Consider the following 121896-nt stretch of genomic DNA (forward strand, 5'->3'; position numbering starts at 1 on the left):
CGGGGGCTCAGGGAAAGAATGAGACGTACATTGTTAGTGAGCAGTCATTCCAGAATTTTTAATGGTGGGATTGCCTCATATGTAGATTGCACATATTTTTTGTTTCTGCTATTATCCATAGTTCAGGCATTTTTGCTTCTTCCTAAACTTTTAATTGAGATTGACTTAAAACCTAATACTTAAAACAACTATACTTAAGGTATCAAGGACATAGGATGAGAGCCATGTTTGTAATATTGAAATAACTCAAGATCATCTTAGGTTACACTTTAAAAATGATGATATCTCTCTCTGAGAGATGTAAAACACTGATGATTGCACTGTCATGATTAACCAGAGTTATGTTAAAGGAATGGAAGCAATTGAACATACACATGGTTATGGGTGGAAAGATAGCTCCTCTATTTGAACAAGTAGACTGGCACATTTGTTCTCATTAATTCCCATCCAAAGCTTACAATTTGTGAGTATGTTTCTTTGGAACTCAGTGAAATTATGTACAAGAACAAAACAATCAAAATCTATAAACCCAAAACACACCAGAAGACAAAGACCATATGGTGATTTGATCATTACTTCATTTGTTAAAGAAATATTTATTGAATGCCTGCCATGCATAAGACAAAACTACAGTCCTATCTTGTGTCCTAATTTATATATGTCTTTCCCTATTTTCTATGATGTGGGGCTTTTTTCTTTTTAAATCTCATTTTAGAGTTTGAGATTTTCCCCTGTCCCCTATGTAGTGATGATAATTCCCATTAAGTCCATTCTTCGTTATATGCATTCTGTTTTATTTTTTGGATGACTGATAACCTATCATTGATTCCTTCTAGTTTACTACTTCTATATCTGATGAAACTTAACACTCCATGTCAAATTGAAATCCAAACCAACTATATAATGAACTCCTGGATACTTGGCAGTTCCCATAGGCCTTTTCTTTCTTTCTTTTTTAACTACAGATGTCTGCTTCAGCAGACAAGAAATGTACGAGTGCCATCTTACTTGGTATTTGACAGAGGAGGGAAACGTCACAAGAGGTCTGATTGTATAATTGCTTAATACTTTAAAGTCATTGCCATTAAGGCTTTGAGCTGTATTTAATAAGAATATCAAAATAATAACAATTTAAACAATGTAGTTAATGGGACTCTTCTAAAGCACTCTGAATTGAAGGGATATATTTTCAATTGAACAGCTTTGAATGTTGCAAAAAAAGATTAAGCTATGTTTAGAATTAAATAATATGTGTAAAGGAGGTTGGAAACCTTAAATTTACATATACATGTAACTTCATCCAACACAAGTGGGGTAAAGGAGGGACAGCATGGGAGTTATTTTTTATAATCAATTGTATACTGTACACTGTAGAGGTGAAAATGGATCCTTTGTTTAAAATAGAAAAACAGGGTATAAATACATCAATAAATTAATGAATTAACTGATTAAATTAATTAATTAACAAGGTATAAATACATTAATAACAAAGCAGATTTCCATGCCCATGAGTCAGCCAAGTTGGGGCACAAGAAATTCCCTCACATCTCCCTCACAGTCTCCTCTATCCCTTCTAACCTTCTCCCTAGTCTCATCATACAGCCTCTCCCTCACCTCCCTCACCTCCCCCGAACCCCCAGGTACTAGAAGTTGTTTGTGAGTCTAGCTGAGACGTAGGACACAGCTCTAAGGGGCTCATGGTGGGGTCGATAACTCACCCATCTGATGACCACCAAGGGTGTCCCATGTTGCTATTTGGGTCCCCTCAGACACAATGAGAGTCTAGACACAACTGCCAGGAGCACTCCCAACTAGGAAGACCAAGGTCTTCCTGGACAAGGGGAAGGCTAGCCCAAGGGAAGCCTTCTTCTCCTTCTTAGATCCTTTGAAGACTGTGCTCTTCAAACTCAGGCAGACCCTTTCTGAGCTCTCAGGTCTCTTTGTGTTCTCATGGTATCCAGTGACAACGCTTACATAATAAGGGGAAAACTGACCAGTCCCTGAAGACTTGTAATCAGAATCTTTGAACTGGAGGTAGCCACCTGACTTAGGCCAACTGCCTCCAAATATAATTGAGTACAAGGTATTTTCCTTTGAACACATGGCAACAACAGTTTGGCATTTTATATTTTTCTGAGGTCTTTTTCACTTCTGGCTCTAACTATGGGAGGGCCTGCTCCCTATCCTCCCCCTTTGCCCTCATGCAAATTAGTTAAGCCCTCCCAGATTGATATTTTTGTTATAGTCAATGGTCAATTAGGTCATCTTTTGTATGCCTTTTGACCTAGGTCTGGCCTCAGTTCAACTGAGGCCTGGGAAAGATCTTCATTTAGAAACACCAAGGTCATCCACTGCTTCCTTAGTCATCCCTGCTCATGTTGACTTTGTTCTTACCACAGGCCTTTGATGACTAAAGAAGAGTGAGGGTGACAATTTTGCACAGCTTTACCTCACTTAAATACAATACCCAAAAGAGGACCAGCAAACTTAGGCTACCCACCTCAGAGGGTTGCTGGCAGAAAGGTGCTTTCCAACCTTAAAGCCTAAGGAAAGTAGAGTCACTTTCATCTACCTAAAGGGCTTGCACTATGGATGTCTGAATTAGTGTGCTTATTTCCCACCAAGATATATAGAAAAAGACTCAAAGATAGACACACACACTGCAAGAACTTTTCATCCATCTGGGCACAGTGGTTAGATTTGAAAGGGGGACTTGGTTGGATTCTGTTGGTTCAGGGTACTGCAGACTTCAGATCAATGACACTCAACTACCCTTTCACCCCCATCCATCATACTCACACTCAAGGGTAGCACCTGGATAAAAAATGTTTATCTGAATAGTTTTATTCCAGGACAGTAGGATGGATGATAATGGCTATGAACAAAGTGAGGAGTAATTAATAGATACTCCCTGCCCTCAGTATAAGGGATTAGCCTCTAGCCAGCAGCCTGTGCTCATTTGGGAACCTCTTTATAAAATGTGAAAACATAAGTGGAGGGAGGGGACAGGGTAATCCAGACTGGAACACTCAGGTCTCTCTACTAACAAGCGCACATGTACACGACGTTGGCCAGCAGGACCCATGTTCAAATACCCTTAGGATAATGAGAAAATCTTTGATTCCTTATTGACTACCTTCCTTCAAGGCTTTGAACCCTTCAGACAGGACTCAGGTTAAGCAAGGTGGCACCTCAGTGATAAAAGCAGAATGAAAGCCACACAACATGGCCCCAATCTTCCTTCACCTGCTTTGTCCACACCTGACTGCATCTGATATCAATTGTTATTTAGTAGGGATGGTCTTTGGGTACCAGTCTCTGTTGACAGCAGCCAAGGACTGGAGAGCAGGGTGATTCAATGTGCAGTCACAATTTTTCCATCAAAGGCCCCCGAAAGATCCCTTTGAACTGTAAAGGAAACTAGGACTTATCAAAGTAGCCATTTAGTGGGAATTTCCTCCTTTCTAAAGGTAACAATGGAGGGTTTCTTTAAACAGGTGGCTTCCCTAGTGCACTTGTGTTTGCTCACAAAGATACTAAGTTTGAATTTTTCACAAACTGAAACCAAGGATAAGGTACATCTGAATGATATTAAGAAGACAAATAAGGAAACATGAAAAGGGAATTTAATTTATGAAAATTCATTTTATCTACAGAAAATAATAACCACTTACATAGGGCTTAAAGTTTGCAAAGTGAATTGTACATGTTACATCATTTGATTTTGATAAGAGCCCTGTGAGGTAGGTGCAATCATTGTCCCCATTTTACACACAAAGAAACTGAAGTCAAGCAATTTTTGCAGGTCAGCCCACCTAGGAAATGTCTGAAGGAGGTTGTGAACTTATGTCTTCCCGACTCTAGGCTCTGCATCCTTACCTGCTGGGTCACCTAGCTCCAATGCCTTCATTTCCAAAAGAGCACTGCTGGATGTGCACCATATCCTCAGATGTTACTCATCCTCTTTCCTCCTTGTTTCTTCCCCTTTACACTCCCTCTGATCTACCCCTATCACATCAAAATTTACCAGGTCTATGTCCCATTTACAGCCTTCCCTATCCCCCTCAGGGACAACCAGAAACCAGAGAAACTCAACTAAGCTTGCTTAATGTATTTCACCCTTCCCCAGACATGCTTGCATATAAACAGGATCTTCTAGAAACAACATCCACTTACCTTCAGGAATATATTGTCAAGAGTTTCCAATTCCATGCAAAGAAAAGACATTTTAATAATGTGGGCTGTCCAAAATGCAGTGGGATTTCTCAAGGCATCATGGGTGATCTTTAAAGGATTGAGATGACCATTGATTGGGAGTATTGTTGAAGATTCGTTTTGTAGATAATTTTTGTGAATTAGTTGGCAGGAACTTTGGGTTTTCCTTCCAATATTGATTCTGTGACTCTGGAAAGATAAAAATTTGGAACCTTTTAGCTGGCTGACAGGAGTATGGATTTTGAGTTGAGAGGTCTTTCAGTATCTCTGAAAAGTCACAAGATATTGGCAGCCATGTATTCTACCCTAAGTCATTTCTTAGTCTTAAAGCTTTAGAAAAGGTTGATATTCCTTCCATGATTATATGTCAGTTCTAGGTAAAACAAATTCCTTAGGAAAATATATAACAAAATCAGTTGTTAGGCTATTAGCACAATAGCTAGCCTTGTGAAATGTCACTGTTGGAGGAAATATGAGAGGAAAACTTGCGTGAATAAGTGTATTTAGTTGCAAAGAGGCCCTCTGGAATATGGTTCCATTTGCATGAAGAGGATGCTTTTGAAAGAGGGAGTCTTTTCTACAGTGACATTCCTGGAAAGAGTTTTTTCGTAAGGATTCTCTTGAAAGAAGGAGGGTTTTTATGTTAGTTTTATTAGGAATGCTAACTAATCAACTAAGAGGAAATATTTTATTTAAATATTTTTGGTATGATGGGGAAGAAAATGGAGAAAGGAAGGGAGAAACTCTTTAGAGATGATATAATGAATAGGTATTAAATGTTTAAATGGCTTATAAAATATCACCTCTGAAAGACGAACAAATAGGAGCTTTGGGCTACCTTTTCACTGAATAATCTCTTCCCATTGGCCTTCTTTGTGTTCCAGTGGCAATGTTGGCTGCCTGGAGCTGCCTGGAGACAGGCTCCCTGGCAGCCTTACTTCCCCCTGGCATCAGGGGAGGATGCAGGGATTATACTCAGGCAATTTATTTTCACTTTTTCTTTTCAGTCTCGTTCTGTTGTCTCTTGATCTCCAAATAATACGAGGAGCCTATGGCAACCTGCGCGATGTAAATGCCATCCAGGATTTTCACTTCTTGGGCCATGGTTGGAAGACTTGGACTTGTGATTGCCATAGCCCAATTCATGGAAGGTTGGGAGAGGCCCCAGCTGATGGTGCTCTCATCTGCTGCTAAGATAATACCGATCTGCCCACAAGCTGAGCTTCTTTATTTTCTATTACTTTATTTGTTTTCAGTGTTCTACCTTCACTTACGTAATTTGAGTATTTTCCCCCTCCCTTCCTCTCCTTCCCCCCTAATTTTCCCCTCTCTTCTTGACACAGTATACAAGTTTATATAGGTTCTACTCATACGTTCCTATGAAATACATTTTCACCTTAGTCATGTTGCAAAGCAGAATTAAAACGAATGGGAGAAATCATAAAACAAATGAAAACGTAATGCAAAAGAAAATGTTTTGCTACATTCTGTGATCGAATTCTGTAGTTCTTTCTCCAGATGTGGAAGGCGTTTTGCCTTAAAAGACCATTGGGACTTTGTAAAGTCCTTCCATTGCAATGAAGTTCTAAGTCTAGCAGAAAAACTACTCGCACAGTATGGTTCTTGCTGTGTACAAAGTTCTCCTGGTTCTGTTCCTTTTGCTCAGCATCAGTTCATCTAAGTCTTTCCAGGCCTCTCTGAAGTCTTCCTGTTCATCATGTCTTATAGCGCAATAGTATTCCATTTCATTCATATTCCACAATTTATTCAGCCATTCCCCAGTTGATGGGCATCCCCTTGATTTCCAGTTTTTGATTACCACAAAGAGTGCTGCTATAAATATTTTTGTACATTTTTGTACCATTTTTATGATCTCTTGAGAATATAGTCCTAGAAGTCGTATTACTGAGTCAAAAGGTATGCGTATTTTTTTAGCATTTTGGCCATAGTTCCAAATTGCTCTCCAGAATGCTTGGATCAGCTCACAGTTCCACCAACAATGAATTAGTGTTCCAATATTTATCATCTTCCTGTTTTGTCACATTAGCCAATCTGATAGGTTTGATGTGGTATTTCAGAGTTGTTTTGATTTGCATATCTGTAATCAATAGTGATTTAGAGCATTTTTTCTCATGACTATACATAGGTTGAATTTCTTACTGTAAAAGCTGCCTATTCATATCCTTTGACCATTTCTCAGTTGGGGAATGATGTGTATTCTTGTACATTTGATTTAGTTCTCTGTATATTTTAGAAATGAGACTTTTATCACAGATACTATGCAAAAATTCTCAGTTTTCTGCTTCCCTCCTAATATTGATTGCATTGGGTTTGGTTGTGTAAAAACTTTTCAGGTTAATGTAATCAAAATTATCCATTTCGTACCTCATAATGCTTTCAATATCTTCTTTAGTCAAAAATTCTTCCTTTCTCCATAAATCTGATAAATACACTATTCCTTGGTCCACTAATTTGTTTATAGTATCAATCTTTATACCTAAATCATATACCCATTTGGAGCTTTGTCTTGTGTATGGTGTCAGGCATTGGTCTATGCCTAGTTTCTGCCACACTGTTATCCAGTTTTCCCAATAACTTTTGTCAGACTGTAAGTTCTTATGCCAGAAGTTGGGGTCCTTGGGTTTATGAAACAGAAGATTGATATATTCATTGACTCCTGTGTCTTGAGTATCTAACCTATTCCACTAGTCTGCCTTTCTATTTCTTATCCACTACCAGGATATGTTGGTAATTGCTGCTTTATAACACAATTTGAGATCGGATAGAGCTATTCCACCTTCCCTAGCATTTCGTTTCATTAGTTCCCTTGATATTCTGGACCTTTTGTTCTTCCAGAGGAGTTTTGATATTATTTTTTCTATCTCTAGAAAATGATTATCAGATAGTTTGATTGGTATGGCCCTGAATAAGGAATTTAATTTAGGTAGAATAGTCATTTTTGTTATATTAGCTAGGCCTACCCAAGAGCAAGTGCTGTTTTTCCACTTACTTAGATCTGAGTTTATTTGTGCAAAAAGTGTTTTGTAATTGTATTCATATAGTCCTTATATTTCTTTTGGGAGGTAGATTCCCAAATATTTTGTAGTGTCTACCCTAGCTTTAAATGGCACTTTTCTTTCTATCTCTTGCTGTTGGGCTTTGTTAGTAATAGATAAAAATGGAGAAGATGTGTGTGGGTTTATTTTGTAACCTGCATCTTTGCCAAAGTTGTTTATTATTTCAATAGTTTTTTACTTGAATCTCTAGCATTCTCTGAGTATATCATTGCATCATCTGTGAAGAGTGTTAACTTAGTTTCTTCTTTGCCTGTTCTAATTCCTTCAATTTCTTTTTCTTGTCTTATTGCTACAGCTAACCTTTCTAGAGCCATATTGGTTAATATTGCTGACAATGGCCATGCTTATTTCATCTCTGATTCTTATTGGGAATGCATCTAACGTATCTTGATTATTTACCTCCTTAACTGCTTTCTTGTTTGTTCTGAGGGTAGACTTCTCCAGTTCAGAAAGGGAGAGGTTGAGGTCCTCCACTAGTATAGTTTTGCTGTCTATTCTTCCTGAAACTCCTTTTACTTCCCTCTAAGATTTCGAAAGCTATACCACTTGGAGCATATGTGATTAGAAATGATATTGCTTCATTGTCCATGGTGTGTTTTAGCAGGATATTGTTTCCTTCCTTATCTCTTTGATTAGATCTATTTCTGATTGTGCTTTTTCTGAGATTAGGGCTGCTACCCCTGATTTTTTTTTATATCAGTTGAAGCACAATATATTCCACTCCAACCTTTTACCTTCATCCTGTGTGTATCCCCCTAATTCAAATATGTTTCTTGTAAACAACATATTGTTAGATTCTGGTTCATAATCCATTGTGCTATCTCTCTCAGTTTTTTGGGAGATGTCATCCCATTCACATTCCCAGTTATGATTACTATCTGTGTCTTTCACTCTTTATATCTCAAACCCAGGTGGAAGAACTTACCATACTGAAATTAATCCTTTTAGATTTAGCACATTATTCAAAGGCAATAAAGATCTATTCCATCCATTTTTTTCCATTTAAAAAAAAATTCAGGCCAGTATTTCTTCTTCTCAGGGTCTTCCTATGCTAAACACTGTCACTACCATCATCAACGGTGGTTCAACAATCTCATCTAGCAATTCTGTCAGTTCCCAGAGATGTCATTTTCTTAGGGTCCATGATTTGAATTCATCAAGGACATCTTTGGTCTCCTTATTTAATTGGCTAATGAAACAAATGTCCATATATTCATAAGTATAGAGTATATATTTGCTAAGTCGTATAAATTTCCTAATTAGTCATTTTCATTCTATCCTTTCTTCTTCAAAAGTTATTCTTAAACAGAGAAAAAACAAGTGACTTGATCATGGTCACATAGCTAATAATTGTCTGAGGCAGGATTTGAACTCAGGTCATACTGACTCCAATTCTAGCTCCCCATCCACTGCATCACCTCATTCCATCTTTTACAGGTAGACTTTCCTTACAGATTTATTCCCTTAAGAACTCTTCTCTTCATGTTCTCTGTTTCCTTTATGGGTTGTTTCATTTTAGTTTTTAACCTGTTAAAAACCTGACTAGCTATTTTCTCTCAGTTCTCTAAGCAGCACATAGGTAGACTCATCCAATTGTTTCATTCCTTCTATCCTTACCAAAGTGTTTCACCTTCCTCTTTGTACTTTGCTATACCTTCTGCACTTCCTTGAGTTGTTTTCCTTTTTGAAATTTTTTCCTTTATCCTTCTCCATCTGGAGGCCTCATTAGATGGAGTCCACCTCATCTTCCATAAACTCAAGTCAATCTTCAATTTTTCCTCAATTCTCCTAAATTTCTCCTCCCCAAATTCAGTCTCTGCCTTTCTTCACGGATCCATCTAAAGACTTGTCCATCTTTTTTTTCTTCACTTCATGTGTTTCATTTTCTAGTATTTCTAGATCTATTCCTTTGAAAACTAGGGTCCTGGAGATATGGTTCCATATTACAGATTTTTGGGTGGAAAGGTTGCATGCCATCACCACTTGCTGCACCTGACCAGGTCTTGAGGCATGCTCTATAAAGAATGCTGCTGCCCCTCAATCAAGAACTGCTCAAGGCGAGGTTGGTTCAATTAGCAGACCTCTTACGTGATCTGGGATTTGTCCTTCTCTGAGAAGGATGTTGTTGCATTTTCTTGCCATCTTCTCGTTGCAGTATAGATTAGCATAGTCCCCAAGCATTCTCATTAGTAGCAATGATCATAGATGATGGAATGCATACAAGCCCAAATGTTCAACAAATTTTAACTAATACTACTGTTCTTATTCACTCCCAGGCCTCACCTTGTATTTGCCATTCTCCCCAAAATATATACAGCAAGCCTAGCTCAACCATATCTTCCTCCTACTAACTGGATACCTGCTACACAATCCAACTCTTTAGCCCTACACTGGACTTCTCTGTAGACCACAGGATCTCCAAAACAAGGGGAGCCCAATATTCAAATGAAATGAGCAATACATCTTGGCATGTGGACACACAAGAGAACAACGGGTATAATCAGGAAGATTTTCAGTGTGGAAAAAATTCTTCAAAACTCATTGACCATTGACTAGAGGTTTCCACACAGGCCTATCAATTGTGAAATAAAATATTAGAGAGAAAAATCTCACCATGAAGTGGCCCCTGAGCAACTCACAAGCTTTTAAACTTGGCTGAGGGTTCACATCTAATGAAACTTATTCTAATGAATCCCCAAGCCCTTTGAGTTTCTTCCTCAAAGATAAAGCCATGTTCATTGTTTAATAAAATATGGAAAGGATTTTGAAATATTTATAGTTACATATAAATGTAAGCTCATTCAACCCAACCGGGGTAAGGGAGGGACAGCATGCAAGTAAATTTTGTAATCAATTGTATAACATTACACTGTAGAAGTGAAAATGGATCATTTATTTAAAAGAGAAAAATAGTAATAATGCCCATGAGTCAGCCAAGCTAGGCCACTTTAACTTCCCTCACAACTCCCTCCAAGTCTTCCCTATGCCTTCTAACCTTCCCTCTACACTCATCACCCAACCTGCCCCCCCCACCTCCCCAGGTACTGAAAGTTGTTTGTTAGTCTAGCTGAGACCTAGGCCCCAGCTATAGGGGATCTCATGGTGGGGTCAATAACTCACCCATCTGATGACCATCAAGGGGGTCCCACATTGATGTCTGAGTCATCTCAGATACAATGAGAGACCAGAGGCAACTGCCACTACCACTTCCAACTGGAATGATGAAGGTCTTCCTGGACAAAAAGCTGTCTGCTTCAAGCCAGGTAGGGAACCCTCCAGAAACAAACTCAGTCTTGCTGTTTGAGTGCTAAAGTCCTGGGCCCCAAAGGAGGGGAGGGGAACTGTCAAAGGCCACAAAACCCCTCCCCCTGCTGGGAGGTGACGGGCCATGCCTTTTTCTGACCCTGTAGATGGTGTGGTTGTCCTCCTCCTCTTCCTCCTCCACCCCCTGTCTTACTGCTTTTCCTCCTCTCTGTCCTCCCCTCCCTCATCTTTTTCCTCCTGACCATATTCCTCTACTTCTCCCTTTGCTCCTCCACTTTTTCATCCTTTCCTCCTCTTTCCAGTTCCTGCTTTCTCATTTCTTTATCTTTTGCCTTCTTTTCCTTCTTACCTTTTTCTTCTTTCTCACCTTTTTGTGCCTCTGTCTTTTTTCCTTTCTGTTTTCTCTTCCTCATCACTTTTTCTCTTTTCTTTCTCAGCTTCCTCTTTCTCATCTTGATTTTTCCTTTTCTTCAATTTGCTTTTTCTTTTTTTATTTTCTCTTCCTATTTTTTCTCCTTTCCTTCTTTTTCCTAATCTGTTTCTTCCTCCAGGCAGTCTCAAAATCTCTTTTCTGTTCCCCATCAACATTTCCACCGAAATTAGAGTTTTTTCCTCCTACCTAAAGGATTTGCACCATGCATGTATGAATTAGAATTCTTATTTCCTGCCAAGATACACAGACACAGATGCAAAGGTAGATGGACACACTGCAAGAACCTTACATCAATCTGAGCAAAGTGGATAGATTTGAAAGGGGGACTTGGTTAGATTTTGTTGGCTCAGAGTACTGTTGAATTATGTGCCTACATTTCCATGGAGCCACACCCAAATTAATAAAATTTCGTTATAGCATGGAGCCTAACACAGACAAACAAGAATTTAGCCAGCATTTTATCAATCTCTCTATTGAGATATCCCCATTCCCCATCAATGACACTGAATTTCCCATACTCCACCCCCATCCTTCATACCCACATTCTAGAGTAGCACATGGATAAAAAATGCTTAGGTGAATAGTGTTATTACAGTGGAGATAAATGGAAGAAAATGACTATGAAGAAAATTAGGGCTAAGTGATGTATATCACTTATCTGAAGCATAAGTCTCTACCCCACAGCCTCTACTCCTCTATGTACCTGTTCATAAAATGTCAAAACATAACTGGAGGGATGGGACACAGTAATCCAGAATAGAATACTCAGGGTTCTATATTAAAAAGTTCACAAGCACAGAACCTTGTCCAGTAGGACCCCTGTTCAGATACCCTTAGGCTAATTAGAAAACAATTGATTCTTTGTTCTCTACCTTCCCTCAAGGCTTTCAACCCTAGAGATAGGACTCATTTTAAGCAAGGGAGCAGCTCAGTGATGAAAGCAGGATGAAAGTCACACAACTGGCTGCATTTGATATCAATTGCTTTTTAGTAGGAATGGCTGTTGGGTGCCACTCTCTGTTGACAGTTGCAAAGGACTGGAGAGCAGGATGACTCAATGTTCAGTCACTATTTTTCTATCAAAGACTCCCTAAAGATCCCTTTAAAATTTAAAGGAAACTAGGACATAAAAAACCAGTTATTTAGTGGTAATTTCCTCCTTTCTAAGGAACCAGTTCAGAGTTTCTTTAAGGTGACTTCCATAGTACACTCGTATTTGCTCACACAGATATTAATGTATAGTTCTTCACAAACTGGAAGCAAGGATAAAGTATTTATGAATGTTGTTGATATGACAAATAGGCAAATAAGAAAACATGATTTACTTTATGAAAATTCATTTTATGTACAGAAAATAATGAGTTACCGTGCATACAGGGCTTAAAGTTTTGCAAAGCACACTGCATAGCTTATCTCATTTGATGGTCATAAGAGCCCTGTGAGGTAGGCGCCATGATTGTCCTTATTTTACGTAGAAGGAAAGAGAAGTTAAGTGATTTGTCCAGGGTAACTCAGCTAGTAAACATCTGAGGCAGGATTTGAACTCAGGTCTTCCTATTCTAGGCTCAGCACCCTCACCATCTCAGCCACCTAGCTACCATGTTTTCATTTCCCAAAAGGCAGCTCTGTATATTCACAATATCCTCAGATGTTATTTATCCTCTTTCCTCCCTTTTTCGTACACTTTCCTCTGCCTCCAACCTAGCCTTATGACACCAACATTTACCAGGTTTATGTCCCATTCACAGCCTTCCCTGTCCCCCTCAGGTACAACCAGAAACCAAGGATACTCAACTAAGCTCCAAGTGTTAATGTATACACCCCTCCCCAGACATGTTTGTTTGTGAGAAACAAAATCGATTTACCTTAGGGAATAAATTGTAGAGAGTTTTCAGCTCCATGAAAAGAAAGACTTTCTAATAATGAGGGCTGTCCAAAATGCAATGGGTTCCTCAGGGCATCATGGGTAATCTTGACCACAGAGGTATCTTCACATGTTTGACGTAACCACTGAGAGGGGTATTGTTGAATAATCTCTTTGCTGATGAAACTTTGGTTTTTTCTTCCAATATTGATTCTATGACTCTGGAAAGACAAAAGGTTGAAATCTTTTAGCTGACTGACAGGAGTATGGATTTTCAGGGGAGAGGTCTTTCAGCATCTCTTCAAAGTCATAGGATATAGGCAGCAAAGCACTCTGCCCTAAGTCAGTTCCTGGTTTAAAGTTTTAGAAAAGGCTGATATTCCTTCTATGATTAAATGTCAATTCTAGATAAAATTTACTAATTAGGAAAAGCAATAAATATTCAATTGTTAGGCTATTAGCACAATAGCTCCCCCTGTAAAATGTCACCGTTGGGGTCAATATGAATGGAAAACTTGCATGAATAGGTGTATTTATTGGCATGGATTTAAATTCTCGATCCCAATTCAAGCACAAGATAAGAGATTCTGAAATAAGAAGAAACTTTCCATACTTAATGGGATATTCCTCAGTTAGATACTTGACCATATTGTCCCCTTCCCCTCACAATTTAGACCTACCTAGACCTTTTAAAAGCAGCAGCAAGAAGCATATGTCATATCCTGCTTTCTTTTCTCTCATTCACATACATTTTTCATTGCTAAACTCAGCTTACTCCCTCAGGGTTGGCCTTTTGGCAGCAGAGATAATCAGCAAGGATTCACATCTACTGGAACCCCCATGCTCTCTGAGTTTCTTCCACAAAGGATCAAGGCATGTTTATTATTAAATAATATGTGGAAAGGATTTTGAAAGTCTTAAAATAACATATAAATGTAAGCTCATTCAAGCCAACTGGGATAAGGGAGGGATAGCATGTCAGTAATTTTTTGTGATCAATTGTGTAACATTACACTGTAGAGGTGAAAATGGATCATTTACTTAAAAGAGAAAAATGGTTCAATGCCCATGAGTCAGCCAAGGTAGGCCACCAGAACTTCCCTCACATCCCCCTCCCAATCTCCCCTATCCCTTCTAACCTTCCCCCTACACTCATCACCCATCCTGCCCCCCTACCTACCCATGTACTGAAAGTTGTTTTGGATTCTAGCTGAGACCTAGGCCCCAGCTCTAGGGAATCTCATGGTGGGTCAATAACTCACCCATCTGATGACAATCAAGGGTGTCCCACATTGATGTCTTTGTCACCACAGATACGATGAGAGACAAGAGGCGACTGCCACTACCACTCCCAACCAAGGCCTTCCTGAGCAAAAGTAAGGCTGCCCCAAGCAAGGTGGGAAAACCTCCAGGAACCAAATAAGTCCTGCTGCTCGAGTGTTAAACTCTTGGTCTCAAGAGGAATAAAAAGGGACTCTCAAAGACTACACGACCCCTCCCTCTGATGGGAAGTGCCTGACCATGCATTTTTCTTCCCCTGTTGTTGGTGAGGTTGTCCTCCTCCTCCTCCTCCTGCTCCTCCTGCCTTCCTGCTTTTCCTTCTCCTTGTCTTCCCATCCCTCACCTTTCTCCTCAACATATTACTCTTCTTAATCTTCTCCCTTTCCTCCTCCACTTTTTCATCCTTTCCTTCTCTCTTTCCAGTTCCTGCTTTCTCCTTCCTTTTCTTTACCTTTTGTCTTGTTTTTCTTCTTATATCTTTCTTCTTTTGTGACCTTTTTGTGCCTCTTCCTTTTTACTTTTCTGCTTTCTCTTCCCCATCACTCTATCTTTTTATTTCTCAACTTCCTCTTTTCCTTCTTGGTTTTTTCTTTCTCCTCTTCAATTTGCTTTTTCTTATTCATTTTCTTTTCCTCTTTTTTTTCTCCTTTTTTTTCTTTTTGCTAATCCATTGCTTCCTCCTTGCACCTCAAAATCTGCTTTTATGAACCATCAACATTTATTTTTTCTTCCTCCTCCTTTTTTTTCTTATTTATTTAGCTCTAATTCCACAATTTCTTTTGTTTTCTACATTTTCTCCTCTTGCTCCCCCTACCCCAAGAGCTCCTTGGAAGTCTGTGCTCTTCCTCTTCAGGCAGACCCTTTCTGAGCTCTCAGGTCTCTTTGTGTTCCCATGGTATCCAGTGACAATGCTTACATAATAAGGGGAAAAGTGACCAATCCCTGAAGAACCCCAATCAGAATCTTACAGCTGGCAGGAAACACCTGACTCAGGCCAGCTGCCTGCAATTGTATTTGAGGGTGTTCTATCCTTTCACCAAATGGCAAGCAACAGCCTGTTGTTTTTTATTTTTCTGCAGCCTTTTTCACTTCTTACACTAACTATGGCAGGATCTACTCCATATCCTCTCCCTTTCCCCTCAAGCAAATTAGTTAATTCAAGATTGATACTTTTGTGGTAGTAAATGGTAAATTACACCATCCTTTGTCTTACTTCTTACCTAGCTCTTGCCTCAGATTAGCTGAGGCCTGGAAAAGACTATGATCTGACAAGATAAAGGTCATCTATTGCCTCCTTAGTCATCCCTGCTCATCTTGACTTTTGCCTTTGATGACTAAAGGAAAGAGTGAGAGTGACAATTCTGAACAGCTATACGTCATTTAAATGCAAACCCAAGGAGAGGACCAGGAAACTTAGGCTACCCACCTCAGAGGGTTGCTGCAGAAAGGTCCTTTGAAAGCATTACAGCCTAGAGAGATTAGTTATTTCCATCTAGCTAAAGGACTTCCACATATGATGTTTGAATTAGTGTCTTTATTTCCTGCCACGATACACACATATACTCAAAGATAGAGAGGAACCTTCCTGCCATCTCTGCATAGTGGTTAGATTTGAAAGCAGGAGCTGGTTGTCTTGTGTTGGTTCAGGGTACTGCAGAATAAGAGGCCTACAGTTCCTTGGAGCCACACCCACATTGTCAAACTGTAGTTATAACTTGGAGCCTAACACAAGCAAATAACTTAGGAAGTGTTTTATCCATCTCTCTATTGAGATTCCCCATTCCCCATCAATGACACTCAACTTCTGCCCCACACACACCCCCACCCATCATACCCACACTCAAGAGTATCACATGGATAAAAAATGCTTACCTGAAAGTCTTATTCCAGTGCAGTAAGATGGATGATAATGGCTATGAACCAAGTTAGGTCTAAGGGATATATACTGCCTTCCTCCAGTATAAGTGATTACCCTTTGACTAACACCCTCTGCTCATCTGTGAACCTATTCATGAAATGTTAAACATGACTGGAGGGAGGGGACACAGTAATCCAGACTGGAACACTCAGGGGTCTATATTAGGAAGATCACATGCATAGGACATTGGCCAACATCACCCCTGTGCAGATACACTGTGGCTAATTAGAAAGCAATTGATTCCTTTTTGTCTGCCTTCCTTCAAGGCTTTGAACCTTAGAGACAAGACTCAGGTCAAGTAAGGGAGTAGCTGAGTGATTAAAGAAGAATGAAAGCCACACAACATGACCTCATTCTTCCTTGACCTGCCTTGTCTGTAACTGGTTGCATCTGATATCAATTGTTATTTAGTAGGGATAGTCTTCTGGTACCAGTCTCTGTTGATAGCAGCCAAGGCCAGGAGAGCAGGGTGGCTCAAGGTACAGTCATCATTTTTCTATCAAAGAATCCCTAAACATCCTTTTACACTGTAATGGAAACTAGAACTTATCAAACCAGCCATTTCGTGGGAATTTCCTTCTTTCTAAAGGAACCAATGCAGGGTTTCTTTAAACAGGTGACTTCCCTAGTACACTTGTGTTTGCTCACAAAAATATTAATTTTGAATTTTTCACAGACTGGAACCTAGGAAAATGTATATCTGAATGATGCTAATAAGACAAATAAGCAAGTAAGAAAAGAGAATTTAATTTATGAAAATTCACTTTAGAACAATAATAATGTTAATATTTATATAGGGATTAATGGTTTGCAAAGTGCATTGCACACGTTATCTCATTTGATGTTCATAAGAGTTCTGTGATGGAGGTGCTATTATTTTCCCTATTTTACATACAAGGAAATTGAGGTTATATGATTTGTCCAGGGTAACCCAACTAGTAAATGTTTGAGGTAGGATGTGGACTCTGGTGTCCCCGACTTTGGGCTCAGCAACCTTACTGCCTGGGCCAACTAGCTATCATTCAGTCATTTCCCAAAGGTAACTGGATTTTCACAATATCCTGAGATGTTGTTTGCCAGGCCTAGAGGCCTGAGGGCTACCCGAGTCTTACCTTACCTATCACAGGTCTTCGGCTGGCCAAACTGGATAAACGTATGAGACAAGAGACTTTCCGGAGTCGAACAAGGGTTAGGCTTTATTCAGGGTCCTGGTTACATGTGCAGGGGGAACTCTTCCTTAGGAGAGAGAGAGAAATCTCCCAAGGAGGCAAAGATCTTACAGTAAGAGAATGAAAGCAGAAGTGGAAGTAGGGAGAGAGGGGGGAGGGAAGAGCGAAGAGAGGAAAAGGGGCCTTCTGTCCTGTAAGGGCCCCTCAGCGCTAAGAGCGCCTTCAGGCTTTCCTGACCCTACTTAGGCTCTCCTGCCGTATCGTTTGCACCTGAATACCGTGCCTGTTAGATAACAATAGGTGTGCCCAGATCCGGGCCAGTCTCGAGGGCGGGGATGCTCTCTTCCATCACGTTCTCACGGGAAGAGGCGGAAATACACGAGATCTCACTCCTCAATTCCCTGCTGTTTCCTGGGGGGCCTCATGAGAACTCTAAGTTTTAGAAGCTCTCACCTTTACCCGCCCGAGACTGTCCACATGGAAATGAGCTTACACCCCAAACAGTTGTTTATCCTCCTTTCTCCCTTTTTCTTCCCCTTTTCCCTGCCTCTGACCTAGCCTTATGACATCAAAATTTATCAGGTCTATGTCTCATTCACAGCCTTCCATGTATCCCTAGGGGACAACCAGAAACCAGAGAAACTCAACTAAGCTCCAAGTATTAATGTACTCCCTCCTTCCCCAGACGTGCTTGGATATAAAGAGTGTCTTCCGGAAACAAAACCCACTTTTCCTATGCAATAAATTGTAAAGTTTTCAGCTTCATGCAAAGAAAAGACTCTATTAATGAGCGCTCTCCAAAATGCCATGGAATTCCTGACATCATCATGTCTGATTTTCCCCGTACTGGTGATCTTCAAAGGTTTGTGATAATCATTGATTGGGGAATTGTTGAAGAGTCTCTTTGTTGATAAATTCTATGAATTAGCTGGGAAGAATGTTGGGTTTTCCTTCCAATATTGATTCTGTGACTCTGGAAAGATAGAAGGTTGAAATCTTTTAGCTGGCTGAGAAGTATGGCTTTTGAGCTGAGAAGTCTTTCAGCATCTCTTAAAAGTGACAGGATATTGGCAGTCATGTATTCTGCCATAAGTCGGTTCTGGGTTTCAAAGCTTTAAAAAAGGCTGATATTCTTTCTATGATGAAATGTCAGTTCTAGATAAAACGTACTAAGGAAAATAAATAAAAGTTCAGTGGTTAGGTTATTAACACAAGAGTTAGCCCTGTAAAATGTCACTGCTAGATTCAATAGGAAAGGAAAACTTGCATGAATAAGTGTATTTAGTTGCAAAGAACCTCTCTGGAATCTTTTCTCATTTGGGTAAAGAGGATGCTTTTGAAAGAGGGAGACTTTGTTAAAAATATCATTCTTGGAAGAGGGAATTTTTATATGGATGCTCTTCGAAGGAGGGGTTTTTTATGTTTGTTTTTTAGGAATGCTAACTCATCAACTAAGAGGAAATATTTTAATTAAACATTTGTGGTAGGAGAAGGCAGAAAAGAGAGAAAGGGAGAGACAAAACCTTTGGCGATCCTACGGTAAATCGGTAGTAAGCATTGAATTTGCTGATAAATTGGAACCTCAAGAAGACTAAGAAATAGCAGCTTAGGGCCACCTTTTCCTGAATCTGTCTTCTTTGTGTGCCAGTGAGCATTGGCAATGTCAGCTGCCTGGAAGTGCCTGAAGACAGACCCGCTGGCAGCCTTGCTGCCTCTGGCATTAGGATAGGATGCTGGAATTATAGTCAGTGAAGTTTTTTCTGTTTTCTTTTTCAGTGGTCCCTCAGGATCACCAAGGAGTGCAAGTAGGCAATGCAACCTGCTCTGTGTAAATGCCATCCAGGCTTTTCACTTCTTGGGCTGTGCTGGAAGACTTGGACTTGTGGTCACCAGAGCCCAGTTCATTGAAGGTTGGAATGGGGCCCCAGTTGATGGTGTTCTCTTTGGCAGGCAAGATAATACCACTCTTCCCACATGCTAAGCTTCTAATTGTCCAACCGCAGAGTTCCTACACAGCTTTTGGATACATGGCAGACTTCTGAGAAGTGCTGGTAGCATCCCAGAAATACAGGCCACAAATTTCACTGACAGCAAAGGAGCAAGTGTAGCCAATGTAGATTTGTGTAGCCCCATAGGGGTAAAATCAAAGAACTTCACCAGGCAAGGGACTTTCTGCTCTGCGTAGCCCAGAGGGACATCCTCTCCAACCTCCCAAGAGAAAACATGTTTCTGAAAGTCTAGAACTAGCGTGTGATTGGTGCCACAGGTTATGTCTCAGACAATGACATTGGGGATTTGCAAAATCTGTCCATTGTTTTCTTTTCAGTGAAAATGGCTACCTAAATGGAACAACTCACAGTCATATTCTATCATCTGAGGCCTGGTAGTGAATTTCCTGTTTGTATTGTGTACCAGCTGACAATATTGAGGGTACCCAAAGGAATAGAGGTTTCCTTTGCAGTCCATTATCATACTGAATTCAGCCCCACAAGTCACTTTGGTATTGGCTATGGCATCGGTTTGGCTGCTCCATCTTATTCTCTCCAAAAGCAAACACAGAGCCAGTTTCTGTCAAAGCTGGAATGTGGTTCCTCTCACAGGCAGCAGAAAGGATCACTTCCTTGCTGAGGACTTTGTTGAGTTTGGAGGCTTCCACTCTCTTGGTATCACCATGTCCCATCTGCCCCTTCTCATTTCCACCCCAGCTGCACAGCTTTCCTTCTGTTGTGATGAGGAGACTGTGAGCAGCACAGCACCTGAATCTGGTACAGACAGCCCTCCACCCAAAGCCCCTGTGGGAATTGAAGGGCTGATTGAATCTGAGCCCTGAGTCGCAACCCTGGGAGATCTCAGCCTAAAGCCCCTGGGGGAATTGAGTCACTAGTTTGATCTTCAGCCCTGAGCTCCACCAGGGGTGAAGAGGAGCACTGGTGGTGGACCTGGTGGAAGCACTGGAGAGGAAATTCAATTGCAGATTCTTGGCAAAAAATTTTTGGTTGCTCCCAGACCAGAGTTCAGGTCAGGAGAGGAGTAAACACCTTTCCCTTGATTGTGCCACAGGAGGAACTGAGAATATACAGGTGCCCAGAATATACCCTTCTCTTAACAGAGGTCAGGAAACCGGCTGGGAAAATTCAACAAAAAAAAGGGAGAAAAGGTAACACAATATATAGAAGGTTACTTTTGTGGCGAACATATATTTTCTTCCATCTTTCAGATGAGGAAGAACAAAGCATAACATCAGAGGAAGTCAAGGCTTATGCATCCAAAACCCCCAAAATAAATATGCAAAGGTCTCAGGCCATGGAAGAGCTCACAAATGATTTTGAAATTCAAGTAAGAGAGGTGGAGGAAAATTTGGGAAGCGAAATGAGAATGCTGCAAGAAAATCACAAAAAGGAAGTCAATAGCTTGTTAAGGAGATCCAAAAAAATGCTACAGAAAATAACACCTTTAAAAATAGTCTAACTCAATGGGTGAAAGACTTCCAAAAAGCCAACGAGGAGAAGAATACTTTACAAAGCAAAATTAGCCAAATAGCAAAAGAGGTTCAAAAGGTCACTGAAGAAAATACTTCTTTAAAAATTAGGATTGAACATGTGGAAGCTAACGACTTTATGATAAACAAAGAAATCACAAAACAAAACAAAAGAATAAAAATATAGAAGATAATGTATAATCTCTCATTGGAAAAACAAGTGACCTGGAAAATAATTCCAGGAGAGACAACTTAAAAATTATAGGACTACCTGAGAACCATGATCAAAAAAAAAGAAGAGCAAAGACATTATCTTCCATGGAATTATCAAAGAAAACTGCCCTGATATTCTAGAAGCAGAGGGCAAAATAAATATTGAAAGAATCCACACATCACCTCCTGAAAGATATCTGAAAAAACAAATTTCCAAGGATACTGTAGCCAAATTCCAGAGTTCCCATGTCAAGGAGAAAATATTACAAGCAATTTGAGTATTGCAGAAAGAAAACTAGCAAAATGCAGGATCTGGCAGCTTCTACATTAAGGGAGCAAAGGGCTTGGAATATGATATTCCAGAACTCAAAGGAACTGGGATTAAAACCAAGATTCACTTACCCACCAAAACTGAGTATAATACTTCAGGGGAAAAATGGTCATTCAATCATGTAGAGGACTTTTAAGCATTCTTGATGAAAAGACCAGAACCGAATAGAACATTTGACTTTCAAACTCAAGAATGAAGAGAAGCATGAAAAGATAAACAGGAAAGAGAAAACATGTAAGACCCTCTTTCTCTCTATGTGTGTGTGTTTGTGGTTGTGAGTGTATGTTTGGATGTGTGTGGATAATCCCACCAACTACCCAGATACTGAAAAAAGTTTCAAGAGTTACAAATATTGTCTTTTCATGCAGGAATGTAAACAGTTCAACTTTAGTAAGTCCATTGTGAGAGACCTTTCCTGTAGGCCTTTCAGGTCACCCTTTGCTGGAAACCTTCTCCACTTTGTTGTTCTGTGGCTTCTGCTTCTCTAGAATTTGTTGAGAGTCATTCCTTACAGGTATCTTATGTACTGCGGGGGAAGAGTTAGTGTATGTGCATATTTCTAATCTGCTGTCTTGGCTTCACTTCCAAGCATTCTTGATGAAAAGACCAGAACTGAATAGAAAATTTGACTTTCCAACACAAGAATCAGGAGAAGCATGAAAAGGTAAACAGGAAAGAGAAAACATAAAGGAGTTTCTAACATTGAATGGTTTACATTCCTACATGAAAAGACAATATTTGTTATTCTTGTGAGTTTTCTCAGTATTTGCATAGATGGGGAGATTATAAGGTCCAATTTTTGCCTTTTTTTATATCATGAAGACTTAACTGCCAGGCCTAGAGGCCTGAGGGCTACCCGAATATTCTTACCTCACCTCCCGAGGTCTTCGGTTGGCCAAACTGGATGCTTGTATGAGAGAAAGGATGTTCCAGAGTCGAACAAGGGTTGAGCTTTATTTCAGGGTCTAGAATTCAGAGGAATTCTTCCTTAGGAGGGACAGAGAATCTCCCAAGGAGGCAAAGATCTTACAATAAGAGATTGGAAGTAGAAGTACAAGCGTGGAGAGAGGGGGAGGGGAGAGAAGAGAGAGGAAAATGGGGAGCCTAATAAGCTCACACGTGGCCCTCTGCCCAAGAGGATTTTTCGGGCTTTCCTGGACCTACTTAAGCCCTCTGTCGCGTAGTTTACATATCAATATCGAGCCTGTTAGGAGACAACAGGTGTGTCCAATCCGGGACAGCCTCAAGAGCAGGGAGGCTCCACCCATCACGTATCTCCCGGGAAGAGGCGGAAATACCCGAGCTAGCCGAGCTAGCTCAGTCTGACCTTGTCGATTCCCTGCTGTTTTCCTGGGGGGCCTCGTAAGAACTCTAAGATTTAGAAGCTCCCACCTTTACCCGCCCGAGACCGTCCACACGGAATTGAACTTACAACCTTCACATCTCCCCTTCTTTGTTATGCGCGGAGCGCACCTGGCTCTAGAGTAAACAGCGGTTGGAGGCTTAAGTGGGTTAGGAAGGCCTTTAGCATATGAGCACCTCACAACAAGACTTCATTTACACAGAAATCTGCAGCTAGCACAACTGACAAAGGGAGGCATCAGACAAAACAAAGATGAAACTAAATGGCTGAGTTACAGTAAGAGAAAGGGCAATCACTAATTCCAAAGCATTTTCTAAGAGAAGCAGCTAGTGCTGGCGCCTTACACATCACCACCCCCTCAGTCATGCAAATGGATCTCAACGGCCAAGCCTGAATGGCCAAGCCTGTGGTATTCAGGCGAAAAGTTGATCACCCCTTCCCCCCCAATGTCCTGGGTTTGTGATATCAAAATCCTCCTTCAGCCGGTGGAAAGAGATGCCTAGATGGGAAGCTGTCAGCAGCAATGTCAGTGGTTGTGATGAGTGCTGCTTCCTCTCTGGGCAGCAAGGTTAAAGCTGTCAGCAGCAGGCTCAGGTGGTGCATGATCCTTCTCTGGGGTCTCCGGGCTCTCCGGGGTCTCTGCCTCCTGCGTCTCCACCGTCTCCGACATCGGTTCCCACCTACGGATCCTTCTAATGGGAATCCACGCATTCCCTTTTCCTGTGGAGACACAAACATACCCTGGACCCCATATTAGTATCTTATACGGACCTTTCCATTTCCCTGAGGCCATATCCTTTACCATGGCCCATGTGTCCTTATTTCCAGCCTGGGTATTACTTTCCTTGCGGGGTTGTCTTGGAATAGTCACAAAATGTCTCATAGCTGGAGTAGTATGTGAGTTTTTTGAGATATGCAAAAAATTGTGTGTATACACAGCTGTATCAAGCTCTGATTGTGTTAGGCGACCTCTTAATCTCCCCCTTTTTTGTTTAGCGAGAATCGCCTTTAAGGTGAGATTGGCCCTTTCCACTATGGCCTGGCCTTGTGGATTGTAGGGGATTCCTGTAACATGTCGAATCCCTAGATCGCGGAGGAAGTGTGTAAGGGTTTGAGAAGTATAGGCAGGACCGTTATCTGTCTTTATTTCTAAGGGTAAACCTGAAACAGAAAAACAGTGCCAAAGATGTTGAATTACTTTAGCACTTGATTCACCTGGCTGTAAAGTCACCATAAGGAATCCGGACCATGTGTCAACTGTCACATGTATGCACTGGCCCTTAAGATGGGTGACATCCATTTGCCAAATTTCATTGGGTGCCAAGCCACGAGGATTGACACCCTGGTCTAGAGATGGGTGGAATGGGATACATTGGAGACAGCTCTTAACAATGTTTCTGGCCTGTTCCTGAGTTATCCCATATAATTTGCAGAGGGCTTCTGTGGCTAGGTGGAACCTATCATGAGCCTTTTGGGCCCTTCCTGTGGTTCCACAGTGTGCCCTACAAGGAATAGTGAATTGTCAGCTATTTGATTCCCTTCAAAAATTGGTCCTGTGCCATTAGTATGTGAGCGCACATGTAAAACATAAAAAGGATGTGTTCTGTTATTAATGGTGGTCAATAGCCCCTCACACTGTGAAAAAATATTGGACCGATAATCTCTCCGGCCCTTCCAAAAGGCTCTTAATTACACCGTATATCAGGAAATCTAAATCCTCCAGCTCCCCGGGGCATTGTTGCTCATAAGCGGTCATTTGTTCTCCGACCGCTCCCCATCTTTCTCTTGATATTCCTGTCTGCTCGAGCCAAGGAGAAACTTTCCAAATCCTTTTACAAAATTCTCGGAGGTCGTTTAACTTTATAGTGACCCCCGCCTCCCTGCATTCCCTGTAAAGTATCTCAGCCCAGACCTCCTGTTCCTCTGGCTTTATTACTGGCAATTGATTCCCCATCCCTGCCCTTTTCCCATGCGTGTGGGAAGATACTCTCACTCTCTCTCCTTCCGAATCTAGGATTCGGGACTCGCCTCTTTCACAGCCCCTTCCGGGTGTTCCCAAAGCACCCAGGAATCTGTGTCTGTCCTCTGTTCGGAGACGCCAACTGCCAGGCCTAGAGGCCTGTGGGCTACCCGAGTCTTTCTTACCTCACCTCCCGAGGTCTTTGGCTGGCCACGCCGGGTGCGCATATGAGAGAAAGGACGTTCCAGAGTCGAACAAGGGTTGAGCTTTATTTCAGGGTCTCGGTTACAAGTGCGGGGGCTTCTTCCTTAGGAGGGAGAGAGAGAAGGACCTCCCAAGGAGGCAAAGATCTTACAATAAGAGATTGGAAGTAGAAGTATAAGTGAGGAGAGAGGGGGAGGGGAGAGAAGAGAGAGGAAAATGGGGAGCCTAGTAAGCTCACACGTGGCCCTCCGCCCAAGAGCTTTTTTGGGCTTTCCTGGACCTACTTAAGCCCTCTGTCGCGTAGTTTACATATCAATATCAAGCCTGTTAGGAGACAACAGGTGTGTCCAATCCGGGACAGCCTCAAGAGCAGGGAGGCTCCACCCATCACGTATCTCCCGGGAAGAGGCGGAAATACCCGAGCTAGCCGAGCTAGCTCAGTCTGACCTTGTCGATTCCCTGCTGTTTTCCTGGGGGGCCGCGTAAGAACTCTAAGATTTAGAAGCTCCCACCTTTACCCGCCCGAGACCGTCCACACGGAATTGAACTTACAACCTTCACATTAACATATATAAAAGTGCTTGTTGACTTGATTTGTCTGAAATCTCTACCAAGTGAAAGAGCACCAGACATGGGGTTAGAAGAAACACATGCTAACTTCATGACCTCAGACACTTTCTTCTCTGGGCCCCAGTTTCTTCATATCCAAAAGAGGAAAACTGAAGTGTTTCTCTACCAATCAATTTTCTAGTTCTTAAGGTATGATCCTATTATTTCCACCACCCCTGAAGCAGGAGCCTACCCTGTCCCTTTTGATCCCCTTACCCTCCATCCTCCTTTCTCTTCTTTCCCCACCCAAACCATCACTTTCTAAGTTATGTCATACTCATCTGAAGGTAAGTGACCTTCTGTGCCCTTTTTACATTCGTGTAGCCAAGCAACAAGCAAAGAAGTATGGGCAAAGAAAATATAATCAAGATAAATGTTAGAAAATGAACAAAGGGAAGTCACTAACATGAAGCAGTATTGAGGTAGGCTTCTTGCAGAACATGGCATTTTGGTTGGGACTCTAAGAAAGACCTGGAAGCCTGGAAATAGATGGGAAGAGAGAGAATTACCATTTCATTGGAGCATTGGCAGGGCAACCAAGTTGTTTGTTCCAAGATACCTATGTATAGAATTATAGAAAGTATTTGTTTAAAGGACTGATATTCAGCCATGTACACCTAGGGAATATTGAATTCCTAATGACTTAAGCTCCAGCTAGAAATGTGTTTAAGCCGAGCAGAGTTTTGGTAAAATCAGGCAGTGGACAAAATAGATTGTGTTAAAATTGTACTTTATTCTGGTCCCCTCTTTCTAATCAGTCTGCTCAGTAAATTTATAGGTAATTGGTATAAAGGGACAATAGCAGGAAGTGAGATTGCAAAGAGGAGCCTGAAAGCCATGTACAAACTGTCTCAAAGGTCAAAGGAGCATGATTTGCACATTGTATCATATGTGAACCAAAATTTATAAAGGGACAATAGCAGGAAGTGAGATTGCAAAGAGGAGCCTGAAAGCCATGTACAAACTGTCTCAAAGGTCAAAGGAGCATGATTTGCACATTGTATCATATGTGAACCAAAATTCATATCTTCGTAATATGTCCTGGATCAGGAGAAACCATCTAGGTGGTGATGTCAAGGTTGTGATCCCGTGATATGGGAATTCCAGACGAAATCCAGCCTCCATAGTTCCAGATCAGCTGATGACTTTGAGATGATGTGGATATGTCAATGGACTATCTCCAAAGTGTCATAGAGAGTTGGTCTGTTTCCACAAAAAAATAAACTCTTGTCTCGTCCCCAACCCCAGTACTCTTCTATTTGAATCAGGTTCATGCTGGCCACCTCTAGTCCATGTTTACTTGAGTCATATTCTCTTCCTCTCCCTTTCCCTATCCTTTACTCCACACCATCTGCCTTCCTTCACCACTCCATTTCTATGAGATCTGTCTCTGTATCACTCTTCACCATTTGACTCTTTCTTTACAGACTTTTTGCCCCCATATTCTGTTTAACGAAAGTGTGATTGCCACATCCTGTCTCACTGTCAATTTATGGTGTTTTCTGGCAAGTACCCAAAACGCTGGACATGCTTGCACCCATTTCATAATTTCATAAATTATCAACTCATAGATCTTCAACACCTCAAGCCTCCCCTATCCTTTCCAGCCTTGGTCATTCTCTGACCACTATCAGATGCCTGAAAAGCTTATGCTGTATACACATCCCTTCGATATCTTTCAAAACCTATTCTTGGGAAAGAATGTTTCCATTAAATATAAAGGACTAATTTAAAAACTATTCTCCTTTAGAGGGAAAAGGGACAATGGGTTTTTGTAATGTAGTAGACTGACAAAGCATTTATCTAATGAAATAGAATTCTATGTAGTATTTGAGTCCTGCACTTCTTGAGGTGGGGGAGGTATTTTGGGAGAGGAGACAGCACGGTAAAATAATAGTGTTCAGATTGGTTGCCTTAGAGTGGGTTGTACCGGAAGTTATTTAAAGTTATACTTCATGGCATGCCTTGGCTTAGAATGGAGAATTAGTGGGGTCACTGAAGGGGAAGGTGCACGTTTTTGTTCACCATAAGACAAGGGTCCAACAAGGTTGCCTTAAGAAGTAACAAGATCTCCATCATGAAGAATGTTGGAGCAGATTTTGGATGAACACCAAACATACAGAGACCCATGAATAAAGTAGGGATGAGTTCGACTACATGAACTCTGAAGTTTCTTCTAATTCTGAGTATTGTATTTTCTGATTATATAAATATTTTTTCCACTCTGAGATATATGAGGTTAAAAATTTTCTTACCTAAAGTTTGTAGGCTTTAAGTTGTGAAATAAAAGCATATTTTTAATTACACAAAGTCTCTGAAAGCCTGAATCGTCTCTAAAACAAAAAAACAGTCATATGTAGTGTCAGATTTCTTTTCAAAGTGTTGTTGAGAATGTACTTTGTTTAAGACGTGTCTTTTGTTGCACTGACTGAACTGTGCTCCTCACATACAATCCCATAAAAGAAAGCTCTCAAGAGCAGGTGGTGAATTTAAGTCAAATTGAGTAGAATTTGTTATATATTGTTAGAGCTAGAAAAGAGTCGAATTCCCTCATTTTCCAGAAGAAGCAATGAGGGACCAGGAAGGGAAAGCAATTTGCTCAGTGACTGCACCATGAGGTAAGTCTTCTGCCTCCCTGCTCAGTTCTTCTCATTGCACCACATTACATTTCTATCTCTATGACTGGGAAATTACAAGTTACCCAGTCACATGGGTGCTAATGTAGAAGTGGGTTGTTTTTTTTTATTGTTCAGTTGTTTTTCATTTGTGTCTGACACTTCATGACCATATTTAGAGTTTTCTTGGCAAAGATGTGAGAATGCTGTGCCATTTCCTTCTCAGTTCATTTTACACATGAGGAACCTGAGGCAAACTGGGTTAAGTGACTTAGTCAGGGTCACACAATAAGTGTCTAAGGCCAGATTTGAACTCAGGAAGATGAGATCCTGACTTCAGACCCAACACTCTATTCATTGTGCTACCTACTTGCCTGAAAGTAAGTGATACCTAACTTAACTAGAACTTCCTTTACCTGAACTGCTAACTTTAGGTTTATCATTGCTCAGCTTTCCTAGGAATAGTATTCAAAGACTAAGTGTTCAGGTAGTGATTCCCTCAGCCATTCTCCCATATATACCCCAGCAGCACTGGTGCATCATCATCTAAAGTGGGGAAATTCTAAAAACACAATGAATTTGAATTTTTATTTAATTTCCATGATACAATACATTCAGTACAAATCAGACAAAGAGGTACATCCAGACCCCTCTGATCTTGCATTCTAAGAAGTCTGGTAATAATGAGGTCTCATGTGTGTGTAGGAATTCTAACTTTCAAAGCATCTTCTTTACTTTCTCAATCAATTTTCCCATCACACCTGTGGGGGGAAATGTAGAAGAGTCATTATTATGATTCAACAGGTGAGCCATCCTAGGCTTTAGAGAGTTTAAATTTGGAATAATATAGATCTAGATGACCTGTTTATGGTGTTTTTCACTGATGAAAGAAACAAATAATTGTCCGTGGGCTGGCCTGGAAACAGCATTGTCAAATGGCTTTCCCAAGAATCTCTTCTTTCTTCTGAAACTCCCTGCGAGGGAAGGAACAGACTCTTCATTGCTGTTTTCTTCAGAGCTTAAGCTCCTGGTTTCTAAACCAGTGGGAGGCAAAGGCCATTCATGGTGACTGTCTTCACACAGTGCTCCATTCTCCTGGCACCTGGATCTACTCCAGAACCTGTGACTCTCATTGAAGTTTGCAGCAGCCATACACTCAGCAGCCATACACTGATCACAGGAGCACAGAAGCTTCTCACACAGATTCTGTCCTCTACCTAAGGAAGCAAAGGGAAAACCATGGACAGGTCAAAATGTTAGATCCTTGTCACCAAGAATAATTCTTGAGTATATAGTAAAACTTTATCTTTTACCAAGCCTTTCTTTACAATAGTCTTGGGACACAGGGAGTATGATATTATCACCCCCATTTTAAAGATAAGGAAACTGAATCTCAGACAGCTACATGACTTGCCTGTTGCTAGAAAGTAACTGGCAGTACCTGGATTCAAACTCGGATCTTCTCAGATTTGAAGTTGAGCACTCTTTCTACTTCATCAACTCTTACAAAGAAATTTGTTAATTAGAATGCTTCTTTAAGCATAATTTTGTATTATATAATGTGTGGAAATGGAATCCCCTGCTGGATTACAAACTCCCTGAGGAGTTGGAAGACACTTTGGAGATAGTCTTGTCTAGCCCCTGCCTAAAGCAAAGCTCTCATCTATAGCTACTTTAACAGGTGAGCAGACAGCCTGTGCTTGAACGCTCCCACTCATGGAGAACTCCCACACTAACTTACAAAACAGCTTAGTCCACTTAAGCATGACACTCACATTTAGGAAACTTTTATGTTTTTCCAATGTATTCTTCCTTATGAATTCTACTCAGTAGTCCTAGTTTTGCCTTCTAGGGGCAAGTAAAAGAAAACTTTGATTTGTCTTCTGCATGACAGCCCTTAATAGATTTGAAGATCCCTGTTTCTTCATCTAATTTGGTCTTCTTTTCTGCAGTCTAAACATCTCCAATTCCTTTAGCCAGTCATGTAGTAAGGCTTTCAGTTCCCTTACCATCCTAGTCACATTTCTCTGGGCATGACCCAACTCATCTGAGGTCTTTGTGTTATGTGATGCAGAGAACTAGGCACAATCAACCAGCTGTATTATGACTGGTGTGGAGGAAGACAGAATGATCACCTCCCTTACTCAGCATACTGGTCTTTCCCAATTTGTATGTGTGCTAGAACCAAGTATAGTTATCTTTACACAATAGGTACTGAATAAATAATTAACTGAATTTATTGAATTTCAAGGTGGGATAGGACTGGCATTTGCCCTATTTGGACATAGTCATGTCTCAAGGCTTCCCTGTATATCAGATAGAGATTCACAGTTACTACTAGGCGCAGATGAAAACGATAAGTGCCAACGTACATTGTAACTATAAAGCCTTCCCCACCAACCAGCATGTACTTTCTCCTCCTCCACTTCCCAGCTTGCTTTTATATATTCTCTTCACAGGCTGGAATGGAAGCCCCTTGAAGGCACACGCTTTCTTTTTAATTGTATTTGTATCACTAGCACTTGGCACAGGATGTATGTATGTATCGTTTATCTCTCTATCTGTCCTCTCTTGAAAGAGTTACAGGAATGCAAACTATAATTATTCATCGTATTGTAAGTATTTCCCCTGGTAGCCTAAGCTGCCCTTCATATGTGAGTTCTTTGATCAGATCCTGATTATCAGTTCTCATCTCTGAACCATTCCAGGCTTCTTTCTCTCTTACATATAGCCTTTGGTTTAGCCAAATTTATTCACTGAGCTTTGTCTTGTACTTTCTCCACTCTGCATTTTTTTCACTTGCAAAACTTTCTTTTCCAGCTCCCCCAAATCTTTGCATTTCTAAATCCTATCCATTTTTCAAAAGTCAATTCAAATCTCATCCACGAAGATTTTCCCCAATGAAACTTTCCAAGTCCGATCCTTACTTTTCACCTTTTGCTACCTGTCTTCTACCCTTGTCATTCAACTGAAACAAACATGATACTTTTATACCAGGTCCAACTCCAATTTTACTTCTTCCATGAAGACTTCTCTGATGATCTCAGCTGAAAGGGATCTCTCCTCTCTTTGATCACCTGAAAACAATTCTGCTAGGCTTTGCTAAATTGCTACCCTGCTGGAAACACTGTCTTTGCCACTCATTTGACCCATGGCATATGATGCTTTGTATTGTAAATTCTTATTTGTCTATGTGTGCTCCTTGATGGCAGGACTCTTTCTATTTTTTCCTTTTTATGCTCAGAGTTGAGCACTGTTTAAAGTGCATGATAGGTACGGAAGGAATGTTGATTGGTTGAGTATCTCCTCTGCCATATGACCAGTGACTTAGGGACAGGGGCTCTCCATTCTTGGAACAATAGACCCTTACATTGAATGTCATCACAGAGGTAGCCTACACCACTCTACCCCTGAGCAGCCTATCCTGTTTCCTCTATAGATTCCCCAGTAAGTGGTCATCCCATTTCTACTTAAATGCTTCCATTGACAGGGAAATTGTTATAACCTGAGGAGGTGACTCATTTCACTTAAATTTCCACTCAAATTTCCCTAATATTTCTCCTCAATCTGCCTGTTTGCAATTTCTTTCAGTTGTTTTTAGTTCTGTCTTCTTAGGTGAAGCAAAGCAAGTATAACCCTTCAGCATGAGGCTTCTGAATAGCCTTCAAGGTTTTAGCTTTGCTTCTGTCCTCCATGTTTTCCACTCAGATGAGTCCTTAAGCAGGAATCTGGGTATTTGGAAGTTATAGACGAGCATTAGGAAAGGGGGAAAATTGAGAGGGATTAGATGCTACAGCACAGGAATATTAAAAGCTATAAAAGCAAAGTTCACATGCTATATATCTCTCTACAGTTTATAAAAATGGCTTATTCATAACTGCCTTGTGAAAAATGTAAGGCAGAAATTATTACTTCCAGTTTACAGATGATTAAACTAAGGCCCAAAAAAGGTATTAAAGCAGAAAGAAGACTGGACTTGGGACCTAAAGAGACTCATTCAAATACCTGCTCTGCCAGTTACTCTGTGTGATCCTGGGCAAGTCTCATGTGACATTCAGAAGGGTATTTCTCTACTTTGGGGGTTGGAGACATCCTTCCCTAGGATCTAGATTGCGCAACTTGGGTTTGGGCTCAAATATTGAGGTTTAATTTTCTCATATATAGCATGAAAGACAATGATATTAGAAGCTCAACATGATAGTTGGCAGGAAAAAGTTTGCAAATATTAAAATTGATGGCTTTTTGGAGAAAATGTCTTCATTTTTCAAATAAGGGTTGACTTAGATAACCCCTAAAGTCCATTCCACCTCAATATGGTGTTAAATGTCTTTCAGGTGTAATCTCTTCTCTCACCCAAGGTCTCTCCTAGCTTCTAGTCTTTTTTATTTTTATAATCAACCATTTCAGGGACCTGGAAATATTTCACTATGAAACAATGTACCGATAATACCTCAATAGACATAAAATGTGGATAAATCTTCAGAGACAAGATTTTCATATATTCAGCAGAGATTCAGATCCCATAATGATGTGCTCCCTGCCTCTTCTGAGGCTGAAAAGAAAACAAATTCTTAAGACATGACACCTGTCTTCTCACCAAGGACAAACTATTGTGATTTTAGCAGGTGTAAGCATAGGATTCCTAATGTTCTGACAATGCTCTCCTCTGCTAGGGAGATTCAATAAGGGAATCAAGGGAATCTGCAGACACAGGTGGCATGGGAAATATTCTGCTAAAGAAAAAATGTGACCCCTAATATTGCAGATCTACTTAAAGCCAAGAGAATTCCATTCCAGAACTCGAGTATTCAATTGCTTAGTTAAGAGTTATAAGAAATTTTAGACTTGTAAAATGTGAAAGAGTCTGTAAGATATCTTATTCAACCTGCCAATTTTGAATATTAAAGACTCAAGACCCAGAAAGGTCAGCCAGCTAGTAAGTGTAAGATCCCAGACTTGAGCCAAGGCTCACTCCTTCTCAGCTCTTTGTGGTTTCTGCTATACCTCTTCTTGGTATTGTTCACTTGTGTCTGGCTGTGGCCATGTGGACCACACAATCCATGGGGTTTTCTTGGCAAAGATAATGGATTGGTTTGCCATTTCCAAACCCCAGTGGATTGAGGAAAATGGAGGTTAAGTGAATTGCCCAGGGTGATAGAGCTGGTAGGGTCTGGGGCTGAATTTGTACTCAGGTCTTCCGATCCCAGGCTCAACACTCTATGTACTGATAGATACACTACTCCCTGCTTTGACATAGACTTATCATATGAAAATTGACCAGGTCTATATCCCATTCACAGCCTTCCCAATTCCTCTAATGGACAACTAGAAACCAGAGAAAATCAAATAAGGTCCAAGTGTTCATGTATTCACTTCTTCCCCACACATGATTGCATAAGAACAGGGTCTTCAGAAAGAAAATCCCCTTACCTTGGGAATAAATTGTAGAGTTTTCAGCTCCATACAAAGAGAAGATTTTCTAATAATGAGGGCTGTCCAAAATGCAATGAGATTCCTCAGGTCATCCTAGGTGATCTTCATCATGGTGGTGATCTTCAAAGGTTTAAGATAATCATCGATTGGGGATATTGGCTTTATATTCATTTTTTTTTTGGATGTGTAACTAGTCACTTTATTGAGATGTAAATGGTGGTAATTTTTGGGTAAAACTTATGGCCAGATAACCAAAATATACGTGCACTGAAAGATAGGAAAGGTCATGCACACAGTTCCCAGATGTGGGGAAGCCAAGTTGGCTTAGCTCTCATTGTCACTGTGCCCAAGGGTGTGCTTGTCAAAAAGATAATCCTCTGTGCTAGAATCTGGGGTGCCCATTTTGCAAAGGTTGGCTATGTGATCACCCAGTTGTCTGATGGACTTTACCTGTTCGTCCAAATAGTGGGTTTAGATGAAATCACATAAATGGGGTCATTCTTGTCATTTGTCAGCTTGTGCAATTCCAGTAATGAGTGATTGACATTTTTTTCCAAGTGCAGAGCGTATTCCACTGCATTCAACCCACTCTTTCAGTCACCTTGGTGTGGCTTCTTCATATCTTGCAGGAAGATGGGGCTGCCAAGCTGGTTCCGGAGTTTCATCAGCTTCTCAGCATGCTGTCTTTCCTCCTGAGACTGGTAGGGGAAGTAGTTCCCAAAGTTCTTCAATGCTACTTCATCTTGGTGTAAGTAGTAAGACATGGAGAGTTAGACATGGGAGGCATAGAGTTCCCTTTTGATCTAGCAGTTGATGGCAGCTTCCAAGTCCTGGTGGTAGTTCTGCTGCACCTGATAGGGGGCTGATGTGGTCATGGCAGCAGTGGAGGCTGTGCAGTGGGTGGGGTTGAAGTTGGGGAAGTGGTAGAGGCAGCGATGGCAGCTGAGGCCAGGGGCCAGGAGGTGGGGGTGGCTGAGCTGCTTCTGCTGCATCAAAGGGAGGAGGGAACGAAGTGTTGGTTAGTGGAGGTGTAGGTGGACAGGTACGTAAGGGCAGCTCTGGGAAGAAATCGAGGAGTGGGTTCTGTATAAGCACTGTGGAAGGAGGAAACCTCAGAGACTCCCTTTCCCTGCTCTTCTGGTCGATTGGGTGTATTGTTGAAGAGTCTCTTTGTTGATGAATTATATGAATTATTTCGAAGAAACTTTGGGTTTTCCTTCCAATATTGATTCTGTGACTTGGCAAAAATAAAAGGTTGAAATCGTTTAGCTGTTCAAAAGGAGCATGATTGTGAGTTCAGGGTTCTTTCAGCATCCCTTCAACATCACATGTATTGGCAGCCATGTATGTAGGTGTAGGTCAATTCTTGATTTTAAAGCTTTAGAAAAGGCCAGTGTTGTTGCTATGATTAAATGCCTGTTCTAGATAAAACTTAGCACTTAGGAAAGTAGATTAAATTCAATTGTTAGGCTGTTAGCACAATAGCTAGACCTGGAAAATGTCACTGTTGGAGTTCATATGACAGCAAAACTTGCATGAGTAGGTGTATTTAGTTGCAAAGAGCTTCTCTGGAATGTGTTTCCGTGTGGAGCAGGAGGATGCTTTTGGAGGAGGGATTCTTATCTTAGAGTGACTTTCTTGGAAGTGGGGATTTTTACAAGGATCTCTTGGAAGGTTTTTGTTTGTTTGTTTATGTGTCTTTGTTTTTGGGTTTTTGTTTTCGTTTTTTTTTGTTTCTGGATGTAATTTTCCAGATAAAGTGAAATTTCAATGTGTCTGACTGTGGCTGATCACACCAATATGAGCTCCAAATGCTCTACCACAGGTGGGGCACAGAGAGTCCATGTGAATATTTGGGGTAAACATTCCAAATTTTTGAATCCTGTGTTTGGTTTGTGCTGTCTCTACCTGCTTTGCTCAAAGTGCACAGCACACTTTCTGATGTGGGCATGCCATGCTGAGTGGTCCTCTTCCAGTGTTTCCAATGTTGCACAGTCAAATCTAAAGTTCTTGAGAGTGTTCTGGTATCGTTTCTTCTGGCCACCATTTGATCTCCTGCCCCATGAGAATTCTCCATAATATAGTATTTTTGGGAAGCTAACATTTTGCATTCACACATCTTGGCCAGCTCTTCACAGTTGCACCCTCGGAAGCATAGTTTGAATATTTGGCAGCTCAGCTCAAGGAAGGTCTTCAATGTCTGCTACCTTATTCTGCCAGGTGATCCTCAGAATCTTCCTAAGACAGTTACAATGGAAGCAATTCAGTTTCTTGGCATGGTATTGGTAAACTGTTCATGTTTCACAAGCACGCCACAATGAGGTCAGCGCAATAGCTCTGCAGACTTTCAATTTGGTAGTGCGTCTGATACCTCTTCTCTCCCAAATTTTTCTTCAGAGCCTTCCAAACACTGAGCAAGCTCTGTCAGTGTGTGCATCAACCTCATTGTCAATGTGTTCATCCCTGAAAGTACACTACCAAGATAAGTGAACTTATTCACAGCTTTCAAAAGTTCTCCATTTGTTATAACTTATAGTTCCATGTACAGATAGTGTGGTGGTGGCTGATGGAGCACCTGTGTTTCCTTGGTATGAATTATTAGGCCAAAATTAGCACAGGCAACAGAGAATTGATCCATGCTTTGTTGCATCTCAGCTTCAAAGGCTGCATTGTGTGCACAATCATCTGAAACAGAAAATCATGCATCAACACTCCCTCCACGTTGGTCTTGTCTTGCAGCCTTTTCAAATTGAAGAACTTACCATCAGTATGGTAGTTGACCTTGATGCCATGCTCATCCTCACTGAAAGCATTAGTCAACATGGCTGACAACATCCTGTTAATAATCATTGGCACAAACACACAGCCCTGTTTCACTCCAATAGTGACTGGGAAGTCACGAGAGCTTTGTCCATTGTCCAGAACCAGGGCAAATGTGCCATCGTGAAATTGACATACAATATTGATGAACTTCTTTGGGCAATCAAATTTTGACATAACTTTCCATAAGCCTCACCAGTAACAGTGTCAAAGGCCTTGTTCAGATTTACAAATGGTATCCATCAACATACTCATCATAACAAATGCAAGCATAGTTTTCATCCACAGAATAGAAATGCATCAGGTGCCTTTTGAATGAAGCAAGACATGATGAAGAATATTTGCTGAACTCAGTTCAATTTAGTTCAATTAAACAAATATTAACTATGCAAACTAAATGAAGCCAGGAAGCCTTTGTCAATGAAAGTTTGTGTAGGTCAATGGAGAGAACATCTGATTGCATATCAGAAGCCTGTGCTTGAATTCTGGATCCCTGCTATTAAAGCACCATGTGACATTCAGAAAGACATTTCTCCACTTTGAGGATTGGAGTCATCCTTCCCTAGGAGCCAGTTTGCAGAACTTGGATTTGGGTTCACATACCAAGCTTTAATTTTCTTATCTGTAGCATGAAGACGACAGCATTAGCAGCTCAACATGATTGTTGAGAGGACAAATTTTCAAATATTAAAATTTATGGTGTTTTGGAGAAAATTTCTGCATTTTTGAAATAAGGTTGGCTTAGGTAACCACTAAAGTCCATTCCACCACACTGTGGTGTTAAATTTCTTTCATGTGTAGTCTCTTCTCTCACCCAAGGTCTCTTCTGGCTTCTAGTATTTTTTATTTTTTCAATCAACCATTGCAAGAACCTGGAAATATTTCACTCTGACACAATGTACCGATTATATCTCAATAGATACAAAATGTGGATAAATCTTCAGAGACAAGATTTTCATGTATTCAGCAGAGATTCAGACTTGATAATGACATGTCCCCTGGCTCTTTAGAGTCTGAAAAGAAAAGAAATTCTTAAGATATGATACCTGCCTTATCACCAAGGACAAACTATTGTGATTTTAGCAGGTGTAAGCACAGGATTCCTAATGCTCTGACAATGCTCTCCTCTGCTAGGGAGATTCAATAAGGGAATCAAGGGAATCTGCAGACACAGGTGGCATGGGAAATATTCTACTAAAGGGAAAACGTGACACCTACCATTGTAGATCTACTTAAAGCCACGAGAGTTCTATAGCAGGAATGTAATATTTAATTGCTCAGTTAAGAAGTGTAAGAAATTTTAGACTTGTAAAATGTGAAAGAGTCCTTAAGATCTCTTATTCAACCTGCCAATTTTGAATATTAAAGGCTCAAGGCCGAGAAAGTTCACCCAGGCAGTAACTGTAAGATCCCAAACTTGAGCCTGAGCCCACTCCTTCTCACCTCTTTGTAATTTTTGCTATACCTCTTCTTGGTATTTTTCACTTGTGTCTGACTGTGGCCATGTGGAACATACAGTCCATGAGGTTTTCTTGGCAAAGGCAATGGAGTGGTTTGTTGTTTCCTAACCCCAGTGAATTAAGGCAAATGGTGGTTAAATGAATTGCCCAGGTTGATAGAGGTGGTAGGGTCTGAGGCTGAATTTGTACTCAGGTCTTCTGATCCCAGGCTCAACACTCTATCTCCTGATAGATCCCCTACTCCCTGCTTTAATTTAGCCTTATCATATGAAAATTGACCAGGTCTATATCCCATTCACAGCCTTCCCTGTCCCCCTAGGGGACAAGCAGAAACCAGAGAAATCAATTAAGCTCCAAATGTTAATGTATTCACTCCTTCCCCAAACATGATTGCATATGAACAGGGTGCTCCAGAAACAAAATCCACTTACCTTAAGGAATAAATTGGAGAGTTTTCAGCTCCATGCAAAGAGAAGTCTTTCTAATAATGAGGGCTGTCCAAAATGCAGTGAGATTCTCCAGGTCATCTTGGGTGATCTTTATCATTGTGGTGATTTTTAAAGATTTGTGATAAGCATTGATTGGGGATATTGGCTTGTTTTTCTTTTTCTTTTTCTTTTTTTTTTTTTCTTGTTCCATTAGTAACTAGTCACCTTATTGAGATGTAAATGGTGGTAGTTTTTTGGTACAAATTCTGGCCAGATAACCAACACATGCATGAACTGAAATACAGTAAGAGTCATGCCCACAGTTCCCAGGTCTGGGGGAAGTCAGGTATGACTTAGCTCTCATTGTCACTGTCTCCAGGGCTGTGCTTGTCAAAAAGACATTCCTCCATGCCAGAATCTGGGGCCCCCATTTTGCCCGGGTTGTTTACGGGATCACCCAGTTGTGTGATGGACTTTACCTGTTCTCCTAAGTAGTGGATTGCAATGAAATCACATGAATGAGGGTCATTCTTGTCAGTTGTTAGCTTGTGCAATTTCAGTAATGACTGACTGAGATTTTTTTCCAAGTGCAGAGCACACTCCATTACTTTCAGCCCACTCTCCCAGTCACCTTGGTGTGGCTTCTTGATGTCTTGCAGAAAGATGGGGCTGCCAAGCTGGTTCTGGAGTTTCCCCTACTGGGACTGGTAGAGGAAATACTTTGCAAAGTTCTTCAGCGCTACATCATCTTGGTCAAAGTAGTAAGACATGGAGAGTTAGACATAGGAATAGTAGAGCTCCTGTTTGATATAGTGTTTGATGGTGGCCTCCAAATCCTGGTGGTAGTTCTGCCTCATCTGAGAATGGGCCAATGTGGTCATGGCAGGGGTGGAGGCTGTGTAGTGGCTGGGGCTGAAGTTGAGCAGGTGGTGGAGGTAGCAAAGGCAGCTGAAGCCAGGGACCAGGGGCTGGGGGTGGCTGAGCTGCTTCTGCTGCATGGAAGGGAGGATGGACTAAGTGTTGGTCAGTGGAGGTGTAGGTGGACAAGTGGGTAATGGCAGCTCTGGATAGAAATGGAGCAGCGGGTTCTGTATAAGCACTGTTGATATAGGAAACCTCAGAGACTCCCTTTCCCTGCTCTTCTGGTCGGTTGGGAGTATTGTTGAAGAGTTTCTTTGTTGATGAGTTGTATGAAGTATTTCAGAGGAACTTGGGGTTTTCCTTCCAATATTGCTTCTGTGACTACGGAAAAATAAAAGGTTGAAATCATTTAGCTGGCAAAGAGGAGCATGGATTGTGAGTTTGGGATTCTTTCAGCATCCCTTCAACATCACAGGATATTGGTGGCCATGTCTTTAGCTGTAGGTCAATTCTTGGTTTTAAAGCTTTAGAAAAGGCCAGTGTTGTTTGTATGATTAAATACCTGTTCTAGACAAAACTTAGTACTTAGGCAGCTAGATAAAAATTCAGTTGTTAGGCTGTTAGCACAAGAGCTCGCCTTGGAAAATGTCATTGTCGGAGTTCATATGAAAGCAAAACTTGCAGGAGTAGGTGTATTTAGTTGCAAAGAGCTTCTCTGGAATTTGTTTCCGTGTGGAGCAGGAGGATGCTTTTGGAACAGGGATTCTTGTCTTAGAGTGACATTCTTGGAAGTGGGGATTTTTGCAAGGATCTCTTGGAAGGTTTTTGTTTATTTGTTTTATTTATGTTTCTTTGTTTTTGGGGGGTTTTTGTTCGTTTTTGTTTCTGGATGGAATTTCCAAGATAAAGTGGAATTTCAATGTGTCTGACTGTGCTGATCACACCAATATGAGCTCAGAATGCTCTACCACAGGTGGGGCACAGAGAGTCCATGTGAATATTTGGGGTAAATATTCCAAATTTCCGCATCCTGTGTTTGCTTTGTGCTGTCTCTAGCCTGCTTTGCTCAAAGTGCACAGCACCCTTTCTGATGTGGGCATGCCATGCTGAGTCGTCCTCTTCCAGTGTCTCCAATGTTGCACAGTCAAATCCAAAGTTCTTGAGAGTGTCCTGGCATCATTCCTTCAGGCCACCATGCGATCTCCTGCCTCTTGCAAATTCTCCATAAAAAAGTCTTTTTGGCAAGTCAACGTTATGCATTCAAACATCTTGGCCAGCCCATCAGAGTTGCACCTTCTCAAGCATAGTTTGAATACTTGGTAATTGAATTCTAGCAAGGACTTAAGTGTCTCCTAACCTATCCTACCAGGTGATCCTCAGAATCTTCCTAAGATAGTTCCAATGGAAGCGATTCAGTTTCTTGACAAGGCACTGGTAGACTTTCCTTGTTTCACAAGGACACAACAATGAGGTCATCACAATGCCTTTGTAGAGTTTAAGTTTGGTCGTCAGTCTGATACCTCTTCTTTCCCAAACTTTTCTTCAGAGCCTTCCAAACACTGAGCTAGCTCTGTCAATGTACGCATCCACCTCATTGTCAATGTGTTCATCCCTGGAAAGTACACTACCAAGATAAGTGAACTTACTCACAGCTTTCAAAACTTCTCCAATTGTTGTAACCAATGGTTTCACTTACAAATAGTGTGGAGGTGGCTGATGGAGCACCTGTGTTTTTTGGCATCAATTATTAGGCCAAAATTAGCACAAGCAACAGAGAATTGATCCGTGTTTTGTTGCATCTCACCTTCAGAGGCTGCATCGAGTACACAATCATCTGCAAACTGAAAATTATGCTCCAACACTCCCTCCACTTTGTTCTTGGCTTGTAGCCTTTTCAAATTGAAGAACTTGTCATCAGTACAGTTGTAGACCTTGAGGTTATGCTCATCCTCATTGAAAACATTAGTCAACATGGTTGAAAACATCATGCTAATAAGCATGGGAACAAGTATACAGCCCTGTTTCACTCCACCGGTGAGTGGGAAGTCCTGAGAGCTTTGCCCATTGTCCAGAAGCAAGGAAAACATGCCATGGTGAAATTGATATAAAATATTGATGAACTTCTTTGGGCAATCAAATTTTGACATAACTTTCCTTAATCCCTCGCCAGTAACAGTGTCAAAGGCATTGGTCATATCTACAAATGGTATCCATCAACATACTCATCAGAACAAATGGAAGCATAATTTTCATCAACAGAATAGAAATGAATCAGCTGCCTGTTGAATGAAACAAGACATGATGAAGAGTATTTGCTCAACTCAGTTCAATTCAGTTCAATTTAAGAAATATCAATCATGCAACCTCAATGTAGCCAGGATGCCTTTGTCAATGGAAGTCTGTGTAGGTCAGTGGAGAGAACATTTGATTGCATAGCAGAAGCCTGTCCTTGAATTCTGGATCCCAGCTGTTAAAGTACCATGTGACATTCAGAAAGACATTTCTCCACTTTGAGGGTTGGAGTCATTCTTCCCTAGGAGCTGGTTTGCAGAATTTAGATTTGGGCTCAAATACCCAGGTTTAATTTTCTCATCTTCTGCAGCATGAAGACAATGACATTGGAAGCTCAACATGATTGTTAGGAGGACAAAGTTTGCAAATATTAAAATTTATGTTTTTTTTGTAGAAAATTTCTTCATTTTTCAAATAAGAGTTGACTGAGATAACCCTTAATGTCCATACCACCACACTATGGTGTTAAATTTCTTTCAAGTGTAATCTGTTCTCTCACCCAAGGTCTCTTCTGGCTTCTAGTAATTTTTATTTTCATAATTGACCTCTGCAGGAACCTGGAAATATTTCACTCTGACACAACGTACCAACAATATCTCAATAGATATAAAATGTGGATAAATCTTCAGAGACAAGATTTTTATATATTCAGCAGAGATTCAGAGCTGATAATGACATGTCCCCTGGTTCTTTTGAGGCTGAAAAGAAAAGAAATTCTTAAGTCATGATACTTGTCTTGTCACCAAGCACAAACTATTGTGAGTTCAGCAGGTGAAAGCATAGTATTCCTAATGCCCTGAAAATGCTGTCCTCTGGTAGGTAGCTTAAGTAAGGGTATCAAGGGAATCTACAGACACAGGTGGCATGGGAAATATTCTACTAAAGAGAAAACAGGACACCTACCATTGTTAGATCTATTTAAAACCAAGAGAATTCCACAGCAGAACTGTAGTATTTAATTGCTCAGTTAAGAAGTGTAAGAAATTTTAGACTTGTAAAATGTGAAAGAATCCTTAAGATCTCTTATTCAACCTGTCAATTTTGAATATTAAAGACTCAAGGCCCAGAAAGGTCACCTAGAGGGTAAGTGTAAGATCTCAGACGTGAGCCTGGGCCCACACTTTCTCAGCTCCTTGTGTTCTCTGCTCTACCTCTTCTTGCTATTATTCACTTGTGTCTGACTGTGGCCATGTGGACCATACAGTCTTTGGGGTTTTCTTGGCAAAAATAATGGAGTGGTTTGCCATTTCCAAACCCCAGTAGATTAAGGAAACTGGAGGTTAAGTGAATTGCCCAGGGTGATAGAGTTGGTAGGGCCTGAGGTTGAATTTGTACTCAGGTCTTCTGATCCCAGACTCAACTCTCTATGTACTGATAGATGCCCTACTCCCTGATTTGATACAGCCTTATCATAGGATAATTGACCAGGTATATATCCCATTCATGGCCTTCCCTATTCCCCTAAGGGACAACCAGAAACTAGAGAAAATCAAATAAGCTCCAAGTGTTCATGTATTCACCCCTTCCCCAGACATGATTGCATAAGAACAGGGTCTTCAGAAAGAAAATCCCCTTACCTCAGGGAATAAATTGTAGAGTTTTCAGCTCCATGCAAAGAGAAGACTTTCTAGTAATGAGGGCTGTCCAAAATGCAATGAGATTCCTGAGGTCATCCTGGGTGATCATCATTGTGGTGATCTTTAAAGGTTTCAGATAAGCATCGATTAGGGATATTGGCTTGATATTAGTTTTTTTTTTTTTTTTGCATGAGAAACTAGTCACTTCATTGAGATGTAAATGTGGTAATTTTTTGGTACAACTTATGGCTAGATAACCAAAATATACGTGCACTGAAAGATAGGAAGGGTCATGCACACAGTTCCCAGATGTGGGGGAAGCCAGGTTGGCTGAGCTCTCATTGTTACTGTCCCCAAGGATGTGCTTGTCAAAAAGATATTCCTCTGTGGTAGAATCTGGGGTGCCCATTTTGCCCAGGTTGGCCACGTGACCACCCAGTTGTGTGATGGACTTTACCTGTTCGTCCCATAGTGGGTATCAATGAAATCACATAAATGGGGTCATTCTTGTCATTTGTTAACTTGTACAATTCCAGTAATGACTGACTGACATTTTTTTCCAAGTACAGAGGACATTCCACTGCATTCAGCCTACTCTTTCAGTCACCTTGGTGTGACTTCTTGATGTGTTGCAGGAAGATGGGGCTGCCAAGCTGGTTCTGGAGTTTCATCAGCTTCTCAGCATGCTCCCTTTCCTCCTGAGACTGGTAGAGGAAGTACTTCACAAAGTTCTTCAATGATACATCATCTTGGTGTAAGTAGTAAGACATGGAGAGATAGACATGGGAGGCATAGAGTTCCCGTTTGATCTAGCAGTTGATGGCAGCTTGCAAGTCCTGGTGGTAGTTCTGCTGCACCTGAGAGGAGGCCGATTGTTGTCATGGCAGCAGTGGAGGCTGTGCAGTGGCTGGGGCTGAAGTTGGGGAAGTTGTAGAGGCAGCTATGGCAGCTGAAGCCAGGATCCAGGAGCTCGGGGCAGGTGAGCTGCTTCTGCTGAATCAAAGGGAGGAGGGAGGAAGTGTTGGTTATTGGAGGTGTAGGTGAACAGGTAGGTAAGGGCACCTCTGGGGAAAAATGGAGGAGTGGGTTCTGTATAAGCACTGTGGAAGTAGGAAACCTCAGAGACTCCCTTTCCCTACTCTTCTGGTCCATTGGGAGTATTGTTGAAGAGTCTCTTTGTTGATGAGTTATATGAATTATTTCAAGGGAACCTGGGGTTTTCCTTCCAATATTGATTCTGCGACTCTGGAAAAATAAAAGTTTGAAATCATTTACCTGGCCAAGAGGAGCATGGATTGTGAGTTCATGGTTCTTTCAGCATCCCTTCAACATCACAGGATATTGGAGGCCATATATTTAGCTGTAGGTCAATTCTTGGTTTTAAAGCTTTAGAAAAGTCTCATGTTGTTTCAATGATTAAATACCTGTTCTAGACAAAACTTAGTACATAGGAAACTAGATGAAAATTCAGTCGTTAGGCTGTTAGCACAATAGCTAGCCCTGGAAAATGTCACTGTTGGAGTCAATATGAAAGGAAAACTTGCATGAGTAGGTGTATTTAGCTGCAAAGAGCCTCTCTAGAATCTTTTTCCATGTGGAGCAGGAGGATCCCTTTAGAAGAGGGATTCTTTTTTTATAGTGACATTCTTCAAAGTGGGGAATTTTAAAAGGATGCTCTTGGAAGAAGGCTTTTTCTTTTTTAGTTTTTATGACTTTGGTTTTTTGGGTTTTTTTGTTTTTTTTGGATGCAATTTCCAAGATGAAATGGAATTTTAGTGTGTCTGACTGTGGCTGAATACACCAATATGAACTGACAATGCTCTGCTACAGGTGGGACTCAGAGAGTCCATGTGAATATTTGAGGTGAATATTCCAAATTTCTGCTTCCTGCATTTGCTTTGTGCTGCCTCAATCCTGCTTTGCTCAAAGCGTACGGCACCCTTTCTGATGTGGGCCTACCATGCTGAGCCGTCCTGTGCCAGTGTCTCCAATGTTGCATAGATAAATCCACAGTTTTTGAGAGTGTACTGATATCATTCCCTGTGGCCACCATGTGATCTCCTGTCCCATGTGAAATCTCCATATAATAATCATTTTGGCAAGCTAACATTTGGCATTCAAACATCTAGGCCACCCCATCAGAGTTGCACCCTCTCAAGCATAGTTTGAATACTTGGTAATTCAGTTCTAGCAAGGACTCCAGTATCTCCTACCTTATCCTGCCATGTGATCCTCAGAATCTTCCTAAGATAATTCCAATGGAAATGATTCAGTTTCTTGGCATGGCACTGGTAGACTTTCCTTGTTTCAGAAGCACACAACAATGAGGTCATCACAATGGCTCTGTAGACTTTCAGCGTGGTAGTCAGTCTGATACCTCTTCTCTCCCAAACTTTTCTTCAGAGCCTCCCGAACACTGAGCGAACTCTAGAAATGTGTGCATCAACCTCATTGTCAATGCGTTCATCCTTGGAAAGTACAGTACCAAGAGAAGCGAACTTATTCACAGCTTTCAAAACTCCTCCATTTGTTGTAACTGATGCTTTCATGTACAGATAGTGTGGTGGTGCCTGATGGAACACCTGTGTTTCTTTGGTATTAATTAATAGGCCAAAATTAGCACAAGCAACAGAGAATTGATCCATGCTTTGTTGCATCTCAGCTTCAGAGGCAGCACTGAGTCCACAATCATCTGAAAACAGAAAATAATGCTCCAAAACTCCCTCCACTTTGGTCTTGGCTTTTAGTCTTTTCAAATTGAAGAATTTGCCATCAGTACAGTAGTAGACCTTGAGGTCGTGCTAATCCTCATTGAAAGCATTACTCAACATGGCGGAAAACATCATGCTAATAAGCATGGGAAGAAGCAGACAGCCCTGTTTCACTCCACTGGTGACTAGGAAGTCACGAGAGCTTTGTCCATTGTCCAGAACCAGAGCAAACATGCCATCACAAAATTGACATACAATATTGTTGAACTTCTTTGGGCAATCAAATTTTGACTTAACTTTCCTTAATCCCTCACCAGTAACAGTGTCAAAGGCCTTGGTCAGATCTACAAATGTTATCCATCAACATACTGATCAGAACAAATGCAAGCATAGCTTTCATCCACAGAATAGAAATGAATCAGCTGCCTGTTGAATGAAGGAAGACATGATGAAAAATATTTGCTGAACTCAGTTCAATTCAGTTCAATTAAACAAATATTATTTATGAAAACTAAATGCAGCTAGGAAGCCTTTGTCAGTGGAAGTCTGTGTAGGTCAGTGGCGACAACACTTGATTGCATATCAGAAGCTTGTCCTTGAATTCTAGATTCCAGCTATTAAAGTACCATATGACATTCAGAAAGGTATTTCTCCACTTTGAGGTTTGGAGTCATCCTTCCCTACTACCTGGTTTGCAGAACTTGGATTTGGGCTCAAATACCCAGGTTTAATTTTCTCATCTGTAGCATGAAAACAATGTCATTAGCAGCTCAACATGATTGTTAGAAGGAAAACATTTGCAAATATTAAAATTTTTGGTTTTTTGGAGAAAATTTCTTCATTTTTCAAATAAGCGTTGACTTCCATAACCCCTAAAGTCCATTCCACCACAACATCATGTTAAATTCTTTCAAGTGTAATCTACTCTCTCACCCAAGGTCTCTTCTGTCTTCTAGGAATTTTCATTTTAATAATAAACCATTGCAGGAACCTGGAAATATTTCACTCTGACACAATGTACCGATAATACCTCAACAGACATAAAATGTGGAAAAATCTTCAGAGATAAGATTTTCATATATTCAGTAGAGATGCAGACCTGATAATGACTTGTTCCCTGGCTCTTCTGAGGCTGAAAAGAAAAGGAATTCTTTAGACATGACACCTGTCTTATCACCAAGGACAAACTATTGTGAGTTCAGCAGGTGAAAGCATAGGATTTCTGATGCCCTGACAATGCTGTCCTCTGCTAGGGAGCTTAGGTAAGGGAATCAAGGGAATCTGCAGACATAGGTGGGAAGGGAAATATTCTACTAAAGAGAAAACAGGACACCTACCCTTGTTAGATCTACTTAAAACCAAGAGAATTCCATAGCAGGAATGTAGTATTCAATTGCTCAGTTAAGAATTTAAAGAAATTTTAGAGTTGTAAAATGTGTAAGAGTTCTTAAGCTCTCTTATTCAACCTGTCAGTTTTCAATATTAGAGACTCAAGGCCCAGAAAGGTCACCCAGCTAGTAAGTGTAAGATCTCAGACTTGAGCCCGGGCCCACATTTTCTCAGCTCTTTGTGTTCTCTGCTATAACTCTTCTGGGTGCTGCTCACTTGTATCTGACTATGGGCATGTGGACCATACAGTCCATGGAATTTTCTTGGCAAAAATAATGGAGTGGTTTGCCATTTCCAAACCCCAGTGGATTAAGGAAAGTGAAGATTAAGTGAATTGTTCAGGGTGATAGAGCTGGTAGGGTCTGAGGCTGAATTTGTACTCAGGTCTTCCGATCCCAGGCTCAACACTCTATCTACTGATAAATACCCTACTCCCTGCTTTAACATAGCCTTATCATATGAAAATTTGCCAGGTCTATGTCCCATTCACAGCCTTCCCTATTCCCCTAAGGGACAACCAGAAACCAGAGAAACTCAACTAAGCTCCAAGTGTTCATGTATTAACCCCTTCCCAGACATGATTGCAACATGAACAGAGTCTTCAGAATCAAAATCCACTTACCTTAGGGAATAAATTGTAGAGTTTTCAGCTCCAAGCAAAGAGAAAGCTTTCTAGTAATGAGTGGTGTCCAAAATGCAATGGGATTCTTCAGGTCATCCTGGGTGATCTTCATCATTTTGGTGATATTGAAAGGTCTGAGATAAGCATTGATTGGGGATATTAGGATTGTTTTTCATTTTTTTTGTTTGTTTTACTTTTTTTTTCTTATTACCTAGTCACTTTACTGAGATGTATATGGTGGTAGTTTTTTGGTAGAAAGTACGGCCAGATAACCAAAATATGCGTGCACTGAAAGGCATTAAAAGTCATGCCCACATTTCCCAGGTGTGTGGGAAGCCAGGCTGGCTTAGCTCTCATTGTCACTGTGCCCAAGGGTGTGCTTGTCAAAAAGATATTCCTCTGTGCTAGAATCTGGGGCCCCCATCTTGCCCAGGTTGGCCACTTGATCACCCAGTTGTTTGATGGACTTTACCTGTTCGTCCCATAGTGGGTTTCGATGAAATCACATACATGGGGTCATTCTTGTCATTTGTCAGCTTGTGCAATTCCAGTAATGATTGATTGACATTTTTTTCCAAGTGCAAAGCACATACCACTGCATTCAGCCCACCCTTTCAGTCACCTTGGTGTGACTTCTTGATGTGTTGCAGGAAGATGGGCTACCAAGCTGGTTCTGGAGTTTCATCAGCTTCTCAGCATGCTCCCTTTCCTCTTGAGACTGGTAGAGGAAGTACTTCACAAATTTCATCAATGCTACATCATCTTGGTGTAAGTAGTAAGACATGGAGATTTAGACATAGGAGGCGTAGATTTCCCATTTGATCTATCAGTTGATGGCAGCTTCCAAGTCCTGGTGGTAGTTCTGCTGCACCTGAGAGGGGGCCGACATGGTCATGGCAGCAGTGGAGGCTGTGCAGTGGCTGGGGCTGTAGTTGGGGAAGCAGTAGAGGTGCAATGGCAGCTGAGACCAGGGGCCAGGAGGTGGGGGTGGCTGAGCTTCTTCTGCTGCATCAAAGGGAGGAGGGACAAAGCATTGGTTAGTGGAGGTGGAGGTGGACAGGTAGGTAAGGGCACCTCTGAGGAGCAATCGAGGAGTGGGTTCTGTATAAGCACTGTGGAAGGAGGAAACCTCAGAGACTCCCTGTCCTTGCTCTTCTGGTCCATTGGGGGTATTGTTGAAGAGTCTCTTTGTTGATGAGTTATATGAATTATTTCAGAGGAACTTGGGGTTTTCCTTCCAATATTGATTCTGTGACTGGGAAAAATAAAAGGCTGAAATCGTTCAGGTGGCAAAGAGGAACATGATTGTGAGTTCAGGATTCTTTCAGCATCCCTTCAACATCACAGGATATTGGCGGCCATGTATTTAGCTGTAGATCAATTCTTTGTTTTAAAGCTTTAGAAAAGGCTCCTGTTGTTTCTATGATTAAATGCCTGTTCTAGACAAAGGTTAGTACTTTGGAAACTAGATAAAAATTCAGTTGTTAGGCTGTTAGCACAATAGCCAGCCCTGGAAAATGTCACTGTTGGAGTCAATATGAAAGCAAAACTTGCATGAGTAGGTGTATTTAGTTGCAAAGAGCCTCTCAGGAATCTGTTTACATGTGGAACAGGAGGATGCGTTTGAAAGAGGGATTCTTTTTTTACAGTGACATTCTTGGAAGTGGGGATTTTTACAATGATGCTCTTGGAAGGTTTTTTGTGTTTTTTGTTTTTCTTTTTTTAGGAATGCTAAGTCGTCAACTAAGAAGCAATATTTTAGCTGGACATTTGGGTTGGGAGAAGGGAGAAAAGAGAGAAAGGGAGTCAGTAAAGCTTTGGAGATCATACAGTAAAAACGTAGTCAATGTTGAATTTGCGTATAAAATGCAACCTTGGGAAGACCAACACATAAGAGCATCGGGCAACGTTTCACTGAGTAATCTCTTCTCATCTGTCTTGTTTGTGTTCCAAGGCACACTGGCAATGTCTACTGCCTGGAGGAGCCTGGAAAGCCTGTAGCAATGAATTTCCCTTCAGAATTGTGTCCCAGCTGACCACATTCAGGGCACCCAAAAGAGCAGAAGTTTTCTTTGCAGTCTGTTATCATGCTGAATTCAGCCTCACAAGTCACTTTGGTATTTGGCTGGCCATTGTACATTATCTGGGCAGGCCTGAGAATGGCATTGTTTTGGTTGCCAAGGCGAAGTTGCCCCATCTTGTTCTCTCCAAATGGAAACATGAAGTCAGTTTCTGTCAAAGCCAGAGTGTGTTTCCTACCACAGTCAGTGGACTCCATCACTTCCTTGCTGAGCACTTCCATGAATGTGGGGGCTTCCACTCTCTTGGTATCACCATGTCCCATCTGCCACTTCTCATTTCGATTCCAGCTCCACAGCTTTCCTTCTGTGTCGATGAGTTGACTGTGACCAGCACAGGGGTCAGAGACCATTGTCCAAACCTGGATCCTGTACAGACAGCCATTTCTGTGTGGCCCCCATAAGTTTTGCCTTAGATTGCTGTAAGAAGTTTGCTGTTTAGTCACTTCCTCCTGACCAATGAGGACCCAGTTGGTCAACCCCAATATCCAAAGCTGCCCTCTGCATTTAAAGCCTAGTTTGGGGGTGGGGGAGTTAATGGAGAGAGGGAAAAAGCCTGTGTCTCTCACTCCTGGCCCCCAGTCATGATCCTCTCCTTTGTGTGCTCCACCTCTGTGATGACCAAGAAGGAGTTTTACAAGGATGCTGGAGATTCTTGGAGGAGGAGGTTGAAGCAGGGGAAGACAGTGACATGGCGTTTGACATCCCAGCAGAGGCCTCCTGGATTTAAAGATTTTATGGCTTGTGAGAATCCTCCTCCCCTCTTGCTGAGGCCAGGAGAATAACACCCAGGCAGCTGAACTGACTCAGTTCCTAGAGGTCCCCAGTGCCTGAGGCCCTGGCTTGAGACATAGTTGTACCACCTTCCTTCTGTCCAGGAACACCCCACCACCCAAGTTGGGAGCAGTGGAGACAGAAGCTCCAAACCCTCCGTGTATCTGAGGTGATCAACAAAGGTGAGCCAGACAGCAAGGTGAGCGACCTTTAGTGGAGAGCAGAGGAGCAAGTTACTACCCTTCCATGTTCCCCTGCAGCTGAGGGTTGAGACAGGGCTAGACTCATAACCTTCAGTACCTACAGATTGAGAGAAGGTGTGGTGTTTTCCTTTGGGACATGGGCACTGAAAGATTTTGGTGTTAATGAGTTTTCCTGAACTTACCCTATTAGCTAGCTCTTTCCATTCCTAGATTATTTATATACCTATCAACATCTATATCCATATCCCTATCTACATCTCTATATTCATATCTATATCTATGCACATATATTCATATCCATATCTATGTCTATGTCCCTATCTATATATCTCAGTCTAATCTCCATGTTTCTATTTCCATATCTCTGTCCAATCTGTATCTTTACCTATATTTATCTATATCTACATTCTTGTCCATATCTATAGCTAATCTCTATCTGTATCTACATATCTATATCAGGGTATCAATATTCATATCCATATTTATATCTGAGTCCCTATCTATTTCCCTGTCTAACCTGTGTACATTCCTATTTCCATATATATATATATATATATTCAATCTATACCTGTACCTATACCTATCTTCACGTATATTTATATTCATGTTCACGTCAATATCACATCTATATCTATATTTGTTTGTATCTATATCCATATCTCTATCTGTATCTATCTATATCATATCTGTATGTGTATCTATATCCATGTGCATATCTTTATATCCCTATTCATATGTAACTTGTATCTCAAATGTATATCTATATTCATGTCCATATCTATATCTAATCTCTATTTACAACTGTATCTACCTATATCCATACATAAACATACACATGCACCAGTATGTAAGTCTGCCACAGGTATGTGTATGTACATATTTTCTTTCCATGGATTTAAATTCTTAACACCTGTTCAAGGACAAGACAAGAGATTGTGAAGTAATGACAAAAGTTTCCTTGGTTAATGTGTTTTTCTTCCATTACATATTTGATCATAATATCCCCTTCCCCTCACACTGTAGATCCACCTAGGCTTTTTAAAAGCAGTAAAGAAAAAAATATATTTTGTCACGTTTTTTTCTCTCATTTGCATAAATATTCAGTTGCTAAACTCAGCTCACTCTGTGGGGGGGAGTTCAAGATTTCTGGCAGGAGAGATAATCAGAAATGATCTCAATTCTTTCCTAAGAAAATTTCTAAAATGACGTGAGGGGTGGTTGCTTTCTTTTAAAAATCTGTTTTAAATTCTCAGTAAGAACCAAGAAGGGATATTTATTAAAACATATAATTTTTTCATCCTAACTTACATAAAGCAGTCTTTGTGCTCCTGTGTATGACTCTTTAGTTAAAGAAGTTTCCTCATTAAATACCTTTGCTTTCTCATTTTCCCATATTTATTGATGAATATAGGAGTGAAATACTTCTCCCCATCCATTTCAGGGAGAAATGGGAGAAAACAACACCAAAAATCACTATTCCTTTTTGTATCCTCTGTAAAATGTATGTTTCCTTGTTTTCTGCTAAATCTACTTTTCTATGAAATGAGGGCAATGAGGTGGCTGCTGGGCTGGAGTCAAGGCTACCTAAGTTCAAACCTGGCCCCTGGCAGTTTACTGGTGTGTCCTGGGCAAGACAGTAAAATGAAAGTAGTAATACCCATATCCTACAGTTGTTGTGACGATCAAAGGAAATATTGGTTAAGAGATTAGCACAGTGTCTTGCTCGTAGTGGTGCTTAATCCAAAGTGTGGGGAAATGAAATTGATGGTTTCTCACACACACACACACACACACACACACACACACAAACACATTTACTAGAAGAAATTAGAGGTATATAAAGTCATTGCCAAGGACTGAACCAATGAATTTCATATGTGTATGTATGTACACCATCATATATTTAAATGTCTTATGATTTCTATTATTTTAGTCAGAAAAATCTTCTGGTAGAATAAAGCATATGTATACGAATACAGAAAACTAAATATATGTTACTCATTATTTGAGTACTCATTATCTGAGGCCTCAAAATTATAAGGCTCCATGTTGTTGGAGCCTGGCTTTGTTTGATGGTAGCTGATTAGGCAATGCCCAGGGAGAAAACTTCTACCAATCAGAGGATCAGCAATTATCTTGAAGTTTATAGTGACAGAATATTGCCCAGAGGATTGAAAGGTGAAGTTGACTGTCTAGTGTGTTTTATTGGCAGAATCTGAACTCAGACTTTCTTGTTCCAGAGTCCAGTCTGTTATCCTGCCTCCCCTGGAAGTTCCTGAAGGAAACCACAATTGTAACATGAATATATGTTCCCGAATTCACCACCTATAAAATTAGGTGCTACCATCCCCACTTAACACTAACATATTTCCAACAACATCCTGCTTTGTCTTTGTCTGATCAGGTGACCCTGGACAAGTCATTTTTCCTTTATTGCCTTAAGTGTAAAATGGGGATGATAATAGCAGCTCCCTCTCCCAGTTGTGGGAATCACATGAAGTAATTGTAAACTGCTCATCAAGGGCTTAGCATTGTGCCTGGCACAGAGTTAATTGCTACGTAAATGGGAGTTATTCTTATCATCACCATTATTATTTCTACATACAGGAAAAGAACCAAGCCCCACCATTACACTGTTGCAAGCTTCAGGGAGTTTCCTATGTGCTACTTGCACTTATACCACTAGGCGTCAGCAGTGGGTCTAATGCCAGACACCCTCAGACCTAGAGCCACACCCCTTGAACTGAAAGCACTTTGAGAGCCCTATTCCTGACTGGAGGAGACCAAGGGCTAACCCTCAGATTTTGTCCCACTAATGTTTGCTTGAAATGTGTTCCATTTGTGTATGGTTAGTTTTCTTATTGCTTTGCAGTCCCCTCTAACTTACTCTTACCAGGACATAAGAGGCATCTATTTAGCATTTGCTGATAATAAATGGGGAAGAGTCCCTGAATGCCAATTCAACTCTTTTTCTATTTTAAGTAAACGAGTGCTTTTCACCACTACCATGTGATGGCAAACATTGATAATGACATGGCGCCTCTTTGGAGCAATACGTTTATCTCCTCCACAGTCACTCATCTTTGAGTCCCAACTCGTGAACCAGCCTTTTCACATGCAACACAAAGACAGAAGCACCTTCTCCCTCATACAAAAAAGCACTGATGAACTAAGCAGAGGTTCCTGAGTATTCTCCAAGGAAACCCTCAAATTGTACAACTCACTCCTGCAAGTATTCCAACAACACAACTTTGTGATGTTCCATTTTCAGGAATTATAGAAGATCAAAAACTGGTCACTTGACCATTTGAATTAACTTCCTAAATTTCTCCACCTCAGTTCTCTGCCAATGTGATTTTATTTCAATGACATATAATCACAGACTGAAAGGTCCCTTGGTCAAGGCAGGCTCACCCCTGAACGTGTCCATCGCTTCCCTTAATGAATTTCTCAAAATATTTTGTTGACAGCCTCATTGTCATGAGCAGTTATTGTCAAGGGAGAATCAGAGAATTTCCAAATTAAAAGAAACCCAGTCACCACTTAATTCAAACTACATACTTGATAACATATGATGATTGTCACTTAACTGTCAACCTCTGGTTAAAGACTTCCAACAAGACCTTCCACTACCAACAATGGCAGTCATTCCACTTTTGGATAGCTCCAATTCCTTCAGCATTTTTCTTTAGCTCAAACTCAAATTTAGGCTTAATGTATACATTGATTTCAGGTCTGCCCTTGGGGGTCAAACAAAACAAATCTAATTTCTCTTGCATATTTTGGGCCTTTCATGTACTTAAAGAGAATTATTCTATTACTTCCTGCTCCAATCTTGCCAGGATAAACACTTTAACCACTTGTTCAGCCAATCTCAAGGTATCATGTGTTACAAGCTATTTATTATGAAAATTAACCATATCTGGATACTGTCCTGCCCATCAACATCCTTCTGAAAATGTGGGCTTCAGCAAAGAACACCAGACTATTCTTTGGATTTGACCAAGGGATGACCACCTCCTTATTCCAAAAGCTTTACCTCTCTTTACATTACAAATTCACTAATCCTCTCAGATCTTTTCCCAGGCAAACTGCTCAATATATAGTACCTCAGAATTTTATTTCTGAAATACAAGTGTCAGATTTACAATATTGAAATTAATCTTATTATAATAAGCACAATATTCAAAGCCAATTAAGATCCCTTCCATTCTTTCTTTTCCTTTTAAAAAAATATCAGGACAGTATTTATTCTTCTGAAAGCCTTCCTTTGCTAAACAGTCTTACAAATATCAGTGACTGGTTCAGCAATCTTACCTAGCAACTGTATCAGTTCCCAGGGATGTACTTTTCTTAGGCTCCACGATTCTAATTCATCAAGGATATGTCTGACATCTTTACTTAATTTGCTAATGAAATAAATTTGTATAAATTTATGAATATAGAGTATATGTTTCCTAATTGGTACCAATTTGCTAATGAGCCATCTTGATTCTGTCCCTTCTTCTTCAAAGGTTTCTCAAGCAGAGAAAAATAAAAGAGTAATAACTGGGCAGCTCTGTCTTTTTTCTACCTTTGTCCAGTTTTATCTCATCTGCTCTGGGTAATGGGCAGCAATCCCTAGTTTCATCTTCATCTGAGACTTTCCCTTCTGATCCTTCCCCTTGCCATGACCGTTTCTCTTCAGTTGATGAGGGCTCCTCTTGTCTTGACAGCTCTCTTGGTCCACTCTCAATTCCTGCTTTGATTCTCTTCGCAAAGACGTCTGCTACGTTGTACGTAGGCAACATGTGGTTCCAAGGTGTTTATTGTCAATGTGGGGACCTGCCTGGGATCCTGGACAATCTTGTAGACTCTCAAGTTGCACAGATTTCCATCTTCTTGGTCTTCGATGGCTTCCTATGGATCTATGATCATGTGTGGTCCTGTCACACCAAGAATTCTTACCACAACTCCATAATAGGCTGAAGACCTCAACAATGATCTGTGTTCTCCACACGTTTGCCCTTTAGGTGGGACCCCTTCCAATATGTCATCTTCCCATTCATGCTATGTCTCTATGAGTGAATATGCCTTGGTTTTGTGGAGCGTACTTGCACTTTTTATTTTTTTACTGCATTACTCCATTGGTAAGATTTACTTTTTTGCTTACTTTATAGGTATATTCCTTTTACAAGCTTATTCCCTTTTTTACTACTAATATTACTGCTACTGCTACTACTACTACTACTAGTACTACTACTACTACTACTACTACTACTACTACTATGACTATTACTACTACTACTACTACTACTATTACTACTACTACTACTACTACTTATATTACTATTCCTACCTCTACTATGATTCCTACTACTACTACTATTACTACTACTACTACTACTACTTATATTACTATTCCTACCTCTACTACGATTCCTACTACAACCACTACTACTGCTACTACTACTACTACTACTAGTACTCATATTTCTATTCCTACCACTACTACTATTCCTACTACTACTTACTGCTACTACTACTACTACTGCTACTACTACTACTGCTACTACTACTAGTACTACTACAGCTAACATTTATATAGAGCATTAAGATTTGTAAGAACTTTATACATGTTAAATCACTTGATTCTTTCTACACCTCTGTATGTTGGGAGCTATTATTCTGGTTTGTCAGATGAGGAAATTGGGATAAAGAAAGTTTAAGTGAGTTGATCATGGGCACATCGTTAGTAATTGTCTGGGGCAGGATTTGTACGCAGGTCATACTGACTCCAAATGTAGTACCTTATCCACTGCATCAACTCATCCCATCCTTTATAGGTTTACTTTCCTTAGAGATTTACTCCTATAACAACTCTTCCCTCCATGGTCTCTTTTTCCTTCACAGGTTGATTCACTTTATATTTTAACCTCTTAAAAACTTGATAGTCACACTTACCTATTTTCTCTGAGTGCTCTAAGCAGCAGATAGGCAGACATCCAATTTTTCTGTTCCTTCTGTCCTTACCAGTGTGTTTCACTTTCCTTTCTTATTTACTATACCTTCTGCATTTCCTCGAGTATTCTTCCTCCCTTTTGAGACTTTTTCCTTGATCCTTCTTCATCTGGAGTCCTCATTAGATGGAATCCAACTCTTCTTCCATGAGTTCAAGTCAATCTTCAATTGTGCCTCAAATTTTCTTACTTTCTTCTCCCCAATTCCAATCTCTGGCCTTCTTCACCCATCCATCTATAGTCTTCTCTGTCTTCTTTTTATTGAATTTATTTTTTCTTTTTCTAATCTTTTCTGTCCTTCTCTTTTTGAAGCTGGGTTCCTGGGGATGTTGTGGTCATGATATGAGAGATTGTTGGGTGGAAAGGTTGTTTGCCATCACCACTTGCTGCACCTGGAGTCACTCCTGAGTTATGCTCTCTAAAGAATGCTGCTGCTCCTAAATCAAGAACTGTCAAGGTGATACTAATTCAATTAGCAGACCTCTCCTGTGATCTGGGATTTTTTCTTCTTTCACGAGGATGTCATTGTATTTCCTTGCCATCTGCTGATTGCAATAAAGAGTAGAATATTTCCCTAGCATTCTCCTTAGTAGCAATTATTGTTGGTGATGGAATGAATTTGTCCCCAAATGTTTAAGAAAGTTTAACTAATACTATTTTTATTTACTCATATATCTCCTTTTGCATTTGACACTCTCCTCAAAATGTCTATACCATGACTTGCTCAGCCATGTCTTCCTCCTACTGAGTAGACACCTGCTACACAAACCCGCTGTCCAGCCCCAGCACTGGCCCTCTTTACAGATGACAGGATCTCCAAAGCACAGGGAGACCAATGTTCAAATGAAATGAACAATACCATATGAGCAATTTGCATGTTGACAAACTACAGAACAACCATTAAAATGAAGAAGAATATTAGTGTGGAAAAAATTTTTCACAACTTTTTAACTACGGACTAGAGATTTCCACACATTCCTATCAATTGTGAAATAAAATCCCAGAAATATAACCTCACCATGAAGTGGCCTCTTAGCGGCTCACAAGTTTTTGAACTTCGTTGAGTGTTCACATCTACTCAAAGTTATTCTACTGAATCCACAGACCCTTTGAATTTCTTTCTAAATAGATTGTCATATGTACTATCAAATAATATTTGTAAAATATTTTTAAAAATTCGGAGCTGCATATAAATGTAACTTCATTCACCCCAAGTAGGGTAAGTGAGGGACAGCATGTGAGTAATATTTTATATTCAATTACATAACATTATACTGTAGAGGTGAAAATGGATCATTTAGTTAAAATAGAAAAACAGGCTATAAATACATTAACACCAAAGCAGGTTTCAGTGGCCAAGAGTCAACCAAGCTAGGGCACCAGAACTTCCCTCACATCCTTCTCACAGTCTCCCCTAGCCCTTCTAACTTCCCCCCTACTCTCATCACCAACCCTACCCCACCTCGCCCCACCACGTACTGAAGGTTGTACCTGAGTCTAGCTGAGACCTAGGCCCCAGCTCTAGGGGAGCTCATGGTGGGGTTAATAACTCACCCATCTGATGACCACCAAAGGTGTCCCACGTTGATGTCTGACGCACCTCAGATACACTGAGAGGGCTGAGGCGACTGTCACAACTACTCCCAACTGGAATGACTAAGGTCTTCCTGGACAAAAGGAAGGCTGTCCCAAGCCAGGTGGGGAAACCTCCAGAAACCAAATCAGTCTTGCTGCTTGAGTGCTAAATTCCTGGTCCCAACAGGAAAGGAGGGGGAGTCTCTAAGGCCACAAGACCCTTCTCCCTGCTGAGAGGTGACTGGCCATGCCTTGTTCTTCCCCTGTAGATGGTGTGGTTGTCCTCCTCCTCCTCCTCTTCCTTCTCCTCCTGTCTTCGTGCTTTTACTCCTCCATTTCCTCCTCTCCCTCATCTTTCTCTCCTCACCATATTCCTCTTCTTCTTCTCCCATTTCACCTCCACATTTGCATCCTCTCCTCCTCTTTGCATTTGCTACTCTCTCCTTCCCTTACTTTGTGTTTTGCCTTCTTTTCCTTTTCTTCTTCTTTCTTGACCTTTTTGTGCCTCTTCTTTTTTCTTTTCTACCTCTTCTTTTTTTCTTTTCTGCTTTCTCTTTCCCCTCAGTCTTTAGTAATAGCATGGAGCCTAGCACAGGAAAGCAAGAAAGTAGGAAGTGTTTTATCCATCTCTCTATTGAGATGTCCCCATTCCCCATCAATGACACTCAACTCCCCCCAAATAGCCGCGTGGATAAAAAATTCTTATCTGAGTAGTACTATTCCAGTGCACTTGATTGGATGATAATGGGTATTAACAAAGTTAATAATAAGTGATAAATACCCTCTAGTCCCAGTATAAGTGATTAGACTCTAACTAACAGCTTCTGCTGTCTTGTAAAAATATTCACAAGATGTCCAAATATAACTGGAGGGAGCAGACAGAGTAATCCAGATTGGAACACTCAGGGCTCTGTATTAAGAAGCTCACCTGCACAGGACATTGGCCAGCAGGAACCCTGTTCAGATACCCTGAATGTAATTAGAAAACCCATTGATTCCTTCTTCTCCACCTTCTTTCAAGGCTTTCAACCCTAGAGATGGGACTCAGGTTAAGGAAGGGAGCAGCTCAGTGATTAAAGCCTGATGAAAGCCACAAATCATGGCCCCATTCTTCCTTCACTTGCCTCATCCACAATAGGCTGTATTTGACAGCAGCTGTTATTTAATAGGGATGGCCTTCAGGTACCAATCTCTGTTGACAGCAAGAAAGGAGTGGAGAGCGGGGCAACTCAATGTTCAGTCACCAGTTTCCTGTCAAAGACACCCTAAAGGTTCCTGTAAGCTCTAAAGGAAGCTAGAACTTGTCAAACCAGCCATTTAGTGCAAATTTCCTTCTTTCTAAAGTAACCAATGCAGGGCTTTTTTAAGCAGGTGGCTTCCCTAGTACACTCATGTTTGCTCACAAAGATGTTAATTTAGAATTCTTATGAACTCGAAGCAAGGACAAAGTATTTCTGAATGATGTTAATAACACAAATAAGCATTTAGAGACGAGGAATTAATTTATGAAAATTCATTGTAAGTACAGAAAATAATAAGTTACAATTTATATAGGACTTAAAGGTTTGCAAAGGAAAGTACATGTTTTCTCACTTGATGATCATAAGAGCCCTGGGAGGTAGGTGCAATTATTGTCCCTGTTTTTCACATAAGAAAACTAAAGTAAAGTGATTTGTCCAGGGTAACCTAGCTAGTAAATGGGTGAGGTAGGATTTGAATTCCGGTCTTCCTAAGTCCAGATTCAGCACCCTTACCATCTGGACTACCTTCCTACCATGCCTTCATTTCCAATAGAGAAGCTCTGGATTTTCCCAATATCCTCAGATCTTATTTATCCTCTTTCCTCCATTTTTCTGACCCTTCTCCCTGCCTCTGATCCAGTCTTATCACATAAAAATTTTCCAGCTCTATGTCCCATTCACAGCCTTCTCTCCTCCTATAAGGGACAACCAGAAACCAGAAAAACTCAACTAAGCTCCATGAGTTCGTGTATTCACCCTTGCTCCAGGCATGCTTCTATACAAACAGGGTGTTCCAGAATCAAAATCCACTTACCTTAGGGAATAAATTGTAGAGAATTCAGCTGCATGCAGAGAAAACACTTTCTAAGAATGAGGGCTGTCCAAAGTGCAGTGGGATTCCTCAGGTCTTCATGGCCGATCTTCACCATAGTGGGGTCTTCAAACGTTTGAGATTGCTATTGAATGTGGATATTGGTACGTTTTGTTTTTTCTTTCATAAGAACCAGGTCATTTATTGGAATGTAAATAGTGGTAGTTTTTTGGTACAGATTATGGTAAGATAATCAAAGTAGGCATGCACTGAAATACAGTAGGAGTCTAACCCACAGTTCCCAGGTATGGGGGAAGCCAGGTGTGACTTAGCTGTGTCTCCAAGGGTGTGCTTGTCAAAAACATATTCCTCCATGCCAGAATTGGCAGGGGTGGGGTGTATTTTCTGCAGCTTGGTTACGTGATCACTTAGTTGTGTGATGGACTTTAACTGTTTGTCCAGGTAGTGGGGTTTCCATAAAGTCATGTAAATGGGGGTCATTCTTTTCCTTTGACAGCTTGTGCAGTTCCAGTAATGACTGCCTGACATTTTTTTCCAAGGGCAGAGAACATTCCATTGCGTTCAGCTCGCTCTCTCAGTCTTCTTGGTTGGGTTTCTTGATGTCTTGCAGGAATATGCAGTCGCTGCACTTGTCCTGGCCTTTCATCAGCTTCTCCGCATGCTCCCTCTCCCAGTGGGACAGGTGGAGGAAATACTTGGCAAAGTTTTTCAATGGTACGTCATCTGGGTCAAAGTAGTAAGACATGGACAGGTAGACTCAGGAGGCTTAGAGCTCTTTGATCTGGCGGTTGATGGCGGCCTTCGAGTCCTGGTGACAAGTCTGCTGTACCTGAGAGGTGGTCGATGTTGTCATGATGCAGGTGTAGGCTGTACAGAGGCTGGGGCTGAGGCTGGCGTGGTGGAGGGAGAGGATCACAGGCAGGGGCAACTATGCAACTGGCTGGTGGGCGAATGGGAGGATGGACAAACTGTTGATTAGTGGAGATGAAGATGGATAGGAGGTAAGGGTGGTTCTGGGCAGGAATCAAGCAGCTGTTTAGATTGAAGCACTATTATAGTGGGAAACCACAGTGATTCTCCTTCCAGCTGATTGGGGGCAGTGCTGAAGAGTCTCTTAGTTGATGTGTTACATGAATTTGTTCAGAGGAACTTTGGGTTTTCCTTCCAATATGGCTTGTGACTCTTGAAAAATAAAAAGTTGAAATCCGTTAGCTGGCCGACAGAAGCGTGGATTTGAGTTCAACAGTCTTTCAGTATCTCTTAAACCTCACAGAATATTGGCGTCCATGCATTCTTCCATGTCACTTCTTGGTTTTAACGCTTTAGGAAGGCTTGTTATATTCTTACTATGATATTATATATGCTCTATATCAAACTTACTACTTAGGAAAATAGATAAAAATTCAGTTGTTAAGTTGTTAGCACAATAGCAAGCCCCGCAGAATGTCATTGTTGCATTCAATATGAAAGCAAACCTTGCAGGAATAGAAGTATTTCGTTGCAAGGACCCTCTCTGGAATCTCTTTCCATTTGGAGCAGGAGGACGCCTTTTGAAGAGGAAGTCCTTTTTTTCTTACAATGAGGTTTTTGGAAGTGGGAGTTTTTACAAGTGTGGTCTTGGTAGAAGGAGGTTTTTTACTGTTGTTTGTGTTTTTGTTTTTCTGAGAATCCTAAGTAGTCAACTAAGAGCCACATTTTAATGAAACATTTGTGGTAGGGGAAGGGAGAAAGCAGAGAAAGATGGAGAGAAACACTTTGGAGATCCTACAGCAAAAAGGGAGTTGACGATGAATTTGGTTCTAAAAGGGAACCTGAAAGACTAACACAGGAGCTTTGAGATCTTTTCCCTGAGGAGTCTCTTCTCATCTGCCTTCTTTGTGTTCCTGGGCACATTGACAATCTCGACTGTCTAGATGGGCCTGGAGAGCTGGCTGGCAGCCTTGCAGCCATCAGGAGAGGATGTCAGGATTATGTGCAGGGAGGTTGTTTTGCTTTTCCTTTTCATTCCGGCTCTAGTCCCTGGTGTTCAACAAGGAGTGTGAATAGCCTGTGGCAACCTGCTTTGTGGCAGCTAAGGTAATAAAGTTCTTCCCACAAACAAAGCTTCTAATGGTCCAGCCAGAGAGGTCCTGAACTGTTTTGGGATACATAGTGGTCCCCTGAGAAATATTGGTAGCACCCCAGAAAATCTGGCCACCAACTTCACTGAAGGTGAAGGAACAGATGTAGCTGGCATAGATTTACGTGGCCCCTGGCGTAAGAAATTAAAGAGCTTCACCAGATGAGTGACCATCTCATATTTTTGCTCTGTGAGACCCAGCTGGCCATCTTCTCCAAACCCCCAAGGGAAAACAGGTTTCTGAGAGTCTAGAACTGGAGTGTGATTGGTGTCACAGAAAACATCCCAGACAATGACATTGGGGAATGGGAAAATCTGTACAATATTTGTATTTTCAGTGCAGATGGCAACTCAGCAGAGGACCAGCTCACAGTCATATTCTAAACTCTGAGGCCATGCAATGAATTTCCTGTCAGAATTGTGTCCCAGCTGACCACATTCAGGGCACCAAAGGAGTGGAGTTTTCCCTTACACTCCATTATCATGCTGAATTCAGCCCCACAAGTCACTGTGGTATTTGGCTGGCCATTGTATATTATCTGTGCAGGGTTGGGAATGGCATCCGTCCGGTTGCCAAGGCCAAGTTGCCCCATCTTGTTCTCTCCAAATGCAAACACAGAGCCAGGTTCTATTAAAGCTAGAGTGTGGTTCCTTCCACAACCAGCAGACAGGATCATTTTCTTGCTGAGGACTTCCATGAATTTGGGGGCTTCCACTCTTTTGTTATCACCCTGTCCAAGCTGCAATTTCTCATTTCAACCCTAGCTCCATAACTTTCCTTCTGTGGTGAGGAAGAGACTGTGAGTGTCACAGGGGTTCAGAGACCTCAGTCCATACATCGACCCCAGACAGGAGTTTCTGTAAGGTCCCCACAAGTTCTGCCCCAGATTTCTGTAAGCAGTTTGCTGTTCAGTCACTTCCTTCCAAAAGATGAGGTCCCAGTTGGTTGCTCCCCAAATCAAAATCTGTCCTCTGCACTTAGAGCCTGGATGAGAGCAGGGAATAATGTGGAGAGGAAAAGAGCCTGGGTCCCCTGCACCCCTGCCCCTGCCTCACACTCCTGATCCTCTCCTTGGTGTGCTCTGCCTCTGTGATGATGAAGAAGGAGTTTTACAAGGATTCTGGTGATTCTTGGAGGAGGTGGTTAAAGCAGGGGAAGACAGTGGCATGGCTTTTGCCATCCCAGCAAAGGTTTGAGGACTTTATGGCCTGTGAGAATCCTCTCCGCCTCTTGCTGAGGCCAGGAGAATAACACCCAGGCAGCTGAACTGACTCAGTTCCCAGACGTCCCCAATGCCTGAGGCTCTGGCTTGAGACATGGTTGTACCACCTTCCTTCTGTCCAGGAACACCCTGCCACCCTAGTTGGAAGTAGTAATGAGAGAAACCCCAATCCCTCCGTGTATCTGAGGTGATCAACAAAGGTGAGCCAGACAGCAAGGTGAGTGACCCTTAGTGGAGAGCAGAGGAGCAAGTTATTACCCTTCCATGTTCCCCTGCAGCTGAGGGTTGAGATGGGGCTAGACTCATAAACTTCAGTACCTACAGACTGAAAGAAGGTTTGGTGTTTTCCCTTGGGACATGGGCATTGAAAGGTTTTGGTGTTAATGAGTTTTCCTGAATTCACCCTATTACCCAGCTCTTTCAATTTCTAGATTATTTATATATCTACTCATATCTGTATCCATATCCCTGTCTATATCAAATCTTTATCTGCATCTACATCTATCTCCATAACTACTTCAGTGTATCAATTTTCATATAAACATTTATATCTGTTTCTCTACCTATATCCCTGTCTAATCTGTTTATGTTTCTCTTTCCATATCTATCTCATCTGTTTCTATACCTATATCTATCTATATCTATATTTATATACATGTCCATATCTGTACACCAGTCTCATCTGCTTATGTTTCTGTTTCCATATCTATCCAGTCTGTGTCTCTATATATCTATATCTATATTCATGTCCATATCTATATCTAATCTGTACCTATATCTATCTTCATATCTACATCAGTGTATCTATATTCATATCCATATCTATATCTCTGAACCTATCTATATCCCTGTCTAATCTGTATATGATTCTATTTCCACATATATATCCAATCTGTATCTGTACCTGTACCTATCTTTATCTACAGCTATATTCATGTCCATACTGATATCTCATCTGTATCTATGTCTGTATCTACATCCATATCCATATCGGTATGTGTATCTATATCCATGTGCATATATTCATAACCCTTTGCTTATATAATCTGAATCTAAAATCTCTATCTATATTCATGTTGATATCTGCATCTCATCTGTGTCTATATATGGATCTACCTATATCCATACATAAACACATACACATACACAAATATGCATATCTGCTTCATGTATGTGCATATGCATATTTTCTCTCCATGGATTTAAATTCTTGACCCCAATACAAAGACAAGACAAGAGATTTTGAAGCAATGACAAAAGTTGCCCTAGTTAAAGTGTTATTCTTCCATTAGATATTTGTTCATAAGGTCCCCTTCCCCTCAAACTCTCGGCCCACCTAACCTATTTAAAAGCAATAGTGAAAAGCTTATGTTATATCTTGTTCCTTTTCTCTCATTCACGTAAATTTTCCATTAATAACTCAGCTCTCTCTGTCGGGGCGGGAGGCTCCTGGCATGAGAGATAATCAGCAATGATCCCTTTTCTTTTGTAAGAAAAATCCTAAAATGGCGTGGGGGTGGAGATTTCTTTCATTGAAAAATGTGAGTTCACTTCTCACTAAGAACCATGAAGGGATATTTATGAAAACATATAATTTTATCATACTAAGTTGTATAAAGCAGTTTTTGGGCTCCTGCGTATGCATCTTTAGTCCAAGAGTCTTCGTCATTAAAGATTTTTTGTTCTTTTCCCATATTTCTTGATGAATAAAAGAGTGAAATACTCTTCCCATCCATGTCTGGCAAAAGGGGGAGGAAATAGCCAATAAAATCACTGTGCTTTTTTAGTTTGCTTTATAAAAGAGACCTTTCCTTCTTTTCAGTTCAAATTCCCTTTCTATTAAATGAGGGGAACTAGGTGGCAGCTGGGCTGGAGTCAAGACTATGTAAGTTCAAACCTGGCCTCTGGCACTTTCCTGGTGTGTCCTGGGCAAGACACAGTAAAACGAAAATAATAATACCTATCTCCTACAGTTGTAGTGAGGACCAATGGAAATATTGGTGAAGAAATACTGGTGAAGAAAATTAGCACAGTGTCTAGCACATGGTGGTGCTTAATCCAAAGTGTGGGGAAATAAAATTGATGATTTGTCATATACACACACAAGCATATTGACTCCAAGTAATTAGAGGGAGATCAATTCCTTGCCAGTACTGAACCACTGAATTGCACGTGTGCGTATGTATACATACATATATTAAATGCCTCATTCTTCCTATTATTTTAGTCAGAAAAATGTTTATTAGAATAAGTTACACATATATGATTACCTAAAAATACATGTAACTCATTACTAGAGTATTTATTATCTGAGTTCTCAAAGTTAGGAAGCTGCATTTGGTTTGAGTTTGACTTTGTTTCAGGGTAGGTGATTAGGAATGCAGTGAGAAAACTTGTACCGATCAGTGGATCAGCAATTATCTTCCAACTTATGGTCACGGAATATTGCCCAGACGATTGAAAGGTGAAGTTAACTGTCTAGTGTGTTTTACTGGCAGTATCTGAACTCAGATTTTCTTGCTCCCAGGACCAGTCTGTTATACTGCCTCCTCTGGAAGCTGCTGAGGGAATTGAAAGTTTTAACATGAATTCATAAATTTACCACTTATAAAATTAGTTGCCACCATTCGTACTTAACACTAACATATTTCCAAGACCATCCTGTTTTGTCTTTTTCTGCTCTGGTGACCATGGACAAATGCTTTTTGCCTGAATTCCCTTAACTGTAAAATGGGGATGATAATATCATCTGCATTCCATATTTGTGAGAATCAAGTGAAGTAATTGTAAATTGTTCCTGAAGTGCTTTGCATTGTGCCTGGCACAGGGTTAATTGCTACATAAATGGGAGTTATTCTTATCATCACTATTGGTATTATTTCTACATAGAGTAATGGATCCAAGCCCCACCATTAGACTGTTGCAAACTTCAGGGAGTTTCCTATGTGCCATTAGAACTTATGCCCCTCGGGATCAGCAGAGTGTCTAATGCCACACACCCCCTCAGACTTAGAATCCACAAACCCTGAACTGAAAGCACTTTGAGAGCCCTGTTCCGGTCTGTATTTTGGTTGAAAAGTCTCCAATTTGTGGACAGTTTGTTTTGTCATTCCTTTGCAGGTCTCCCTGACTTACCGAAAGAGACATCTATTTCCCATTTGCTGCTAATAAGTGGAGAAGAGTCCCCGAATGTCAATTCAACTGTTTTTCTATTTTAATTAAACTAGTGCTTTTCACCACTACAGTGAGATGGCATACTTTGATAATGAAATGGCGACTCTTTGGAGCAAGATATTTATCTCCTCCACAGTCACTCATCTTTGACTACCAACTCCTGAAGCACCTTTTCACATGCAACACAAAGTCAGAAGCACCTTCTCCTTCATGCACAAAAGCCCTGATGAACTAAGCAGAGTTTCCTGGGTATTTTCCAAAAATCCCTGAAATTGTCCATCTCCTGCAAGCATTCCAAGAAGACAAATTTGTGATGCTCCATTTTCAGAAATTAAACAAAATCAAAACCTAGTCACCTGAGCATTTAAAATAACCTCCTAAGTTTCTCCACCTCACTTCTCTCTCAACGTGGTTTTACTTCAATGACATATAATAACAGATTCAAAGGTCCCTTGGACAAGGCAGGTTGATCCTTGAATGTAACCATCTCTTTTCTTAATGAGCTTCTCAAAATATTGTGTTGTGTTGACAGGCTCATTGTCAAGGCTGATTCATAGAATTTCAGAGTTGAAAGGAAACCCAGTGACCATTTAATTCAAATTACAGAAAAATGGGTGACTGGCTTCAAGGGGACTCAGAGGAGACCCAAAGAGGGGGTTCTTGGGATAAAGGGATGGAAAGACAGTCTGGGGGAGGAGGAATGAGGAGGAAGGAGGAAAAGAAAAGGGAGGCCTGAATGTTTGGTAGTGCAAGACTGCAATGTTCAGGTTGTGTGCCTTCCCTGAGGACACAACTATTTCAAGGGAAAGGCATTAAATTAAATCACACGGTAAGAAAAATCAAAATAGCCCCACCCTCCCCCCCAATATAACGAGGCTATATTCTCTCATAAATAGACACAGCATGAGTGAGAAGAGGAGGGATGTGTAAGGACTGCACTTAAAGGATAATCTTGTAGGAAAAGTGTGGGGCTGGGTTCCATGTGGAGGGGCAGCTTACTCTTGTGATGTTCCAGAAAAACTGACATCTTCTCAGTGGGCCTGTTTCCTGCTATGTATGGGGTGTGTTGGATACATTGTTGCACGAGTTCTCCATTGATCTTGCTCTGGCTGATAGTCATTTGCTCTGAGTTGGGTCTTGACCTGATGGCTATGTACATGTACATACGGGCATAAATACACATATGTGCATATGTGTGTACATACATATATGTATTCACACTCCATAAACGTATGTATGAATATAATATTTCCTCCATCTATCCTAATACTGGGAAAACTCTCAAGGGTTACAAATATCTTTCCATGCAGGAATGGAAACAGTTCACCTTTAGGAAATCCCCTATTATTTCTCTTTCCTGTTAAGTTTTCATGCTTCTCTTGATCCTTGTATTTAAATGTCACATTTTCTATTCAGCTTTGGTCTTTTCATCAAAAATGCTTGAAAGGCTTCTATTTCACTGAATATGTATTTTTCTCCCTGAAATATTATACTCACTTTTGCTGGGTAAGTGATTCTGGGTTTGAATTCTAGAGTTCCTTTGACCTCTGGACTATTCTGTTCCAGTATTGTGGAAATACAGTCAGGTCAATAAGAGGTCTAGCAGCTTGTACATTATAGTACCTCTGCTAACTCTGGTGTTATTAATATTGTATTTCCACAATACTCGAATTGTTTCTTTCTCACTGCTTGCAGTGGTTTTTTCCCTGATCTGGGCCCTCTGTAATTTGACCACAATATTCCAACAAGTTTTCCTTCTGAGATCTCTTTGAGGAGGTGATGGGTAGATTCTTTCAATATGCATTTAACCCTCTGGTTCTGGAATATCAGGGTAGTTCTCCTTGATAATTTCTTGAAAGATGATGTCTAGACTCTTCCTTTGATCATGGATTTCAGGTAGTCCAATCATTTTTATATTATCTCTCCAGGATCTGTTTAACAGGTTGGTTGTTTTTCCAATGAGATATTTCACATTATTTACTATTTTTGCATTCTTTTGGTTTTGTTTTGTATTTTCTTGATTTTTCATAATGTTATTAGCTTTCATCTGTTCCATTCTAATTTTTCAAGAATTATTTTCTTCAGGGAGATTTTGGACGTCCTTTTCCATTTGATCAATTCTGGTTTTTCAGGCAATCTTTCTTCATTTCCTTTTGGATGCCTTTTGCCATTTGTGCATTTTTAGGTATTATTTTCTTTAGTATTATTGGGGGCATGGTCTCCTTTGGCAAGCTGTTGACTCATTTTACATGATTTTCCTCCATTTTTCTCAATACTCTTCCCAATTTTTCCTCTACTTCCCTTACTTGATTGTCAAAATCTTTTTGAGGTCTTGCAGGGCCTGTGACCAATATATATTTTTCTTGCAGGCTTTGGACGTAGGAGTTTTGACTTTGTTGTCTTCATCTGGTTGTACGTTTTGATCTTCTTTGTTACAAAAGTAGGATTCTGTGCTTTTTGATTTTGTTACTACATTACTCCAGTTATAAGATTTACTTTTTTGCTTACTTTGTAGGTATATTCTTTTTACATGCTGATTCCCTTTATTACTACTACTACTACTACTACTACTACTACTACTAATACTACTACTACTACTACTATTACTAGTACTACTACTATTAATATTACTACTACTACTATGACTTCTACTACTATTACTACTACTACTTCTACTATTACTACTTCTACTACTATTACTACTACTACTGCTGCGGCTATTGCTGCTGCTGCTGCTACATCAGCTAGCATTTGTGTAGAGCATAAAGATTTGGAAGCACTTTTTGTATGTGAAATCATGGATCTTTTCAACATCTTTGTATGTTGGGGCATACTATTTAATTTCTGCAGATGAGCAACGTGAGACTAAGAAAGTTTAAGTGCCTTCATTGTGGTCACATCAATAATTGTCTGGAGAAGGATTTTGTACTCAAGTCATACTGACTCCAAATCTATCTCCCCATAAACTGCATCATCTCATGCTACCATTTATAGGTTTACTTTCCTTACAGATTTCCTCCTTTAACCACTCTTCCCTCCATGTTCTCTATTTCCTTTATGGGTTGATTCACTTTACTTTTTCAGCTTTTAAAAACTTGACAGTCACACCTAACTATTTTCTCTCAGTTCTCCAAGCAGCAGAGAGCAGGCTCATCCAATTTTTCTCTTTCTTCTATTGTTACCATTGTCTTTCACTTTCTTTTTCTTATGTGATGTACTTTCTGCCTTTCCCTGAGTATTTTTCCTCCCCTTAGACACTTTTTCCCGAATGCTTCTCCAGCTGGAGACCTCATTGGATGGAGTCTACCTCTTCTTCCATCATCTCAAGTCAATCTTCAATTTTTCCTCCAATTTTCCTAAATTTAACCTCCCCAAATTCAGTCTCTGGCCTTCTTCACCCATCTATCTAAAGTCTTCCCTGTCTTCTTTTTATTCCTTTTATCTTTTTTATTTGCTAGTCTTTTCTGTCCTGCTCCATTGGAAGCTGGGTTCCTGGGGTTGTTGTGGTCACCATATTCCAGTTTATTGGTTGGAAATATTGTTTCCCATACCACTTGCTGCATCTGGAGAAACTCTTGAGTCATGCTCTCTAAAAAATGCTGCTGCTCTTAGATCAGTAACTGTCAAAGTGTTCCTGATTCAATTAGCAGACCTCTCACATGACCTGGGATTTTTCCTTCTCTCAGATGGAGGACATTGTATTTTCTTCCCATCTTCTGATTGCAGTAAATGTTAGAATAACTCCCAAGCATTCTCATTAGTAGCAATTATTGTAGATGATGGAATGCATGCATACTGAAATGTTCAATGAAGTTTAACTAATACTATTTCTATTTACTAATGTGTAAAATCTTGCATTTGAAATTCTCCCAGAATTATCTACAGCATGACATGCTCAACCATATCTTCCTCCTTGTAACTGGACACCTGCTACACAAACCACCTGTCCTGCCTCAACACTGGTCCTGTTTACAGAGGACAGGATGTTGACAGCACAGGGAGCCCAATATTTCAATGAAATGAACAGTATGATGTAGTATAGAGTATATAGCAGTTTGCTCATTAACACACAGATGAACAACTTTAATAATGATGAAGAATATTAGTGTGGAAAAAGTTATTCAAAAGATTTTGGTATGGACTTGAGCTTTCCACACATGCCTCTCAGTTGAGAAATAAAATCCCAGAGACAAAACCACCATGAAGTGGCCCTTTCTCAGTTCACAAGCTTTTCAACTTGGTAGAGGGTTCACATCTACTGAAACTTATTCTAATTAACCACCAAGCCCTTTGAATTTCATCCTCAAAAGATTAAGCCATGTTATTATTAAATAATATGGTTAAAGAATTTTGAAAATGTCAAAGTGACCTATAAATGCAACTTCAATCAACCCTAGTGGTGTAAGGTAGGAACACCATAGGAGGAATTTTTGATAAACTATTGCATAACATTACACTGTAGAGGTAAAAATAGATCATTTATTTAAAATAGAAAAACAGGCTCTAAATACATTAACACCAAAGCAGGTTTTAATACCCATGAGTCAACCAAGCTAGGGCACCAGAACTTCCCTCACATCCCTCTCACAGTCTCCCCTATCCCTTCTAACTTCCCCCCTACTCTCATCCCCAACCCTACCCCACCTCACCCCGCCACATACTGAAAGTTGTATTTGAGTCTAGCTGAGACCTAGGCCCCAGCTCTAGGGGAGCTCATGGTGGGGTCAAGAACTCACCCATCTGATGACCACCAAGGGTGTCCCACGTTGATGTCTGACGCACCTCAGATACACTGAGAGGGCGGAGGTGACTGTCACAACCACTCCCAACTGGAATGACTAAGGTCTTCCTGGACAAAAGGAAGGCTGTCCCAAACCAGGTGGGGAAACCTCCAGAAACCAAATCAGTCCTGCTGCTTGAGTGCTAAACTCCTGGTCCTCACAGGAGGGGAGTGGGACTCTCTAAGGCCACAAAAGCCCTCTCCCTGCTGAGAGGTGACTGGCCATGCCTTGTTCTTCCCCTGTAAATGGTGTGGTTATCCTCCTCCTCCTCCTCTTCCCACTCCTCCTGTCTTCCTGTTTTTCCTCCTTGCCATCTTTCTCTCCCTCATCTTTCTCTCCTCACCATATTCCTCTTCCCCCTTTTTTCCTCCACTTTTGCATCCTGTCCTCCTCTCTTTTCGGTTCCTGCTTTCTCCTTTTGTTTCTTGTTCTTTTGCCTTCCTTTTCTTATCTTTTTCTTCTTTCTTCACCTTTCTGTGCCTCTTTTTTTCTTTTCTGCCTCTTCTTTTTCTCTTTTCTGCCTCTTCCTTTTTTTGGTTTTTGCTTTCTCTTCCCCATCATTCTTTAGTTATAGCATGGAGCCTAGCACAGGTAAACAAGGACTAAGTAAGTGTTTTATCTGTATGTCTATTGAGATATCCCCATTCCACATCAATGACACTCAAGTCCCCACCAACCCTGGCTTCATCCATCATACCCACATACAAGAGTAGCACATGGATAAAAAATACTTATCTGAATACTCTTATTCAAGTGCATTTGAATGGATGATAATGGCTAGGAGCAAAGTTAGAACCAAGTGACATATACCTCCTATCCCCAGTATAAGTGACTAGCCTCTAGCCAACAGTCTCTGGTCATTTGTGACCCTATTCACAAAACGTCAAAAAAGAATTGGAGGGAGGAGACAGAGTAATCCAGACTGGAACACTCAGGACTCTATAATAAGAAGCTCACCTGCACAGGACATTGGCCAGCAGGACTTCTGTTCAGATACTCTGATGCTAATGAGAATACAATTGATCCTTTGTTCTCTAACTTCCTACAAGTCTTTTAACTCTAGAGATAGGACTCAGGTTAAGCAAGGGAGTACCTCAGTGATTAAAGCCTGATGAAATTCACACAACATGGCCATATTCTTCCTTCACCTGCCTTGTCCACAACTGGCTGTATCTGAAATCAATTGTTATTTAGTAGGGATGGCCTCTGGATACTAGTCTCTGTTGACAGCAGCAAAGGAATGGAGAGCAGGGTGACTCAATGTTCAGTCACCAGTTTCCTATCAAAGACTCGTTAAAAATTCGTGTAATCTCCAAAGGAAACTAAGACTTCTCAAACCAGCCATTTAGTCTGAATTTCACCCTTTCTAAAGGAACTAATGCAGGTTTGCTTTAAAGAGGTGGCTTCCCTAGGACACTCATGTTTGCTCACAATGATATTAATTTCACATTCTTCACAAACTGGAATCAAGGACAAAGTATTTCTGAATGATGCTAATCCAACAAACAAACAAATAAGAAAAGAGGATTTAATTTATGAAAGTTCACTTTCCCAAAAATAAGTTACCATTGATACAGGACTTAAAAGTTTGCAAACCACACTGTATCTCATCTGATGTTCATCAGAGCCCTGTGAGGTAGGTGCGGTTATTGTCTCTGTTTTAAACACCAAGAAACTGAAGTGAAGTGATTTGTCTAGGGTAACTCATTTAGTAAATGTCTGAGGCAGCATTTGAACTCAGATCTTTCTGGCTCTAGGCTCAGCACCCTTACCCTTGGGGCAACCTTGCTACCATGCCTTCAGTTCCAGAAAAGCAGCTCTGGATTTTGACAATATCCTCACATGTTATTTATCCTCTTTCCTCCATTTTTCGGACCCTTCTCCCTGCTCTAACCTAGCCTTATCATATCAAAATTTTCCAGGTCTCTGTCCCATTCACATCCTTCCCTATTCCCCTAAGGGACAACCAGAAATCAGAGAAACTCAACTAAGCTCCAAGTGTTAATGTATTCACCCCTTCCCCAGACAAGCTTGCATATTAACAGGGTCTTCCAGAAACAAAATCCACTTACCTTAGGGAATCAATTGTAGAGAGTTTTCAGCTCCACACAAAGAAAGGAATGTCCAATAACGAAGGGTGTCCAAAATGCAATGGGATTGGTCAGTTCATTCTGGGTGCTCTTCACCATCCTGGGGATCTTCAAAGATTTGAGATAAGCATTGATTGGGGGTATTGAGTTGTCTTTATTTTTTTTTTTTTCATTAGTACCCAGTCTCTTTTTTGGGATGCAAAGAGTGCCATTTTTCGTACAGATTACGGTCAGATAACCAAAATAGACGTACACTGAAAAACAGGAGGACTCTTGCCCACAGTTCCCAGGTGTGGGGGAAGCCAGGTGTGGCTTAGCTCTCACTGTCACTGTCTCGAAGAGTGTGCTTGTCAAAAAGACATTTCTCCTTGCCAGAATTTGATGTTCCCATTTTGCACACGTTGGTTACATGATCACCCACTCGTTTGATGGGCTTTACCTGTTGGTCCAGGTAGTGAGTTTGGATGAAATCACATAAAAGGGGTCATTCTTGTCAGTTTGCAGCTTGTCCAATTCCAGTAACGACTGATTGACATTTTTTTCCCAGGTCAGAACACACTCCGTTGCATTCAACCCATTCTTCCAGTCTTCTAGGGCCGGTTTCTTGATTTCTTGCAGGAAGATGTGGCTGCAGGCTTGCTTCTGGAGTTTCATCAGCTTCTCAGCATGCTCCCTCTCCTCGTGGGACTGGTGGGGAAAGTACTTGGCAAAGTTCTTCAACACTACATTATCTTGGTCAAAGTAGTAAGACATGGACATGTAGACATAGGAAGCATAGAGCTACAGGTTGCTGTAGCGGTTGATGGAGGCCTCTGAGTCCTGGCGGTAGTTCTGCTGCACCTGAGAGGGGTTCGATGTGGTCATGTCAGTGGTGGAGAGTGTGCAGAGGTTGGGGCTGAGGCTGTGGAGGTGCTGGGGGCAGCAGAGGTGGGGCCGGGGTAGGTAGTGACTTGAGCTGCGTCTGCTGAGTGAACTGGGGGACAGAGGAAGTGTTAGTTAGTGGAGGTGAAGGTTGACAGGTGCCTAAGGGCCGCTCTGGCCAGGAATCTGAGCAGCGGGTTCCGTACAAGCCCTGTTGAAGAAGTACACCTCAGCAACTCCCCTTCCTTTCCCTTCTGGCCCATTGGGAATATGGTTGAAGAGTCTCTTTGCTGATGAGTTATATGAACTATTCAGGAGGAACTTTGGGTTTCCCTTCCAATAATGATTCTGTGACTCTGGAAAAAGACAAGCTTGAAATCGTTTAGCTGGCCAACAGGAGCATGGATTTTGAATTGAGGGATCTTGCAGCATGTCTTGAACGTCACAGGATATTGGAAGCCATGCATTTAGGCTTAAGCCAATCCTTGGTGTAAAGCTTTAGAAATGGCTAATATTGATTCTGTGATTAAATGCCTGTTCTAGATTAAACTTAGTACTTAGGAAAACAGATAAAAATTCAGTTGTTAGGGTGTTAGCACAATAGCTAACCCTGGAAAATAGCATTGTTGGAGTCAGTATGAAAGCAAGACTTGCATGAATAGGTGTATTTAGTTGCAAAGAGTCTCTCTAGAATCTGTTTCCATTTGGAGCAGGAGGATACCTTTGGAAGAGGGATTCTTTTTTTACAGTGATGTTCTTGGAAGTGGGGATTTTTACAAGGATGCTCTTGGAAGGTTTTCTTTTGGTTTGTGTGCTTTTCTTGGTGGTTTTTTTTTTTTTAAGGAATGCTAAGTTCTAAACTCAGAGAAAATATTTTAATTGAACATTTGGTGTAATGGAAGGGAGAAAAGAGAGAAAGGGAGAGAGAAACACTTTGGAGATCATATAGTAAAAAAGTAGTAAACGTTGAATTTGCTTATAAAATGGAACCTCGGAAACACTAACAAATAAGAGCTTCAGGCGACCTTTCACTGAGTAATCTCTTCCCATCTATCTTCTTTGTGTTCCAGGCACATTGGCAATGTCCCCTGCCTCGAGGAGCCTGGAGAGTCTGCTGGCAACGTTGCTGTTCCTGACATCAGGAGAGGGTGCAGGGACTATACTCAGGGAGATGTTTTGGCTTCTTATTTTCAGTCTCCCTCTAGTCCCTCAGTTTCACCGAGGGGTGGAAGTAGCCTTTGGTAACCTGCTCTGTGTAAATGCCATCCAGGGTTTTCACTTCTCAGACACCAGTGTAAGACTTGGACTTGTGATCCTGGTAGCCCAATTCACTGAAGGTTGGAGACTGGCTCCAGCTGACAGTACTCTCATCTGCAGCCAGGAGAATACCACTCTTCCCACAAGCTAAGCTTCTAATGATCTAGCCACAGAGGTACTGAAGAGCTTTGGGATACATGGTGCACTCCTGAGAAGTGTTGATAGCTCCCCAGAAAAACAGGCCACCAACTTCACTGAAGGTGAAGGATCAGGTGTAGCTGGTATAGATGGCATAGATTTGCCTGGCTCCAGGACCTGGGAAATCAAAGAGCTTCAGCAGTTGAGGGATCATCTCATCCTTCTGTCCTGCATGGCCCAGCCAGGCATCCCCTCGAAACCCTCAAGAGAAAGCACCTGTCTGAGAATCCAAAACAGCGTGTGATTGGTGCCATAGGCAACATCTCACAAAACGAAGTTGGTGACTGGCAAAACCTGTCCATTTTTTTGTCTTTTCAATGAAAATGGCATCTCAACAAGGGACCAGCTCATAGTCATATTCTGTCCTCTTAGGTCAGGCATGAATTTCCCTTTGTAATTGTGTCCTAGCTGACCATACTGAGAGCACCCAAAGGGTAGAGGTTTCCTTTGCAATCCATTCTCATGCTGAATTCAGCCCCACAAGTCTTTTTGGTATTTGGCTGGTCATTGGACATTATCAGTGCAGGGCTGGGGATGGCATTGGTCTGATTGCCAAGGCCAAGTTTTCACATCTTGTTCTCTCTAAATGCAAACCCAGAGCCAGTTTCTGTCAAAGTTAGAATTTGGTTCTTCCCACAGCCAGCAGATACCATCACTTCCTTGCTTAGGACTTCCATGAGTTTGGGGACTTCCATTCTCTTGCCCCTTCTCATATCGATCCTAGCTCCACAGCTCTCTTTCTGTGGTGATGAGGAGACTGTGACCAGAACAGGGGTCAGAGACCACCATCCAAACCTGGATTCTGGACAGTCATTTCTGTGTGGCCCCCACAAGTTCTGCCTCAGATTGCTGTAAGCAGCTTGCTGTTTAGTCACTTCCTTCTGACCAGTGTGGTCCCAGTTGCTCACCCCCAAAATCAAAAGCTGCCCTCTGTACTTAGAACCTTCAGAAGTGGGGAGGAGATGATGGGGAGGGTGAAAAAGCCTTGGTCCCCCGTACCTCTGCCCCAGCCCCACAGTCATGAACCTCTCCTTGTTGTGATGTGGATCTGTGGTGACACAGCAGGATTTTTACAAGGATGCTGAGGATTCTTGGAGGAGGAGGTTAAAGCAGGGGAAGAGAGTGACATGGCGTTTGCCATCCCAACAGAGGTCTCCTCGATTTGAGGATTTTATGACCTGTGAGAATCCTCCTCTCCTCTTGCTGAGGCCAGGAGAATAACACCCAGGCAGCCGAACTGACTCAGTTCCCAGAGGTCCCCCATGCCTGATGACCCTAGCTTGAGACGTGGTTGTACCACTTTCCTTCTGTCCAGGAACACCCCGCCACCCCAGTTGGGAGTAGTGGAGACAGAAGCCCCAGTCCCTCCGTGCATCTGAGGTGATCAACAAAGGTGAGCCAGACAGCAAGGTAAGCCCCCCTTAGTGCTCAGCAGAAGAGCAAGTTATTACCCTTCCATGTTCCCCTGCAGCTGAGGGTTGAGACGGGGCTAGACTCATCACCTTCAGTACCTACAGATTGAGAGAAGCTTTGGTCTTTTCCCTTGGGACATGGGCATTGAAAGGTCTTGGTGTTAATGTGTTTTCCTGGATTTACCCTATTACCTAGCTCTTTCAATTCCTAGATTATTTATACACCTATCCATATCTATATCCATATACCTATCTACATCTAATCTATATTTGTATCACTATCTTCATATGAATATTCATATCCACATCTATTATGTGTTCTTATCAATATACCTGTCTAATCTCCATATATTTCTATTTCCATATCTATAGCCAATCTGTATCAGTACCTATATTTATCTATACCTATATTCATGTCCATATCTATGTCTTATCTCTATCTTTACCTATGGAGGTATATCAGGTTATGTATATTCATATCCATATTTATATCTGAGTCCCTATCTATATCCCTGTCTACTCTGTACATGTTCCTTTTTCCATATCCATAACTATATCACATCTCTATCTGTATCTATGTTCATATCTATGTCCATATCTGTATCTGCATCTATCTGTATTATATTTCTACGTGTATCTACATCCATGTCCATATATTCATATCCGTATGCATATCTAATTTGTATCTGAAGTGTATATCTATATTCATGTCCTTATCTATATCTACACATATATGCACACATTAACATATATACATACACAAATATGCATGTCTCCTACATGTATGTGCATATTTTCTCTCCATTGACTTAAATTCTTAACCCTAATTCAAGGACAACACAAGAGATTTTGAAGTAATGATAAAAATTTTCCCAACTAATGCGTTATTCTTCAGTTAGATATTTGATCATAATATCCCCTTCCCCTCACACTGTAGGCCCACATAGCCTTTTTAAAAGCAGCAGTGAAAGTCATGTATTATATCATGTTTCTTTTCTCTCATTCACATAAATATTCAGTTGCTAAACTCAGCTCACTCTGTCAGGTGGGGTTCTCCCAGGAGAGAGTATCAGAAATGATCCCATTTCATTCCTAAGAAATATCCTAAAATGACATGAGCGGAGGTTGCTTTTATTTAAAAATCTGTATTAAGTTCTCAGTTACGAACCAAGAAGGGATATTTATTGAAACATATAATGTTTTCATCCTAACTTGTATAAAGCAGTCTTTGTGTTCCTGTGTATGCATCTTTAAAGAGTTTACCTGACTAAAGATTTTTTTCCCTTTCCGCATATTAATTGATGAGTATAAATACTTCTCTCTATCCATTTCTGGCAAAAGGGGGAGAAAACAACCAAAATCACTGTGCTTTTTTAGTTTCCTTTGTAAAAGAGATCTTTACTTCTTTTCTGATAAAACTACTTTTCTATTAAATGAGGGGAACTAGGTGGCACCTGGTCTGGAGTCAAGATTATTTAAGTTCAAACCTGGCCCCTGGCACTTTACTGGTGTGTCCTGGGCAAGTCACAGTAAAATGAAAATAATAGTACCTATCTCCTACAGTTGTTGTGAGGATCCAAGCAAATATCAGTTAAGAGATTAGCACAGTGTCTAACACATAGTGGTGCTTAATCCAAAGTGTGAGGAAATGAAAAGGATGATTTCTCACACACACTCACAAAAATATTTTCTAGAATTCATTAGAGGTAGATAAATTCATTGCCAAGTACTGAAGGAAAGAATACCATATGTGCGTATGTATGCATACATATATTGAAATGCTTTAATATTTCTATTATTTTATTCAGAAAAATCTTGTATTAGTATAAGGTATATGTATATGAATATATTACAAAAATGTTACTCATTATTTGACTATTCATTATTTGAGGCTTCAAAGTCATGAGGCTGCATTTTGTTTCAGCCTGGGTTTGCTTGATGGTAGCTGATTAGGCAATGCCCAGTGAGAAAACTTCTACCAGTCAGAGGATCAGCAATTATCTTGCAATTTATGGTCATAGAATATTGCCCAGAGGATTGAAAGGTGAAGTTAACTGTCTAGTGCGTTTTACTGGCAGAATCTGAACTCAGATTTTCTTGCTCCTGAGACCAGTCTGTTATACTGCCTCCCCTGGAAGTTCCTGAAGGAAGCCACAATTGTAACATGAATATATACCCATGAATTCAACACTTTAAATATTAGATGCCTCCATTCCTACTTAACGCTAACATATTTCCAAGACCATCCTCTTTTGTCTTTGTCTCATCTGGGACCCTGGACAAGTCATTTTTGCCTGAATTACCTTAACTGTGAAATGGGGATGATAATAGCAGTTATCTCCCGCAGTTGGGGGAATCACATGAAGTCATTGTCAATTGGTCATAAAGTTCTTAGCCTTGTGCCTGGCACATCGTGAATTGCTACATAAGTGGGACTTATAGTTATCATCACTATTGTTATATTTCTACATACAGGAAAAGAACCAAGCCCCACCATGAGACTGTTGCAAGCTTCAGGGAGTTTCCTATCTGCCATTAGCACTTATGCCACTAGGGGTCAGCAGTGGGTCTAATGCCAGAAAGACCCTCAGACCTAGAGGCACATACCCTGAACTGAAAGCACTTTGAGTCCCGTTCTTATCTGTAGGAGACCAAGGGCTAACCCTCAAATTTCATCCCAGTAAAGTTGGCTTCAAATGTGTCCAGTTTGTGTATGGTCAGTTTGTCATTTCTTTGTAGTCCCCTCTAACTTACTATAAGAGCCATCCATTTAGGATTTGTTTCTAATAAGTGGGGAAGAGTCCCTGAATGCCAGTTCAGCTGTTTTTCTCTTTTAAGTAAACGAGTGCTTTTCACCACTACCATGTGATGGCACACTTTGATAATGAAATGGAGGCTCTTTGGAGTAATATATTTATCTCCTCCACAGTCACTCATCCTTGAGTCCCACCTCCTGAAGCACCTTTTCACATGTAACACGGTCAGAAGCACCTTCTCCTTCATGCAGAGAAACACTGATGAATAAGCAGAGATTCCTGAGTATTCTCCAGAAAAACTCTCAAATTTTCCATCTCACTCCTGCAAGTATTTCAACAACACAATTTTGTGATGCTCCATTGTCAGGAACTATACAAAATCAAAAACTAATCACCTGAGCATTTAAGTTAACCTTCTAAGTTTCTCCACCTCAGTTCTCTGACAATGTGCTTTTGGTTCAGTGACATAGAGTAACAGACTCAAAAGTCCCTGGGACAAGGCAGGTTGACCCCTGAAAGTGACCCTTGCTTCCCTTAATGAACTTCTCAAAATATTGTGTTGACAGGCTGATTGTCATGAGCAGTTATTGTCAAGCGAGCATCAGAGAATTTCAGAGTTGAAAAGAAATCCAGTGACCGCTTAATTCAAACGACATACTTGATAAAGGATGAGCATTGCAACTTAACTATCAGCCTCTGGTTCAAGACCTTCAATAAGACCTTCCACTACTCCCAGTGGCAGCCATTCCACTTCTGGAGAGCTCTAAATGCTTGAGCATTTTGCTTTAGATCAACCTCAAATTTAGGCTTAATGTATACATTATTCCCAGATCTGCCCTTGGGGTCAAACAGGACAAATCTAATTTCTCTTCCATAGGTTGGGCCTCTCAAGTACTTAGAGTTATTCTGTTACTCCTTGGTCCTATCTTGCCAGGAGAAACAATGTAACCACTTGTTCAACCAATCTCAAGCTGGCCTGTGCTCCAAGCTCTTTATTATGGAAATTAACCATGTCTCGATACTTTCCTGCCCATCAACGTCCTTCCGAAATTTGGGGCTCAGAACCAACGCTAGAGTGTAATTCGGCTTTGACCACAGGACAATCACCTCCTTATTCCAGAAGCTTTAACTCTCCTAACATTACAAGTTCACTAATACTCTCAGATCTTTTTCCAGGGAAACTGCTGATTATATAGGACCTCAAAACTTTATTTCTCACACACAAGTGTTAGACTTACAATGTTTAATCTTATTAGATTTAGCACAATATTCGAAGTCATTCAAGATCTTTTCCATTCTTTTTTTCTTTTAAAAAAAATCAAAATAGTACTTGTTCTTCTCCAGGCCTTCCTTTGCTAAACAGTCTTGTGAATATCACCAGGAGAGGGTCATCAATCTCACCGAGCACTTCCATCTGTGCCCAGGGATGTCATTTTCTTAGGCTCCATGACTGGAATTCATCAAGGACATCTCTGATCTCCTCACTTAATTTGCTAATGAAATAAATTTATATGAATTCATGAATATATAGTATATATTTTCTGAAAGGCCTCTATTTCATTGAATATATATTCTCCCCCTTGAAATAGTATACTCCGTTTTGCTGGGTAGGTGAGTTTGAAGCCTAGAGTTCCTTTGACCTCTGGAATATCTTATTCCAGTATTGTGGAAATACAATCAGGACAACACAAGATCTGGCAGGTTGCACATTATATCATCTCTGCTAACTCTTCTGTTTTCCTGTTTGTATTTCCACAATACACAAATTATTTCTTCTTACAGCTTGCAGTATTTTTCCCTTGATCTGGGAAGTCTGAAATTTGACTACAATATTCCTAGGAGTTTTTCTTTTGGAATCTCATTCACAAGGTGATGTGAAGATTCTTTCAATATCTATTTTACCCTCTGGCTCTAGAATACCAGGGCAGTTCTCCTTGATAATTTCTTGAAAGATGGTGTCTAAGTTCTTTTTCTCATCATGGCTTTCAGGCACTCTAAAAAATTTCAGATTGTCTCTCCTGGATGTATTTTATAGGTTGTTTGTTTTTCCAGTGAGATATTTCACATTGTTTTCTACTTTTTCATTCTTTTGATTTTATTTTACAATTTCATGACATTTTATAAAGTCATTAGCTTCCATCTGCTCCATTCTAATTTTTAAGGAATTATTTTCGTGAGGGAGCTTTTGGACCTCCTTTTCCACATGGCCAACACTGGTTTTTCAGGCAGTCTTCTCTTCATTTGTTTTTTGGATGTCTTTTGACATTTGAGTGTTTTAAGGTGTTATTTTCTTCAGTATTTTTTGGGTGGGGTTTCTTTTAGGAAGCTATTGACTCATTTTACATGATTTTCTTACATCATGATCATTTCGCTTCCCAATTCTTCCTCTACTTCTCTTACTTGATTTTCAAAATCCTTTCTGAGGTCATCCAGGACCTTTGACCAATTCCTATTTTTCTTGCAGGCTTTGGAAGTAGGAGTTTTGACGTTGTCATCTTCTGGTTGTGTGTTTGATCTTCCTTGTTACAGAGTGAGACTCTGTCCTTCTTGGTTTTATTACTGCATCACTCCAGTTATAAGGTTCACTTTTTTGCTGACTTTATAGGCTTATTCCTTTTACATGTTTATTCCCTTTCTACCTTCTACTGACTGATGCTGCTACTACTACTATTGCTATTACTACTACTACTACCACTACTACTAATACTACTCTTATTACTACTACTACTACTACTATTACTACCACCACCACTACCACTACTACTACTACTACTACTACTACTACTACTACTACTACTACTACTACTACAGCTAGTATTAATATAGAGCACTAAGATTTGCATGCACTTTATATATGTTAAATCAATCGATCCTTTCTACATCTCTGTAAGGTAGGAGCTATTATTTTGCTTTTTCAGATGAGGAAATAGGGACAAAGAAAGTTTAACTGACTTGATGATGGGCAGGTCATCAATCATTTGCTGGGGCAGGATTTTTACTCAGGTCCTACTGACTCCAAATCTAGTACCCTATCCACTGTATTCCCTCATCCCATCCTTCATAGGTTTTCTTTCTTACAGATTTACTTCATTTACAACTCTTCACTCCATGTTCTCTATTTCCTTTACGGTTTGATTCACTTTACTTTTTGACCTCTTAAAAACTTGATAGGCCTACCAAACTCTTTTCTCTGAGTTGTCTAAGCAGCAGATAGGCAGACTTATCTAATTTTTCTCTTTCTTCTATCCTTACCAATATGTTTCATTTTCCTTTTCTTATTTGCTATAACTTCTGCATTTTCTTGAGTTTTCTTCCTCCCTTCCAAGATTTTTTTCTGGATTCTTCTTCATCTAGAGGTCTCATAAAATGGAGTCCACTTCTTCTTCCATCAGCTCAAGTCAGTCTTCAATTGTTCCTCAAATTTTCCTAAATTTCTCTTCCCCAAATCCAGTCTCTGGCCTTCTTCACTCATTCATCTAAAGTCTTCTCTATCCTTTTATTCATTTTTTTTCATTTTCTAGTCTTTTCTGATGTGCCCCTCTCAGGATCATGGTGTTGTTGTGATCACGATATTACAGACTGTTGGGTGGAAAGGTTGTTTGCCATCACCACTTGCTGCACCTAGAGTAACTCCTCAGTCATGCTCTCTAAAGAATGCTGCTGCTCCTAAATCTAGAATTGTCAAGGTGATTCTGTTTCAATTAGCAGACCTTTCATGTGACCTGGGATTTTTACTTCTCCTGGAAGGATTCAATGTATTTTCTTGCCATCTTCTGATTGCGGTAAAGGGTAGAATAACTCCCTAGCATTCTCATTAGTAGCAATGATTGTAGGTGATGGAATGCATACATCCCCAAATGTTTAATAAAGTTTAACTAATACTATTTTTATTTACTGATATGTCTCAGCTTGCATTTGACATTCTCCTCCAAATGTCTGCACCATGACTTGGTCAACCACATCTTCCTCCTAGTGACTGGATACCTGCAATGCAAATCAGCAGTCCAGCCCCAGCACTGGCCCTCTTTACAGAAGACAGGATCTGCAAAGCACAGGGAGCCCAATATTTAAATGAAATGGACAATATTATACGAACAACTTTCATGTTGACACACAGTAAAACAACTATTATAATGAAGAATATTAGTATGAAAAAAGTATTCACACCATTTTGACTATGGACTAGATCTTTCCACACATTCCTATCAATTGTGAAATAAAATCCCAGAGAAAAAACCTCACCATGAAATGCCACTTAGCAGCTCACAAGATCTTCTACTTGATTGAGGGTTCAAATCTACTGAAATTTATTCTAATGAACCCCCAGACCCTTTGAGTTTCTTCCTGAAAAGATTAAGCCATGTTTACTATTGAATAATATCTGCAAACGATTTTGAAAATTTCAAAGGTACATGTAAATGTAACTTTATTCAACACAAGTAGGGTAAGGGAGGGACAGCATGTGAGGTAGTTTTTATAATCATTTGTATAACATTGCACTGTAGAGGTGAAAATGGATCATTTCTTTCAAAGAGAAAAACAAGGTATGAAGATATTAACACCAAATCAGGTTTCAATGCCCATAAGTCAACCAAGCTAGGACTCCAGAACTTCCCTCATATCCCCCTCACATATCTCCCTTATCCCTTCTAACTTTCCTGCTACTCTCATCACCAACCTTGCCCACCTCCCCCATGGACTGAAAGTTGTTTGTGAGTCTAGCTGAGACCTAGGCCCCAGCTCTAGGGGAGCTCATGGTGGGGTCAATAACTCACCCATCTGATGACCACCAAGGGTGTCCCACGTAGATGTCTGACGCACCTCAGATACACTGAGAGGGCAGAGGCGACTGTCACAACCACTCCCAACTGGAATGACTAAGGTCTTCCTGGACAAAAGGAAGGCTGTCCCAAACCAGGTGGGGAAACCTCCAGAAACCAAATCAGTCCTGCTGCTTGAGTGCTAAAGGCCTGGTCCCAACAGGAGAGGAGGGGGCTCTCAAAGGCCACAAACCCCTCCCCCTGCTGGGAGGTGACTGGCCATGCCTTCTTCTTTCCCTGTAAATGGTGTGGTTGTCCTCCTCCTCCTCTTCCTTCTCCTCCTGTCTTCCTGCTTTTACTCCTCCATGTCCTCCTCTCCCTCATCTTTCTCTCCTCACCATATTCCTCTTCTTCTTCTCCCTTTTCTCCTCCACTTTTGCATCCTTTCCTCCTCTTTGCATTTTCTCCTATCTCCTTCCTTTCCTTTTCTTTTGCCTTCTTTTCCTTATCTTCTTCTTTCTTGACTTTTTGTGCCTCTTCCTTTTTTCGTTTCGGTCTCTTCCTTTTTTCTTTTCTCCTTTCTCTTCCCCATGAGTCTTGAGTAATAGCATGGAGCCTAGCACAGGTAAACAAGAACTTTGTTTTATCCATGTCTGTATTGAGATGTCCCCATTCCCCATCAGCAACACTCAACTCCCCACCTAGTCACGTGGATAAAAAAATGCTTACCTGAGTAGTCGTATTCCAGTGCAGTTGAATGGATGAGAATGGGTATTACCAAAGTTAGGACTAAGTGATACATACCCTCTAGCCCCAGTATAAGTGACTGGCCTCTAGCCAACAGTCTCTGCTCATTTGTGAACCTGTTCACAAAATATCAAAACATAACTGGAGGGAGCAGACAGATTAATCCAGACTGGAAAACTCAGGGCTCTGGATTAAGAAGCTCTCCTCTACAGGACATTGGTCAGCAGGACCCCTGTTAATATACCCTGAGACTAATTAAAAAAGCCATTGATTCCTTCTTCTCCACCTTCCTTCAAGCCTTTGAACCCTAGAGATAGGACTCAGGTTAAGAAAGGGAGCAGCTCAGGGATTAAAGCCTGATGAAAGCCACACAACATGGCCCCATTCTTCCTTCATTTTACCAGTCCAGAACTGGCTGCATCTGATATCAGTTGTTAGTTGGGATGGCCTTCAGGTAATAGCCTCTACTGACAGCAGCAAATGACTGGAGAGCAGGTGACTCATTGTTCAGTCACTGTTTTCTTATCAAAGACCCCCTAAATTTTCCTGTAAACTCTAAAGGAAACTAGGACTTCACAAACCAGCCATATAGCACAAATTTCATCCTTTCTAAAGGAACCAATGCAGGGTTTCTTTAAGCAGTTGGTTTCTCTAGTACACTCTGTTTGCTCCCAAAGATTTTAATTTAGAATTCTTCATGAACTGAAAGCAAGGGTAAAGTATTTCTGAATGATGTTAGTATGACAAATAAGCTAATTAGAAAAGAGGAATTAATTTAAGAAATTTCTTTATATGGACAGAAAATAATTCACCATTTACATAGGGCTTAAAAGTTTGAAAGCTCACTCTACATGTTGTCTCACTTGATGTTCATAAGAGCCCTGGGAGGTAGGTGCAATTATTGTCCCTGTTTTACACACAAGGAAACTGAAGTGAAGTGATTTGTCCAGGGTAGCCCAGCTAGTAAATGTCAAGTAGGATTTGAACTCAGGTTTTCCTGACTCTAGGCTCAGCACCCTTACCTGCTGGACCATAGCTACCATGCTTTCATTTCCAAAAGCAGAGCTCTGAATTTTCACAATATCCTCAGAGGGTATTTATCCTCTTTCTTCCCTTTTCCTTCCCCTTCTCCCTGCCTCTGACCTAGCCTTACCATACCAATATTTTGCAGGCCTATGTCCCATTCACTGCCTTCCCTCTTCCCCTAAGGGACAACCAGAACCAGAGAAACTCAGCTAAGGTCCAAGTGTAAATGTATTCACCCCTTCCCCAGACATGCTTGCATGTGACCAGGGTCTTCCAGAAACAAAATCCACTTACCTTACAAAAGAAATTGTAGAGTTTTCAGGTCCATGCAAAGAAAATATTTTCTAATAACGAGGACTGTGGAAAATGCAATGGGATTCCTCAGGTCTTCATAGAGGATCTTCAACATAGTGGCGATCTTCAAACGTTCGAGATTACTATTGACTGGCAGTATTGGTTGGTTTTTCGGTTTTTTTTTCATCAGTGTCAGGTCAGTTTATTGGGATGTAAATTGTAGTAATTTTTTGGTACAGATTATGATCAGATAACCAAAATATGTATGCACTGAAAGGCAGTAGGAGCCATGCCAACCGTTCCCAGAGGTGGGGAAGCCAGGTGTGACTTAGCTCTCCTAGTCACTGTCTCCAAGGGTGTGGTTGTCAAAAAGATATTCTGTCAGGCCAGAATTGGGGGCCCCCATTTCACCCAGGTTGGTAACATGATCTCCTAGTTGTATGATGGACTTTAACTGTTCATCCAGGTAGTGAGTTTCAATAAAATCTCATAAATGGGGGCATTCTTGTCATTTGCCAGCTTGTGTAGTTCCAGTAACTACTGACTAACATTTTTTTTCCAAAGGCAGAGCACACACACTCCATTGCATGTAGCCCATTTTCCCATTGTTCTGGGATGGTTTCTTGACGTCTTGCAGGAAGATGCTGTCGTTGGACTTGTTCTGGAGTTTCATCAGCTTCTCAGCGTGCTCCCTCTCCTCCTGGAACTGGTGGAGGAAGTACTTGGCAAAGTTCTTCAACGCTGCATCATCACCTTCGAAGTAGTAAGACATGGACATATAGACGTAGGAGGCGTAGAGCTCCAGGTTGATCTGGCCGTTGATGGCGGCCTCCGTGTCCTCGTGGTAAGTATGCTGTACCTGAGAGGGGGTCGATGTTGTCATGATGGAGGTGGAGGCTGGGCAGTGACTGGGGCTGAGGTTGGGGCTGCGGTGGAGGGAGAACAGGCGGGTGGCCAGGTGTGTCTGACAGGTGGCTGGTGCGTGAATGGAGGACAGACCAAGTGCTGATTAGTGGAGATGAAGGTGGAGAGGTCGGGAAGGGCGGCTCTGGCCAGGAATCAAGCAGTGAGTTCGATTCAAGCGCTGTTTTAGTGGGGAACCACAGCGATTCCCCTTCCCTGCGCTTCTCACCAATTGAGGGCATTGTTCAAAAGTCTCTTTGTTGATGAGTTACATGAATTAGTTCGCAGGAATTTGGGTTTTCCTTCCAATATTGATTGTGACACCCGAAAAATAACAGGTTGAAATCGTTTAGCTGGCAGAGAGGAGCATGGATTTTGAGTTCAGCTGTCTTTCAAGATCCCTTAAACCTCTCAGGATACTGGCAGCCATGGATTCTGGCGTAAGTCCGTTCTGGGTTTTAACGCTTTGGAAAAGGCTTAGTACGTTCTTCATATGACATAATACCTGTTCTGGACAAAACAGACTACTTAGGAAACTACATCAAAACTCAGTTGTTAGTCTGTTAGCACAACAGCTAGCCCTGCAAGATGTCATTGCTGCAGTCGATATGAAAACAAATCTTGTATGTATAGATGTATTTACTTGCAAGGAGCCTCTCTGGAATCTGTTTCCACTTGGAGCAGGAGGATGCTTTTGCAAGAGGGAGTCTTTTTTTTTTTTTTTTTATAATGAAGTTCTTGAAAGCAGGGATTTTTAAAAGGGTGCTCTTGGGAGAAGGAGGTTTTTTTCTTTTACTTCGTTTTGTTTTTTTAAGAATCCTAAAAGCAAATATTTTAATTGAACTTTTGGCTTAGGGAAAGGGAGAAAAGAGAGAAAATGGGCAAGAAATGCTTTGAAGATGCTAGAGTAAAAAGGTAGTTGACTGTGAGTTTGCCTATAAAAGGGAACCTGGGAAGACTGACGAATAGGAACTTCAGGCTACCTTTCACTGAGAAATCTCTTCTTGCCTTCTTTGCGTTCTGGGGCACACTGCCAATGTCAACTGCCTGGAGGGGCCTGGAGAGACTACTGGCAGCCTTGTTGCCCCCAGCATCAGGAGAGTGTGGGGGATTATACTCAGGGATTTTTTGTTTCTTTTCATTTTCTGTCTTGTTCTGGTCCCTGGCATTGATCAACGAGTGTGAGTAGCCTATGGCAACCTCCTCTGTGGAAACGCCATCCAGGGTTTTCACTTCTTGGGCTGTGGTGGAAGACTTGGGCAATTCACTTTAGGTTGGAGCCAGTCCCCAGTTGATGGTGCTGTCATCTGCAGCCACGATAATACAGCTCTTCCCACAAGCAAAGCTTCTAATGGTCCAGCCACAGAGGTCCTGTAACAGCTTTGGGATACATGGTGGACACCCGAGAAGTGTTGGTAGCACCCCAGAAAAACTGGCCACCCACTTCACCGAAGGTGAAGGAGCAGATGTAGCTAGCGTAGATTTGCCTGACCCCCTGGCCTTTGAAATCAAAGTGCTTCACCAGTTGAGGGACCATCACATCCTTCTGCTCTGTGTGGCCCAGCTGGCCATCCCCTCCAAATCCCTAAGCGAAAACACGTTTCTGAGAGTCTACACCCAGCATGTGATTGGTGCCATAGGCAACATCTCAGACAACGACATTGGGGACTGGCAAAATTTGTCCACCTTTTGTCTTTTCAATGAAGATGGCAACTCGGCAGAGGACCAGCTCATAGTCATATTCTGTCCTCTGAGGCCAGGCAATGAATTACCTGTCAGAATTGTATCCCAGCTGAGTATATTCAGGGCACCCAAAGGAGTAGAGGTTTCCTTTCCAGTACATTATGATGCTGAATTCAATCTCGCAATTCACTTTGGTTTTTGGCTGGGCATTGTACATTATTTAGAGAGGGCTGGGGATCACATTGGTGTGGTTGCCAAGGCCAAGTTTCCCCATCTTATTCTCTCCAAATGCATACATGAAGCCAGTAAAGCCAGAGTGTGGTTCCTCCCACAGCCAACAGACAAGATCACTTCCTTGCTGAGGACTTCCATAACTTTAGGGGCTTCCATTATCTTGGTATCATCCTGTCAAATTCTCATTTCAACCCCAGCTCCATAGCTTTCCTTCCGAAGTGAGGAGGATACTGCAAGTGGCACAGGGGTCAGAGACATTCATCCCCACATAGACCCCTGACAGACAGCCGTTTCTGTGGGACACCCACAAGTTCTGCCCCAGATTGCTGTAAGCAGTTTTCTGTTTAGTCTCTTCCTTCTGACCAATGAGGTCCAAGTTGGTTGTTCCCAAAATCAAAAGCTACCCTCTGCACTTAGGGCCTGGGTTGGGGTTGGGAATAATGGGGAGAGGAAAAGGGCCTGGGTCCCCCGCCTCTGCCCCACACTCATGATCCTCTCCTTGGTGTGCTCTGGCTCCATGATGACCACGAAGGAGTTTTACAAGGATGCTGGGGATTCTTGGAGGAGGAGATTAAAGCAGGGGAAGAAATGACATGGCACTTGACATCCCAGCAGAGGCCTCTTGGACTTCAGGATTCTGTGGCCTGTCAGAATCCTCCTTCCTTCTTGCTGAGGCCAGGAGAATAACACCCAGGCAGCGGAACTGACTCAGTTCCCAGAGGTCCCCGATGCCTGAGGCCCCTGACTTGAGACATGGTTGTACCACCTTCCTTCTGTCCAGGAACACCCCGCCACCCTAGTTGGGAGTAGTGGAGACAGAAGCCCCAATCCCTCTGTGTATCTGAGGTGATCAACAAAGGTGAGTCAGACAGCAAGGTGAGCCCCCTTTAGTGGTCAGCAGAGGAGGAAGTTACTACCCTTCCATGTTCCCCTGAAGCTGAGGGTTGAGACGGGGCTAGACTCATCACCTTCAGTACCTACAGACTGAGAGAAGGTTTGGTGTTTTCCCTTGGGATGTGAGCACTGAAACGGTTCAGTGTAAATGTGTTTTCCTGAATTTACCTTAGTACCTAACTCTTTCAATACCTAGATTACTTCTATATCTATCTATATATGTATATATCCCTATCTATTTGTAATCTATATATATCTCCATATCTATATTTTTACATCTATATTCATATAAATTTCTATATCTGTGTATATGTATATTCCTATCTAATCTGCTTATGTTTCTCTTTCCATATCTATCTGATCTGTGTCTATACCTATATCTATGTGTATCTATATCTATATTCATATACATATCTATGTCCTGATCTAATCTGCTTATGTTTTTATTTCTATATCTATTCAATCAGTGTCTGTACCTATATCAATCTGTATCTATATCTATATTCCTGTCCATATCTATATTGAATCTGTATCTGTATCTATTTTCATATCTATATCAGTGTATCTATATTCATATCCACATCTATATCTGGGTCCCTATCTATATGCCTGTCTAATCTGTATATGTTTCCGTTTCCACATATATATCCAATTTGTCCCTGTACCTATACCTATCTTTATCTAATCTATATTCATGTCCATTATCAATATCCTATCTGTATCTATGTCTGTATCTATATCCATATCTATATCTGTATCCCTCTATTTCCACACATAAACACCTAAACATATACACGTACACAAACATGCATGTCTGTACATGTATGTGTACATGCATATTTTCTCTCCATGGATTTAAATTCTCGATCCCAATTAAAGGAGAAGATAAGAGATTCTGAAGCAATAACAAAAGTTTCCCCAGTTAGTGTGTTATTCTTCAATGAGATATTTGGTCAAAATGTTCTCTTCCCCCACACTCTAGGCCCACCTATACTTTTAAAAAGCTGTGGTGAAAAGCATATGTTATATCCTATTTCTTTTGTCTCACATAAATTTTGATTTGCTAAACACAGCTCACTGAGATAGAGGAGGCCTTCTGGCCAAAGAAATAATCAGCAAAGATTCCTTTTCTTTCCCAAGAAAACGCCTAAAATGGCTTGGAGGAGGGGAGGTTGCTTCCATTTTAAAATTTGAATCCATTTCTCAGTAAGCCCAGAAGGGATATTTATTAAAACATATAATTTTGTCATCCTAACTTGTATAAAGCAGTGTTTGTGCTCCTGTGTATGTATCTTTAGTCAAAGAGGTTTCCTTATGAAAGATTTTTTTTTTCTTTTCCCATCTTTATTGATGAATTTAAGAGTGAAATTTTCTCCCCCCCCATTTCTAGCAAAAGGGGGAGAAAATAAGAGATCTTTCCTTCTTATTTCTTTAAACTACCTTCCTATTAAATGAGGGCAACTAGGTGGCAGCTGATCTGGAGTCAAGACAGAGTTCAAACCTGTCCTCAGGCACTTTCCTTGTGTGTGCTGGGCAAGGCACAGTAAATGAAAATAATAAAACCTATCTCCTACAGTTGTGGTGGGGATCAAAGGAAATACTGGTTAAGAAATTAGCACAGTGTCTAGCACATAGTGGTGCTTAATCCAAAGTGTGGGGAAATGAAAATGATGGTTTCTCACACACACACACAAACGTATTTACTAGAAGTCATTAGAGGTAGATAAATTCATTGCCAAGTACTAATCCAATGAATTTCACATGTGTGCATATGTAGACATACGTATATTAAATGCCTTAAAGTTCCTATTGTTTTAATCAGAAAAATCTTGTATTGGAATAAGGTACAAATATATGAATACATAAGAATAAGTGTTTCTCATCATTTGAGTATTTATTATATTAGTTCTCAAAGTTATGAGGCTGCATTTTGTTTGAGTATGGATTTCTTTCATGGTAGCTGATTAGGGACCACACAGTGAGAAAATTTCAGCCAATCAGGAGCTCAGCAATTACCCAGCAATTTATGGTCATAGAATATTGCCCAGAAAATTGGAAGGTGAAGCTAGCAGTCTAGTGTGTTTTACTGGCAGAATCTGAACTCAGATTTTCTTGCTCCAGAGACCATTGTGCTATACTGCCTCCCCTGGAAGTTCCTGAGGGAAGTCAAAGTTTTCCCATGAATATGTATTCATAAATTTACTTAAAGAATTAGTTGCCTCCCTTCGTACTTAACACTAACATATTTCCAAGACCATCCTGTCTTGTCTTTGATCCTGGACAAGTAATTCTTCCTTTATTGCCTTAACTGTTTAATGGGGCTGATAATAGCAGCTACTCCCCCAGGTGTGGGAATCACGTGAAGTAATTGTAAACTGCTCCTGAAGTGCCCAGCATTGTGCCTGGCACAGAGTGAATTGCTACATAAATGGGAGTTATTATTATCCTCACTATTGTTATTCTTTCTCCTTTTGTGTATGGTGTATGGTTGGTTTTGTCATTGCTTGAAGTCCCCTCTGACTTACTAAAAGAGCCATCCATGTAGCATTTGCTGCTAATAAGTGGGGAAGAGTCCCTGAATGCCAATTCCACTGCTTTTCTATTTTAAGTAAACTAGTGCTTTTCACCACTACCATGTGATGGCACACATTGATAATGAAATGGCGCCTCTTTGGGGCAATACATTTGTCTCCTCCACAGTCACTCATCTTTGAGTCCCACCTCCTGAAGCACCTTTTCACATGTAACATAGTCAGAAGCACCTTCTCCCTCATGCAGAAAAGCCCTGATGAACTAAGCAGAGATTCCCGTGTATTCTCCAGAAAAGCTCTCTAATTGTCCATCTCACTCCTGCAAGCATTCCAACAACACAATTTTGTGAAGCTCCATTTTCAGACATTATACAAGATCAAAAACTAGTCCCTGAGCATTTAGATTAACCTCCTACATTTCTCCACCTCAGTTCTCTGTCAATATGGCTTTACTTCAATGACATATACTAACAGACTCAAAGTTCCTGGGTAATGTAGGTTGACCCCAGACCGTGACCATCTCTCTCCTTAATTTACTTCTCAAAATATTGTGTTGACAGGCTCATTGGCATGAACAGGTATTGTCAAGGGAGCATCGTCGAATTTCGTAGGTGAAAGGAAACCCAGTGACCCCTTAATTGAAACTACGGAAAAATGGATGACTGGCTTTAACGGAACTCAGAGGAGACGCCAAAAGTGGGGTGTGTGGCTATGGGGATGGAGAGACAGGCAGGGGGAGGAGGGAGGAAGAGGGGAGAGGAAAAAGAAAGGGAGGACTGCATATTTGGTAGTACAGGACTGCAATGTTCAGGGTGTGTGCTTTCCCTGAAGACACAAATATTTCAAGGGAAAGGCATTAAATTAAATCACATGGTAAGAAAAGTCACACTTGTCCCCCCCCCCACCAATAAAACCAGGGCATGTTCTCTCATAAATAGATACACCATGAGTGGGAAGAGGAGGGATGTGTAAGGATTCCACCTAAAGGGCAAACGTGTAGGGAAAGTGTGGGGCTGGATTCCATGTGGAGGGGCAGCTCACCCTTGTGATGTTCCAGCAAAACTGATGTCTTCTCAATGTCCCTGTTTCTGCTCAGGATGGGGTCTGTTGGATACATTGTTGCACAAGTTCTCCATTGATCTTGCTATGGCTGCTAGTCATTTTCTCTGAGTTGGGTCTTGATCTGATGGCTATATACTGTGTATGTGTGCATACACACATACATATCCATATTCACACACCACACACATATACATATTTACATATATATGTGATTATGTATATATATATATATATATATATATATATATAATATTTCCTCCAACTATCCTAATAGTGAGAAAACTCAAGGGTTGCAAATATCTTTCCATGTAGGAATCTAAACATTTCAACTTTGTAAAGCCCCTTAGGATTTCTCTTTCCTGTTTACCTTTTCATGCTTCTCTTGATTCTTGTATTTGAAACTCAAATTTTCCATTCAGCTTTGGTCTTTTCAGCAAGAATGCTTGAAAGGCTTGTATTTCATTGAACATACATTGTTCCCCCAGAAATAGCATACTCAGTTTTGCTGGGTAGGTGATTCTTGGTTTGAATTCTGGAGTTTCTCTGACCTCTGGAATATCCTATTCCAGTATTGTGTAAATACAATCAGGTCAACACAAGATCTAGTAGCTTTTACATTATAGCATCTCTCCTAACTCTTGTGTTATCCTTACAGTATTTCCACAACACTATAATTGTTTCTTTTCTGACTGCTTGAATTATTTTTTCTTTACCTGGGAACTCTGGAATTTGACTACAATATTCCTGGGAGTTTTCTTTTTGGGATCTCTTTCAGGAGGTCATGCATAGATTCTTTCAATATTTATTTTACCTTCTGGTTCTAGAATATCAGGGAAGTTCCCCTTGATAATTTCCTGAAAGATGATTTCTAGGCTCTTTTTGTTAATCACGACTTTCAGGTAGTCCAATAATTTTTAAATTGTCTCTCCTCAATCTATTTTACAGGTTATTTGTTTTTCAGTGATATATTTCACAATGTTTTCTATTTTTTCATTCTTTTGGTTTTGTTTTACAATTTCTTGATTTTTTATAATGTCATTAGCTTTAATCTGTTCCATTCTAATGTTTAAGGAATTATTTTCGTCAGTGAGCTTTTGGACCTCTTTTTCCATTAGGCCAATTCTGGTTTTCCATACAGTCTTCTCTTCAGTTGCTTTCTGGACCTCTTTTGCCATTTGGGTGTTTTAAGGTGTTATTGTCTTCCATTTTTGGGGTGTCTCCTTTAGCAAGCTATTGACTCATTTTACATGATTTTCTTCCATCATTCTCATTTCTCTCCCCAATTTTTCTTCTGTTTGTCTTACTTGATTTTCCAAATCCTTTGTTAGGTCTTCCAGGGCCTGTGACCAATCATATCTCTCTTGGAGGTTTTGGATGTAGGAGTTTTTCCTTTGTTATCTTCTGGCTATATGTTTTGATCTTCCTTGTTACCAAAGTAATATTCCATGCTTTTGGATTTAATTACTACTTTACTCTATTTATAAGATGTACTTTTTTTGCTTGCTTTCTAGGTGTATTCCTTCTACATGTTTATTCCTTTTATTACTATTACTACTGCTACTACTAGTATTGCTGCTCCTATAACTACTCCTACTACTGCTCCTACTACTACTATTGCTGCTAATGCTACTACTATTACTACTCCTACTCCTACTCCTACTTCTACTACTACTGTTACTACTACTACTACAATTACTACTATTCCTATTACTACTACTACTGCTACTACTGCTGCTGCTGCTGCTGCTATTACTACTACTACTCCTCATACTACTATTGCTGCTACTACTACTCCTACAATTACTACCACTACTACTACTTCTGGTACTACTAGTAGTACTACTGCTCTACAACTAGTATTTATATTAAGCATTAAGATATTAAATTTTTAGATCCTTGCAACATTTCTGCAAGGTGGGACATATTATTCAGCTTTTGCAGATGAGCGAACTGAGACTAAGAAAGTTTAAGTGACTTGATCATGGGCACATCACTAACCATTTTCTGGGGTAGGATTTGTACTCAGGTCGTACTGACTCCAGCTCAAGCTCCCCATCCACTTCATCACCTAATCCCAACATTTATAGGTTAACTTTCCTTACAGATTTCCTCCTTTAACAACTCTTCCCTCCATGTTCCCTGTTTTCTTTAGGTGTTGATTCACTTTCCTTTTTCACCACTTAATAACTTGACAGTCACACCTAAGTATTTTCTCTGAGTTCTCTAAGCAGCAGATAGGCAGATTTATCCAACTTTTCTATTCCTTCTGTCCTTACCAATGTGTCTCACTTTCCTTTTCTTATTTGCTATACATTCTACATTTCCTTGAGTTTTTTCCTCCCTTCTGGAGAATTTTTCATTGATCCTTCTCAATCTGCAGTCCTCATTAGATGGTTTCCAGCTTTCTTCCATCATCTCAAATCTTCCTTCCATTTTTCCACAAATTCTCCTATATTTCAGCTCCCCAAATTCAGTCTCTGGCCTTCTTCATCCCTCCATCTAAAGTCTTTTCTCTCTTCTTTTTTTCAATATATCCTTTTCATTTCCTCTTCATTTCTGATCTGCTAGTTTTGAAGCTCAGTTCCTGGGAATGTGGTGGACACAATATTCCAGATTGTTGGGTGAAAAGTTTGCTTGCCATCACCACTTCCTGCATCTGGTATAACTCTTGAGTCATGCTCTCTAAATAATATGGCTGTTCCTAAATCAGGAGCTGTCAAGGTAGTGTTGATTCTCTTAGGAAACCTCTCATGTGATCTCAGATATTTCCTTTTCTCAGATGGATGTCGTATTTCCTTGCCATCTTCTCATTCCAGTAAATGGTAGAATGGTTTTTAAGCATTCTCATTAGTAGCAATTACTGCAGATGATGTACATGTAGATGATAAACATCCCCAAATGTTTGATAAAATTTAACTAATACTATATTTACTCATATGTCTCATTCTTCATTTGAAATTCTCCCCAAAATGCCTATAGCATGATTTGCTCAACAATATCTTCCTCCTAGTCACTAGACACCTGCTACACACACCACCTGTCCAGCCCCACCACTGGACCTCTTTCGAGATGATAGAATCTCCAAAGCACAGGAAACCCAAGGTTGAAATGAAATGAACAGTACTACAGGAGCAATTTGCCTGTTGACACACCCAGAACAACTGGTATGATGAAGAAGAATATTAGTGTGGAAAAAAGTATTGAGAAGGTTTTCACTATGGACTTGAGCTTTCCACAGATGCCAATCAATTGAAAAATAACATCCCAGAGACAAAACCTCACCATGAAGAGGCCCCTTAGCAGATCACAAGCTTTTAAACTAGGTTGAGGGTTCACATCTACTGAAACTTCTTCTAATTAACCACCAAGCACTTTGAATTTCATCCTCAAAAGACTAAGCAATGTAATTATTCAATAATATGTGTAAAAAATTTTGAAACTTTCAAAGTTATATATAAATGTAACTTCAATCAACTCAAGTAGGATTAAGGTAGAAACAGCTTGTGAGTTATTTTTTATAATCAGTTGCTTAACATGACATTGTAGAGGTGAAAATGGATCATTCATTTAAAATAGAAAAACAGGGTATAAATACATTAACACCAAAACAAGTTTCAGTACCCACAAGTCAACCAAGTTAGGTCACCAGAATTTCTCTCACATCCACCTTACAATCTCCTCTATCCCTTCTACCTTGCCCCCTACTCTCATCCTCAAACCTGCCCCCCACCCAGGTATTGAAGTTTCTTTCTGAGTCTAGCTGAGACCTAGGCCCCAACTCTAGGGGAGCTCATGGAGGGATCAATAACTCACCCATCTGATGACCACCAAGGGTGTCCCACGTTGAAGTCTGACGCACCTCAGATACACTGAGAGGGTAGAGGCGACTGCCACAACCACTCCCAACTGGAATGACTAAGGTCTTCCTGGACAAAAGGAAGGCTGTCCCATGCCAGGTGGGGAAACCTCCAGAAACCAAATCAGTCCTGCTGCTTGAGTGCTAAACTGCAGGTCCCAACAGGAGGACACAAACCCCTCCCCCTGCTGGGAGGTGACTGGCCATGCCTTGTTCTTCCCCTGTAGATGGGGTGATTGTCCTCCTCCTCCTCCTCTTCCTTCTCCTCCTGTCCTCATGCTTTTTCGTCTCACCATCCTCCTCTCCCTCATCTTTCTCTCATTATATTCCTCTTCCTCTTTTCCCTTTTCTCCTCCATTTTTTCATCCTCTCCTCCTCTCTTTCCAGTCCCTGCTTTCTCCTTGCATTTCTTTTTCTTTTTCCTTCTTTTCCTTATCTTCTTCTTCTTTCTTGATCTTTTTATGACCCTTCCTTTTTTCTTTTGTTCTTCCTTTTCCTTTTCTGCTTTCTCTTCCCCATCAGTCTTTAGGCATAGCATGGAGCCTAGCACAGATAAACAAGAACATAGTAATTGTTGTATCCATATATCTATTGAGATGGCCCCATTCCCAATCAATGACACTCAACTCCCCAACGACCTTGGCCCCATCCATCACACCCACACTCAAAAGCAGCACATGGATAAAAATTGTTTATCTGAATAATCTTATTCCTATGCAGTTGGATGGATGATTATGGCTATGAACAAAGTTAGGACTGAATGGTATATACTCCCTACCACCAGTATAAGTGATTCCCCACTAGCCAACAACCTCTCCTCCTTTGAGAACCTGTTCACAAAATGTCCAAACATAATTGCAGGGAGGCGTCAGAGTAATCCAGAATGGAACACTCAAGGATCTATAATAAGAAGCTCACCTGCACAGGAGATTGGCCCCAGGACCAATGTTCAGATACTCTGAGCCTAATTAGACAACAATGGATTCTTTGTTCTCTCCCTTCCTTCAAGGCTTTGAACCCTAGAGATAGGTCTCAGGGTAAGCAAGGGAGCAGCTCAGTGATTAAAGCCTGATGAAAGGCACACAACATGGCCCCATTCTTCCTTCACCTGCCTAGAACACAACTGGCTGCATCTGTATCAATTGTTATTTAGTAGGGAGTGCCTTCTGGTACCAGTCTCTGTAGACAGCAGCAGGCTGACTCAATGTTCAGTCATGATTTTTCTATCAATGGCCCCTAAAGATTCCCATAAACTTCAAAGGAAACTAGGCCTTATCAAACCCGCCACTTAGTGAGAATTTCCTCCTTTGTAAAAGAACCAATGCAGGGTTTCTTTAAACAGGTGCCTGCCTGAGTACACTAGTGTTTGCTCACAAAGGTGTTAATTTATCATTCTTCACTAACGGGAAGCAAGGACAAAGTATTTGTGCTTGATGTTAATAAGACAAATAAGAAAAGAGGAGTTAATGTATGAAAATTCATTTTATGTAGAGAAAATAATAAATTATCATTATATATGGCTTAATGGTTTGCAAAGTGCATTGTAGATGTTATCTCATTTCATAATGATTTGGTAACAGCCCTGTGAGTTAGGTGCAATTATTGTCCCTATTTTACATACAAGGAAACTGAAGTCAAGTGATTTGTCCAGGGTAACTCAGCTAGGAAATGTCTGAGGCAACCTCTGAACTCAGGTCTTCCTGACTTTAGGCTCAGCACCCTTTCCCTCTGGGCCACCAAGCTGCCATCCCTTCATTTTCAAAAGAGCAGCTCTGGACTGTCACAGCATCCTCCCATATTAATTATCCTTTTAACTTCCTTTTTCTTCCCCTTCTCCGTTCCTTTGACCCAACCTTTTCACATCACAGTTTATCAGATCTGTGCCCCAATCACAGACTTCCCTGTCCCACTCAGGGACAATCAGAAATCAGAGAAACTCAACTAAGCTCACTGACCGTATTCCCTCCTTCCCCAGACATGTTTGCATATAAAAATGGTCTTCCAGAAACCAAATCCACTTACCTTAGGGAATAAATTGCAGAGCGTTTCCAGCTCCATGCAAAGGAAACACTTTCTAACAACGAGGGCTGACCAAAATGCAATGGGTTTCTCAGAATCTTCACCACATTGATGATCTTCAAAGGTTTGAGATAACCATTGATTAGGATGGTGTTGAATAGTCTCTTGGCTGATGAGTTATATCAATTATTTGAGAGGAACTTTTGGTTTTCTTTCCAATACTGATTCTGTGACTCTGGAAGAACAAAAGTTTGAAATCTTTTAACTGGCTGACAGGAGTATGGAATTTGAGTTGAGACGTCTTTCAGCATCTCTTAAAAGTCACAGGATATTGGTATGTATGTATTCTGCCATCAGTTAGTTCTTGGTTTTAAAGCATTAGTAAAGGCTATGATTGTCAGTTTTACATAAAATGGAGCAGATCCCAGCCCTGCCTTGGCCACCCAGCACTGAAAGTAGCAGATCCAAGCAGGCTTCAGGGACAGAATGTCCCACAGCACCCCAGATCCCTCAACCCACAAGTGTCAAATATCAGTGAGCAGATCCTTTGGACTGGCTGAAAGGGGAACATGATTTCCCCATACCTCAGGCCTGCTCAGGTGGCAGCAGGAGAGGCAGCAGCAGACAGCGTTCCCAAAGCAAGCAGTAGCCTGCATCCATTGTTGAAGGTCTCATCAGAAAGCCCCTGAGGGAAATGAGCCCTCTGTGGTGGCCCTGTCCCCACCTGAGCAGCTGATCTTAATCTCACACTGAATAGCAGCCTTGCCCCTGCCCAAAGCCCCTGAGGCTTGGGAGCAGCTCATTTGAATCTCAGTCCCCAGGTGCTGGCTTGATGGTCGTGAGGCCAGGTGGCAGTGGAGAGGATACTCTGAAGTCAAGTAAGTGGCTGGGAAAATGCCCAAAAAAGGGAACAAAAATAAGACCATAAAAGCTTACTTTCTTGAGGAACAGCTGTCTGCCCCCATCCTTTCAGATGAGAAAGAACAAGGCATACTGTCACAGGAAGTCAAGGCCTCTGCCTCCAAAGGTAACTTAAACTGCTCTCAGGCAATAGAAGACCTTAAAAAAGAATTTAGCAGCTTACTTAAGGTGAACCAAAAAATCTTGAGGAAAATAACAGTTTTAAAAAGAGGCTAACCCAATTGGAAAAAGACATCTGAACAGCCATTGAGGAGAAGGAGGTTTTAAAAAGCAGAATTAGCCAAATGGAAGAGAAGGTTTAAAAGTTTATGGAATAAAAGAATGTGTTGAAAGAAAGAATTGAGTTCAGGGAAATGAATGACTTTGAGTTAAACCAAGCAGTTAGTAGACAAAACCAAAAATTTGAAAATATAGAAGATAACGTGAAACAACTCATTGGAAAAACAACTGGTCTGGAAAATAGATCCAGGAGAAATAATTTTAAAATGATAGGACTACCTGAAAGCCATGATCCCAAAAGAGTCTAGATATTATTTTCCATGAAATTACCAAGGAAAACTACCCTGATGGTCTATAATCAGAGGGCAAAATATACATTGAAAGAATCCAGTGATCACCTCCTGAAGGAGACCCAAACAGAGAAACTCGTAGGAATATTTCAATGTTTCAATAATTTCAATATTTCAAAAATACTCCTAGGAATATTCCAAATTTCAGAGTTTCCAGATCAAGGGGAAAATACTGCAAGCAGCTAGAGAGAAACAATTTGAGTACTGTGGAAATATAATCAGCATAACACAGCATCTGGTAGCTTCAACATTAAGGGATTGAAGGGAATGGGATATTTCAAAAGTCAAAGGAACTGGGATTGAAACCAAGAATCACCTACCCCTCAAATCTGAGGATAATACTTCAAGGGAAAAAAGGGTCATTCAATGATATAGATGACTTTCAATCATTCATGTTGAGGAAAAGACCAGATCTGTATAGAAAAATCTGACTTCCCAAGACAAGAATCAAAAGAAGCATGTAAAGGAAAACAGGAAAGGAAAATCATAAAAGAAACACAAAAGTGAATCTTGAACCAAGTAAATGAGAGCTGGTTTGAGTCCTGATCTCCAGACTCTAGACAGAACAGTTCTGCAGAGATGACCCTGTGGTCCATAAATAGAGGGTTATTTGTTTAGGACACTGACTCCCTAATGAGCCCCCAGACAGCACACTAAATGTGAATGTGCTATCTAAAAACAGAAGTGAGCTTAGGTCCCTCAGGTGACTCTCCTCACCAGCCAGTCCCTGTAAAGCCGCCAGTGGAGGTGACCTAGCCCAGGTCACTTCAGATTTCATCCTGTGTTGTTACTGCACAAGGTTCCTGTCTGAAAACACACTCAGGAGCCAGCAGTGGCACCGCAGTATCTTCAGACTCTGGTGAGAAAACGGGTGACCTCAGAGGAGACTCAACAAAGCATGTGTGGGGATAAGGGAACAGAGAGACAGGGCACAGAAGGGAGGGTGAGTGAGGGAAGAAGAAAAGGAAAGGGAGCACTGCATGTTTGGTAGTGTAAGACTGTAATGTTCAAGTTATGTGCTGTCCCTGAGGACACAGCTATTTCAAGGGAAAGACATGAAGTTCAATCACATGATAAGAAAAATGACAGCAGCTCCCCCCCCCCCCAACAATCCAAGCAGGGCATATTCTCTCATAAATAGACACAGTGTGAGTGGGAAGAGGATGGATCTATGAGGATCCTAACTAAAGGGCAACCTTGTAGGGCATGTGTGGTGCTGGGTTCTAGGTGGAGGGTCAGCTGACACTTGTGATGTTGCAGAATAACTCATGTCTTCTCATTTGGCCTGTTTCCTGCTCAGTATGGAGTCTGCTAGACACATTGCTCCACATGTTCTCCTTGTGTTGTGGTGGTTGCTAGTCACATCCTCTCAGCTGGGTCTTTATCTGATGACTACATACATATACCTTGGTACATATATACATATATATATGAGTATGTGTGTACTCACCTAAACATATATATATATATATAAACCCACCACAACACACACACATACACACATGTGTGTATGTATATATAAAATATTCCCTCCAACTATCTTAATACTGAGAAAACTCTCAAGGGTTATAATTTTTTTTCCATGTAGGAAAGTAAACAGTTCAATTTTGGTAAGTCCCTAATGACATCTCTTTCCTGTTTACTTTTTCATGCTTCTCTTGATTCTTCAAAGGAAGTGAATCCAATATTCAAATGAAATGCACAATACTACATCATTGGCATGTTGACACACAACAGAAAAACTGGTATAATCCAGATGAATTTCAGTGTGGAAATAATTCTTCAAAACTAATTGACTATTGACTAGAGCTTTCCACACATGCCAATCAATTGACAAATAAAATACTAGAGAAAAAATGTCACCATGAAGTGGCCCCTTAACATCTCACAAGCTTTTAAACTTGGTTGAGTGTTCACATCTACTGAAACTTATTCGAATGAATACCTTGGCCCTTTGAATTTCTTCCTCAAAAGATTAAGCCAGTGTCCAGTAGGGAAGAGCCCGAGCAAGTGCATCCGTCATTTGTCATTCTGACCAGACTCCCACATGAGTTTCGTGGCCAACTGAATTCTCCAGAAGGTGAAAGGATGGCATTTGTGAAGAGTGGTTGGCTGCTTTGACAAAGCACGATCTTGAAGAGGTGGAAAAAATCCTGGTTCGATCTGTGGTCAGATGACCAGCTAATTTATTATGACGACCAGACTAGGTAGAATGTAGAAGATTGACATGCTGGTGGACTGCATCAACATCCAAATGGAAAATGAGTGCTATGATTTTTCAGGCTCCTGAGGGTTAGCCAAAAGACCGCATACTGCAAATTGTTTTCCCTGATGGGACAGCTATCAATCTTTGTGCACAAAGTGAAGATGATTGCTTGGCATGGAAATTTGCACTCCAGGATGCCAGAATAAATACAGCTTATGCTGGCTCAGCAGTCATGTATGATGAGACTGCTGTTGCTCCATCTCCTCTTCCTTGTACAGCTTATGCCACACAGTCTCCAGAGGTATTTGGCTATGGTCATTATAATGGTGCATAGCCTCCAGGAACTCAAGTTATCTATGCCTACTAATGGGCAGGTTTATGCGATACCATACCAGTATCCATATCCAGGACCTTATGTACAGCAGCCTGTCAACCATGTCATCGTCTGTAAGCATTACTGGGATCACGATGGAGACCTGGCTCTGGGAATGCTGACTGGGGCACCACTGGCACGGCCTTGGGATCTTTGTTCTGGGTCTTCTAATACATCTTTGCATTTGTATTTTCCAAAATCTGTATTTTATTTCCTGTGTGCCATAATAATATCCTCTTTTAATACAAAGATTTTTAATGACAGTTGCAATAGTACTTTTAAAGACATCTTAATGATAATTAGTCAGTATAAATTTCAAAAGGTAGTATTGTAAGTGTGCTATTCTTTTGAAATATGAATTAAAAGGATACTTGATCATTTCAAACTCTTTTATAGAACTTAGTTGTATAAGAAAGACTTACTTGAGCTGATTCATTTTGAAGAACATTATCCCTGCAGTTTTAAATGCAGAGCATAAGAGATAGCTTTGTCAACCATCTTAGAAGTATGCTGCTCATATAATGACCCCTGAATATCTGATTATTTCTGGCAGGGAAAAGCTCAAATAATCCAACTGCTAGTTCACAACTTAAGAATTAACTGTGGAACAATCTAGGTGTTGCTGTTGGCATGGCAGGGTGGTAAACTATGCACCATAAAACAATATTGACCTTTTGCACCACATACTCCAAAGAATAGTACCCAAGGCAGTGCTAACACTCCATGTACCTCTGCAGTTGGCTCTATCATTATCCAGTGGTGCTCTCCTGGTGGTCCTGTTTTCTTTGTTGTGAAGGAATTTATTTAATCCTGGAGATTGGAACTGAGAGGTTTCTTGTCAAGAGCTGCCATTCAGGACAAACTTGTAAACAGGACTGGAAACCTATTGTTCTTTGACATAATTCTGAAGCACAGAGAGTTGTAAAAGCAGTTTAGAGGCTGAAGTGATTGGTGTTTGTTTTTCTTTTTGGAAGTCAATACTACCTTTGCATTTAAAAGATGGCAGACGTGACTTTTCCCTCCTTAATATAATCTTTTCTCATGGATCATTTCATGAAATCTGCTTTCCTGTACTTGAAAACCCAAAATGTATTATGTTCCAAATCGACACTTATTTGAAAATGAGAAAGCAATAGGAGGGAAACGGGGGCTCAGGGAAAGAATGAGACGTACATTGTTAGTGAGCAGTCATTCCAGAATTTTTAATGGTGGGATTGCCTCATATGTAGATTGCACATATTTTTTGTTTCTGCTATTATCCATAGTTCAGGCATTTTTGCTTCTTCCTAAACTTTTAATTGAGATTGACTTAAAACCTAATACTTAAAACAACTATACTTAAGGTATCAAGGACATAGGATGAGAGCCATGTTTGTAATATTGAAATAACTCAAGATCATCTTAGGTTACACTTTAAAAATGATGATATCTCTCTCTGAGAGATGTAAAACACTGATGATTGCACTGTCATGATTAACCAGAGTTATGTTAAAGGAATGGAAGCAATTGAACATACACATGGTTATGGGTGGAAAGATAGCTCCTCTATTTGAACAAGTAGACTGGCACATTTGTTCTCATTAATTCCCATCCAAAGCTTACAATTTGTGAGTATGTTTCTTTGGAACTCAGTGAAATTATGTACAAGAACAAAACAATCAAAATCTATAAACCCAAAACACACCAGAAGACAAAGACCATATGGTGATTTGATCATTACTTCATTTGTTAAAGAAATATTTATTGAATGCCTGCCATGCATAAGACAAAACTACAGTCCTATCTTGTGTCCTAATTTATATATGTCTTTCCCTATTTTCTATGATGTGGGGCTTTTTTCTTTTTAAATCTCATTTTAGAGTTTGAGATTTTCCCCTGTCCCCTATGTAGTGATGATAATTCCCATTAAGTCCATTCTTCGTTATATGCATTCTGTTTTATTTTTTGGATGACTGATAACCTATCATTGATTCCTTCTAGTTTACTACTTCTATATCTGATGAAACTTAACACTCCATGTCAAATTGAAATCCAAACCAACTATATAATGAACTCCTGGATACTTGGCAGTTCCCATAGGCCTTTTCTTTCTTTCTTTTTTAACTACAGATGTCTGCTTCAGCAGACAAGAAATGTACGAGTGCCATCTTACTTGGTATTTGACAGAGGAGGGAAACGTCACAAGAGGTCTGATTGTATAATCGCTTAATACTTTAAAGTCATTGCCATTAAGGCTTTGAGCTGTATTTAATAAGAATATCAAAATAATAACAATTTAAACAATGTAGTTAATGGGACTCTTCTAAAGCACTCTGAATTGAAGGGATATATTTTCAATTGAACAGCTTTGAATGTTGCAAAAAAAGATTAAGCTATGTTTAGAATTAAATAATATGTGTAAAGGAGGTTGGAAACCTTAAATTTACATATACATGTAACTTCATCCAACACAAGTGGGGTAAAGGAGGGACAGCATGGGAGTTATTTTTTATAATCAATTGTATACTGTACACTGTAGAGGTGAAAATGGATCCTTTGTTTAAAATAGAAAAACAGGGTATAAATACATCAATAAATTAATGAATTAACTGATTAAATTAATTAATTAACAAGGTATAAATACATTAATAACAAAGCAGATTTCCATGCCCATGAGTCAGCCAAGTTGGGGCACAAGAAATTCCCTCACATCTCCCTCACAGTCTCCTCTATCCCTTCTAACCTTCTCCCTAGTCTCATCATACAGCCTCTCCCTCACCTCCCTCACCTCCCCCGAACCCCCAGGTACTAGAAGTTGTTTGTGAGTCTAGCTGAGACGTAGGACACAGCTCTAAGGGGCTCATGGTGGGGTCGATAACTCACCCATCTGATGACCACCAAGGGTGTCCCATGTTGCTATTTGGGTCCCCTCAGACACAATGAGAGTCTAGACACAACTGCCAGGAGCACTCCCAACTAGGAAGACCAAGGTCTTCCTGGACAAGGGGAAGGCTAGCCCAAGGGAAGCCTTCTTCTCCTTCTTAGATCCTTTGAAGACTGTGCTCTTCAAACTCAGGCAGACCCTTTCTGAGCTCTCAGGTCTCTTTGTGTTCTCATGGTATCCAGTGACAACGCTTACATAATAAGGGGAAAACTGACCAGTCCCTGAAGACTTGTAATCAGAATCTTTGAACTGGAGGTAGCCACCTGACTTAGGCCAACTGCCTCCAAATATAATTGCGTACAAGGTATTTTCCTTTGAACACATGGCAACAACAGTTTGGCATTTTATATTTTTCTGAGGTCTTTTTCACTTCTGGCTCTAACTATGGGAGGGCCTGCTCCCTATCCTCCCACTTTGCCCTCATGCAAATTAGTTAAGCCCTCCCAGATTGATATTTTTGTTATAGTCAATGGTCAATTAGGTCATCTTTTGTCTGCCTTTTGACCTAGGTCTGGCCTCAGTTCAACTGAGGCCTGGGAAAGATCTTCATTTAGAAACACCAAGGTCATCCACTGCTTCCTTAGTCATCCCTGCTCATGTTGACTTTGTTCTTACCACAGGCCTTTGATGACTAAAGAAGAGTGAGGGTGACAATTTTGCACAGCTTTACCTCACTTAAATACAATACCCAAAAGAGGACCAGCAAACTTAGGCTACCCACCTCAGAGGGTTGCTGGCAGAAAGGTGCTTTCCAACCTTAAAGCCTACGGCAAGTAGAGTCACTTTCATCTACCTAAAGGGCTTGCACTATGGATGTCTGAATTAGTGTGCTTATTTCCCACCAAGATATATAGAAAAAGACCCAAAGATAGACACACACACTGCAAGAACTTTTCATCCATCTGGGCACAGTGGTTAGATTTGAAAGGGGGACTTGGTTGGATTCTGTTGGTTCAGGGTACTGCAGACTTCAGATCAATGACACTCAACTACCCTTTCACCCCCATCCATCATACTCACACTCAAGGGTAGCACCTGGATAAAAAATGTTTATCTGAATAGTTTTATTCCAGGACAGTAGGATGGATGATAATGGCTATGAACAAAGTGAGGAGTAATTAATAGATACTCCCTGCCCTCAGTATAAGGGATTAGCCTCTAGCCAGCAGCCTGTGCTCATTTGGGAACCTCTTTATAAAATGTGAAAACATAAGTGGAGGGAGGGGACAGGGTAATCCAGACTGGAACACTCAGGTCTCTCTACTAACAAGCGCACATGTACACGACGTTGGCCAGCAGGACCCATGTTCAAATACCCTTAGGATAATGAGAAAATCTTTGATTCCTTATTGACTACCTTCCTTCAAGGCTTTGAACCCTTCAGACAGGACTCAGGTTAAGCAAGGTGGCACCTCAGTGATAAAAGCAGAATGAAAGCCACACAACATGGCCCCAATCTTCCTTCACCTGCTTTGTCCACACCTGACTGCATCTGATATCAATTGTTATTTAGTAGGGATGGTCTTTGGGTACCAGTCTCTGTTGACAGCAGCCAAGGACTGGAGAGCAGGGTGATTCAATGTGCAGTCACAATTTTTCCATCAAAGGCCCCCGAAAGATCCCTTTGAACTGTAAAGGAAACTAGGACTTATCAAAGTAGCCATTTAGTGGGAATTTCCTCCTTTCTAAAGGTAACAATGGAGGGTTTCTTTAAACAGGTGGCTTCCCTAGTGCACTTGTGTTTGCTCACAAAGATACTAAGTTTGAATTTTTCACAAACTGAAACCAAGGATAAGGTACATCTGAATGATATTAAGAAGACAAATAAGGAAACATGAAAAGGGAATTTAATTTATGAAAATTCATTTTATCTACAGAAAATAATAACCACTTACATAGGGCTTAAAGTTTGCAAAGTGAATTGTACATGTTACATCATTTGATTTTGATAAGAGCCCTGTGAGGTAGGTGCAATCATTGTCCCCATTTTACACACAAAGAAACTGAAGTCAAGCAATTTTTGCAGGTCAGCCCACCTAGGAAATGTCTGAAGGAGGTTGTGAACTCATGTCTTCCCCACTCTAGGCTCTGCATCCTTACCTGGTGGGTCACCTAGCTCCAATGCCTTCATTTCCAAAAGAGCACTGCTGGATGTGCACCATATCCTCAGATGTTATTCATCCTCTTTCCTCCTTGTTTCTTCCCCTTTACACTACCTCTGATCTACCCCTATCACATCAAAATTTACCAGGTCTATGTCCCATTTACAGCCTTCCCTAGCCCCCTCAGGGACAACCAGAAACCAGAGAAACTCAACTAAGCTCACTTAATGTATTTCACCCTTCCCCAGACATGCTTGCATATAAACAGGATCTTCTAGAAACAACATCCACTTACCTTCAGGAATATATTGTCAAGAGTTTCCAATTCCATGCAAAGAAAAGACATTTTAATAATGAGGGCTGTCCAAAATGCAGTGGGATTTCTCAAGGCATCATGGGTGATCTTCACCATAGTGGTGATCTTTAAAGGACTGAGATGACCATTGATTGGGAGTATTGTTGAAGATTCGTTTTGTAGATAATTTTTGTGAATTAGTTGGCAGGAACTTTGGGTTTTCCTTCCAATATTGATTCTGTGACTCTGGAAAGATAAAAATTTGGAACCTTTTAGCTGGCTGACAGGAGTATGGATTTTGAGTTGAGAGGTCTTTCAGTATCTCTGAAAAGTCACAAGATATTGGCAGCCATGTATTCTACCCTAAGTCATTTCTTAGTCTTAAAGCTTTAGAAAAGGTTGATATTCCTTCCATGATTATATGTCAGTTCTAGGTAAAACAAATTCCTTAGGAAAATATATAACAAAATCAGTTGTTAGGCTATTAGCACAATAGCTAGCCTTGTGAAATGTCACTGTTGGAGGAAATATGAGAGGAAAACTTGCGTGAATAAGTGTATTTAGTTGCAAAGAGGCCCTCTGGAATATGGTTCCATTTGCATGAAGAGGATGCTTTTGAAAGAGGGAGTCTTTTTTACAGTGACATTCTTGGAAAGAGTTTTTTGGTAAGGATTCTCTTGAAAGAAGGAGGGTTTTTATGTTAGTTTTATTAGGAATGCTAACTAATCAACTAAGAGGAAATATTTTATTTAAATATTTTTGGTATGATGGGGAAGAAAATGGAGAAAGGAAGGGAGAAACTCTTTGGAGATGATATAATAAATAGGTATTAAATGTTTAAATGGCTTATAAAATATCACCTCTGAAAGACGAACAAATAGGAGCTTTGGGCTACCTTTTCACTGAATAATCTCTTCTCATTGGCCTTCTTTGTGTTCCAGTGGCAATGTTGGCTGCCTGGAGCTGCCTGGAGACAGGCTCCCTGGCAGCCTTACTTCCCCCTGGCATCAGGGGAGGATGCAGGGATTATACTCAGGCAATTTATTTTCACTTTTTCTTTTCAGTCTCGTTCTGTTGTCTCTTGATCTCCAAATAATACGAGGAGCCTATGGCAACCTGCGCTATGTAAATGCCATCCAGGATTTTCACTTCTTGGGCCATGGTTGGAAGACTTGGACTTGTGATTGCCATAGCCCAATTCATGGAAGGTTGGGAGAGGCCCCAGCTGATGGTGCTCTCATCTGCTGCTAAGATAATACCGATCTTCCCACAAGCTGAGCTTCTTTATTTTCTATTACTTTATTTGTTTTCAGTGTTCTACCTTCACTTACGTAATTTGAGTATTTTCCCCCTCCCTTCCTCTCCTTCCCCCCTAATTTTCCTCTCTTCTTGACACAGTATACAAGTTTATATAGGTTCTACTCATACGTTCCTATGAAATACATTTTCACCTTAGTCATGTTGCAAAGCAGAATTAAAACGAATGGGAGAAATCATAAAACAAATGAAAACGTAATGCAAAAGAAAATGTTTTGCTACATTCTGTGATCGAATTCTGTAGTTCTTTCTCCAGATGTGGAAGGCGTTTTGCCTTAAAAGACCATTGGGACTTTGTAAAGTCCTTCCATTGCAATGAAGTTCTAAGTCTAGCAGAAAAACTACTCGCACAGTATGGTTCTTGCTGTGTACAAAGTTCTCCTGGTTCTGTTCCTTTTGCTCAGCATCAGTTCATCTAAGTCTTTCCAGGCCTCTCTGAAGTCTTCCTGTTCATCATGTCTTATAGCGCAATAGTATTCCATTTCATTCATATTCCACAATATATTCAGCCATTCCCCAATTGATGGGCATCCCCTTGATTTCCAGTTTTTGATTACCACAAAGAGTGCTGCTATAAATATTTTTGTACATTTTTGTACCATTTTTATGATCTCTTGAGAATATAGTCCTAGAAGTCGTATTACTGAGTCAAAAGGTATGCGTATTTTTTTAGCATTTTGGCCATAGTTCCAAATTGCTCTCCAGAATGCTTGGATCAGCTCACAGTTCCACCAACAATGAATTAGTGTTCCAATATTTATCATCTTCCTGTTTTGTCACATTAGCCAATCTGATAGGTTTGATGTGGTATTTCAGAGTTGTTTTGATTTGCATATCTGTAATCAATAGTGATTTAGAGCATTTTTTCTCATGACTATACATAGGTTGAATTTCTTACTGTAAAAGCTGCCTATTCATATCCTTTGACCATTTCTCAGTTGGGGAATGATGTGTATTCTTGTACATTTGATTTAGTTCTCTGTATATTTTAGAAATGAGACTTTTATCACAGATACTATGCAAAAATTCTCAGTTTTCTGCTTCCCTCCAAATATTGATTGCATTGGGTTTGGTTGTGTAAAAACTTTTCAGGTTAATGTAATCAAAATTATCCATTTCGTACCTCATAATGCTTTCAATATCTTCTTTAGTCAAAAATTCTTCCTTTCTCCATAAATCTGATAAATACACTATTCCTTGCTCCACTAATTTGTTTATAGTATCAATCTTTATACCTAAATCATATACCCATTTGGAGCTTTTTCTTGTGTATGGTGTCAGGCATTGGTCTATGCCTAGTTTCTGCCACACTGTTATCCAGTTTTCCCAATAACTTTTGTCAGACTGTAAGTTCTTATGCCAGAAGTTGGGGTCCTTGGGTTTATGAAACAGAAGATTGATATATTCATTGATTCCTGTGTCTTGAGTATCTAACCTATTCCACTAGTCTGCCTTTCTATTTCTTATCCACTACCAGGATATTTTGGTAATTGCTGCTTTATAACACAATTTGAGATGGGATACAGCTATTCCACCTTCCCTAGCATTTCTTTTCATTAGTTCCCTTGATATTCTGGACATTTTGTTCTTCCGGAGGAGTTTTGATATTATTTTTTCTATCTCTAGAAAATGATTATCAGATAGTTTGATTGGTATGGCCCTGAATAAGTAATTTAATTTAGGTAGAATAGTCATTTTTGTTATATTAGCTATGCCTACCCAAGAGCAAGTGCTGTTTTTCCACTTACTTAGATCTGAGTTTATTTGTGCAAAAAGTGTTTTGTAATTGTATTCATATAGTCCTTGGATTTCTTTTGGGAGGTAGATTCCCAAATATTTTGTAGTGTCTACCCTAGCTTTAAATGGCACTTTTCTTTCTATCTCTTGCTGTTGGGCTTTGTTAGTAATAGATAAAAATGGAGAAGATGTGTGTGGGTTTATTTTGTAACCTGCATCTTTGCCAAAGTTGTTTATTATTTCAATAGTTTTTTACTTGAATCTCTAGGATTCTCTGAGTATATCATTGTATCATCTGTGAAGAGTGTTAACTTAGTTTCTTCTTTGCCTGTTCTAATTCCTTCAATTTCTTTTTCTTGTCTTATTGCTACAGCTAACCTTTCTAGAGCCATATTGGTTAATATTGCTGACAATGGCCATGCTTATTTCATCTCTGATTCTTATTGGGAATGCATCTAACGTATCTTGATTATTCACCTCCTTAACTGCTTTCTTGTTTGTTCTGAGGGTAGACTTCTCCAGTTCAGAAAGGGAGAGGTTGAGGTCCTCCACTAGTATAGTTTTGCTGTCTATTCTTCCTGAAACTCCTTTTACTTCCCTCTAAGATTTCGAATGCTATACCACTTGGAGCATATGTGATTAGAAATGATATTGCTTCATTGTCCATGGTGTGTTTTAGCAGGATATTGTTTCCTTCCTTATCTCTTTGATTAAATCTATTTCTGATTGTGCTTTTTCTGAGATTAGGGCTGCTACCCCTGATTTTTTTTTATATCAGTTGAAGCACAATATATTCCACTCCAACCTTTTACCTTCATCCTGTGTGTATCCCCCTAATTCAAATATGTTTCTTGTAAACAACATATTGTTAGATTCTGGTTCATAATCCATTGTGCTATCTCTCTCAGTTTTTTGGGAGATGTCATCCCATTCACATTCCCAGTTATGATTACTATCTGTGTCTTTCACTCTTTATATCTCAAACCCAGGTGGAAGAACTTACCATACTGAAATTAATCCTTTTATATTTAGCACATTATTCAAAGGCAATAAAGATCTATTCCATCCATTTTTTTCCATTTAAAAAAAATTCAGACCTGTATTTCTTCTTCTCAGGGTCTTCCTATGCTAAACACTGTCACTACCATCATCAACGGTGGTTCAACAATCTCATCTAGCAATTCCGTCAGTTCCCAGAGATGTCATTTTCTTAGGGTCCATGATTTGAATTCATCAAGGACATCTTTGGTCTCCTTATTTAATTGGCTAATGAAACAAATGTCCATATATTCATAAGTATAGAGTATATATTTGCTAAGTCGTATAAATTTCCTAATTAGTCATTTTCATTCTATCCTTTCTTCTTCAAAAGTTATTCTTAAACAGAGAAAAAACAAGTGACTTGATCATGGTCACATAGCTAATAATTGTCTGAGGCAGGATTTGAACTCAGGTCATACTGACTCCAATTCTAGCTCCCCATCCACTGCATCACCTCATTCCATCTTTTACAGGTAGACTTTCCTTACAGATTTATTCCCTTAAGAACTCTTCTCTTCATGTTCTCTGTTTCCTTTATGGGTTGTTTCATTTTAGTTTTTAACCTGTTAAAAACCTGACTAGCTATTTTCTCTCAGTTCTCTAAGCAGCACATAGGTAGACTCATCCAATTGTTTCATTCCTTCTATCCTTACCAAAGTGTTTCACCTTCCTCTTTGTACTTTGCTATACCTTCTGCACTTCCTTGAGTTGTTTTCCTTTTTGAAATTTTTTCCTTTATCCTTCTCCATCTGGAGGCCTCATTAGATGGAGTCCACCTCATCTTCCATAAACTCAAGTCAATCTTCAATTTTTCCTCAATTCTCCTAAATTTCTCCTCCCCAAATTCAGTCTCTGCCTTTCTTCACGGATCCATCTAAAGACTTGTCCATCTTTTTTTTCTTCACTTCATGTGTTTCATTTTCTAGTATTTCTAGATCTATTCCTTTGAAAACTAGGGTCCTGTAGATATGGTTCCATATTACAGATTTTTGGGTGGAAAGGTTGCATGCCATCACCACTTGCTGCACCTGACCAGGTCTTGAGGCATGCTCTATAAAGAATGCTGCTGCCCCTCAATCAAGAACTGCTCAAGGCGAGGTTGGTTCAATTAGCAGACCTCTTACGTGATCTGGGATTTGTCCTTCTCTGAGAAGGATGTTGTTGCATTTTCTTGCCATCTTCTCGTTGCAGTATAGATTAGCATAGTCCCCAAGCATTCTCATTAGTAGCAATGATCATAGATGATGGAATGCATACAAGCCCAAATGTTCAACAAATTTTAACTAATACTACTGTTCTTATTCACTCCCAGGCCTCACCTTGTATTTGCCATTCTCCCCAAAATATATACAGCAAGCCTAGCTCAACCATATCTTCCTCCTACTAACTGGATACCTGCTACACAATCCAACTCTTTAGCCCTACACTGGACTTCTCTGTAGACCACAGGATCTCCAAAACAAGGGGAGCCCAATATTCAAATGAAATGAGCAATACATCTTGGCATGTGGACACACAAGAGAACAACGGGTATAATCAGGAAGATTTTCAGTGTGGAAAAAATTCTTCAAAACTCATTGACCATTGACTAGAGGTTTCCACACAGGCCTATCAATTGTGAAATAAAATATTAGAGAGAAAAATCTCACCATGAAGTGGCCCCTGAGCAACTCACAAGCTTTTAAACTTGGCTGAGGGTTCACATCTAATGAAACTTATTCTAATGAATCCCCAAGCCCTTTGAGTTTCTTCCTCAAAGATAAAGCCATGTTCATTGTTTAATAAAATATGGAAAGGATTTTGAAATATTTATAGTTACATATAAATGTAAGCTCATTCAACCCAACCGGGGTAAGGGAGGGACAGCATGCAAGTAAATTTTGTAATCAATTGTATAACATTACACTGTAGAAGTGAAAATGGATCATTTATTTAAAAGAGAAAAATAGTAATAATGCCCATGAGTCAGCCAAGCTAGGCCACTTTAACTTCCCTCACAACTCCCTCCAAGTCTTCCCTATGCCTTCTAACCTTCCCTCTACACTCATCACCCAACCTGCCCCCCCCACCTCCCCAGGTACTGAAAGTTGTTTGTTAGTCTAGCTGAGACCTAGGCCCCAGCTATAGGGGATCTCATGGTGGGGTCAATAACTCACCCATCTGATGACCATCAAGGGGGTCCCACATTGATGTCTGAGTCACCTCAGATACAATGAGAGACCAGAGGCAACTGCCACTACCACTTCCAACTGGAATGATGAAGGTCTTCCTGGACAAAAAGCTGTCTGCTTCAAGCCAGGTAGGGAACCCTCCAGAAACAAACTCAGTCTTGCTGTTTGAGTGCTAAAGTCCTGGGCCCCAAAGGAGGGGAGGGGAACTGTCAAAGGCCACAAAACCCCTCCCCCTGCTGGGAGGTGACGGGCCATGCCTTTTTCTGACCCTGTAGATGGTGTGGTTGTCCTCCTCCTCTTCCTCCTCCACCCCCTGTCTTACTGCTTTTCCTCCTCTCTGTCCTCCCCTCCCTCATCTTTTTCCTCCTGACCATATTCCTCTACTTCTCCCTTTGCTCCTCCACTTTTTCATCCTTTCCTCCTCTTTCCAGTTCCTGCTTTCTCATTTCTTTATCTTTTGCCTTCTTTTCCTTCTTACCTTTTTCTTCTTTCTCACCTTTTTGTGCCTCTGTCTTTTTTCCTTTCTGTTTTCTCTTCCTCATCACTTTTTCTCTTTTCTTTCTCAGCTTCCTCTGTCTCATCTTGATTTTTCCTTTTCTTCAATTTGCTTTTTTTTTTTTTATTTTCTCTTCCTATTTTTTCTCCTTTCCTTCTTTTTCCTAATCTGTTTCTTCCTCCAGGCAGTCTCAAAATCTCTTTTCTGTTCCCCATCAACATTTCCACCGAAATTAGAGTTTTTTCCTCCTACCTAAAGGATTTGCACCATGCATGTATGAATTAGAATTCTTATTTCCTGCCAAGATACACAGACACAGATGCAAAGGTAGATGGACACACTGCAAGAACCTTACATCAATCTGAGCAAAGTGGATAGATTTGAAAGGGGGACTTGGTTAGATTTTGTTGGCTCAGAGTACTGTTGAATTATGTGCCTACATTTCCATGGAGCCACACCCAAATTAATAAAATTTCGTTATAGCATGGAGCCTAACATAGACAAACAAGAATTTAGCCAGCATTTTATCAATCTCTCTATTGAGATATCCCCATTCCCCATCAATGACACTGAATTTCCCATACTCCACCCCCATCCTTCATACCCACATTCTAGAGTAGCACATGGATAAAAAATGCTTAGGTGAATAGTGTTATTACAGTGGAGATAAATGGAAGAAAATGACTATGAAGAAAATTAGGGCTAAGTGATGTATATCACTTATCTGAAGCATAAGTCTCTACCCCACAGCCTCTACTCCTCTATGTACCTGTTCATAAAATGTCAAAACATAACTGGAGGGATGGGACACAGTAATCCAGAATAGAATACTCAGGGTTCTATATTAAAAAGTTCACAAGCACAGAACCTTGTCCAGTAGGACCCCTGTTCAGATACCCTTAGGCTAATTAGAAAACAATTGATTCTTTGTTCTCTACCTTCCCTCAAGGCTTTCAACCCTAGAGATAGGACTCATTTTAAGCAAGGGAGCAGCTCAGTGATGAAAGCAGGATGAAAGTCACACAACTGGCTGCATTTGATATCAATTGCTTTTTAGTAGGAATGGCTGTTGGGTGCCACTCTCTGTTGACAGTTGCAAAGGACTGGAGAGCAGGATGACTCAATGTTCAGTCACTATTTTTCTATCAAAGACTCCCTAAAGATCCCTTTAAAATTTAAAGGAAACTAGGACATAAAAAACCAGTTATTTAGTGGTAATTTCCTCCTTTCTAAGGAACCAGTTCAGAGTTTCTTTAAGGTGACTTCCATAGTACACTCGTATTTGCTCACACAGATATTAATGTATAGTTCTTCACAAACTGGAAGCAAGGATAAAGTATTTATGAATGTTGTTGATATGACAAATAGGCAAATAAGAAAACATGATTTACTTTATGAAAATTCATTTTATGTACAGAAAATAATGAGTTACCGTGCATACAGGGCTTAAAGTTTTGCAAAGCACACTGCATAGCTTATCTCATTTGATGGTCATAAGAGCCCTGTGAGGTAGGCGCCATGATTGTCCTTATTTTACGTAGAAGGAAAGAGAAGTTAAGTGATTTGTCCAGGGTAACTCAGCTAGTAAACATCTGAGGCAGGATTTGAACTCAGGTCTTCCTATTCTAGGCTCAGCACCCTCACCATCTCAGCCACCTAGCTACCATGTTTTCATTTCCCAAAAGGCAGCTCTGTATATTCACAATATCCTCAGATGTTATTTATCCTCTTTCCTCCCTTTTTCGTACACTTTCCTCTGCCTCCAACCTAGCCTTATGACACCAACATTTACCAGGTTTATGTCCCATTCACAGCCTTCCCTGTCCCCCTCAGGTACAACCAGAAACCAAGGATACTCAACTAAGCTCCAAGTGTTAATGTATACACCCCTCCCCAGACATGTTTGTTTGTGAGAAACAAAATCGATTTACCTTAGGGAATAAATTGTAGAGAGTTTTCAGCTCCATGAAAAGAAAGACTTTCTAATAATGAGGGCTGTCCAAAATGCAATGGGTTCCTCAGGGCATCATGGGTAATCTTGACCACAGAGGTATCTTCACATGTTTGACGTAACCACTGAGAGGGGTATTGTTGAATAATCTCTTTGCTGATGAAACTTTGGTTTTTTCTTCCAATATTGATTCTATGACTCTGGAAAGACAAAAGGTTGAAATCTTTTAGCTGACTGACAGGAGTATGGATTTTCAGGGGAGAGGTCTTTCAGCATCTCTTCAAAGTCATAGGATATAGGCAGCAAAGCACTCTGCCCTAAGTCAGTTCCTGGTTTAAAGTTTTAGAAAAGGCTGATATTCCTTCTATGATTAAATGTCAATTCTAGATAAAATTTACTAATTAGGAAAAGCAATAAACATTCAATTGTTAGGCTATTAGCACAATAGCTCCCCCTGTAAAATGTCACCGTTGGGGTCAATATGAATGGAAAACTTGCATGAATAGGTGTATTTATTGGCATGGATTTAAATTCTCGATCCCAATTCAAGCACAAGATAAGAGATTCTGAAATAAGAAGAAACTTTCCATACTTAATGGGATATTCCTCAGTTAGATACTTGACCATATTGTCCCCTTCCCCTCACAATTTAGACCTACCTAGACCTTTTAAAAGCAGCAGCAAGAAGCATATGTCATATCCTGCTTTCTTTTCTCTCATTCACATACATTTTTCATTGCTAAACTCAGCTTACTCCCTCAGGGTTGGCCTTTTGGCAGCAGAGATAATCAGCAAGGATTCACATCTACTGGAACCCCCATGCTCTCTGAGTTTCTTCCACAAAGGATCAAGGCATGTTTATTATTAAATAATATGTGGAAAGGATTTTGAAAGTCTTAAAATAACATATAAATGTAAGCTCATTCAAGCCAACTGGGATAAGGGAGGGATAGCATGTCAGTAATTTTTTGTGATCAATTGTGTAACATTACACTGTAGAGGTGAAAATGGATCATTTACTTAAAAGAGAAAAATGGTTCAATGCCCATGAGTCAGCCAAGGTAGGCCACCAGAACTTCCCTCACATCCCCCTCCCAATCTCCCCTATACCTTCTAACCTTCCCCCTACACTCATCACCCATCCTGCCCCCCTACCTACCCATGTACTGAAAGTTGTTTTGGATTCTAGCTGAGACCTAGGCCCCAGCTCTAGGGAATCTCATGGTGGGTCAATAACTCACCCATCTGATGACAATCAAGGGTGTCCCACATTGATGTCTTTGTCACCACAGATACGATGAGAGACAAGAGGCGACTGCCACTACCACTCCCAACCAAGGCCTTCCTGAGCAAAAGTAAGGCTGCCCCAAGCAAGGTGGGAAAACCTCCAGGAACCAAATAAGTCCTGCTGCTCGAGTGTTAAACTCTTGGTCTCAAGAGGAATAAAAAGGGACTCTCAAAGACTACACGACCCCTCCCTCTGATGGGAAGTGCCTGACCATGCATTTTTCTTCCCCTGTTGTTGGTGAGGTTGTCCTCCTCCTCCTCCTCCTGCTCCTCCTGCCTTCCTGCTTTTCCTTCTCCTTGTCTTCCCATCCCTCACCTTTCTCCTCAACATATTACTCTTCTTAATCTTCTCCCTTTCCTCCTCCACTTTTTCATCCTTTCCTTCTCTCTTTCCAGTTCCTGCTTTCTCCTTCCTTTTCTTTACCTTTTGTCTTGTTTTTCTTCTTATATCTTTCTTCTTTTGTGACCTTTTTGTGCCTCTTCCTTTTTACTTTTCTGCTTTCTCTTCCCCATCACTCTATCTTTTTATTTCTCAACTTCCTCTTTTCCTTCTTGGTTTTTTCTTTCTCCTCTTCAATTTGCTTTTTCTTATTCATTTTCTTTTCCTCTTTTTTTTCTCCTTTTTTTTCTTTTTGCTAATCCATTGCTTCCTCCTTGCACCTCAAAATCTGCTTTTATGAACCATCAACATTTATTTTTTCTTCCTCCTCCTTTTTTTTCTTATTTATTTAGCTCTAATTCCACAATTTCTTTTGTTTTCTACATTTTCTCCTCTTGCTCCCCCTACCCCAAGAGCTCCTTGGAAGTCTGTGCTCTTCCTCTTCAGGCAGACCCTTTCTGAGCTCTCAGGTCTCTTTGTGTTCCCATGGTATCCAGTGACAATGCTTACATAATAAGGGGAAAAGTGACCAATCCCTGAAGAACCTCAATCAGAATCTTAGAGCTGGCAGGAAACACCTGACTCAGGCCAGCTGCCTGCAATTGTATTTGAGGGTGTTCTATCCTTTCACCAAATGGCAAGCAACAGCCTGTTGTTTTTTATTTTTCTGCAGCCTTTTTCACTTCTTACACTAACTATGGCAGGATCTACTCCATATCCTCTCCCTTTCCCCTCAAGCAAATTAGTTAATTCAAGATTGATACTTTTGTGGTAGTAAATGGTAAATTACACCATCCTTTGTCTTACTTCTTACCTAGCTCTTGCCTCAGATTAGCTGAGGCCTGGAAAAGACTATGATCTGACAAGATAAAGGTCATCTATTGCCTCCTTAGTCATCCCTGCTCATCTTGACTTTTGCCTTTGATGACTAAAGGAAAGAGTGAGAGTGACAATTCTGAACAGCTATACGTCATTTAAATGCAAACCCAAGGAGAGGACCAGGAAACTTAGGCTACCCACCTCAGAGGGTTGCTGCAGAAAGGTCCTTTGAAAGCATTACAGCCTAGAGAGATTAGTTATTTCCATCTAGCTAAAGGACTTCCACATATGATGTTTGAATTAGTGTCTTTATTTCCTGCCACGATACACACATATACTCAAAGATAGAGAGGAACCTTCCTGCCATCTCTGCATAGTGGTTAGATTTGAAAGCAGGAGCTGGTTGTCTTGTGTTGGTTCAGGGTACTGCAGAATAAGAGGCCTACAGTTCCTTGGAGCCACACCCACATTGTCAAACTGTAGTTATAACTTGGAGCCTAACACAAGCAAATAACTTAGGAAGTGTTTTATCCATCTCTCTATTGAGATTCCCCATTCCCCATCAATGACACTCAACTTCTGCCCCACACACACCCCCACCCATCATACCCACACTCAAGAGTATCACATGGATAAAAAATGCTTACCTGAAAGTCTTATTCCAGTGCAGTAAGATGGATGATAATGGCTATGAACCAAGTTAGGTCTAAGGGATATATACTGCCTTCCTCCAGTATAAGTGATTACCCTTTGACTAACACCCTCTGCTCATCTGTGAACCTATTCATGAAATGTTAAACATGACTGGAGGGAGGGGACACAGTAATCCAGACTGGAACACTCAGGGGTCTATATTAGGAAGATCACATGCATAGGACATTGGCCAACATCACCCCTGTGCAGATACACTGTGGCTAATTAGAAAGCAATTGATTCCTTTTTGTCTGCCTTCCTTCAAGGCTTTGAACCTTAGAGACAAGACTCAGGTCAAGTAAGGGAGTAGCTGAGTGATTAAAGCAGAATGAAAGCCACACAACATGACCTCATTCTTCCTTGACCTGCCTTGTCTGTAACTGGTTGCATCTGATATCAATTATTATTTAGTAGGGATAGTCTTCTGGTACCAGTCTCTGTTGATAG

General features: G+C 40.6%; 2 long non-coding RNA genes and 7 pseudogenes across 2 annotated transcripts; 3 read left to right on the top strand and 6 right to left on the bottom strand.

The window, feature by feature from the left end:
- The window catches only part of LOC140500454 (pleckstrin homology domain-containing family B member 2 pseudogene), a 3479-nt pseudogene extending 2446 nt beyond the window's left edge, over window positions 1-1033 (top strand).
- A 17908-nt stretch (window positions 1034-18941) lies between these two features.
- On the bottom strand, window positions 18942-19594 carry LOC140502303 (protein RCC2 pseudogene; annotated as a pseudogene).
- Window positions 19595-28568: 8974 nt separating this feature from the next.
- Window positions 28569-55432, bottom strand: LOC140498707 (protein RCC2 pseudogene; annotated as a pseudogene).
- On the top strand, window positions 34086-66870 carry LOC140500455 (uncharacterized). The gene is made up of 3 exons (XR_011965744.1): window positions 34086-34175; window positions 43501-43619; window positions 66752-66870. It is a non-coding gene; the product is annotated as an uncharacterized lncRNA (long non-coding RNA).
- On the bottom strand, window positions 55971-63946 carry LOC140500450 (ferritin heavy chain-like; annotated as a pseudogene).
- LOC140500453 (ferritin heavy chain-like) lies at window positions 65628-77410 on the bottom strand (annotated as a pseudogene).
- Window positions 77411-85436: 8026 nt separating this feature from the next.
- LOC140500460 (ferritin heavy chain-like) lies at window positions 85437-94488 on the bottom strand (annotated as a pseudogene).
- Window positions 94489-94554: 66 nt separating this feature from the next.
- LOC140500462 (uncharacterized) lies at window positions 94555-120417 on the bottom strand. Its single transcript, XR_011965745.1, has 5 exons — window positions 119513-120417; window positions 118252-118471; window positions 109559-109804; window positions 100173-100404; window positions 94555-98693 (listed from the first exon to the last, which is right to left on the bottom strand). It is a non-coding gene; the product is annotated as an uncharacterized lncRNA (long non-coding RNA).
- On the top strand, window positions 103219-107372 carry LOC140500461 (pleckstrin homology domain-containing family B member 2 pseudogene; annotated as a pseudogene).
- Window positions 120418-121896: the final 1479 nt, after the last annotated feature.

The sequence above is a fragment of the Notamacropus eugenii genome, chromosome 4 (genome assembly GCF_028372415.1).
Source record: "Notamacropus eugenii isolate mMacEug1 chromosome 4, mMacEug1.pri_v2, whole genome shotgun sequence".
Classification (NCBI taxonomy): domain Eukaryota; kingdom Metazoa; phylum Chordata; class Mammalia; order Diprotodontia; family Macropodidae; genus Notamacropus; species Notamacropus eugenii.